This window comes from Lepidochelys kempii, chromosome 1 (assembly GCF_965140265.1).
Source record: "Lepidochelys kempii isolate rLepKem1 chromosome 1, rLepKem1.hap2, whole genome shotgun sequence".
In the NCBI taxonomy this organism is placed as follows: Eukaryota; Metazoa; Chordata; order Testudines; family Cheloniidae; genus Lepidochelys; species Lepidochelys kempii.
The window spans coordinates 199064499-199207872 of NC_133256.1; the positions used below are offsets into that span (position 1 = coordinate 199064499).

Genomic DNA, 143374 nt, shown 5'->3' on the forward strand with positions numbered 1-143374 from the left:
GGAAGGAACAATCAGTTGCACACATACAAAATGGGAAACGGCTGCCTAGGAAGGAACACTGCAGAAAGGGATCTGGGGGTCATAGTGAATCACAAGCTAAATATGAGTCAACAGTGTAACACTGTTGCAAAAAAAGCAAACATCATTCTGGGATGTATTAGCAGGAGTGTTGTAAGCAAGACACGAGAATTAATTTTTCTGCTCTACTCTGTGCTGATTAGGCCTCAGCTGGAGTATTGTGTCCAGTTCTGGGCGCCACATTTCAGGAAGGATGTGGACAAATTGGAGAGTCCAGAGAAGAGCGACAAAAATGATTAAAGGTCTAGAAAACATGACCTAAGAGGGAAGATTGAAAAAATTGAGTTTGTTTAGTCTGGAAAAGAGAAGACTGAGAGGGGACAGGATAACAGTTTTCAAGTATGTAAAAGGTTGTTACAAGGAGGAGGAAGAAAAAATGTTTTTCTTAACCTATGAGGATAGGACAAGAAGGAGTGGGTTTAAATTACAGCAAGGGAGATTTAAGATGGACATTAGGAAAAACTTCCAAACTGTGAGAGTGGTTAAGCGCTGGAATAAATCGCCTAGGGAGGTTGAGGGGTCTCCATCATCGGAGATTTTTAAGAGCAGGTCAGACAAACACCTGTCAGAGATGGTCTAGGTAATACTTAGTCCTGCCACGAGTGCAGGGGACTGGACTAGATGACCTCTCGAGGTCCCTTCTGATTCTGTCATAGAATCATAGAATATCAGGGTTGGAAGGGACCTCAGGAGATCATCTAGTCCAACCCCCTGCTCAAAGCAGGACCATGATTTCCCTTTACAAAAGCTGTGTTGATTCTTCCCCAACAAACCGTGTTCATCTATATGTCTGATGATTCTGTTCTGTAGTTTCAACCAATTTGCCTGGTATTGAAGTTAATTTACTGGCCTGTGATTGCCAGGATTGTCTCTGGAACAATTTTTAAAAATCAGCGTTACATTAGCTATCTGCCAGTCATCTGGTACAGAGGCTGGTCTAAATGATAGGTTATACACCAGAGTTAGTAGTGCAGCAGTTTCATATATGAAATTTCATGCACACAGGAGGCTTACAGCTAGCAGTCTTGAGTTACATGGCCTTCATCGAGATCTGTCATGGTGCCAAAGACAACAGGGTGTTAGAGGGACTGGATGATTCAGGGGAGCAGTAATGAGACATGCAACCAAGGAGCCCTTGGTGCTAATTGGCAGAGGGGATAAAGGTGCATAGAGGTTTACAGGGTCTGCTGTCTACATAATAGTGTACCCAAGGTGGCATATGGCGTCTACCAACAGCCAGTAACACACTGGTCATCCTAGTCATTGCAAGATGTATGGCTGGATGATATTTAGGGAGTTATGTATCTATATTTAAAACAAAGTTCTTAAGGTATGCGAGTTAAGACCGGTCACCAGATGGTGATAAACAGGTTCTGTTCAGGCAGGGAGCAGTATTCTCTTATGTTTCTGGCTGGTCATAGCGTGGCTTCTGGTGTGAGTCTATTTGTGTTATTGAGACTGATGCTAACTAATAGAATGTGAAACCACAGGAGAAGAAAGCTGTAGGAAAAAACAAAAACACCAGAGGGTGTCTTGTTTATGAGTAAATACAATGGATCTTGGGAGTATAACTGTGGATACTGAGGTACACCCTGTATCTTTCCACTGAGGAGGCAAGGGTTCAGCGTGACTTGTCTCATGAATGCAAGATCACAGCCAAGCCTGGAAGGATACTGGGTGAGCTTTTGCTCTATAAGCCATGACACTAACTAGTTAAATAAGGCTAGTTTCTAGCCTGTGTAATGAGTTTATTTTATACCATTTGTTTCCAATACTTTTACTTGCTATTTATCAAATCTCTATACATTGTTAAATACACTTTTATTTGTTTTCACTACAAATACACCCAAGTACTGTATGTTAAATAGAGCTGTGATCTCAGGTGGGGGTACAGTTCCTTTGGGAGCAGCAGGTCTGTAAATTCAGAGTATCCAGTAACCAAGGACTGGACACCCTCCCAAGGAGATACTCAGCCCGTGGAGAGCTGGAGTGTGCCCATTACTATTTAGGTATTGACGGTGGTGAAGGACATTGTTACAGACAGTGAAGCCCTAGAAGAGGTGGGACAAAAGAGGGGGCCTACTTGGAGGGTCGGGCACGCCTACAACCTGGGAACAATGCTGCTGCAAGAGGGTATCCGAGAAGTGAGGGATTGTTACGCCTTGCTTTAAAATGGGGACACTGAAACGCAGAGGTCGAGACTGGCCCAAGGCTACAAAAGGAGTTGGTGAAAGAACTGGAATTCTTGCTTCCCAGTCCTTTGTTCCATGCATGAGCCCTTGCTTGCAGCTGCTGTCTGGGACGACTATGTTGAAATTCTTGCCTAGTATGAGACACTGCTAAAATCCTGGAAATACCCTAAGGTGCATTTTGCTGAGGCAAGAGGATGATGTTCAGCAGAACATTCTAACATCTCATCTATTTTTGGATTGCTTTTCTGAACCCAGGATCCCTTGACTATGGTTTGATGCTTGTCAGTTAAGCCCTGCAAAAAGCAACTGAATTAATGTCCAGAGAAACTGTAAATACCGACCGTGGTTTTATAACAAAATCTTCATTCCCATCTCCATTGTGTGCATCATCATCAGCAACTGCAGTTTCTCTTCTCAAAAAGTCGCTTTACAGACAAACCATCTCAGTAAGGCGGCTCCCCCCCCCCCCCCCGCCTTCCCCACTGAATGAAACTTCAGCTTCAATTGTCTGTGGTTAGGAGCTTACTTTTAACAGACTTTTCACAGACAGAATTTGCACATCTGTATTAGGAGATGGGCCCTGAGCTGCAAAGGTCAGATCCCTGGATGAACCTTCCCAAAGTGGCAGCAGCCAGAGACTCAGTTTTTGTTCGACCATCTAAATTGGTAGAGTGACTCTGCAAAAAATGACACAGACAGCTAGCAAGGAATAATGTTGATAACAAAACAGCCAAGTAAGGCAAAAAGGGCAACAGAAAACTCCCCCCGCACCCCCACCCCAGTGTGTGGTTCAGTGCAGACCTATTACCTTGGGAGTGCAGGCCAAAACTTCCCATAGACGTGCTACCCAGACAGCCACTCTAGTAATTAAGATATTGGTCAAAGCTATTTTTTCCCTCTACCTTCAGGCCTTCCAAAATCATCTAGGCAAATAACTCCAGTGCAAACATATTAGCCTTGCCTCTAATGTTTGAATGCTTTCCTTTGTTGGGATCCTCAGCAGAGAGAGATTTTCTAAGGTTCTGTTTTTCTATAAAATAAGTAATTTGTGGCACTCAATTTGCAAGGACACCCCAGCTCCTTTACACCCCGTGGTCTCATTATCTTGCACCTACACCCCTCTCCTTTTACTGCTGTCGTGTGAGAATTCTAACAATGAGTTCTCACTCTATGTCCTGATTATCTTACACAGAAAGGAACTGGACCCCCTAGTAATTGCTGGACTCCACAAGTTAACTGAAATTGTTATTTTTATCTACTTCCTGGGTGTTTCAGGATTTTATGAGGCATCACACTGTTTCTAACTCTGTTCCCCCCCCCCCCCCCGGGCCCATTCCAGATGAACAAGCTTCACAGGCTCAGCATGAGATCAGCCCAGCCCAGTTACTTATTTATGAATCACCGGGGGTCCAGGAAGCAGAGAGGATCTGTTCACAGAACCACACAGGGACTGGGAGCTCAGAGAAGGATTAGATGAGGGTAAGCAGCATAAAATGAAGGTCATAGAATCACAGAATTTAAGGCAAGAAGGGGTTGCCAGATCATTTAGTCTGACCTTCTGCATGTGATAGGCCACCCACACCACCCAGCCCCTGCACACTAAACCCAGCAACCAAAATTAAACCAAGGTATTACAACCCACCGGAGACTAAAGTATTATGAACCACAGGCAAAGAATTGGAGGGACTGAGGTGCACCAGTGACCGAAGCCCCCGCAGCAACATGGAAATGATTAAGTGAGATACACCCAGATAATCCTGACAAGTGACCTGCACCCACACACTACAGTGATTGGCCACGGTGCTTGTCAATGTGACCTGTGGGGAAATTCCTCCTGTCCCCACATATGGTGATCAGTTAGACTCCAAGCATGCGGGCAAGACCCAGCCAGGCAAGACCCTGAGAGAGAGAATGCCCTGAGAGAGTACCAGCCCACCTCATCCAGTGTGCCATCTTCAGCTGTATCCATCACTGATGCCTCAGAGGAAGGAGCCACCCCTCACCAAAATATAATGTGTGATGGGGGGGAATCCCTTCTCGACTCCTGCAGATGACCAAATGAAAACCCTCAAGCAGGAGATTTTAGGAACACCAGACATGAAACTGAAGGGACCCTCAGGGCTGCTGAGCACTGCCCCTATCATCACAAGCAACCCCATCGTACAATCATACTCAAACTGGTCCAGCTCAAAACTAATTAAGTTTTTTCCCCCACAATTCCTATAGGGAGGCTGTTCCAGAACCTCACCCCTCTGATGGTTAGAAACATCCTTCTAATTTCCTGCCTGAATTTCTTAATGGCCACTTTACACCTATTTGTTCTTATGCCAACACCGTCCTTTGGCTTAAATAAATCTTCTCCCTTCCTGGAGTTTTACTCCCACAATGTATTTTGAGAAAGCAGTTATATCCCCTCTCAGCTTTCTTTTTGCAAGACTAAACAGGATCATAGAATATCAGGGTTGGAAGGGACCTCAGGAGGTCATCTAGTCCAACCCGCTGCTCAAAGCAGGACCAATCCCCAATTTTTGCCCCAGATCTCTAAATGGCCCCCTCAAGGATTGAACTCATAACCCTGGGTTTAGCAGGCCAATGCTCAAACCACTGAGCTAAACAAGCCAAGCTCCTCCAGTCTCCTCTTATAAGATAGGCCCTTCAACCTACTGATCATCCTAGTAGCTCGTCTCTGCATCTGTTCCAGTTTAAGTTCATCTTTCTTCAGCATAGGTGACCGAAACTGCACACAGTGTCCCAGAGGAGGTCTAACCCCTGCCTTGTACAGTGGCATTAATACTTCTCTGTCTCTACTGGAAATGCCTCGCCTAATACATTCTAGGATCACATTTGCCTTTTTCGCAGTCATATCACATTGGTGGCTCCTAGTCATCCTTGATTGGCCCACATGTCCAGATCTCCCTCCTCCTCTGTCACTTCCAACTGGTGAGCTCCCAGCTGGTAGCAGAAATTCTTATTATTAGATCCTAAGTGCATGACTTTGCACTTCAAACTATTGAATTTCATCCCTTTTCTGTCACTTCAGTCTTCAAGATAATCCAGATCTTCCTGTACAATGTTCCGATCCTCCTCTGTATTGGCGATGCCTCCCAACTTTGTATTGTCAACAAATGTCATTAGCGCATTCCTACTTTTCATGCCAGTCATAAATAAAATGATTAAATAAGATTGAGGAACTCCACTAGTAACCTCCCTCCAGTCTAATAGTTCACCTTTTAGCTCAACCTGTTGTCCCTTCCCCAGGAGCCAGTTCCTCATCCACCTCACAATTCTTGTACTAATCCCTATCTTCCCTAATTTAACTAATAATTTTCCATGTGACACCATGTCAAATGCTTTATTGAAGTCCAGCTATATCAGATCTACTGCATTTCCCTTGCCTAAAAAATCAGTTATCCTCCTTTGAGAAGATATCAGGTTAGTCTGGCATAGTCCATGTGGCATTATTTCCCTTTTTCCGTTTATCTCCATGAATTTAATTATTCTTTCATTCATAATTTAATAGATCTGTGCAATTACAGACGTAGTAACCGATGTAGTGCAGGCGATGTATGATGCAAAGCGAAGATGGGTGGGTCATGTAGTCCGCCGTCAAGACAACAGGTGGACAACACACATCCCCAGAGACCACAAGCGATCGCTGGGCAGACTGAAAACGCGCTAGTCCGATCCCATGACAAAACTCTTCGGCCAGAAATGGAAAGAACGCGCTCTTAACAAAATCGAATGGTGTGGTGTTCACTTGCATTCGTGGAGGGACGGATGAGGACAAGCCGGACAAAGGTGACTTTTTTCGCTGTCTTAAATATAGGTTGATGTTAGTTGTTCTCTAGTCACATGGTAGCACCCCTGAATAGATAGATTTATTAAAAATCCATGCTCCCAGACTGGCTATCTAATGTGCCAGTCACTTTGAAAAAGGTAGGAGCACCCTGCGAAAGCAGGGAGTGGTACCAGTGGGAAGACAAGGAACTGACGCTGGAATACATAAGAAGGGAGACAGCAATGCACAGGGAAGACAGAATTTCATCCCCAGTTGTTTAATAGCTATTTAGAAGCAACAGAGAGATGGAGGCGATTCTGTGCTGTGCCTTAGATATGTCTGCACTGGAGCTAGAAGATGTAAATTCCAGCTACGTGCCAGATTCTAGGAGCCAGAACTGCACTAGAGCAAGCGTGCTGAAAACAGAAGTGTGGCCACAGCAGTGCAAGCAGCAGGACAGGCTAGGCATCTTGAGTTTGATCCCATCTGAGTCACTAGGCAGCTAGCCACTGACACCACTGGGGCTACACTGCTATTTTTAGTGCAGTAGCTCGCTCAGAGCTAGCGCGGGTAAGTCTCCTTGAGTTGGAATTTACACCTTCCAGCTCCAATGCAGATGTACTCTTAGAGGCACAACACAAACCTCACAGCCCAGGGGAAGTGTGAAGGGGAAGAAGCAAGGAAAAGGTGGTTTAAAGTCACCTAGTGTCCTCCTGATTCTGGACTGCTCCAGGGAGCTACCTAAAGTTAGCAGCCCAATCCGAACTGCCTGTGGGTGGCAGCCTAACCCAGTATTGCTGTAGTGCTCTGGCCCTGCGCCTGTAACCCCTGCCATATGCATACCCCTTCTATTCGTGGCGGAAGCCTCAAAGGACAACCTGCAGCTGTCTGATGCAGTGCTTGCACTGGTGGAATTCTTCCATGGCTGGTCCTATAGCAGCATACAGAGGATGATGTGGGGGTGTTGTTATTGGGCTCAAAATCACACCCATTGACTGCAGCTTTATCACAATAGGCACCTACACCAGCTTCTCCTGCCCTTCTCAGCCTTTCCCCAGTCATTCAATTACTGTGCCAGATAAATGGAAGGAGAATATGTACCTCAATTTCAGGCATGCGTAAGGCAAACATTGCCCCTGTACACATTCGGATTAGTATGGCTTTTGCACATATTTAAGTATAAAACAGCGCGGGCTTGAAACAAAGGTCACGTGTACTTTGCACATCAGTTACACTGGTCTTTAATGCAAATCAAACAATGCCTTCCTGTTGCATCATAAGTTATTTGAAAAACAGCCAGAAAACAACCTCACTACCATAAAAACAAATAATCTATAAACTATGCACAGTACAATTACAGAGAATTTTACAAGGGTGGTTTTAATGCAAATAACCAAAACAGACCAGCATTACAGTATATTATCTAGCTGTTGCCCTACATCCACTTCCCCCACTCGGTTTCAAACTACATGCAACCACAAACTGCAAGCAAGGTTAACAGTCACTTCTCGGTTTAGCAGTACTGTACATAGGTCAGAGCCAGTGTGACTGCCTGGCCAGTGTAGCCTTGACTGACAGATCCCCTTGCAAAATGTTTTCAGATCCCCATGCAAAATGCAGCAGGCATCTAATAAAAACATTAGATACAGAGATACCAGTAGATATCTCCATCTTAATTTCCGTCTCCCGAAAGCACACTCCACCCTCGTCCTGCACTTGCTCAGTAGGGTTTTGTTCTCTGTGGGTTTGTAAAGTCAGAGAGAGATTTCTTGAGCCATAGAAATATTGGGCATGTAGGGTCACCCAGGGGCACAGTGTGGACAGAAACACCATCAGTATTGGTAGGGGATACTGATAATGCAGTTCCCATTTTGCTCACTCTTGAAAGTGCGGCCTTTTATTTTTGAATTCTGGCATTGTGCACTTTATCTGGTCACCCCATGTACCTTTTAATGGATCTCCTGCATTGATCCACTAAGGCCTACATTACCACAGAGAACACTTTTTTGTTAACGTACACCTGGGCTTGTTGGGAAGAACACAGAATAGGTTCTATCAACAGCTTTGGCACAGTTCAGCAACCCAGCTATCTATATCCTCAGTGATTTTTGGCACATGCAAATGTATGCTCAGTGTAATATATACTCCAGTTTTCTACTATTGTAGGGGCTCATAGCTGTACCTATTTTAAGGTTGCCCAACACTTCCCATTGTAAGACCCTGTTTTCGGTTGCTTATCAATTGCCAAACTATAACCACTTGGGCTGAAATTTCCCAAGCTGAATGTCTGCCTCGGCTGAATAAATTTGGAAAGTTTCACCCTAAATGCTCCAGCCATTTCTGCAAATGACCTTTTCTTTGAGAAACACTAGGGTCCCCGTACTCTGAAGCAGGCACTTGAAATTTGGTAGGGGAAAATAACTCCCCATGTAGACAAGCCCTAAGTCACTTTGAAAATGGGATTTAGTCTCCTTTTTCACATAGGCAGTTATGAAAATTTTACAGCTGTTCATTTATCACATTGAAGTTGCTGCGCTTTCCACAGATAGCCTGGCAAGGTCCCTGTTTCAGTCCCTGTTCATCCCCACTACCCTAGGGGGGTCCCAGGTCTCCCTCAGCCAGGGACTCTCCAAACTCTCTTACCCACATGATCCTTGAGCCAGTGCTACCAGGAGTCAAGTTCTTGGAGAACTCCCCTGAGCTCTGCTGTACAAGAACAGACTATGCACCAGGTTTTAACACCACTTGGCCCAGCCAAACTGGTCTGGACAGAGGGGCAACTGGGCCAAGTTTCAGTGGCACTGTGACCGCATGCAACAGGTCACAATGACCCTCACTGATATTTGGATCAGCTGCCCCCTCCATCTGTACAGAGAGGTGGCTGGATCAAATTTCAGTGGCATTACGATCACGCAGCTGGAGTGCCACTCCAGACTGCTCTGGCAATAGCTGTACTATTTAGTAAGGGACCACTGTATAAAAGTGGTAGGGCCAATGACTCCCCTTCCCCCCAGCTCAGCAGCCAATAGAACTTTGAGCAAGTACAAAAAAGTGGGGAGAGGGGGTTTGACCCCACCCCTGCCTAACTGGCACCATTGCCAGAGGGAGAAACTAGGACTAAGTGAGCAAGGAGACTGGGACTAGAATGAGAAGCCTGAAGAGTGGAGACTGGAACAGGGTAGGCAAGGAGAATGGGACTGGATCAAGGAGCCAGAGGTGGAGAAGAGACAGGAATGCCAGAATGAAGGTTGTCTGTGCTACCTTAATTTGGCCCCCTTGTGCATACACATTATGATCCAGTCTTTAAATTCATGATCACATACAGTACTATTTTTTTTCCCACAGAACCCCTGCCTCATTCAGTGCACAGCATGGACTTGCTTTGGGGAAGACTCAGGGCTGTGTTGTACAGGAGACTTGCCTGTAAGACCTCTACCTCATTTGTTGCAAAACTTGGCAGGTGTGTACTGAATGAAGCAGAGGTTTGCAGGAAGAGAAAAGGAGGATCTCATGGTTAAAGCAGATGACTGCTGCCCTGGAGACCTGAATTCTATCCTAGCCTCTGCCGCAGAGTTCCCATGTACTGCTGGGCAATTCACTCAAACTGAACTTTCCACAAGTGGTCACTAATTGTGTGTTCCTCATTTTCTGGGTGCCTGACTTGAGAGCCTGGGGTCTAATTTGCAGAGCGTGGAGCAATCACAGCTGCAAGTGTAGTCTGTGGGAGCAGAGCCTGAATATATAATGGTAAATACTCTGAAAAATCTTGCCTTGTCTTAGATCAGGCAACTAAAATGAAGAGGTACTTTGGACCTTAATCACTTTATGCCTCAGTTCCCCCTCCATAAAATGGGAATAATACCCCCCCACAACACCTTGTGAAGATAAGTAATGTTTGTGAAGCTCTCAGATACTGTAGGAGGAAATTAATAATTCTGTCTTCTGAGCAGGGTTTGAACAGTGTACAGTAAATAAGGCCTGGGGCTACACACTGAACAACGTGGTGAAAACAAAATATTGAACGGGTGCTCGTTAAGTGATCACTGTCCATTCTGTGCAGGGGCCCTGTGGAAAACTTAATATGTGATCATATAATTCCGTTCCCAAACCCTTACCAACCTCCCCCTTCCCCAGACAAAAAACCAAACCAACCAAACCAGAAAATATCATTTAAAACAACAACAACAACAACCACCCCTTCCCCCCAGCAGATTTTTGATCCCAAGAGGGAGAAGCACCAGAGAATTTATTAAGTCAGTGAAGGGCTTTGCTACTATTGATTTTACATGGAAGGTGCTCAGCTACTGCAGTGATGGGTGTCACTATAAAACTCAACAATTTCCACCCCACCATCAATCTCAGCCTGGACCAGTCCACACAAGAGATCTACATAAGGGATGGGCACATAACCACCACCCTATACCGGAAACCTTCTGACCGCTATACTTACCTACATGCCTCCAGCTTCCATCCAGCATAGATCACATCCAGGGTCTACAGCCAAGCCCTAAAATACAACCGAATTTGCTCCAATGCCTCAGACAGAGACAAACACCTACAAGATCTTTATTAAGCATTCTTAAAATTACAATACCCACCTGAGGAAGTGAGGAAACAGATTGACAGAGCGAGACGGGTACCCAGAAATCACCTGCTACAGGACAGGCCCCACAAGGAAAATAACAAAACACCACTGGCCGTCATATACAGCCCCCAGCTAAAACCTCTCCAGCACATTATCAACGATCTACAACCTATTCTGGAAAACGATCCCTCACTCTCACAGACCTTGGGAGACAGGCCAGTCCTCGCTTACAGACAGCCCCCCAACCTGAAGCAAATACTCACCAACAACTACAAACCACACCACAGAAACACTAAACCAGGAACCAATCCCTGTAGCAAACCTCGTTGTCTACTCCATCCCCGTATCTACTCTAGTGACACCATCAGAGGACCCAACCACATCAGCCACACCATCAGAGGCTCATTCATCTGCATGTCTACTAATGTGATATATGCCATCATGTGCCAGCAATGCCCCTCTGCCATGTACATTGGCCAAACCGGACAGTCCCTACGTAAAAGAATAAATGGACACAAATCGGACATCAGGAACGGTAACACACAAAAGCCAGTGAGAGAACACTTCGATCTTCCCGGACATTCTATAACAGATTTGAAAGTAGCTATACTTGAACAAAAAAACTTCAGAAACAGACTTCAAAGAGAAACAGCAGAACTAAAATTCATTTGCAAATTTAACACCATTAATTTGGGCTTGAATAGGGACTGGGAGTGGCTGGCTCATTACAGAAGCAGCTTTGTCTCTCCTGGAATTGACACCTCCTCATCTATTGTTGGGAGTGGACCACACTCTGATGGAATTGGCCCTGTTAACACTGGTTCTCCACTTGTGAGGTAACTCCCTTCTCTTCATGTGTCAGTATATTTATGTCTGCATCTGTAACTTTCACTCCGTACATCTGAAGAAGTGAGGTTTTTACCCAAAAAAGCTTATGCTCAAATACATCTGTTAGTCTTTAAGGTGCCACCGGACTCCTTGTTGTTTTTGTGGATACAGACTAACACGGCTACCCCCTGATACTTGACTATAAAACTCGAAGATAGACAAAATAAAGACTGTATCATAATGCATATGCACAAGGTAAGCGCATATGCAAAGTAAGGTTGCACAAGCAATGTAAATCTGGTATTTCTTTACGTTTGAGTGGTTAACTTTGCAAATGTTCTTTTAACATAGTTTTTGTCTGTAATTTACAGTGAGTGTTTCTAAAAAACGCTGTTTAACTGACTGCCCCTTTATTGCCACCTAGTGATCAGAGCAAGTAATTCCAGTTTCCTTTATTACTGGGTTGGTAACTATAGCCTTTATCTGCACTGGAGTTTTTAATTTGAGACCAGAGAAAGCCTGCTAGTGCAAATCACAATTTGCACTGATGCAGGTACATCTGTGTATCTACCAAAAACCCAGTAAAGACCTACCTCTAGCTTGTTTCTCCTTCATTGATTTGAAATGGATAAACTGTAGGATCTGCTTCAGAGTAGCAGCCGTGTTAGTCTGTAATCGCAAAAAGAAAAGGAGGACTTGTGGCACCTTAGAGACTAACAAATTTATTTGCGCATAAGCCTTTGTGAGCTACAGCTCACTTCATCCGATGAAGTGAGCTGTAGCTCACGAAAGCTTATCCTCAAATAAGTTGTTAGTCTCTTAAGGTGCCACAAGTCCTCTTTTTCTTTTTGTAGGATCTGCCTTATCCTTATTATTGGGAGTCTGGCTGGGAACACTGATGGTCCAAAACCATATTCTGATGGGCTAGTTGAACCTTATAGTGATGACATGGCTGTGCACTAACTCCCAAAAATGCATAATAAAACCTCCTGAATAAAAAAAAACAGAAATCCCCACACCCACAATGGGGTTGACAGCCAGGAAATTAACAAGGGGAGAGGGGTTCTATCATAATTATCTTTGCCTCCTATTTTTAAATTGAGTATTATAAGCATTAAGTGCAAAGGCAGCCAAAACCCATTTTTATGCCACCTTCTTCCTCTTCCCGGCCCCCCTTACTTTCCATCCCTACTAACCCCCTTCTGGGGTGCATTTAAAGTTGCGTTGTCTGCTTCAGTGTTTGCAAAAAGAAAAGGAGGACTTGTGGCACCTTAGAGACTAACAACAGTTTATTTGAGCATAAGCTTTCATGAGCTACAGCTCACTTCATCGGATGCATAGAGTGGAAAATGCAGTGAGGATGTTTTATACACACAGACCATGAAAAAATGGATGTTTATCACTTCAAAAGGTTTTCTCTCCCGCCACCCCACTCTCCTGCTGGTAATAGCTTATCTAAAGCGATCACTCTCCTTACAATGTGTATGATAATCAAGGTGGGCCATTTCCAGCACAAATCCAGGGTTTAACAAGAATGTCTGAGGGGGAGGGGAGTAGGAAAAAACAAGGGTAAATAGGTTACCTTGCATAATGACTTAGCCACTCCCAGTCTCTATTCAAGTCTAAGTTAATTGTATCCAAATTGCAAATGAATTCCAATTCAACAGTTTCTCGCTGGAATCTGGATTTTAAGTTTTTTTGTTGTAATATAGCAACTTTCATGTCTGTAATCGTGTGACCAGAGAGATTGGAATGTTCTCCAACTGGTTTATGAATGTTATAATTCTTGACATCTGATTTGTGTCCATTTATTCTTTTATGTAGAGACTGTCCAGTTTGACCAATGTGCATGGCAGAGGCGCATTGCTGGCATATGATGGCATATATCACATTGGTAGATGTGCAGGTGAACGAGCTTCAGTGTTGGAGTTGCTCTTCACTTGGCACCATACAATTGAAGGTCCTTTAAGAGCCAGCCCACCGCTCTCCAGAGCGGCTCAGCTCCCTGGCTACGCTGGAAGGGGAAACCGCTTCTCTTTCACGTGCCGCTGCCCAGCCTCCGGGCAGAGCAGTGCTGGGCTGCTCTGAAATCCACTGGCGCTGTAGAATGCAGAGGCGAGGTAGCTTAAAGATGAACTGCAAAGGGGGGTGGGGGGGAAGGGGGTCTGAGCTTTTCGTCATCTTTACAAGGGGGAAGAAGGCCTGAAAGGTGGGGTTCTTCCCTCCCCATTATGATGATTTAATCTCAGAAATGAGCGGGGCTGTACTGTCGGATCATGCCTGCTTTTGGAGGGCTTACATATGCAGGGGGAGCCTTCTCTGCCCTGAAATGGGAAAAGGAGGCTGGATGACTCTTTAACAAGGTTTCAGAGTAACAGCCGTGTTAGTCTATATTCGCAAAAAGAAAAGGAGTACTTGTGGCACCTTAGAGACTAACCAATTTATTTGAGCATGAGCTTTCGTGAGCTACAGCTCACTTCATCGGATGCATACCGTGGAAACTGCAGCAGACTTTATATATACACAGAGAATATGAAACAATACCTCCTCCCACCCCACTGTCCTGCTGGTGATAGCTTATCTAAAGTGATCATCAGGTTGGGCCATTTCCAGCACAAATCCAGGTTTTCTCACCCCCCCCCCCCCACAAATTCACTCTCCTGCTGGTGATAGCCCATCCAAAGTGACAACTCTTTTCACAATGTGCATGATAATCAAGTCTGGCTATTTCCTGCACAAATCCAGGTTTTCTCACATCCCCCCCACCCCCATACACACACAAACTCACTCTCCTGCTGGTAATAGCTCATCCAAACTGACCACTCTCCAAGTTTAAATCCAAGTTAAACCAGAACACCGGGGGGGGGGGGGGGGTAGGAAAAAACAAGAGGAAATAGGCTACCTTGCATAATGACTTAGCCACTCCCAGTCTCTATTTAAGCCTAAATTAATAGTATCCAATTTGCAAATGAATTCCAATTCAGCAGTTTCTCGCTGGAGTCTGGATTTGAAGTTTTTTTGTTTTAAGATAGCGACCTTCATGTCTGTGATTGCGTGACCAGAGAGATTGAAGTGTTCTCCGACTGGTTTATGAATGTTATAATTCTTGACATCTGATTTGTGTCCATTTATTCTTTTACGTAGAGACTGTCCAGTTTGACCAATGTACATGGCAGAGGGGCATTGCTGGCACATGATGGCATATATCACATTGGTGGATGTGCAGGTGAACGAGCCTCTGATAGTGTGGCTGATGTGATTAGGCCCTGTGATGGTGTCCCCTGAATAGATATGTGGGCACAATTGGCAACGGGCTTTGTTGCAAGGATAAGTTCCTGGGTTAGTGGTTCTGTTGTGTGGTATGTGGTTGTTGGTGAGTATTTGCTTCAGGTTGCGGGGCTGTTTGTAGGCAAGGACTGGCCTGTCTCCCAAGATTTGTGAGAGTGTTGGGTCATCCTTTAGGATAGGTTGTAGATCCTTAATAATGCGTTGGAGGGGTTTTAGTTGGGGGCTGAAGGTGACGGCTAGTGGCGTTCTGTTATTTTCTTTGTTAGGCCTGTCCTGTAGTAGGTAACTTCTGGGAACTCTTCTGGCTCTATCAATCTGTTTCTTTACTTCTGCAGGTGGGTATTGTAGTTGTAAGAAAGCTTGACAGAGATCTTGTAGGTGTTTGTCTCTGTCTGAGGGGTTGGAGCAAATGCGGTTGTATCGCAGAGCTTGGCTGTAGACGATGGATCGTGTGGTGTGGTCAGGGTGAAAGCTGGAGGCATGCAGGTAGGAATAGCGGTCAGTAGGTTTCCGGTATAGGGTGGTGTTTATGTGACCATTGTTTATTAGCACGGTAGTGTCCAGGAAGTGGATCTCTTGTGTGGACTGGACCAGGCTGAGGTTGATGGTGGGATGGAAATTGTTGAAATCATGGTGGAATTCCTCAAGGGCTTCTTTTCCATGGGTCCAGATGATGAAGATGTCATCAATATAGCGCAAGTCTCCTGGGTTTATCCGGCGCTTGAGTTAAATAGGAAGTAACACAATTTCAAACCCTGTGAATAACCTCCCTGCCCCTCTCCATTCATCTGCTTCAGCACCGGTGAGCTCATGAGCCCGGGACGGGGGCTTCCCCACTGGCCGGCCAGGGACGGGGCGGTGAGCGCCCAGTGGGGGTGCAGAGTCTGGGGGCGGGGGGGGGGGCGCGTGGCGCTGGGCCCCAGGGGCAGCCCGCGGGGGGGCGGGGGGGGCGGGTCTCTGCTGCCCGGTGCCTCTCCCCGCCCCTCCATGCGGAGCCACCGCCCCGCCCGGAAGTGAGCGCCCCGGCCGGGGTTAAGGGCGGCGGAGAGGTCGGGCCGCCGCCGCTGGGCGGAGCGTGTTCCCCCCTCGCCGCCATCGCAAGCCCGCGGGAGCCCCCCCCCCCCCCCCACCGCGCTGTGCTTCGGGACCCTTCCGCCCTCGCTGCTGCGAAGCGCCCGGCCGCAGGGGGCCTGTCTCCCGGGCCGGCCTCTGCCTGGGGCTCCGCGCGGGACCCGACCGCCCCCCACGGACCTCCTGCCTGCCCGGCGCGGCCGCCTCAGCCCCACTGGGTGACTCCGTCCTCCCCAGCCGGGGGGGCCCTGCCTGACACCTGGGCCGGGGACGCTTCGGGGGGGGGGGGTGTGTGTGAGTGTGTGTGTGTGAGTGTGAGTGTGTATGAGGCGGGTGCCTCTCCAAGCGCCCTCCGCTCAGGCCTTTGAGCACGACCCACGCTTTCGGGAGCCCGGGCCGCGCGGGCGGAGATGCTCCGGCTCCAGAGGGTGGGGCGGCTGGCGGGGCCAAGCTGCCCGCTCCGGAGGCGCAGCGCTGCGTGGAGGAGCGCCACCAACAATGCGTCGGTTTCGGAAGTGCTGCAGCGGGAGGATAAAAAGCTGAGGGGCGTCGTTTTCCCGCTCCAGGGCCTAGAGAAGTATCTAGCCCCGGACGTGAACACCGCAAGCTTCCGGACTTTCAGCCCCAGCCTGGGTGACCTCCACAGGGCGGAGGGGTTTTTCAAACCCTCGGGCAGACACGTGATTGATTACTTCAGTTCTGCCATCCGCATGGACCATGCACCGCGGCTGTCGCAGCCTGAGGTGAGGCCATTGCCTGGGGTGGAGAGGAAGGTGGTGTCCGTGCTCCTGTGGTCAGAACACCTCCTGTCAGGGAGTCCGTCCTATACAGCGTTTTATCTATCTACTCTCCTCTGAAGTCATGCATTTGGGTGCTGTAGTTTTGGCAGTCGGCTTGACTATGTGGAGCCAAAAGAGAGCGTCTCTGTGCCGCCTCCGCCCTCTGTGAACCATGGGGGCTGTGTCAGCATGATCTTATGTAGGGAAACCTGCTCTGCACTGTCAGTTCCCTAGGAGCAAAGTGGTGCATTTTTGTCTACACTGGGCAGGGGAACTGATGGAAGGGCAGCTTCTGAAGGGCCTGGGGTCCAAGGAATAGACTGAAGCCCTGGGCTTTCTGCAGATGTCCCAAGATTTTACAGATCCTGGAACTTCTACAGAGCTGAAGGACTAAGTCCGTTATGAAGGGAACAAAGTATTTTATCCCTACAGATAGGACAATTACATGGAAATTTCATATTGTCAGGGCTACTAAGTTTTCAAATTAACTTGGCCCTTTCTCTGGCTTTTGGTATAGGAGGGTATGAATTAGCACCAAGACATTCCCTGAAAGCGAGTCTCTTAGTTACATATATGACCCCCAGCACCATGGTATCTGAGCACCTCACAATCTATAATATGAGACCCCTGTGAGATAGGGAAGTGCTATTATCCCCATTTTACAGATGGGAACTGAGAGGCTACATGACTTGCTCAGCTTTACACAGGAAGCCTATGGCAGGGTCTAGAACTCCGGTCTCTCAAGTCCTGTGTGAGTGCCTTAGTCACTGGACCATCCTTCCTCATCTAAGGTGCTAAGACCATGAGAACAAATTGAGGGATTTGCAGGAGTGACCCATTCTTGTTGCACAGGTGGGTTTGGATGAGGGAGAGAAAACTAACAATGGTATCTCCTTTCTCCTGTCTCTCTCCAGGTGTGCTTTTTGGGCAGAAGCAATGTTGGGAAATCCTCCTTAATAAAGGCTCTGTTTTCACTGGCTCCAGACGTTGAAGTCAGAGTGTCAAAAACTCCAGTAAGTGATGTTACAGAATTCCCTCCATTTCAACTGGAAGCTCCTGCCAGTCAGGGGAGATGAGAGAAAGAGGTCTGGGGTAACACAAAGCTCTGGGAGCATAAGCTGGATTCTTCTCTGGCTTGCGCATCTTCAACAGAAATTTTAAGGTTCATTTGCAAAAGTCTTATTACTGGAAATATGAGGTGAAAAGAACCCAGCTTGACTCTCAGAGCCCAGGATGAGTTTGCAGGGCTAGCAGTTGGGAGGAAAAAAATAATCTTTTTACTCGTAAGCTGAGCATATTTGATGTGCAGTCACTGAGACAAAACATACACACAGCCCTACCAAGCTAATTTGTAGTCACTTTTTGAGAGTAGTTTGGCATTCGGAGCTAAATCCCCCTACTCAGGTAATGACTGTGGAAGGTCTTTGAAGTAGTGGAACTGTCGCAGTCTGTTCCGCACAGAGAAGAGCAGGCCACAGGGAGGCTGTACAAGGGGTCGCCACACCCTATGGTCCCCAGAGGGAAGACTTGGAGGCATGGCCAGTGATGCCATGACTCTGTAGATCTATTGGCTTAAACACAACAATTTTTAGTGTGTTACTGATGCTACTTCAGCACAGAGGCTTCAGTGGTGGTTCTGGAGCAGTTCCCTAGGTATCCTGTGTCCTGTGTTCAGCATGTGAGGTGGGGAAAGTATTCCAATGTCCCCAGTACCCATCCACGGTGCCCAAACTGAGACCCTCCCATAGCCAGAGACTAGGTTCTCTGGCTATGTGTGAAGACCAGGATCCGTAAAGCAGTGGTTCTCGACCTTTCCAGACTACTCTACCTCTTTCAGGAGTACGGTAAGTACTAGTGTTCTGCTCTAGGGTTATAATTTCAGAAAATATAAATCCAGTACATCGTGTGCCTACTGGACTCTCCTACATGAGCTCATACAGCATCTCCCTCCTCTCAACTACATAGATTTGTGTAGTCACATTTAGACAAACTTAAGCTTATGTATCAGTCGCTGGGATGGTATCCTGTTTCTACTAAACCATGAGGTGCTTCCCTCATTATCAGCTTGTCAGTAACCCAGGACACGTTATAATGTCTATTTGGCATTTTTAATGAATCTAAAACAGTTTCCAGTCTTCTAGGCCCATCGGATTCTTGGTTCTTGTCCATATTCAGCTCAGATATCTAATGTTGGGCATAAAGAACCTTTTAAATAAATCCATAATCCCATGGTTGTTTAGTAATATTTAATAAAGCCCAACCTTTCTCTCTGCAGGGCCACACAAAGAAAATGAATTTCTTCAAAGTGGGGAAATACTTTACGGTGGTGGACATGCCAGGCTATGGCTACCGAGCCCCCGAAGACTTTGCTGACATGGTGGAGGCCTATTTACAAGAGCGTCAGAAGTAAGAGAACCGTTGCATGCTGTCGTGTTTTACCTGCAGTCTCACAGTGCATCAGAACAGCGGGATGTTTGCATAGATTATAAAAAGGTGGAAGAGTTAAGTGTAGATATCAAGAAGTTATTGCCAACAATGGGGTGGAATGTATTAGACCATAGTATAGCTTCCAGAGTGAAGTGGTGACGTTACCATTGTTTGAGTCCTGTTTTGAAGCTTGGATGGATCAGAGCTCTGGAAAATATTCCCCTTAGGTGCTATCCTGTATTGACTCCTCTCAGGATGGGAAAAGAGAATTAGTCTCATCTAGTTCATTTCCAAATCCTGTGAGGTAGCCTCTCAGTCCCCATGCTAGTTAACGTAGAAACAACCATTGTTACATTGCCCCTCACTTGTGTTACTCTCTGTATCTTCGTTAGCTTGAAGAGGACATTCTTATTAGTGGACAGCTTGGTAGGATTGCAGAAGGCAGACGACATTGCCATAGAAATGTTGGAGGAGTTTGGGATCCCTTACGTTGTAAGTTATACTTTCTCTTTAAAACACGAACCAAAATAAAAATGCAAATTGGCTGGGTTCAAGGGCATTCTCTAAACATTTTGTACCTTCAGCTAGATGAGCCTCAGCAGTAGAGCTCTAGCAGTAAGTTAAAAAGGTGATCTGCATGGGGGGAAAAAGTTGTCTTCCCCCCCTCCCCTTTTTTTTTTAATTCATACTGTATAGGGAGGCCTGAAAATCTATTGTCTATGATTGGTTGCGTTTTTTTAAGATCTGAACTTTCAAAATTGACCTTCTTTTTGGTGCCCAGTTTGACACCCCTTAAAGAGGTCTGATCTGAATAGGCTCAGCATTCATGTATTAGTATCCCATTTAGATAGGACATGAAGCGGTTTGAAAGCAGTGGGAGGGTGATACATCTTGGCAAACATTTCCAGGGTTACAGTAAAGCAATGTTCTACCCACCCCCCGCCCGCTCCCTAAATCTTCTCTTTATGTATTTGTGCAGCTTGTGTTAACCAAAATCGACAAAGTTCCCAAGGGACTGTTGGTTAAAAATGTACTGGAGATCCAGGACTTTGCAGAGAAACACACTCAGGGGTGCTTTCCTCAACTCTTCCCAGTCAGGTAAAGCTCACTTCTACTGATGTCTTATTTTTAAGCACCTGAAAAACACCAAACTCACTGAAAGGTCTGACAGTTTGGGAGACTGAACTCCTATTTATGCCCAGAACAGGAACAGTGGGCGGTGTCGGGGCAAGTCACCCCCATGCTGACCCCACCCTGTCTGAGGGAGAACCCCCTAAAGAGGTGAGAGGAGAGTTCAGCTTTCAAGGCCCATTCCTCCTTGGGTCTTTCAGATGAGACTGGCAGCAGAGGCACAACATACGGTTGTGGGTTTTGTGGTGTGAATGCCGGTCTGAGACCACCGCACTCATTTTAAACAGACCACATATGGGCAATAGCTTGGGGCCAGGTTTGAAATGATTTTGGCTTTCTTAGGCATAAGAAGGATAGTACTTGCAATCATGCTGCCCAATACAAATTAATGCTACTTTGCTCTCAGCCTGTATGCAAAGTATCCCCTCTGCAGATGCGGGAATGGGCAGAGAGGCTAACATGCAGTTCTACTCTGAAAAAGATCACATCAAAATGGCATCTTATGTAACGGCTCTGCTGCCTATGTGCAACTTTAACTTCAGTGTTTAGTCCTGTTAGCCCTCCAGAGTCTCCACAACTGTGGGAGAGGGAGCTGGGTTCTGTTTTGGTCCAGCATTAACAGACCAGGTAACCAGTTTCTGATTTTAAGCCCAGCTCTGCCCTTGGTTACATGGGTACCACCTTACTGAACCCAGCCATGTGGTACAAACTTAACTGAATGGAATCTAGCATATAGAATCTTGTACGGGTGATGGATGTGTTGGAAAGAACCCAGCTTGACTTCCAGTTTCTGGGGTGAGACTGTGGCAATTTAAAAAATCTCTTTGTGTAAATTGAGCACGTCAAACATGTGACCCCCCAAACGCTCCTTTTACAGTATCCATTTTCAGAGCAGAACTATGCTAAGGTCTAGAACCACAAAGCTATGTAGGCTCCTAAGTGACTTGGCCAAGGACACACCGAAAACCTGTAGCAGAGCTTGAGATAGACCCCCAGATATCCATTCCTCTGCACTTTGTGAAGTCACTTACCTTAGTGCAAAATGCTACCAAAAATCAGAGCGGTGTAATGTTCTATAGCCACTTGGTATGGTATAAGTGACTATCCAAAGCCTGTGCTTTTAGTATCATAGCTCCTCTCCAAGGGTTGCTGTGCCCTTATTAGCTTCTAGCATATGGGCTCAGGATTTTTTTTATTTGATATTGAGCAGTGAGCAATTGTCAATTTGGGGAGGGTGCTGGGGAGATCAGCACTGGATTTTGTAAGAGGAGAACGTGTAAAAGAGTACACCAGTTTGTAACTGTTGTGATAATGTCCCTTTATAATGAGATCCTGAATTAAGTGATGAGCCACAGCCAAGCTTCCATTTCTGAGTACTCTATAGCTGATGAAAGTTCAAGTGTAGCTCCTTTATGTAGAAATGTAAGTGAAATCCTGGGACATTGAAGTCGATAGGCCAGGATTTGACCCATGACATTTAAATTAAGTGGTAAAAATCCTGTGTAACATTTTTCCCTTGTTTAAAAGATTCTCAGCAGAGAGCCCTAGTAAAAATATTAAACATCACCTTACTTTGAACGTCTTGTGAAGTTGTTAAACTTGTACTAAGGTTTGCTGCACTATAAACCTCAGCTGCAGAGTTCAGCAACTCTTATTATTGCAGCAATGAACTAAATGGAAGAATTAACAACTAATTTCATTGGATAGAAAATGTTTAGCACACTACAGAGCTGCAGTTTCGAACTCTTGTGAAGCTGCATTTTTGCACCAGAAAGACAAGTCTTTCCTTCTACCATAAAGCTAAAGGAAGAGAATCTGTGATGTGCCATAACATTTTTTTGCTGATTCCATTCTGTGATCATTCAGTAGGTAAAGTTACAGTTGCTGCAGAAACTATAAATTTCCTGATTTTTGTGAGACTAAATTATTAATGTATCAAAAACAATTGGATGACTTTGCAGGTACCCCTTACTCCAAGGGACGGTGGCAGTTTAGCAGAATTAGGCACCTGCATTTGAAGGAAGCAACGACCTGAACCTGTAAATCTTTGTTTCTACAGTTCCATAGAGTATTCTGGCATCCATCTGCTGAGGTGTTTTATAACCCATGTTACAGGAAACCTTCCCCTGATGAATTCCTGACAGACCTACCTCTCCGTGTCCACAACTCTCCTGTTGTACTCTACCCATCCAGCACAATAGGTACCAAACATACTGCTCTGGACATTGCCTTTTGCTTTGTAAATAGTATAAAATAGTGAAATTATTTTGAGGGTTTGTAATAACTTGTCAATGAAAATTTAAGGATGCTTAAACGATTCATGCAGCAGAATGTGATCTATGATTTTCCAGATTTGTTTATTGGTATTAATTTACTAAATTGACAAAAAGTAATAAAGGATTTTTAAAGGCTGTGTTTTAACAAGCTTCCACTTGTTTCCCTTCCTTGTTGTGAAGATAGCCTTAACTGTGAAGCGGTTTTAAATGAAAGCTCAGATGCTAGAACATAGATGTGTAGCAAGAGATAAAAACCAGCAGAGTGCATGGGGCCCTGGCTATAGCAACAGCCTTTATTAAGTACATCCAGAATTCACTGATCAGCTGTGACTTTTTCAGTTAACTTGTTTTAATACAGATAATATATGAGAATAGGGTCACCCTATGGAATTAGAACCTGTTGATGTATGTGTTCAGTTCTAAGATTATTGGTGACAAGGAAGTAGCATGAAACTCTTTCCTGCTGTAGGGCTTCCTACCTGGAGGTGGAAAGGACTTATCCTTTCAGAAGTTATGAGAGGATGATGCCTGCAAAGGAAGTCTGGTATACAGGCTGCATGGAGTTATGTGGTACCTCTGCCAGGAGGTAACGCCACTCTGTGCTCCAAAAGAAAATTACCCTAATGTAATCAAGCACCACTGGCTACAAGCTGTGAGGGCTCTCCACCACCCCATCAGTTCCTAGGAGAAAGAGCAGATGAACTAATAGCAGGAGGAAAGCTGTGACTTTGTTGATGGAGCACTCTGCTGGAAGAATTAGTACTTACATGGCATCTATTGCCTTAGCCCTGGTCTACACTAGGACTTTAGGTTGAATTTAGCAGCATTAAATCAATGTAAACCTGCACCCGTCCACACGATAAAGCCCTTTATTTTGACTTAGAGGTCTCTTAAAATCGATTTCCTTACTCCACCTCTGACAAGTGGATTAGCGCTTAAATCGGTCTTGCCGGCTCGAATGTGGGGTACTGTGGACACAATTCGATGGTATTGGCCTCCGGGAGCTATCCCAGAGTGCTCCATTGTGACCGCTCTGGACAGCACTCTCAACTCAGATGCACTGGCCAGGTAGACAGGAAAAGAACCGCGAACTTTTGAATCTCATTTTCTGTTTGGCCAGCGTGGCAAGCTGCAGGTGACCATGCAGAGCTCATCAGCAGAGGTGACCATGACGGAGTCCCAGAATCGCAAAAGAGCTCCAGCATGGACCGAACGGGAGGTATGGGATCTGATCGCTGTATGGGGAGAGGAATCCGTGCTATCAGAACTCCGTTCCAGTTTTCGAAATGCCAAAACCTTTGTCAAAATCTCCCAGGGCATGAAGGACAGAGGCCATAACAGGGACCCGAAGCAGTGCCGCATGAAACTGAAGGAGCTGAGGCAAGCCTACCAGAGAGGCAAACGGCCGCTCCGGGTCAGAGCCCCAAACATGCTGCTTCTATGATGAGCTGCATGCCATTTGAGGGGGTTCAGCCACCACTACCCCAGCCGTGTTGTTTGACTCCTTCAATGGAGATGGAGGCAATACGGAAGCAGGTTTTGGGGACGAAGAAGATGATAGCTCACAGCAAGCAAGCGGGGAAACCGGTTTTCCTGACAGCCAGGAACTGTTTCTCACCCTGGACCTGGAGCCAGTACCCCCCGAACCCACCCAAGGCTGCCTCCTGGACCCGGCAGGTGGAGAAGGGACCTCTGGTGAGTGTACCTTTTAAAATACTATACATGGTTTAAAAGCAAGCATGTGAAAGGATTACTTTGCCCTGGCATTTGCGGCTCTCCTGGATGTACTCCCAAAGCCTTTGCAAAAGGTTTCTGGGGAGGGCAGCCTTATTGCGTCCTTCATGGTAGGACACTTTACCACTCCAGGCCAGTAACACGTACTCTGGAATCATTGTACAACAAAGCATTGCAGTGTATGTTTGCTGGCGTTCAAACAAATCCGTTCTTTATCTCTCTGTGTTATCCTCAGGAGAGTGAGATATCATCCATGGTCACCTGGTTGAAATAGTGTGCTTTTCTTCAGGGGACACCCAGAGGAGCCCATTCCTGCTGGGCTGTTTGCCTGTGGCTAAACAGAAATGTTCCCTGCTGTTAGCCACAGGGAGGGTTGAGGGGGTAGCCATGCGGTGGGGGGGAGGCAAAATGCGACCTTGTAACGAAAGCACATGTGCTATGTATGTAATGTTAACAGCAAGGTTTACCCTGAAAGAGTGTAGCCACTGTTTTATAAAATGTCTTTTTAAATACCGCTGTCCCTTTTTTTTCCTCCACCAGCTGCATGTGTTTCAATGATCACAGGATCTTCTCCTTCCCAGAGGCTAGTGAAGCTTAGAAAGAAAAAAAAACGCACTCGAGATGAAATGTTCTCTGAGCTCATGCTGTCCTCCCACACTGACAGAGCACAGACGAATGCGTGGAGGCAAATAATGTCAGAGTGCAGGAAAGCACAAAATGACCGGGAGGAGAGGTGGAGAGCTGAAGAGAGTAAGTGGCGGGCTGAAGACAGGGCTGAAGCTCAAATGTGGCAGCAGCGTGATGAGAGGAGGCAGGATTCAATGCTGAGGCTGCTGCAGGACCAAACCAGTATGCTCCTGTGTATGGTTGAGCTGCAGCAAAGGCAGCTGGAGCACAGACTGCCACTACAGCCCCTGTGTAACCAACCACCCTCCTCCCCAAGTTCCATAGCCTCCACACCCAGACACCCAAGAACACGGTGGGGGGGCCATCGGCCAACCAGTCACTCCGCCACAGAGGATTGCCCCAAAAAAAAGGCTGGCATTCAATAAATTTTAAAGTTGTAAACTTTTAAAGTGCTGTGCTTAAAGTGCTGTGTGGCATTTTCCTTCCCTCCTCCACCACCCCTCCTGGGCTACCTTGGTAGTCATCCCCCTATTTGTGTGATGAATGAATAAAGAATACATGAATGTGAAGCAACAATGACTTTATTGCCTCTGCAAGCAGTGATCGAAGGGAGGGGGGAGGGTGGTTAGCTTACAGGGAAGTAGAGTGAACCAAGGGGCATGGGGTTTCATCAAGGAGAAACAAAGAGGACTTTCACACCGTAGCCTGGCCAGTCATGAAACTGGTTTTCAAAGCTTCTCTGATGCGTACCGCGCCCTCCTGTGCTCTAACCGCCCTGGTGTCTGGCTGCGTGTAACCAGCAGCCAGGTGATTTGCCTCAACCTCCCACCCCCCCATAAACGTCTCCCCCTTACTCTCACAGATATTGTGGAGCGCACAGCAAGCAGTAATAACAGTGGGAATATTGGTTTCGCTGAGGTCTAAGCGAGTCAGTAAACTGCGCCAGCGCGCCTTTAAATGTCCAAATGCACATTCTACCACCATTCTGCACTTGCTCAGGCTGTAGTTGAACAGCTCCTGCCTACTGTCCAGGCTGCCTGTGTACGGCTTCATGAGCCCTGGCATTAAGGGGTAGGCTGGGTCCCCAAGGATACATATAGACATTTCTACATCCCCAACAGTTATTTTCTGGTCTGGGAATAAAGTCCCTTCCTACAGCTTTTGAAACAGACCAGAGTTCCTGAAGATGCGAGCGTCATGTACCTTTCCTGGCCATCCCACATTGAAGTTGGTGAAACGTCCCTTGTGATCCACCAGAGCTTGCAGCACTATTGAAAAGTACTCCTGGGGGTTTCTGTACTCACCGGCTTGGTGCTCCGGTGCCAAGATAGGGATATGGGTTCCGTCTATGGCCCCACCACAGTTAGGGAATCCCACTGCAGCAAAGCCATCCACTATGACCTGCACATTTCCCAGGGTCACTACCCTTGATATCAGCAGATCTTTGATTGCGTGGGCTACTTGCATCACAGCAGCTCCAACAGTAGATTTGCCCACTCCAAATTGATTCCCAACTGACCGGTAGCTGTCTGGGGTTGCAAGCTTCCACAGGGCTATCGCCACTTGCTTCTCAACTGTGAGGGCTGCTCTCATCTTGGTATTCATGCGCCTCAGGGCAGGGGAAAGCAAGTCACAAAGTTCCATGAAAGTGCCCTTATGCATGCAAAAGTTTCGCAGCCACTGGGAATCATCCCAGACCTGCAACACTATGCGGTCCCACCAGTCTGTGCTTGTTTCCCAAGCCCAGAATCGGCGTTCCACAGCATGAACCTGCCCCATTAGCACCATGATGCATGCATTGCCAGGGCCCATGCTTTCAGAGAAATCTGTGTCCATGTCCTGATCACTCACGTGACTGCGCTGACATCGCCTCCTCGCCCGGTATTGCTCTGCCAGGTTCTGGTGCTGCATATACTGCTGGATAATGCGTGTGGTGTTTAATGGGCTCCTAATTGCCAAAGTGAGCTGAGCAGCCTCCATGCTTGCCTTGGTATGGCATCTGCACAGAAAAAAGGCACGGAACGATTTTCTGCCGTTGCTCTGACGGAGGGAGGGGCGACTGACTACACAGCTTACAGAGTTGGCTTCAGGGAGCTAAAATCAACAAAGGGGGTGGCTTTACATCAAGGAGTATTTCAGGCAGGACTTCACGGAGGGTTCCAATAAGCAATGGTACACCTAAGTTATTGTTCTTATTGGAAGAAGGAGGTTAGCCTGGCCTCTGATTGATACATGGCTATATTTACCTCGCTGCACCTTCTCTGTGAGTGACTGCAGTGTGACCTAGAGGAACGAGTCCCCTAGACGGGGGAGGAGGCAAATGAGTACAAAACAAATCTGGTCTAGTTCTTGTTTTGATCCACTCCATCTATCTTTTACATCTTTGGCTGGCAGCAGACAGTGCAGAAGGACTGCATGCCATCCACATCTCATGGCTGCTCGGCTGAAGATGGTACAGTACGACTGCTAGCAATCCGTATCGCCTGCCTGCTCACCATAAGACGGTTCAATAGGACTGACAGCAGGACTAAAGAGAATGACCTGGTCAAGTCACTCTAAATTGAGTCCCTACGCCCATGTCTGCCCAGGCGCTCCTGGCCAACGTGGCCAGGAGCACCTCAGACATGATAACGGCTACCAGTCGTATTGCACCATCTGCTGCCACAAGGCAATGGGTTGCTGCTACTGTGTAGCAAAGCCGTACCGCGTCTGCCAGCACCCAGGAGACATACGGTGACAGTGAGCTGAGCGGGCTCCATGCTTGCCGTGGTATGGCGTCTGCACAGGTAATTCAGGAAAAAAGGCGCAAAACGATTGTCTGCCCTTTCTTTCACGGAGGGAGGGAGGGAAGGGGGGCCTGATGATATGTACCCAGAACCACCCGCGACAATGTTTTAGCCCCATCAGGCATTGGGATCTCAACCCAGAATTCCAATGGGCAGCAGAGACTGCGGGAACTGTGGGATAGCTACCCACAGTGCAACACTCCGGAAGTCGACGCTTGCCTCAGTACTGTGGAAGCACTCCGCCAAGTTAATGCACTTAATACACTTAGAGCATTTTCTGTGGGGACACACACACTCGAATATATAAAACCGATTTCTAAAAAAACGACTTCTATAATTCAACCTTATTCCATAGTGTAGACATACCCTTGGAGAGCAAGGCCTGAGGATTTCAAGGTAGGGGGTTCACTTCTCCTTTTTGTACTGTACATCTCAGAGAACAAGCCAAAATTCTTTAGTGATGACAACTGACCATAAGGGAGTGAACTTCAATGGCAAATGAGGTACATGCTACATATCTGGCCCTACATTGTCCCTCAGTGGTAGCCTCCCATTCAGGGGCACATAATAGTGTGAGACGTTTAGCCCACAGCTAAGTTGCATCTATTCAGCAATGCCCACGACATGGCCTAGCTGTAGCATTACTGATGGGTAAGATTTTCTTCCCCGCAGATTGCCCATTCTTAAGCTCTGTTTACACTGATGGTGTGTGGAGAGCACAGGCTCTGTTCACACTTGTCACGGCAGTGGCTAGCTGTATGCCATGGCAAAAGTCTTCAAGAGTGGGAAGTGGCTGGAGCTTTTCATGGGGGCAGGGGAAGGCTTGAGTAGGAGGATGTTACACTGCTAAAAATAGCTCTGTAGAACAAGGAGGTACTCCTGGGGGTTCCAGTGTGTAGGGCACTCTGTTCACCTAAGCAGTGCTGTTAATACCACTGTAAGCTGGGCATGCTGTGCCTGTACTCTACATGTGACTTAAGTGTAGATTAAGAGGCTGCGTGGTCTAGTTTATGTCTGCTCATAAAAGGAAATGCTTTTTACCCAACCTAGTTGACCTCAGGAATTCACTGTCATTAGATGTTAATCCTACTACGTGATATTAGCCATTCCTCAAGACTGGGAGTTGCTGGAACAGTAGCCTAATGCAGTACGCTCATTCCTATGTGCTAGAAGCAAGAGAGATCGATCAGAGTAGTTAGGCGTTATAGCCCTGACTCTCCCTTTGTTCTGCTTGAAGGATCTGATTCAATATATAACCATTGTTAGAAGGGCTCAGTATCATAACAGCAGATGTGCTGTCCCAGATGGTACAGCTCTCAGGGGCAAAGAGTGCGCCACGTGCTATAGCTCAATACCCGTTCTTGGTGAATAGTTTCAGCATGCTAGCAAACATTTTTCAGAAGCAGCCACTCAGTTTTGAGTGCTGCATGCTCTGGGGTCTTCCAAGCTGAGCATCCAAAATTAATGGACACTACTGCAAAGCGTGTCTTAAATCCTAGAGCTTGATATACATCTGCCTGCAAGACCCAAGGTTCTTAAAAAAAAAAAAAACCCACTACACCAACTGCTAGCAAAAATCTTTACAAAATACCTTTGACTGATTCATTTTTAAATACATAGTTTACATTTGTAAGAATTTAATAAATATATACTTAGAGACAGCACAGTATGGACCAGATCCTGTAGTCCTTGTACATATGTAACTATCATTGGATTGACTTCCTTGGGACTTTGTGGAAGGAATGTAGGACTGGACCACATTACAGTTGTGCTACAGAAAAAATGCCTAGGTGAAGTCCTCCATGCAAGGGTTATAGAGCATCAGCTTTACTTTTATAGTTGGCTAGGATTTGTTTCCCGTTGTCCAAGAGATCTTCAGACATAAATTCTTCAAACACCATATCAGCTTTTTCATTTTGCTCAGCCAGGTATTTCTACGAAGAGAATGTTACCAGTGAGATTTCCAACTTTCTTTTTTAACCTAAAAGACATGGCGCTTGTGTCAGCACCATGTGCATCTTTTATTATTATTCACTGCATTTGGTATCAGGCCATCTATCTATAATTTAAATATTAAAACTGGTTTCTTCAATAAAAAAATTAATCAAATAAACTCCAAGAGCTGACTTGAGAGTAAAGTAACCAGGTTAAAAACAGCCGTGTTTGCTAGCCACCACACTTTGTAAATTCCTAGGGCACAAATCTGATCCCCAGGAGTTCTTGTGAATGAGACACAGCCGTGTTGCCTATTAAATCTCAACCCATAGGCTGATGGTATAAAAGCCAATCTTGTTCTTGAGGGAGGTTAGCAGGGCAGAACACTGAAGAAGCTTGGATAATTTGCTGATTTTTAGGAAGCCTTAGATCCCTCTTAAATGTCTGCAGAGTGACTGGTAGCTCTCTGCTCTGTGGCATAATCCCTCTTATTCACAGACCTAAGACTTTTTTTTTGTTATTTCCTGGTACAAACCTTCAGAGAAATCCCAGTTTCATTGAAGTTAATAGTGCAGGATTTCACTCTTAATATCTAAGTATGCCTCTTCTCTCTCCTAGTCTATCATTAGTTGTTTCCACATTTCTCCTTCCTATTAATGTATATATTTCAGATTGGAAACATGCAATCGGAGTCTTGCACTTGGATTACAATGTCCTAACCATTCACCTTCCCCAGACCTGAAGGAGCGCAGTGAAGCTCATAAGCTTGTCCCTTTCACCAACAGAAGTTGGTCCAATAAATATTACCTCACCTAGCTTGTGTCCAATAGCCTAAGCATTCATCTCACTTCTGTAGCCATCCCCTGCACAGTCACTGCAAGTGTAATTCCATTTTAGAAGGGACTTTGATGGCCCAATACTTTCACTCACCCAGATGATTTACACAGCAAACTACACATCCTTTATGGCTTTAAGTCCTCTTGATTAAAATTGTTTTCCATGAACAAAGGTACTGGCACCATTAATTGTGAAGCAGAAGCTCTAGGGATGGTCAGGAGCCCAGAGTGCTATTTCTACTTGTCATTTCCCTGCCAGGTGCCCTTAAGTGAATCCTTGGCCCCCTCTGTGCCGGTTTCCCTTCCCACAGTTTGTGTTATCTACTTAGAACATAAGCTTTTTGGGTCAAGGACAGTCTCTGCACAGCACCTAGTACAAGATGTTGGGACCTCTAGCTGCTACTGTAATGCAAACTATAAATCACATCCCACCCTTTGCAGATTGGTAAGTAGGCCTTTGAACACTACAGGAAAGGCTACTGTCATCTTTCCAAAATGATCTCTACATTTCTGATAACGGAAGGTCTGAACAAGCTAGAACATCCACCTACCTCGACAGTACTGAACACCAACAATTCACGTATTTGGAGACCTCTAATTTCTCCTTTTTCCAATACAGCCCAGAAAGAACAATTGCAATTGTTACTGCTATTTCACCCTACATTCAATCAGTGTGGTGACAGCTGTTTTAGGTGAGGTTGGCAGGGCATGGTGCTGTACTTTAGCAGCACCCAAGCTTTTTGGTAAGAGGTTAGACAGTGGAAGCATTACAAGGGGCCATTTTACCAGTAGACTAGTCGCTTTACTGGCTCTGTTAATAATTTGAAGGGAAGGTAGGGAAGATGAGCTATGGAGTATGAGCGTGTATATATGACTAAGGCAATCAGTCATGAAATATCAATACAAAGAACCCTAGAACAAGAGACTATTCAGCTGCTATTCCCAACACCACACACTGGTTGGGTGCTCTGCTTGCACATGGCAGTTAGTTTCAGCACATTTTTAATCCACATGGAATTTACTATTGTGTCCCTTTGGGAGAAGTTGTGGACTTTTCTGTACAGAAAGGAACAAGGTTCAGCATGCCCAGACAAACAGGAGAGAGATTTGTTCTTTCCAAGGAGCTTGGAGACACCAGTCACTCCCGAGAGAGAGACAGACACTTCTGGGGAGAACGGACCACCTCTTTCTTCATAGCCTGCCATGAACTGGGCAGGACATGGGGAGAGAGAATTAAAGAGGGGTGGAGTGGAAATGAACTGACCGTAAATTGCCTTTTGGGCAATGTACATTTCCTAACCCTGCTTTAGTGTTCATAGTAATGGGTATGACTTACCTCTACAGACCCTACATGAAAAGCCACGATCTCCAAGACATGGTACAATTTATCAAGCATTTGCATTTTCTCTTCATTTGTTGTCCTCACAGCAATCTGGTGCCTGAGGAATACAAATACATTCCCTTAATTGCATGCCCAGGCCAAAGAGAAACCCCTTCATTTTAAGGTTGACATGTAATAAATGTTAGAAAAATTCAATAGGCTGGATAATTTAAATCAAGACAATTTAAAAATCACCAAGTGGAAAGCCTCGGTTTAAATAATTGATTTTAACCTACTTTTCCATTTGTACTTCAGTTTCTTTCTACAGGAACGTGCATTCTCATTGGTTGATGAAACTATTAAAACATTAATTTACAACTAAAGCCTTTTCACTAGATTTAGTGAACATTTTTGCTACCTAAGAGGATACACTAGAACTATCTACATTTAAGCAATTATGTATCTTAATATTTTCAGATTAACTGTACATTTTTAGTATGTTAGAAAATGGTGAATGATATTGCTTATTTACTAGATAATTTACTTTTTGCTCTGATTTGTGTCAAGCTGTATTAGGATGGGTAACTTGTGTTTGTTTAAATTCCAAACAGCATATAAAATACCACCTTAAATATTTTGGATAGATAATCTCTTATCAAAGCACGTTCCACATTTACAACTAAATGATTTATTAAACAGAGAGATTAACTGTACTTAGTGAATTAAACTGGTTGTTTCAGGTAAGCCTGGGAAAATTTTCAAATGAAAGTGACAGTTTAAATTCCTAGTCTCACCTAAGTCTCTTGAAAATAAGACAGTCTCCTAAATTACTCAAGCTGACCATTGTGCCATATTTAAAAAGTTTGACCTCAAAAGTTAGACTCAGGAAAAACATCTTTTATATAGAAAAGCAGCTATTAACTCAGTTTGTTTTTTTTTAAATCAAGGCTCATGGATTCAGCATATTTTTTTTATTTAACGTTTTAAGAGAATAAATTTAGGCCTTAACATTTTGTTTATTTTTATACAAAATTGTAATTTAAATAAAATAAAAATCCAATTTAAAATAAAATCCAATCCTGAAACTAAGACTATAGATAAAACTGAGTATCTATACAGTTTATACATTCTTTAGCAAACATCTAGCCAATTCAGCATGATCAGACATTACAATAACCTTACGTCTAATCTCTCCCAATCCATTTTTAAATCAGTCCAAATATATCAAAAACTTTGTAAAGGCATTGAATCATCCATGTACACCGGAGTATTTTTAGGTATTATATATAGATGTAGACTAAAATGATAAATCTTAGTTACACAACAATATTATAAGTGCTTTGTATTGTTAAAATATTAACATTCTGCAGTTATATGTATAGGGCTAGACTTTGAACGTACATGGTTTATGTAGCATGGCACAAGATAAAGCAGGGGACTGGGACTCAGATTTGAGTTCTATTCCTGGCTTTGCCACTAGCCTGCTGGTGACTTTGGCCAAGCATTTTCCTTTTCAGTGCCTCAGTTTCCCCATCTGTAAAATGGAGGTAATACAGACTTCCTTTGCAAAGCACTTTGATATCTACTGATGAAAGGTTATAAGAGCTAGAAGGTATAATATTAGGATTTTTATATGTTCAGCAAATGTGTCAAGTCTTAAGGGCCTTTCTGTAGAACTTGAAAACTCAGACTCTTGATAGATGGGACATGGGGTTGGTGTCACTGGAATGTGTAATAACTAACTTTCACATGGCTGGATATTAGAGAATGCATGAACTGTAAAGGATACTGGAACCTTTAACTACAGGATTTCCTTTCTTACAGTCCAGTTACTATTGAAAGTTAACTTCTGAATTTCACAGTATACGAAAATGTGTCCAAACACATACAGGCATTTCGGACTCACTATGGCAGACTCAGGGTAGCAAGGCTGGTTAGAAATGGGCTTTTCCCTTCAAATCAATTTGGTCAGTCAAAAAAAAAAAAAAAAAAGTTTTCAAAAAGTGAAAAGGTTTTGGTTTCTTGACAAAGTCCATTTTCCACTGAAAGTAGCAGGCACTTTTCTTAAGTTTGTCTTTAGTTGAATACTCAGTTTTCCATTGAAACAGACAAAATTTTAACCTGCTCTTGCTCTGCAGCCATAAATTAATACTCCATACTGCAAGGTTCTGGAATGAGAATGTATTAGTGATATAGGAACAATAGTATATGTACAAGACTAAGGGCTAGTTACGCACTCAGTCAAGGAAATCTTATACAAACTACAGAAATTCACCATCAACCCTCCAGAGTATGGTCTTCTCTCTGCATTGATATGCAGTAGACTTCTCAGGAAAAATCTGTTTAAGAAAGAAGACAAAAAAAACCCCACACCTGGATGTGCTGCACTTACTTCTTCTGAATTTCATGTAGCTCATTCATAGCTTCATTGAGGCCCTCATTGACTCCAGTCTCAATTAGGTTTTCATGTATCTCTAGAGCTTGCAGTTCAGCTGCACTTTTTTCTTCTTCTTCTTCAGCCACCTAAGGAAGGATAAACAAATTCTGATCAGCAACATGTTCCTCAGACTAAGTGTACCCACCAATAATTAAAGTCCTAGAACTTGCTAGGAGAGTGGACCTCCTGCCAGCAGAGGAATACAGGCAACCCCAAGGAATTCCCCCTATGAAAGGATCAAACCAAGGCCTCAGCAGGACAAACTTCAACTAGTAACAAAAATTGACCCCCTTCCCTCCCTCCCCCCCACCCCCGCCCAAGAGTATCAATATAACCAAAAGGAACTGTTTAAAGAGGTGACAAATAGCAGTGCAACTCACAAGCATGTTTTAAAAGGCAAAGCAAGTGTTCCTGGGTAAAGGTCCAACAACCGTATGGCAAGATGGTGTGGAATGGAAGAGGACTATACATGACTAGAAATAGTCCCAAACTTAGATTCCTTTAATAAAACAAGTAACTCCTTAAAGGTTTCCTTTTCCTTTTAGGAGGAGCCATTGTTCTCATGGGCAGCCTGCCACTCAGCCCCCAATCTGAATGGGGTTCAAAATGACTTAGCAAGATCTCTGAAAGAAGAAACAGGAAGCAACGCTTCTCTCCTGTATCCATTAGATCAGGAGTTCTCAAAGTTTAGCAACCCAAGGACCCCCATTTTGATTTAGTATTTTTGTGGACCCCCACGCTCCCTGCTCAGCCCCAGGCCCCACCCCCATGATGCCTTCCCCACCACTTTCTGCCCCCTCCCCTGAGCTTGCCCTGTCCCTGCTACTCCCCCTCCCTCCCAGCACCTCCTGCACACCACTGGCATCCAGGAGGCCCTGGGAAGGAGGGGGAGGAATTGATCAGCAGAGCTGCAGACCCCCCTGGAGTACCCTTGCGGACCCCAGTTTGGGAAATGCTGCACTAGATGAGTTGGGCATCGGGTCAGGCATGTTTTGTAATGAGCCAGGCAGGCATCATGAGAGGCTGCACACCCTGAAGTGTCCTTGCAGTACCAAATCTGAAATATTTTGTGAACCATTTTATTTTTTTTTTTTAAAAGGAGTTTTGCTCTGTCCATGCATGTTGGCACCTGCCTACACCAGCATGCTGCCTGGAATGGTTTTTGAGAACCTCACCAGGCTTTTTCTTACCCCCGCCTCCCCTTAGTGAGGAACAAGTGAGATTTGGACTGGATTAAGGTAGTTCGGGGCCCTAAAAACATCACGGTGTGGTGCAAGTGGACTCAATTTCTGCTGTAGAGAAGCCATCAACAAGGCAGATCCCGGTCCAGAAAGGGTTGCGGAAAAAGGTTGCAACAAGATATTTGTTCCAAGAAAAAACTGGGTGTCTAAATACTTCCATCTGACCGGAAACTGGGTACCATACCTGACAACTCAGAGAGAAATGAGAGGCAACATATCTCCAAGAACAAATAACATCCAAAGGGTGGGTGTGGGGAAGGGAGCTCTTCTGCTGGAAGTTAGGCAGAGGGATAGCAGTTTCTACTCATGAGATGTCACCTAGAAGAGGACCAGCTGACTGTCCAAAGTCATATAATGATTCATCAGGCTAAATTCAGCATGACATAGGGTGTAAGTCAGTGCAGAATTTAGTCCTACTCATTCAAAGATCTCTCATTTATTTTCACTTTAGAAAAGTAAATTCCTACCTTGAGCTTCTGCTGGTGATGGTCATCCAGCTTTTGGACTTCTTCTTTCAGCAGTTTTATGTTGCTTTTCTTCTCTGCTATCACCACATTCAACTTCAAGAATAGATTTGGTTTAAAAAAAACAAAAAAACCCACCACATGTACAGCTGGCTGGAAATATCTTGCAAAACCTCAGAGTTTTATAGAACTTCAAACAATAGACTAGCTATATAGGGCTGAAACAAAGGTCAAAGACCCTTACTCAAGTGCTAGAGATAAATGCTCAGCCTGAACTCACAATATAGATATTAAGATAAAGGAAATACTGGAGAACTATTTAAGGTCATGTTAATTTTCCCACATCAGGAAGCCAGATGAATTTATGTTCCCTCAGAAACAGAGAAAGGTGCTAGTGCGGTTGCAGAGTCCATGAGAAATTTTCATTGGAAAAAATAAACAGATGCTCAAATTTTGTACACTACCTTCAACCCATGCAAATCATTTTCAGTGACACGGCTATAATTCTACAGTAGTCTGCACTTCAAACAGCAATAGGAAGATAACCCTTTTCAATGGGCATCTGAAAAAGGTAGAAAGTGAATGGACTTCTAATAAAAAAACTAATGAACTATATTTTATAAAATAAGTAAGTGTTTTTGTCTCAAGGGGTGACGCAATGCATTTCCCTGTGCACTAACTATTCTATTGCACACCTTCAGTAAACTGCTTCTCCTGGTTTCCTACACTAGAGCAGGGGTCTCAAAGTCCCGGCCCGTGGGCAATCTGCAGCCCAAGAACCTCCCAACTGCAGCCCGCGGAGGAGACACGCATGCTGCCAGCTCTGTCTGCTGCAAGTGCCGGCGCCGCCCCGCCCCCCACGCACCACCTACTGGCTGTGGGAGAGGGACAGAGAGACCATCAGCAGTTGCCTGGCAGTGAGCCATGGAGGCAGCATCACTTTTTTCCACAACAAATATAAACAAGTCAAAATACAGAACACAACTATCTGATGCCCACCTTGCTTCAATCCTGAAGGTTTCAACTGCTCAGACACTGAGGCCAAACATCAACAAACTGACAGAACTGAAGTGTTGCCAGGTGTCTGGCAAACACTAAAAACTCTCTGGCAGGTGAAGAATTGTATAAAGTTGCATGATAGTTTTATTATTTCTGAGAAATTCAAAATAAAAAATACAATATAAACATTTTCTTTTCTGAACACCATCTTCAGTGACATTATTGGCCCACTGGGAGTATTTGAGGACTGGCACTGGCCCTAGCCCTAAGGTAAATTGAGTTTGAGACCCCTGTCTAGGGGTCCAGATTTCCGCTACCTAGCCCAAGCAGTATTGTCTGCTGGAACACTTCAGTGGCTAACAGGATCATTTGTCCTGCTGCCACCTTCTCCATGGACCCAACATAGGGACCAAGCCAGTGTCTCAGCATTTAGCAGATTCCCATTTTTTGTTGGATGGATTGTGGAATGATTATTTTACTGAATTACATGTCCTAAGTGTGCTTTGTTGCAGAGGCTCAGGGTAGAGGTATCATATTTCAGATTCAAGACCTGGAACAGTGTTCAATTCATTTGCACGAATTAAGCAACGAAGGCTGGAGAGCGGAGGTGGTGAATTGCTGGTGCTGATTACAAATGACTATTTGTGTTACTAACAATACAGTATCTACCTTAGCGCACACAGCGCCTACAACTCAAGTTAATTCACTGGCTGCTTTTTTAGGAATAACCTGTATTTCCTTCTCAGGTCTGGAGCTCGGCTGAAACAAATCAAGGAGCAGCAGACTCATTGCCAAAGAAGAATATATTTTGACTGTAAATTTCTCTCTATATTCATGGTTTAAACCTATTACTTAAATTGGTTGTTTCACCATCTTACAACACAGGTCACCTTATATAGCCTAGGCCTTTCTGCTTGCTGAATTCGTTTACTCTTACATGTTCTTGAATAGGAGAAAATCCACACTTGCTTGACCGAGCTGAGATCTGTAACACCTACAGGGAACTCGGTAGCTGGATTTGCAATCCATACCCTCTGCTAGATACCTAGGTGGGAAGTTTGCTTTCCTCCAGAGATATTTACGTGCTTTCAATGCACCAAACCATACATGTTTGGATGAAAATATTTTGTGGCAGGTGTTCAGTTAAAGAATGCTGATTTAAGAGAAGTTACAGTGTATGATCAGTAGGTTTCTCGAACCAGAAATGCCAAGAATAATATATAGCCCACTGACTCACTGCCTGAAGGCCACCATTCTGAAAATGTTTACTACCTAAACCCCATAAGCAAAGATGTATAAAGCTTTTAGAGCTCACCTGTTCTAAGGAATCCTCTAAAATTATTTTCTTGTTACTAGCTTTACTTATTGCCTCTTCAGTCTCATCTATTATCTGCATAAGCGGAACCTGTAATGCACATTGAAAAAAAAAGATACACACACACACACACACAGGTAAGAGAACCATGTGGTACAGTTCTGAAATTTACAAGGAATTGCTGACTGAATACTGCCCATTAATGGGTATTCAGAATCTCTCAGCATCTTTAAAACAGACTTCTTTTTTAAAATCAGCCTGCTAAAGAAATGTTTCCTCCCCACATCCCAAAACATGTATTCTCCTCACCCCCTACCCCCACAAAAGTTACTCCTGCCAGGTAAGACTCAGCCCTACATCAGTGGCAGGTCACTGTTCTAACATAACAAACTTTAAAACTAGTGCAGCACTCAAGACCCACAGACAGTTCAGAGATGCATCTGTGTAATGGACAGATTTAGCCGGCTGGTAGGTGTTTTCCACCGTGTTTCAAAGAGGCAGCACAGCTCGGCAGGGGAGAAGGAATAGAAGCAGTGTAGCTGGTTGCAAATGGTTGCAGGAAAGGGGGAACAATACATGCTGCAGCAGACAAATAAAAAGGAACAAGTGAGATGAAGATGGCTTTAGAATTCTCCTCTGAGGGATTGCAGATTTTACCCAATCCCTGCACTCTTTTACTTCTGTGGAAATTCTGCACCATTGTGCACACGCAGAATTTTTTTTCCCCACTGCAGAAAATACATTCTGCCCGAGAAGTGCTGCAGTTCTGCCTTTTGCCCAATTCTGATGCCACAGAATTTTTTTTCCTGTAGGGGGGAAAAAAATTCTGCACGTGCCCAGTGGTGCAGAATTCCCCCAGGACTAGAAATTCATCACAGAACCCTGCCTGCAGCACCAGGTTAGGATAGAGAGTGGGGCACACGGGGCTGCTGGGGGAGGGGGTATCCCACTGGGGTTCAGAATGGCTAGTGGGGGGACAGACTGGGGCTCAGGGGAGCTAGTAGGGTGACAGCATTGAGCCAGGGGCTAAATGGGAGTTGGGGTGCAAGGCTGCATGGGGAGGGAGGCTGAGACACATGGGGGTGCAGGGACAGCGATAGCTGTGCCTGACTGAATGGGAGACGTTTGGAGTCAGCCAGGGTCCGCATGGGAGAGGCTCCCCAACTCCCTAACAATCTCTCCGTCCTCCCAAAAAACCCTGTTCCATACTTCTCGCCCACAGTGAACAACCCTCCAGGTCCAGGCTCCTTCCCTCTCCCTCAGTTCCTCTGTTACCCCGGACTCCCCAAAATCTTTGCAATACTTCTGATGGGTGTGGGAAATTCATTTGAATTACATTACAGAAATGTATTACACAAAGTTCTGTATTAATGTGCCTCGTAAGGAATCTATTTGTCAAAAAAAAAAAAAATTTTTTTTTACCAGAAATTTTTTTGGGGGGAAAAGGAGTGTCTATATTGTTAGAGACCTACTTGCTGATGGGTATTTTGAAATAAATTTGAAACTGGCATGATTATATTGTGTTATTTTGACAAATAAAATATGCAGGATTTTAAAGTATGTGCAGAATTTTTACTTTTTTGGTGCAGAATTCCCCCCAGAGTAATTTTTGTTTCTAACAGCTATGTCTGTCCCTCCCTCTTTGATTCAAGAAATCTGGCTTGATATGCCTCCCACGCCCACCCTCCATTCTGTAGCAAAGAGAGATGAGTGAAACTTTTTCTTTGCATATATGTTCAACTAAAAAACGAACCAACCTGAAAATAAAAGCATTTTCGAAATGTCAATTAGAATAGACATCCAAATATTGAGTTTAACCTGAACGAAGTATTTTTGGTTTTTCGTTTTTAGGGTGGGGGGGGGGATTCAGTTTCAGTTCAAGACACCCAATCCCCCCCCCCCCCCGATTTTTCCGGTTGGACACAAAACTGGAAAAAAAAATCGATTATTCACTCAGCTCCATTAGCAACATCCCACACAGGCTAGACTGTACTGCAGCTATAGTAGGGATGTTCAAGGACGACGTTCCTTGTGTATTTCCTAACATTTTACAGCTGAAACACAGACTGTTCCCATACAAATGTTCCAAACAAAAGCCGTTGTTAAAGCACACCTACGTTGATCTGCCTTCTGTATTTGGAGAGAGAATGGGGTCCATCCTCCGGGCTAAACTTAATCTCAAAATCGTGGCCTCTGGAATTGTCCATGCCTGCTGGGACTAGCTTCAGCTTCCGAGCCAGTTTGTGATAATCATCCAGCTGTGCTTCAATCTGGGAAATATGTGGAGCTGGAAGGATGGTAAGAGAGAAAGACACTGAATAGAAAAGGTCAAAACATGGCTACTGCTAACTTTCCATGATGGATCACTATTGTTGCCACCTCTAAGAGGGTACCACTGCCAGGTAAGGCTTCATAGATGCACAGACATTTTGAGACCTCAGAAAAAATCTTTAAAATATTAGTCAGCACTGGAAGCTTTTGAGCGAGATGACCATTTCTGCTATTTATGGAGCAGTTTTTCGGCCATCAATCTCAAGGCACTTTACAAAGGAGGGTCAGTATCATTATCCCAATTTCAAAGATGGGAAAACCAGGGCACAGAGATGTGATGTGATTTGAAGCTCAATGGCCTATACAGATAGACTTGAGCAGTTTTTAGCTGTCCATTCCTTTCTGAGTAGTTGTATTTTCCTCTCCTGGATGCTTCATAAATGCCTGCTCCACCTATCCCTTGAATATTCAAGGAAGATTAGCTAGTGTGTATCCTTGGAAGCTGCCTGTAAAGAGGACAGATGAGATTGTGGAAAAGCATGAGAATGGGAGTGCAGAGATCTGGGCTCTGTTCTCTGCTCTGCCACAGATTCCCTTGTGAACACGGGCAAGAAACACTTCACCCCCTCATGTCTCAGATTGCCGCTCTGTAAAATTGGACTTGTGTAAAGAAATGTAAGATCTTTGGCTGGGAAGAGTATTACAAGTGATAAATAAATTAAGAATACATTCGAGCGACCCAGCCTTACAAATGCAAAGACTGTCAAAGGTACTTATATGGCCCGCATCACCATAGTAGTTGAGTCTCACATTCTGAGGCATTTATTCTCACAACACCCCTGTGAGAGAGGACAGGGCTGTTGTCCCATATTACAGATGGGGAACTGAAGCAGAGGCTAAGTGACTTGCCCAAGGACACTCAGGATGTCTGGAAGGGCAGAAAATAGAACCCGTGTCTCCTGACTCTCAAGCTGACACCTTAACCATAATTGGGCCATCCTTCCTCTCTTGCCTGTGGTTTTAGTCACTGACACAGCTTGGTAAACTTTATGAAGAACAAGGGCCTGCTTCTAAATGGGGCATCTCACTATAGCAGTGGGCATGGGAAAGAGGAGAAGAGTGTTGAGTCTGTACAGTCCATGGGACAGGGCATCAGACTGGGACTGAGTCACTAAGCCAGCTGGTTTAAGTCAGCATAGCTGTATTGAAGTCAAAGAAGTTACACTAGTTTACACCAGCAGAGGATCTGGCCCCTTGGTTTAATTCCTAGTTCTGCCACTAAATTACTGTGTCTTGAGCAGGTAATGGAATCGCTGTGTGCCTCAGTTTTGTCATCTGTAAAATGGGGATAATTATGTTCAGGCTCTTCAGACTATTTCAAGCTCCTTAGCTATCTCTGCAACTACAGTTGAAAGCAATACACATGCCTGTTGTGGCCTCTCGGGGTCTGGATATCCAATAATTCAAATGGGCATTGAATCAGGCCTTGGCTGCTGATGCACAAACAAGTACATGAAAAAATTCCAGGCCTACTGGAAGCAAGAGCAAAATTGTAAATTATTTTTAATCTGTTAGAGTCATTCATAGAATCATAGAATATCAGGGTTGGAAGGGACCTCAGGAGGTCATCTAGTCCAACCCCCTGCTCAAAAGCAGGACCAATCCCCAATTAAATCATCCCAGCCAGGGCTTTGTCAAGCCTGACCTTAAAAAATTCTAAGGAAGGAGATTCCACCACCTCCCTAGGCAACGCATTCCAGTGTTTCACCACCCTCCTAGTGAAAACGTTTTTCCTAATATCCAACCTAAACCTCCCCCACTGCAACTTGAGACCATTACTCCTTGTCCTGTCCTCTTCTACCACTGAGAATAGTCTAGAACCATCCTCTCTGGAACCACCTCTCAGGTAGTTGAAAGCAGCTATTAAATCCCCCCTCATTCTTCTCCTCCACAGACTAAACAATCCCAGTTCCCTCAGCCTCTCCTCATAACTCATGTGTTCCAGACCCCTAATCATTTTTGTTGCCCTTCGCTGGACTCTTTCCAATATATCCCCATCCTTCTTGTAGCGTGGGGCCCAAAACTGGACACAGTACTCCAGATGAGGCCTCACCAATGTCGAATAGAGGGGGACGATCACGTCCCTCGATCTGCTCGCTATGCCCCTACTTATACATCCCAAAATGCCATTGGCCTTCTTGGCAACAAGGGCACACTGCTGGCTCATATCCAGCTTCTCGTCCACTGTCACCCCTAGGTCCTTTTCCGCAGAACTGCTGCCTAGCCATTCGGTCCCTAGTCTGTAGCTGTGCATTGGGTTCTTCCGTCCTAAGTGCAGGACCCTGCACTTATCCTTATTGAACTTCATCAGATTTCTTTTGGCCCAATCCTCCAATTTGTCTAGGTCCCTCTGTATCCTATCCCTGCCCTCCAGCGTATTTACCACTCCTCCCAGTTTAGTATCATCCGCAAATTTGCTGAGAGTGCAATCCACACCATCCTCTAGATCATTTATGAAGATATTGAACAAAAATTCATCTTGCCCTGGTTTAGTTTCATTAGAAAAATACTTGACAGCAACCTCTTAAGTTCCCAACTTTCTCTCTCTTGTATTTTGACCCTTAATATCAAAACTGCAAAGTTGCCAGATTGCCTGTCCCAGTTCCCAGTAATGGTTTCACTCACCGACTCTTTGCCTCTTGCATATTTTAGCTCCTCAGCCCATAGCTGCTGCCGCTCCGTCTCTAGCTCCTTGGTAAGCTTGTTGATAGTTTGCTGAAGCTCATCTTTCTCATGGTTTATTCTCTGGATGTCTACAGCTGCGTACAGCTGATTATCAACAGTGTGCTGCAGCCGGGCATTTTCCTGCTTCATCATTTCAACTTCCAATTCTGTAATCAACAACAAAAAGAAGAGGAGCTAGAGATCTCTGGACATTTGCTAAAGGTCACAGTGTCGCCACCCCTGTTTTTCCAGTATAAACACCCCATTCATCAGTGAGGTGTACTCCTAGCAGTAATACAAATGTGTACTGCTTCCATCTTTAAAGTTCTCTACAAACTTAAGCCTCACAGCACTTGTGAGTAGGTTAACATGGGATCTCCACTTCAGGCTCTACATCAGGGGGTTCAAACTGGGCGTCTGGACGCCTCAGGAGTCATGAGGTTATTACATGGGGGGGTCGCAAGCTGTCAGCCTCCACCCCAAACCCCGCTTTGCCTCCAGCATTATTACGTATTTAACACCATTATAAAAGTGTTTTTAATTTATCGGGGGGAGGGGTCGCACTCAGAGGCTTGCTATGTGAAAGGGTTCACCAGCACAAAAGTTTGAGAACCACTGCTCTACGTGCACATTTCAGAGGGCTATGTCCCTTCTCCCCCAGCGGTGCTGCTTTGTTCTAAATCAGTGAGATCGACTCAGAACTACTGTTTTTTAAATGGAAGGATTTCAACTTAGGCAGGTTGTGCTTTCACTATTCAGGGCTGAGGGATTTTCCTTTAATTTGAGGCAAGAAAGCTTTGGTGCAAGATCGGTCTCTTCCCATAGTTCAGTGAGGGAAGGCAGCAAAGGAGACCAACTGTAAGGAAGCTGGTCCAAGAGGGCAGAGTCAACCCCCGAATCTTGTCATCTCCCACACTCGACAGCCGGACAACTTACATGTTTCTGCCTCAAAAGACAATTCTTCTCCCCCTAGAAATCAAGGCCATGGCTTTTAAAGATGCATCCAGCACCTCCTGGTCCAGGAAGCACCTATCCCTGTATGTACGGCCCCACTGTTTTCCCAGAAAGTACAAGATTACTAGCCAAGTAAAATCTGCTTTAGTACAAATTCATCCATGGAGTAAGTGTATGTCCGTTTCAGAGCCTTCAATCTTCAGTACTAGCCAACAAAGGAAGTGATGATGCATCATCATCATCAATCATCTCTGATGCAGCTTCCTTCTCACCTGATGCCTCACACGCCTCAGTGAGGCTATGTAGTTTCTGATCCAGGACAGCTGAATGAGATTCCAGATTGGTCATGTAAGCCTGATATTTTTCAACATCAGCTTGCAGCGAAGCTTTCAGCTTCCTCAGCATTTCTAGACGATCCTTTGAGGAGAAAGAAGAGTGTTAATAACCTAACTGGTATTTAGAAGAATCAGCCCTGCTTTACTGTGGTTATTGGAAACATTAGTAGCTCAATGATAGATTTTCGGCTGCATCTTTTCTTGAATCAGCTGCTACCAAGGCAGATAATTTTCCTTGCAAGCCTAAATGGTGGTGAACCCTGCCATTCTGTCTATCCCTGTACAATCCTTACCCCAAAAGTCTCTTCCCTCCTTTATCTTATTTGGGTCAAATTTTCAGTCTCAGACTACGAGATATAGTTATTCCCAGCCTGATAAATTAGCTCTTGGGAGTTAACAATTTTAAATTTTATCATTACAACGCCAGCTAAATTGAAACATTAAGAAATTAAAACCTACAGGAGGAAATAAGGTCAGAGGTGAGGCTGTCATGCATCTCAGGAGTCTAATAATGCTTGAGTCTCATGTACCAGATGCACTGCAGTAATAAGTCACAGCTCTGTAAGGACAGAGAGACGCTTCAACTCAGATTTTTCTTGCATTTAGAGCTTTAAATGAGACCCTCAGTATTAATTTCATATCCAGCTTTTAGTTTAAAAAAATAAGCAAGATTCTACTATGAGAGCCTGAGACACTGGACTTGACTCTTCCACCAGCTGGGGCCAGGAGTTCTGAGTGTCCCAGATGATACCTATAGCTCTGGAGATCGTTTCCTTTGTAGCACCTCAGCCCCCTTCCTATCACCTTAGGAAGCAGAATTTCAGATACCCCCGATTCAGCTGCCCCCACCACTTGCTCAGTATGTACACATTACTGGTGAGATTACAGCACCTGGAACCCCAATAAGGGAAGACCCAGCTTTGATATAGTTGAAAGAAGTAGAAAGATGGTTTACTAACTGGCTCGCTTTCCTTCTCTCTCTCTAGCCTTGCAATCTCTTCATTCAACCTTTTGTTCTCTGCTTCTAAGGTCTTCACTTTGGAATGGTCTACTTTAAACACTTTGTCTGCAAGAAACCACACTGGGTTTGAATAACCCTAGAGCCTCGATAGTCATACCAGACAACAGTGCCGCAATACTGTAGCACAGTGGTTCTCACGCTTCGCTGCACCACCACCACCCCCTTCTGACAACAAAAGTTACTACATGGCCCTACATAGGAGGAGGCCGGAGCCCAAGCCCCACAGCCCCAGGCATGGGGGGGAGGAGGGGCCAGAGCCCTGCTACCCCAGACTCAAGCCCTCGGGCTTCAGCATCAGACCTGGGCCCCAGTGAGTCTAATGCTGGCCCTGGCAACCCCACTAAAATGGGGTTGTGACCCACTTTAGGGTCCTGACCCACAGATTGAGAACTGCTGCCGGGCACTTTAGAAATGCTTAAAGGCAGATGGTATGCAATAACAAGAGATGACACTGCCAACAGGAGAAGCCCTGTCTTGGGAACGAAACAGTCTGAAGAGGAAAATGGAAGTCAAAGTGATTTGCAAGGAGAAACCACACCAAAACAGATTCACTCTTAAAAATGAGCACCTTGCAATGTCCTATGAGCAGGCAGATGAGCTGCTGCTATTTCTTTGAGAGGGTGTGGAATCCTGATCCAATATCAAATCAGCTATTTTTAATCAACAGATGGTGAGCTGAGGAGGTATATGCCAAAAGTGACAGGTGATTTTGAGAGCCCACCTTGAGAGGCTATAAAGGAGCCTGGTGTACGGAAAGTGTTGAGCACCCACCCTGTGAAAGTCAGGCCCCTTTAAGGCACCTCCAGGTGGGCAACCACAAATTGAGGCACCAAGTCTCTTTGCACTTCTGAAAATGATGGCCATAGTAAAGACACTTCGACCCTCACTTTTAAACATCAACATTTTCCTAAATAAGATATCTAAATATGAATGTGAGTGCTTAACTCTAAGCACTCAATCCATAGGTAGGCAACACCATTTGAAAAATGCTGATGTTGGCCTTACTATAACCCCTGTAAGGAAGGCAATAAGTGTGACAAGGCCCAGAATTCTACTAGCCTGCATGTGGTTCCTTGCAATAGCAAATTCAGATGGCCACCCTTACTTAGTTTTGCCTGTAGTTCTGCATCCATCTCTTCAAAAGCATCTCCTCCATTCATGAAATGATCATAACACTTTTCAGTGTACTCCATAAGTAGCTGAAAAACAAACAATGTGGTTTTTAGAGCCTTTTAAAAACCCATTAAGCAAGCTTGACATACAAAGCCATGGGGCAAACCAACACCTTAGTTAAATATTATTAAAATGGACATACAAGGTCACAAGTTCTATTTTAAAGCTTGAGCTTAATGACAGCCCACACAAACCACCCTTTTAAATCTAAGAAGGTGCTTTAGGGCAAATCCCCAGTTAGAAGATTGGGTTATTTTTGTTGATTTAAAAAGCAGCTTTCACTTCGGGATCTTTTTGTTTCCTGGCCTGGGTGTCCACTTGCTCGTTGCAGGCTGTGACTTGGGTTTCTCTAGGCCTGACGTCAGGCCCAGAGCTAACCAGAACTGCATGGGCAGCATGCCAGGTGCCAACGTGAGAAACTGACACAGATATGTGAAAATCCCCTTCTGGCCCTGACCAAAAAGGAATCAGACTGAGACCCCACAGAGCAAGAAGCTGATTTTATTTGAGGTGGGAAAGGTATTCCCAAATCCGTAACTTGCCATGTGATTTACGGGTGGGCAGAGAGGAGCAGTTAAACAGCCAGCTGTCCTCTGGGCTGCAAGCTCTGAAAATAGCTGCTCCTATTTTTGAGAAGCCAAGCAACTGGCCACTGGGGTACAGGGAAAAAGCCTTTGACTTGCATGTGTGGTCCCAAAGTGGGACCCCTACCAGCAACTGGCCACTTCCCCTTGCCAATTCAGCCCAGTGGCATAAGCAGTATGTTCCCTTCATCTACTCCCACTGCTTCTGTGGGAAGAGCAGCATGTGCTGACAGTGTTAGGAAAAAGAGATGGCTTCAGGCAACCGTCCAAGCTATCAGCCACTTGGTAGGGGAAATGGGGGGGGGGGGGAAATCGAAGGATGGCAGATCTATTCCTCTCCTTCAGCACTGTATTATAAAGGTACAACTGATAAATGCAAACTTGTCTGTCTAAAATGATTTGTCTTTTTAAGAGAGAGCACTTCTCATCCATACATCTCAATGTATTTTACAGGGGTAGATCAGTGTCGTGCTCATTTTACACAGGGGAAAACAAAGCTAAAATAAATTGCCCACGGTCACATAGTAAGTCAGTAGCAGAGTCAAGAACTGAGTCGATTCTGATCACCGTTCACTTCCCCCCATCCCGTGCATTATCCACCAGACCAAATTGCCTCCCAAAGCATGCTAGAAAACAAGGCTGTCCTTTTCTCCCTTCCCTTCTGTAATTAATCCAATAGCCAGCTAAATCCCATGCCAGTTGTAAACCGCAGGTATCTAACTCATTATAGAAAGCAGTGCGGTTTTTTAATTATTATTTTAACAACAGTTCTTACATTTACATTCTGTCCACCTCTTTTGGAAGAGCACTGAGAACCATACACACTTGAGTATGAACAGAAAAAGGGCTGATCAAAATCCAAATTAAAAAACCCCATACCAAAATGGGAATACATTTACTTCATTCGCTACTTTTCCTGACAGTGTAGTGAACATTGTCTGATGAACAATTAATGTAGTACAAATCCTTATTAACTACAATTTCATCTTTAGCCTCTCCTGACCAACACTGAGTATCGACAAGCACATCTGAGTTATCTCTCATGACACTGTAGATCTAAAAAGGGACAGAGTAAACCTCACAAATTAGAAATGCACAGTGTTCACTGGAGATCCTTATTTGATATCACCCGTCACTAGCCTCCATATCAGAGTCATATTTGTATTAATAAAACAATGTAAGAAGGCAGAGCTAGCCCCATCGGGGTGGGTTGCACACTCTTGGAGCTCTCTGTTTCTTTGGTGTGGAAGCCTCCTTTTATCTCTAAACAAAAAGCTAAACCCCTGGTACTACAGCAAAATGCTGAAAAAAGGAATCTTGGTCCGACAGGGGCTCATAAGGACTAGTGGGAGAGGGAGGTGCAGGGCCACATGGTGATGGGGTGCAGAGCTACACAGGACCAGGGGGAATGGCTGTGTGGGGGCACAGAGACACATGAGGATTGGGGAGTGGGGACAGGGACACACAGGGACAGAGGGAGTGGGTACAGAGCAACATGGGGATGGGGGAGTGGTTGTCTGAGTACGGGTGGAGAGACGTGGACAGGAAGTGCAAGGACACATGGGGATGCAGGAACATATTGGGACAGGGGCAGATGTGCCTGACTGAATGGGAGAGGCTACAGGTCTGCCAGGGTCTGCATGGGAATGTTCCCTAGCAATCCCTCCCCGCCACCCCCCAAAAAACCCCCTGTTCTGTACTTTTCCCACCCTCCAAGTTGACACCTAGGCTCCTTCCCAGCAATTACTTCCCTCTCCCTCACCTCCTCCATTCCCCCTGACTCCCTCAAGCCTTTGCACTGCTTCTGAGGGGTGTGGGAAATACTGTTCTGTATTGTAGTTTAAAGGAATTCTTACTCAATTCTGTATTAATATGCCTAGTAAGGAATCTATTTCTCAAAAAACATTTCCTGAATCTTTTTTGTTGTCTGTATTGTTACACACCTACTTGCTGACTGGTATTTTGAAATAAATGACCAAAAATAATTGAAATTGGTGAGATTATGTTGTTATTTATTTTAAAACATGCACAGATTTTTAAAATTTTTTGTTGCAGAATTCCCCCAGGAGTAAAAAAAGTCTCCTTCAGCAAAATTACATGGGAAATGTTGCTCGGTTAACACAGTAACTTGGTCCAAGTGAGCCCCTGACTTTACGGAATAGCGTTACATCTGTTGATGGAGCACTGGAATCTGTGTTAGTAGATGGTTGGCTGTGACACAGTGGCAGTAGGAACGATGGAAAGAATGGACGAAAAACCCAGGATTAATGGGAGTGGTACAACATTCTGCTCAGAGCAGCCTGTTAAATTGTCAAAGGGGAAGAGTTCTCTTCACTAAGTGTCAGTATATATAGTCTGTGACTTTTACAGTGAAACACAAGCCCCTGCACACCACCTAGATAACTGACACATACATCGGAACTAACATAACTGATGTGGTCAAAAAAGATTCATACTGCAGGGATCATACCCCATTCTCTTCAATCTGTTAATGGCAATACATCTCAAAGAGACAAACGCTTTAATGGCATAGCAGATTCTGAGGAAACACTATGAAAATCATGGGAGGATCTCAAAGGGAGGAAAGAGAAAACATATTTTGAGGATAAGCGTAAAGCACTGCAGCTTGACACAAAGTAGTCAACAGGGCAGGTGTACCTTAAATACACCAGGAAGTCCTATGAATAAAATAGCAAACACCACACTGCAAGATTTTGTACAAGAAATGGGTTACTGTTCCCCCGCCCCCTGACATGTGCCCAGCTGGGTATCACCACTTGTAAAGATTGCCAATAAAAAGGAATTTTCTAGAGGAAGACAGAAAGAAGTTGATCGACTGTGGCTAAGGTAAGAGGCAGTTACTATAAAAAAAGCCACTTTTCCTCCAACAGATGCAGAGACATTATCTCAGCAGCCTTGCCTGCTTATATCTGCAGTCAAAAAGCCAGACAGCTTCTGAATCTAAGATATTGCTGTAGGGCCCTAAGGCTGTATGAAGACAATTCTGGATCTTGGAGGATTATAGTTTTAAAACTTCAGTTCATTTCTATCAGAATTTAATGTAGACTGTTTTCTCTTGTTTATTCTTTCCTCTTACACACCGTAGGTACTGTTATTTGTAATAGTTACTACTTTTCATTTCTCTAGCATCTTCCCTTTGAGGATTTCCAGCCACTTTAAAGAAGATAATGAATATATACTCACAACCCAGCCGTGCAGTAGGGAAATATTACTGGTCCCATTTTACAAAAGGGAAAACTGGGGTATAGGGATTAGGTGTCAGATTTTTAAAGGCAGTTAGGCACTTTTGAAAATCCAACTAGATGCATCTACCTGTTAGGTACATAAAACCCATCAATTTCAATGGGAGTTAGGTTCCCACCTCGCTCAGGTGCTCTTTGAAAATCTCACTACTAGGTGGCTCTCTGCATCTTCAGGCACCTAAATACTTTTGAAACTCTGGCCTTAACTAGTCCAAAGTCAACGGCAGAGCCTGCAACAGAACCCATATCTCCCTGCTCAGCTCAGATCCACTGGATCACAGCTGACCTCCCTTTTTGTCACCATACCTTGATGCAGTCTATTAACCACACTAGTGCAGCGGCAACCTGAGGCCAGACATGCAGTGCACCCACGGTGTACATGGAGCTTTTTGGCCATGGAAAGGGATACTTACAAGGAAAGAAGAGTTAGAGCAGTTTCCAATTACCTGAGCAGGATTGTAATCAGCAGAGAATTAAAAGACATCTCCCTGCCAAATAGATTTGATTTATTGGACACACACAGACTTCTGCCTATTTTTCTGATGAATGTTCACTATTGTTAACACTACAGATCATGAACTGATTTTATTCCTTTTATATGCATCAACTGATTCTGTCAGCTAAGGTCAAATTGCAGTATCTTTGCCACTTGTAAAGAAGTTAAAAAAAAAAAAAAAAGCACAACTCAGTTTTTGGATACCAGATGGGGTTTGTGGCACCGGCAATTAGAAAAATACCTTTAAGTTGTAAATTGAGTACTGTGACACCCTGGCACCCCAATATTCACCACTGTCATGCAATTAGGATATGTTTTGTACAAAGTATGCCTTTGAGATATTCTAAAAGTCTTGATCTGCTAGACATTAATATCTCGTTGGATTGTATCTGCTATTGTCGTATGTGAAATTATGAAATTTGGCTACGTATGTGTTATTGAATCATGTTATGAGGTTGAAAACACCCACAAGCAGCCTTTAGGCCTTTTTCCTGTTGTACCTGAAAAAATGGCTTATTAAGAAAATGCACACAAGCACAAGTATTACCCCAGGAACTGCGTACAATAGAAACCTCAGAGAGAGCACTACACAATGGGAAATGTTTGACCCACGTCACAGCAAAAGAGCTTTCCAGCAAGTGGGAGGAAGATATATAGAGGGAAAATGACATCATGATTGTACCTCACTCTCCCTACAACACCACACCTGGAAACACCTGAGGGGCAATGACTGAACTGTGGGAAGTGATGGTCCCAGGCTAGATGGATTTTAGCCTGTGTATGAAAACCTGGGAAAGCCAAGGCAGCTTGTGCCTTAAGAATCTGCCAGCCTGTTTATCACTCAGGGTGAGAATTTGCTAATTCATGTCCTACTTATCTAGTGTGTTAAGCTCAGTTTGCAGTTTTTGTTTATTTACAAAGGTAATCTACTTTGATCTATTTTCTCTCTCTTATAATCTTTTTTGTATTTAATAAACTTGTTTTTTGTTTTCTCTAAAGCCAGTATGTGGAAATTATAACTTGGGGCAGAAAGCTGTTGCATCTCTCTCTCCACATTGAGGGAGTGGAGAATTTTATGACCTTATGCTTTGCAGTTCCCTGTGCAGTGCAAGACGGTATAATTTTGGGTTTACACTCCAGAGGGGGGCCATGCCTTACCAACTAGGAGGTGCCTTAACTGAGCCTTCCAATGCAGTGCTGATCTCAGCATGTGTGTGTGAAGCTGCAGCTGGGTGTGTCCCTATCTGTGTGTATGCTGGTGAAAGAGCAAGCTTGGAGAGCTTGGCAACTTATCACATAACCACAGTGTAAAAGGGAACCCAGGCTGGCGGGTTAGGCAGGCTCAATAGTCCCACAGTTCCAAGTGGCACCCGGGGGTGGGCGGGGGGAAGCGAAGAGGCGGAAACCAGTCACAAGTACAACTTATCTGGAATCACTGAGAAATGACAAAACCCACTGTGTCATTTCAAAGGGATTTCATCAGTTCTGGAAGAAATCCACAGTGGGATTAGTCAGGCATAGGTACATTACTTGAGTTTCCCTTTTCAGTTTAGATCCGAGGCACTGACTGTGTGAAACATCAAATCTACTGCTCAAAGTATTTCCCTGCAATATCAGAAACCCAAACATCACAGCGTTTTGCTAGTGCATGGGAACCAGAAAGTAAAATAGAGCCAGCTAGTTTCACTGTATATGATAAAGGAAGGGCAAAACGTAGAACAGAAGTGGTGAAAGTAAGTTATTTTGGCTTTCACAGTTTTGGCATTACTAGTAATAAAGATGGACTAAAGCACAACAAATTATTGAGCTCAATACAGGAGTAGCTGGGTGAAATTCTATCACTTGTGTTACACAGGAGGTTGGACTAGATGATCTAATGGTTCTTTCTGGCCTTAAAAACTATGATTCTGTAACTCTGAAGTCATACAGGGAAACAAATGATTTAAGCTAGGATATTTAGCCTAAAGATGCCCTTGTACCAGCTTCAAGCATTTTCCAGTGTCTCTTGAACACTGCAACCTACCAGTAGCTAGAACCTACACTGGCAAATTGAGCCAATTCACAAAAAGAAAAGGAGTACTTGTGGCACCTGAGAGACTAACCAATTTATCTGAGCATGAGCTTTCGTGAGCTACAGCTCATTTCATCGGATGCATACTGTGGAAACTGCAGAAGACATTATATACACAGAGACCATGAAACAATACCTCCTCCCACCCCACTGTCCTGCTGGTAATAGCTTATCTAAAGTGATCATCAAGTTGGGCCATTTCCAGCACAAATCCAGGTTTTCTCACCCTCCGCCCCCCCCACACAAACTCACTCTCCTGCTGGTAATAGCCCATCCAAAGTGACCACTCTCTTTAAAATGTGTATGATAATCAAGGTGGGCCATTTCCAGCACAAATCCAGGTTTTCTCACTCCCCCACCCCCCCTCCAAAAACCACACACACAAACTCACTCTCCTGCTGGTAATAGCTCATCCGAAGTGACCACTCTCCCTACAATGTGCATGATAATTAAGGTGGGCCATTTCCAGCACAAATCCAGGTTTTCTTACACCCCCTCCCCCCCCCACCCAAACTCACTCTCCTGCCAATTCAAACGCTTAAAGGGGGAGAAAAATGTTGAGGTTGAAACACTAGAGGACAGCAGAATATCCCCAAGGGAACACAAAGTAAAAAACAACCAGAGGCTGAGTGGAGTCAGACAGTCATGGAGTCTGAGAGCTGCAGTGACCGGGTGGCAATGCCTTCACTGAAAGGAATTGGCACCTTGTATACCAAAAGGGCACCTGGGTCCCATTGCAGGGCTTGACACAAGAACCACTGCCTTGTTCACACACCAGAGCCTGGATTCAACAGTGGGGACCTTCAGAAAAAGATAAAGTGTTATCAATGTTATGTTGTTTTCAGAATTTTTTTTAATCCGGATCTTTATCTTGACTCTGTCCCTTTGAACATAAGGGTGCCCACTTTATACAATCTCTGATCAGCTCTGGTACATACCCAAGTTCTTTAAAGACTTTTGGGATCTCCTCTTCAATTTTAGAATCAGGAAGTTCATAAGAAGGGCACAAAAAAAACATATATAAAAGCAAAAATCCTGCAAAAGTCCTTAGTAGATGGAGTTTGGAGAGATTTCACAGACACATTCTGGGCATAGCCATTCTCCACAAGAAACTAAGAAAGGCAACAGACACAAAGATTAATAGACACTCCTAATCAGATCTTGACAAAGGTGAGGTCAATGTCTGCATTTATCTTGAGGAACATTACATTTTCATTGCTACTAATAGAAGTCAATATACATACACTGATCAATACATTCTGAATGGGTATTTTCAATTTAAAACAAAGAACTCTCCCTCATTACAGCCACACATTTCTGGAAGACTAACATTCAGAGGGGGAGATAGAGAGGCTCAGAAAAAAATATATTCATGTCTGATGAGCCAGTGAATAAGCTGAGATTTGTATATGCTCTCTGTTAAATCTACAACAATGATAATCGTAGCAGAAGGTAAACAACTCATTGAAAAAGTGACTGATTGAACAGATGTTCCTTGTGCCAGCACTTCTGATGGCTCAACAGAATCCGCAATAACTAAATTTTCAGTTAAAAACAAAACACTAAATCAAATGGCATTATTCTTGCCCTTCTAGATGCTAATCTTCCAAATATGACCCAATCCCATGCTGCTTTACTAAGATGCAGGAGAGAGATGCAAACTGGCCCTATTCATCTCTACACAGTGTTAATTCTCAAGTCTAATTAGGGCAATTTTAATATCAACTGCTCACTGCTCATTTTAGCAGAAAAACTCAGCTATTTTGGGATTGCGGGCATAACCTGATTAGAGCACCACCACTTTTCTCCCCAATCTGAAACCTGCTTATCATAGTTTCTCCACACAATCACAAGCTATCTCAGTTTTATCTTCTGTGTATCACATGTACAATCCTAATGCTGTAACAGAACCAAATCTATTGCCAAAGAGAGCATCCCATGTTCGCATTTAGAGTACAACATTGTTATGAGCAGATGCAGCAGATATTGGTGACACAGTGGGTGGGAACCCAGGTATACCTCACAGAGCTGTCAGATGCACTGCTGGATGTAAGTCTTGTCATGAAGTGGCCTGAGATCCTTTAACTTTTCTGTACCAGCAAAAAAGCCCCATGGAGTATTTCGCAATGCTCCAGAACCACTTGTCCTGAAACCAAACAGAGACGGTTAAATTGCTTTGGATCACGCGCTGTGGGCTTTTAGCATTTACAGAATACCCAGAATCACACTGGATAGGATATCCAAAGTGTACAAGAACTATAAAATCCTCATGCTTCAAAGCATAAACCAAACATCTAATGAAGGCAGTTAAGAAAAAAAAACTGCCCCACAGGCAGGTTATTCCACAACTGTCCAATTACAGGGATTCATACATGCTTCAGAGGAATATCTGACCTGCTACAGTGATCTCATACAGGATAGCAATCTTCCTATGCACTTACATTGTTCTCATTAACATAGCATTTGTGCACAATTCCTATGTGCCTACTCTCTAATCTAATGAAAGAAACAATCAAACAGGAAAAAAAAAAAGAGCCGGGGGGGGGGGGGGAATCAAATATTTTAGGTCTTCTTTATACATCAAAATAGCAAAAAAGGACACATCTCTATTTCCTCCCCTGCCCCCTTTGCAAGCCACTTTTAAAGCCTAGAGTTTTAATTATTCATTATTTTATATTGGAAATATTGAGTGAAACAAGTCAGGAGGCATTGTAACAGTACCTTCTCACAGAGAAGTTGATTTTTCCGTCAGAGCCGTCAGAGCCACCAGTGTACTTAGATATGTTCAGCTTCGATCGTTCTCTAGAGAAAAGATCACAAAACATTACACTGTCATTTAAAGCATTATGAGGGTGCTGCCAGTAGTTTCACAACTATTGTTACACAACCCAAGATTATTAGGAATCTATTTTAATTGTATTTCTGTATTTTTTAAAAAAAATTGATTACTTACACAATGCTGTCAAAAGCACAGTTTCACCACTTCCCCAGTGAAGTCAGTCTTCTCACTTTGTGTGGGTCTTTTACACAGTAACAATGGAAAGAAAAAAACACTGAAAAATAAAAAAGTGTGACATAACTCCCCCCACCCTCCAAAATAGGCAAATGGATTGATTAGATGGCAGGTGTCATAATAGTTATTTTAACTCATTTTAATTGACAATTTACTAGATTTCAAGTAGACATTGTCCCTTTAAAGGACTTTTAAAAAGCTTTCATATTGAAAATTCTAATGTGGAGTTGATAATACATTGTAAACTATTTTTGCTATTTTTAAATGGACAGTGTTCTGTTAAGTCAAGTCACTGTGGTGTTCTTGTTTCCATAAACCTGCCTACACAAGCGAAATTTACAGGAGGTACTACCAATGCCACCTCTCTGAAATGATGTTAGCCTTAGGCCAGGTCTACACTATAAATTTACATCAGTATCACTAGGTCAGTGGTTCTCAAACTTTTTTACTGGTGACCCCCTTTCACATAGCAAGCCTCTGAGACTGCGACCCCCCTTATAAATTAAAAACACATTTTTATATATTTAACACCATTATAAATGCTGGAGGAAAAGTGGGGTTTGAGCTGGAGGCTGACAGCTCGTGACCCCCCCCAGGTAATAACCTTGCAACCCCCTGAGGGGTCCCGACCCCCAGTTTGAGAACCCCTGCACTAGGTCACTCAGAGATGTATTTAGAGGTGAACTAGACATCCAGGTGCCCTTTACCATAACAGTGAATCTCTTCACACCAAGTCCACAACAAATGACCACAACCCTCCTCCTCTCAGTTACATCAGCATAAGTGTGCTTAGAGATCAGCAGCACATACGTTGCTTGAGGTGTGTATAGACCGGCTCTGCTTGCATCCTGAACTCTAACGGGCAGCAGGGAGGCCCGGCCAGTGCTACCGCTGGAAGATGAGCTCTGTTTCATCTTGTTTAAGTTGCAAGACAAAGGCCTGTCAGCCAAAAAATGCAGAAAACAAAAATGGGAAATATTGATCTTACAGGTCAGACAGAACAGCTATTGGAGAACCCAGCTAGAGCAAGAAGCCAGACCAGAAATGGGGGAAGGAGCAGCTCGGAGGATACTAAACAAGTCCCTCATATTAATGGGTCTCAGACAGACTCTTTTCTCAATTTGGCTCGTGCGAATGACTTCCCTGACTGGGCCCAGTTTTGCTTTAATTCGTTTAAAATTTTACGGCCTCCCTGACACAGAAACATGTCCCATCACGTCCACCTACTCCCCCTTTAAATCAAGCCCCAAAACATCTCACATCCTGGGCCCTTTCCTCTAATACAGGCAGAATCCACGTGTAAAAGGTCTAAGGGGGCTGCAGGGGACCACCCCTGAAGCCAGACCCCGCTCAGTCCCCTGTCACCAGGCAGAGAAGAAAAGTTCTTCTGGTTCCCTCCAGGCCTCAGCAGGTGCCTGCCCCTCCTACCACCCAGCTCCCAGCAAAGCGCACCAGCCACAGCACCCCGCCCCGCAGGCACAGGCAGGCACCCCCACCCGGGTGATAGCGCCCCTGAAAACAAAGGGCCCAGCCCCAGGCGGGCGGGTCTCCGGCGGTAGCGCTCAGCCCCCAGCACAGGATGGGACAGGAGCCAGCGCACCCTGCAATCGCCTCAGTGAGCCTCGAGGGGCCGCGTTCAGAGTGGGGTCCCCGGCTAAAGGAAAGCTCCCGGGAATCGAACCCGCGCCCCGGCTGAAAGGCTGCGCCCGCGGGAGCCCCTGAGCGGGGCGGCTCCCGCCCCAGAGCTGCTGGTGGCGGTGGCAGAATCTCTCCCCTCCCGAGAACGGCGCGTCCGGGGGGGGGGGGGGGACTGGAGGGGCTCTGCCTAGCTGGGTATTTATCCGCCCCTCCCCCACTGCTGAACACACCAGGGCAATAGGGCTCTGGGTCCTGCCCGCTCCGGTATATTAGAGGGGGGGGGGGGGAATCGGGCCCCGGCAGCCTGGGCTCGCCGCCCGCCTGCCTCAGGCAGCAACAGCAGCGAGGCGCTAACCCACCTAGCCGCGGGGCGCGGGGCGGGGCCTAGGCGGGGCGGGGCAAGTGAAGCAGCGGGGGGCGGGGCCGGGCCTGGGGCCGTACAACAAGATGGCGCCGCCCAGAGGGGAAGTGCGAGGCTGCGGCGAACATGGCGGACGAGGAGGAGGATCCGCCGGTGAGTGAAGCTACTAGGGCTTGGGGGACCCTGGTGCCTCCTTCCTGCCAACGGAAGGTCTCTCGTTCCCGGCCTGGCCCCTGCCGGGAAACGACTTCGGGGATCGCCGGGGTCTGGCTGCCGCGTCTGGCGGGGACCCGGAGAGACCGGCTGCAGCGGCGCCGGGAGAGTGTCTCTTTCTGAAGATCAACCTGGGGCCTTTCCCGGCTGCTTCGCGTGTGCTGGCCGCCGCCGCCCTTCTCCAGCTTGTACCACGCACCCTCCCCCCACTCCACTCCCCCCCCCCACACACACACACGGGTGCTGGCAGAGGATGTGGCAAGTCACTGGCTTAGCCGGGAGTCCCCATTGCCCAGCCCGGGTAGGGCTACCGAGCGGGAACAATGTGTATAGTGGGGGGTGTTGAGAGCCACTGAACCAAACTGAAAAGGAGTCCTTGTGGCACCTTAGAGAATAAATTGGTTAGTCTCTAAGGTGCCACAAGGACTCCTTTTCTTTTTGCGAATACAGACTAACACGGCTGCTACTCTGAAACCTGAACCAGGCTGTAAACCCTGCGTGTCATGGGAACCGCTTCAAGCCCCCGGGGGTGTGTGGCACCCCTAGTTCCAGCATCTGTGCTACTGAAGGTTTATGGTCCTGTTTCAGCTTTTGACATAGTCTGTTTTCTGCCACAAACTGGAAGCTCCCTCCCAGGCTGACTGTTGTGAGTACAGAGAGTGAGAGACAAGGTGACTGAGTTAAATCCATATTGCTAACTCCAAACGTTCAACAATCATGGGTCAGGCTCACCAAAAATCATGAGATCATGTAAAAATACTAGATTTGGTTTTCTTTTTATTTGCCTTCTGCTTTTTGAGGCTTTAGCCTGCACTGGGGTCACATTTTGAGGCTTTCTCCATAGCCAGAAGGGCTAGAAACTTATTTTTTCTTTAAGAATGAAGGCTGAAATCATCACACAACCACTTGATTCCAGGAGCTGGGGCTTTAAGGAAAACAATCCTTCTGATGACAGTCGTGACACAATTATGAGTTAGCAACACTGGTTCTTGGGCCAGCTTCTCTTGGTGAAAGAGACAAGCTTTTGAGTTTCACAGAGCTCTACTTTAGGTCTTAAGTACAAATAGTTCTCATGCTCAAATGGAATTCATAATTAGACAGATATATCCCCCCACACTGTAACTCTGGGGTGGCTTGGGAGACCCTTATGGGGAGGTTGAGATGTTGGGGAGCAGAGGGAAGGGGCTTGGGTTGTGTGACCACCTGGGCCTGTCTGCTGTGCTGTTGTCTGATCTCCCTCTCTGGTGTCTGCCTCACGCTAGTTTGAAGAAGACACTGAGGAAGCTGGAGGAGGCCCAGATGGTGGGCAGGGCAAGAGGAAGAGGCTGTTCTCCAAAGAGCGTGAGTCGACGTGTGTGTGTCTCCTTGTCCGGGTCAGTAAGGACCCCCCACCCTAGGATCTCTGAGAGCGACATTTATGGCATACCAGGGTACCCTTCACTCTTCTGGGGATTATAGTCTGTTAAATGAGGATGTAGCTGTAAATTGAAATAAGCCAGTCAAGGTGACAGGCCCCCAGGATCTCTGTGGGAGTATTGTTGTATAACTTGTAACTGTAAAGAAGGCAACAGGTTGTCCTGCTGCCTAATTAGAGTCACAATTTGGATTGTGTAGTCCCTGCACCCATACCACAGGGAATATGATCCCTCAATATGTTCATTTTGGAGACCAGCACCTTACGTTAAGTTCTGGTGACTGATCTAGGATGCTGAAAATCATTGTCAGCTGAAAAATGAAGCCCTTTTAACTTGTTAGATTGCTTTCTGAACTACAAATCACTTTAATCACCATTATAGAAACTGTTCTTTGGAAGCACAGGAACAGCAACCCTAGATCAGACCCAGGTCCATCTAATCCAGTATCCTGATCCTAGAGTTTGTTGTCAAGCATAGTTCCGGTAGTACTACATGTACTGTATGTATTTCAAATGGTTGTTGCTAATATGGTTTCTGTTAACAGCCACATGGCATCTGCATGTCATTCTTACCACAATTCTATCATGTTTGGGTTGCACAGACTTGTAGATTTGCATTTGTTTGAAGAACTTGTTGCATTTGCTAAGTCTGCTGCATAGCTGGAACGAGGGAGCTCTTTCAGTCATACTATGTTTTCTGTTTCCCCAGTAAGATGTATGATGTATGGGTTTGGAGATGACCAGAATCCCTACACAGAATCGGTAGATATTCTTGAAGACCTGGTGATAGAGTTCATCACAGAGATGGTAAGTTATATTAAAAAATCTGCTTAATTTGTTTCTGGACTGTAATGACTAGAAAGAGCAGTCCATTTAAAAACAAATAACTCTTAGTTATGGACAGTGGTTAGGAAAGCCCTTTCTAAAAAAAGATCAGTGGAAGGGAATGGTTTAGTTTTCTAAAGACTCTAAAAGTAGGCTTTTTTTATTTTTCACTAAAAAGACCTATAATTTAAAAAAAATAAACTTACATAAATTTAAACCATTAATAAATGTCTTGAACTAATCCAGTAACTGGCTGATTAATCATCTGATTTGCACCCCAGAAGTCACTAACCCTTCATCCTTCCAGGGTTGATCATAGAATCATAGAATATCAGGGTTGGAAGGGACCCCAGAAGGTCATCTAGTCCAACCCCCTGCTCAAAGCAGGACCAATTCCCAGTTAAATCATCCCAGCCAGGGCTTTGTCAAGCCTGACCTTAAAAACCTCTAAGGAAGGAGATTCTACCACCTCCCTAGGTAACGCATTCCAGTGTTTCACCACCCTCTTAGTGAAAAAGTTTTTCCTAATATCCAATCTAAACCTCCCCCACTGCAACTTGAGACCATTACTCCTCGTTCTGTCATCTGCTACCATTGAGAACAGTCTAGAGCCATCCTCTTTGGAACCCCCTTTCAGGTAGTTGAAAGCAGCTATCAAATCCCCCCTCATTCTTCTCTTCTGCAGGCTAAACAATCCCAGCTCCCTCAGCCTCTCCTCATAACTCATGTGTTCCAGTCCCCTAATCATTTTTGTTGCCCTTCGCTGGACTCTCTCCAATTTATCCACATCCTTCTTGAAGTGTGGGGCCCAAAACTGGACACAGTACTCCAGATGAGGCCTCACCAATGTCGAATAGAGGGGAACGATCACGTCCCTCGATCTGCTCGCTATGCCCCTACTTATACATCCCAAAATGCCATTGGCCTTCTTGGCAACAAGGGCACACTGCTGACTCATATCCAGCTTCTCGTCCACTGTCACCCCTAGGTCCTTTTCTGCAGAACTGCTGCCTAGCCATTCGGTCCCTAGTCTGTAGCTGTGCATTGGGTTCTTCCGTCCTAAGTGCAGGACCCTGCACTTATCCTTATTGAACCTCATCAGATTCTGCATTCAACAGTGTGTATAGCATTTTTAGATGATACTTTTAAAGGGAAAGGAAAAGTCCTGCATGCTCTGTGTGGGCATTGGCTCACATTTCTATTGTTGTAAGAGAAGATTTGCCTTGTTGCCCTGAGCCAGGGATTCCTGGATTCCATTTTTTTAACTGAGCTGTGTGTTTTCTTCTCCTGGGATACAGGAGTTTACTCCTCTATTTCTACATTATTTTGCAAGTTAGGCCTGTCCTCCTGTGCACTTGTGGCTACTCTGATTTTGGTGTCATCAGCAAGTTAGATGACAATTCACTACACGCACACGCACTCAGTGAAGGCACAAAGCAGCTGTGCAGGGTGCAGACATAGGCTTGGCTGTGAATTTTATGTTATGTTTGTGACTTTTTTTATGACAAAGCACCTTACAATGTAGCACTTATATGTGAGTTGCCACGAAATAAGATTTCCAGATTTTATTTATTTGAGTTTTGGAGTGGGGTGCATATTGACTGGCACAATAGATCCTGGTCCATGAATCTTGCTCATAGCTGCTATGGTATTGCAAATAGTAAATAACTGGTAGGTAATGTTGCTGCATAAAAGACTGATTTTTTTTTTTTTTTACTAGTGTGAAAGGTAGTTCATAGACCACCTAGAAAGGCTCTCCTGACCATAGTTTAGCTAGGATGGTGGCTTTCAATCTCTGGAACTATTGGTTTTCTCTTCAAAAGTGCAAAGCCTGGCTTGTTAGAACCAAAGTGTCAGTGTACCATCTAAAAAGTGTGTAAGGTAACTTACAAGAGGGAAAAGGAAGCATAACTTTCAGTGAAATCATTTACTACTTTTTTTTAAACAGACACACAAGGCAATGTCAATTGGACGGCAGGGTCGTGTACAGGTTGAGGATATTGTCTTTTTGATCCGTAAAGACCCACGGAAGTTTGCTAGAGTAAAAGACCTGTTGACTATGAATGAAGAACTGAAACGAGCCAGGAAGGCTTTTGATGAAGCAAACTATGGATCTTGATGCTTTTGTGTTGTGCAGAGATGGTAAACATTATGGCTACATGTTATCCCTATACTTTTTTTTAAAAAGCAATTCTTTTTTTCAATACTGAGAAATTAACCCCTACTGCTTTCAGTTTGTTTTTGTGGGGTTTGTGTGTGTGTGGGGTTTTGTTTTGTTTGGGGGTTTTTTTTGGATGGATTTCAGTGCTGAAGTGTCTAAAGCAGCATTTACTGGTTAGAACTGCCAGATAAGCCTGTAAATGTATCTTAATATTTTGTATATTCTTTTTATGCTATTTTAAGAAAAGGCAAGGGAGTTCAAACTAGAAGTGTTCTAGAAGTTCTTCATGCTTGTTTGTCGCACCTTTTGTTTTGAGCTATGGCAGCCTGTCATGTACCAGATGACTGACTAGAAAGCTAAATGAGAAGAGATGCTTGGCGACTGTGCACAGTTCTCATTAGATTCATATATCCTTCACCTGATCCACCAAGTTGATTTCAAAGGAATAACTGAAAAATTAGTGTTTGAACATCATTATGTTTGGAGAGGTTTAAACAGTGTAGTTAGCCAAAGTATTGAAACTTCTGCTTTTTCTACGTCTTCTCTTTATAAGGGGGTATTTATGAATAATAAAATGTTTTAACAGTTCACTCACTCCTCTTGCTTTGAGTCTGCGATGTTAAATATATTCAAGGCATGTGAGAATATTTCCACATAAGGAACAAGAATTTATTTGCACTAAAATGCTGCATGTTCAGTAGTCTCAATGGAGTTTTAATCTAAAATATGATTTTCATGGAAATGGCTTTGCTTTTTTTGTGTGCACGCTGCCAGATATTAGTGAGGATGCTGACTTTTTAGGATTTAGCTTCAGTTAGCTGTGACTCTCTAGGCTCACCTCCCCTAGATTTAACTGCACTCTAATAGTTCTTTCCACATAATGTAGTCTAGAAAGACAAAACTGGGTTTTCAGGCATTTATTAACCAAGAGAAGGAAGCAGCCAGGGATGAATAAACAGCAGGTTCCAGTTTCCTTCTGGCATAATAAAGCTTAATGATTCTGTTCAGTCAGAAATAATTTAATAGTTCTTTGTACTGGTGGAAGATGCAGCTGCTGTGGCATTTCACAGCTGGTGTAATGTTTGGAACATTACACTAAAGGGAGCCTTTCAAATCTAGGTTTAAATTCCACTACAGTTTACTTACCTTTCATCCTTAAGACACACATTATTCCGTATATTTTACTCTGCGTGGATCTCCTGCAGAAGGCCATAAACAGAAGTCCTGCCTGTTTGATAGGAACATTACAGATCCTATGGTGCCCCTTTTGAAACAGCAGACATTACCATATTTATCCCTGTAACCCATTGGTTCTCAACCTTTCCAGACTACTGTGCCCCTTTCAGGAGTCTGATTTGTCTTGTGGACGGCAAGTTTCACCTTACTTAAACTACTTGCTTACAAAATCAGATATATAAAAATACAAAAGTGTCCCAGCACACTATTATTGAAAAATTGCTTTCTCACTTACCATATAGTTATGAAATAAGTCAATTGGAATATCACTATTTACATTTCAGTGTAGTCTATAGAGCAGTACAAACAAGTCATTGTCTGTATGAAATTTTAGTTTGTACTGTTTTCGTTAGTGCTTCTTATGTAGCTTATTGTAAAACTAGGCAAATATCTCTAGATGAGTTTTTGTAGCCCCTCGAAGACCTCTGCATACCTCCAGGGGTATGCGTAACTCTGGTTAGGAACCATTGCTCTAACCCACTGGTGACATCGTTTTGTGATTTGTGTAGTGATAGCTTGTAAGTGGTGTGGGATCTTCTAAAAGAAAGGTGTTAAGTGTGAATTATAGTTTACTACGTGACAAGAGAATTTCAGGGGGAAGCCAATCAAGCCACTAAAATAGACAGCTTCTTCCAAGATTGGCCTGCTGTATTATGCTGCAGGACTACTCAAGCCTAGTGCCTGAACGTAGCATTTAACCTTGTAAATAACAGCCTAGAGCGGGGTGGCCAACCTGTGGCTTTTCAGAAGTTAATATGTGGCTCCTTGTATAGGCACCGACTCAGGGGCTGGAGCTACAGGTGCCAACTTTCCACTGTGCCAGGGGGGTGCTCACTGCTCAACCCTTGGCTCTGCCACAGGCCCTCGCTCCTCCTCTCCCCCTGCCCCCAGAGCCTCCTGCATGCTAAGAAACAGCTGATGGGGAGGTGCTGGGGGGGAGAACTGATGAGGGGCTGCTGATGTATTACTGTGGCTCTTTGGCAATGTACATTGGTAAACTCTAGCTTCTTCTCAGGCTCAGATTGGCCACTCCTGCCTAGAGGACTTTTGTAGAAATTTTAACTTGTATGCAAAGAAAATAAGATCACAAAACTTGGGGGGGGGGGGGGGGGGGGCATTTTTATGCATGGGTAATGTGACTTAATTTGAATACTTAACACCAATGGGGATGGTGCTGTATAAAATGTAAATGTGTCTGTGCTGAAGTGAGGTAGGAGACTTATAGGATGGGGTAGCTTTGTTCTTCCATCCTCTGGGCTACCTTTTATTTTTCTTGTGGGCACTATTGTAAAGATTGGTTTTAAGGAGGAATAGCACCTAGATTATTTTGTGTATTATAAGGCTAGCAGATCCAGTTTTGGACCAGCACCCCATTGTAGTAGGTCCTGTATAATAGAGTATTTCATATACCCCCAACATTCTTCTAGGTGAAAACAGATCACTGGGGCATTGTGATAAATCCAAGATTTCAGTGGCATCCTGGTTACTGCTGTATCAGCTGCCCCCCCCCCCCCCTTACTCTGCTGTGATACTTACAGGAAACTGACCAGAGAAAGTATTTAAACAAAAAATTGCATCCTCCCCCCTCCTCTGGCACTTAAGGTTTGATCCTGGGAACACACATGTAACTATGAACAGTAGTCCCATTGGATTCAATAAGACTACTCCTGTACAGCAGTGATATAGAAGCAGGACCATAAATTAAGTTGTCCTCAGCATGGACCATTGCTCTGTATGTATTTGTACAGTGACTCCTCACTTAGTCATCCCCATTAACATTGTTTCATTGCTGATCAATGGGGGGACATGCTTGTTTAAAGTTGTGCAATGTTCCCTTATAAGCTTCACAATCATCATTGCTGTATAGAGTATTAAATTGTTTAAGACTTGTACTCTGTGTGTGTGTATATGTATGTGTGTGTGTGTGTGTATATATATATATATATAAAAAATTTTCCACCAAACAAAAAACTTCCCTAGAACCTAACCCCCATTTACATTAATTCTTTTGGAGAAATTGGATTCACTTAACATTCTTTCACTTAATCACATTTTTCAGGAACATAACTACAACATTAAGCAAGGAGTTATGGTACATACAAATAAATACAAAATACCTCAATGCTGCTTGGAAGCCTCTGAGCAGTAGTGAAGTTAAGTATTTCATAACTGATTGATTGGTGCTATTATTCTTGCACCTTTCTCTGAAGCAGCTGGTGCTGGTCCCTGGTAGAAATAGGCTTTACTAGACTAAACAGACCACAGGTCAGCTCCTCATGTATTCTCCATCCTTATTTTCAGTTACTTGTATCTTTCCCAGAAAGTAGCCTTCTGAGCTGAAAGCTGCTTCTTAAGCTATGTCCAGCACTGAGTTATGGAATATTCTACTGAAAAGCTTAATCTGTACCTGCCTTTTGCAGTGTAATAACTCCATGGAAGTGGATTTGTGTCTTCTGATGAATGAAGGCAGAACACTTATTTTTAATCATGCTGCAGCTAGACTACTTCAGTGCACTATAGTTGGCTACTACCCTTAAAGTAGCCTCAGCTACATTGTGTGTAAGCTGAAACATCAGCTCACCTCTTCCTCCAGACTGAGTTGTTTTATGCACCGAATCAGCGCTTCAAATAGGTAAGCATCTTTCAGAACTGGGGTTCTCAATGAAACCCTAACCCCTGTGACACTTATTCTACAGTGTACCTCCAGCCCTGACTACTAGACTTACTATATGGATCACTCTTACAGGTGGGGCTTAAACTTCACAGCACCAGCAGGAATGCATGCTCACTGTATGACCTACATTTCAGATCTGGCCAAGCACTGGAGTTTGGGTAGCTTAAAGCAGTGGCTGTCAACCTTTCCAGACTACTGTACCCCTTTCAGGAGTCTGATTTGTCTTGAGTACCCATAAGTTTCACCTCACTTAAATTACTTGTTTACAAAATCAGACAAAATACAAGAGAGGCACAGTACACTTACTGAAAAACTGATTCATTTTTATCATGTAAAAAAATGAATTAGAATATAAATAGTGCTTACATTTCAGTGTATAGTAAAGTTATCTGTATAAAACTTTAATTTGTACTGATTTTGCTAGTGCTTTTTATGCAGCCTGTTAAAACCTAGGCAAATATCTAGATGAGTTGATGTACCCCCTGGAAGACCTCTGTGTACTCCAAGGACACATGTACTCCTGGCTGAAGGCAACACTGTAGGAGCCAGCTTATGTGCTCCCATATGCTTTAGGCATCAGAATGGCAAAGACTGCTGTCCTCCCTCTAGGATCATGACAATACAAAGACATTTTGGCTTCTGTACTAGCAGCAAATATTAAAGGGGTGACTGAACCTAGTCTTGGCTTGTTTGAACACTACAAATACTTAGAAAGTATTTTAAATCTTCACTCAAGGCAAGGGAGGGGTTCCTTTGATAGCCAGAAGCAGGTGGCCTGGCTCTTTCCACACGCTAGAGGAATCTTGTCCTCTAGTTGGTTTCTAACATGGTGTTTTATACTACATTCTGTGATTGCAGCACTTATAAAGACAGGTCTCTCATTGTCATGCAGTAGGACTAAAGAGAGATGAAGAGATGAAAAACGCATCAAATAAACCACTGTTCCCTTAGCAAGGCCCTCTCACCCATGAAGATTTATTGGACTGTCCATCTGAGATATCTCCTCTAAAATACCATTTTGCAAAGAAACATTTAGTAAGACCATCATCTTCTGTAGTGCAGCCTCACTAGCCCCCACCACGCCGCCCCAATTATTGTGGGGAAATTAAGTATGTGGATTACAGAGATTAACACTTAAGAAGATGGGTTGGGGTCTCCTAAAGGAAACTATTAGAAACATTGTTAAAGGCAGTTATAAAAGCTAGACTGTGGAGTTCTAGAGCAGTAGTCCCCAAATTTTCATGGTTCATACACTGCTCTGTGCACCCCTACCCCATGTGCCCAGGAGCAGGGCTGTAGCTCCTGGGGTGGGGGGGGGGTGGAGATAAACACAGGTAAGGGGGCCAAGGCTGGGGCTGCAGCTCGGTGCGGGTCTCGGGCCAGGGCTGGGAACAGAGCAGTAGCCAGGGGCCAAGGATTGGGGAGGGGCCAAAACTAGGGGTGAGACGGGTGTAGAGTTGAGGCTGCGCATGGGGCCAGAGCAGAGGGGTTGGAGTGGGGTTGGGTGGTGCTTCTTCCCCCACTCCCCATGGGGACTGGCTTGGGCCCCACTGTGCCCCCCCCAATGTTCCTCCACACCCACCCTTGGGGGGGCATGTCCCACAGTTTGGGGACCTCTGTACTACAGTGACTCACCCACATATCACACCAGTGTTATACACCTATTGCTGCAAAAATGTCATCAATATCATTGTTCTCACTAGCCCCTTTCACTGTAGGTCCAGGGTTTCTTTCCAACGCCACAGGTTCAGAGGTCCCCACTTTGTCTTGTTCTCTAACATGCTTGGTAGCACTACAGTCTCCTGCTTTTCTTAAGTGAAGTGAATACTCACACTGCTGAGCAGGAAAGAGGGACACAGCACCAGGCATACTGTCTTCAAAAAGGATGGAAGTGTTTTGTTGAACAAACTCTGGAGTCTTCTTTGAGACAGATTTTGACCTTTTAGACAGTTTGATCTTCCTTTGCTGCCAGGAACTTGCTCTGTGGTACTGCTTTGGCCAACGTGCCTTTTGCAAGCCAGAGAGAAGGTATTTGCAGATAGATGCTTTAACACAGCCCAGTTTTTTCTGCAAGCTTTAAGGTGAAGGGGGAAAAACAAAGCAATTCTTCAGTGAGAAGGGGGAAAAAACAAAAGGGTTTCTGCTCTGGCAAAATTCAACCCTCCCAGCGTTGGGACATTTCCCTTCTTCCCTCACAACTCAGAGGTATTGAAGCATCTTGGAAATCATAAGCCCAGGCTTGCAAAAAATCACCATCCCAGGTAGAAAGAATATTCGCCCACCCTTCCATCTTATTGCAGTGTAGAAAGTATTCATACACATTTATAAAAGCCTCACTGCAGATGAGTGAACAGAATAATTTAATTAAGCAACTGCACACTGGTGGACTCTAACTTTCGTTTAAGAATAGCTGATTTCTGTCATCTTAAGCCAAAAACCCCACTCATACCAGAACAGCAGTCGCCACTCAAGGTTTTGTACTAGCCTAGCTACATTAGTTTTAAGTCAACACTTAGGTGATGCCAATACAATTTTCCCACATAGGTAAGACCTAAATAGTAGGATATATTGAAGAACAGTAAAGTGGTGTCCCAGAAAACCACAAGTCCATGTTAAATTACACCTGCCTGCAGCCCTGAGCCTCCACATGCTGCAGCCGTTTGCTTTTCAAAAGTTTGGTTCCCAGAAAGAAAGCTTCTGACTTGAGCTTTTTGCTTTTGCAGCAGTGAACAGCCATTTTGAGTGCTTCAGACAGTTCTCTGAAAGAGCAGGCTTCTCTAAACCTCAACACAAGGGATTTGGCATGCTGGGATCTCGCTGCTTTTGCTTCAGAAAGTGTTAGTCTGAAGTCTACATCCTGAAATAAAGATGAAGGAAGAAATTAGTGTTTAAAAAAAAATCAGTGTCCAATTGATCCTCAACAGGAGAAAAGCTCAGATCCTTAGTGTTAAAGAAACATCATTTACTGCACCGAGGCGCAGTGGTCTGGTTGTTAAGAGCAAGGGACTTAAGTTCAGGAAACTGCAGTTCAATTCCCATCTCTAGCACCAACTGTGAAATGGAGACGGATACCCACATTTGTAAAGCACTCAGATCCGCAAGCAAAGGATAAACTACATCGTCTATGCAAAGCCTCCATGCCAGTCTGAGGAGCTAAGACAAGGTAAGCCAGGGAAAGAGCCCTGGAAGCCACTAGCTTCAAAGTACCAGGGACAGGCAACGCAGAGGGGAAGAGAATATTTTCCATCACAAACATACAGAAAAAGCCTTTGGAGCCCTGATGTCCTCTTTAAGAGACACAACGTGTGTTAATTTAAGCCATACAAACCTTTTGGACTCTGGGTTTAAGTTGCCTACATAACGTCTTGATGTCAAATCCCAACTGCTCCCCTAGGGAGGGAGAGAAAGAAAAGATTGTCGCTTAAAAATGGGAAGAGTTAGTTCATGTTGGTAAGAGTCCTTTCCGTAACTGCAGTTTCACCCCAGCTCAGCTGTTCAGTCTGCTGCATAGCCATACAGGAGACATCGGGCCGTAAGCTGCTTACTAACAACTGGCTCACACCAGGGCTCAGCATTGCCAGCTGGCAATGCAAAGAGGGGCGAACAAAGGATCCAGATGCAAGATACATTTCAGCCACCTAGGAGCAAGGAACAAAATGGATGGCGAGATTCACAGAAAGCAACACAGAAAAATTAGGTGGATAAAGAAAGCCATTCATGCACTTTGATGCTTTTGGCTTCTGCCACCAGCCCTCCTGGAAGGGAGGTTTAGTGGTTAAAGCACAGATCTAGGTTCTGCTGTGTGGGACTTGGCCAGTTTACTTAGCTTCACTGTCCCCTCATTTATAAAATGGGGAGGAGGAATGATAAGAATGAGCTGTCTACTATGTAGACCTACTAAGAGGCTTAAATTGTTCATCTTTGTAAAGGGTTTTGAGATCCTGTACTGTACCGCACCATGGAAGTGCAAAGCATTACTTAACACACTTCCCCCCGCACCAAAAGTCCTCACATATTTCCAGAAAAACAGTAACAAAATTGCAAAGCTTTACACTTCAAAAGAGGACGTGAAAGAGAAACATAGGCCAAAGCACACTTCTTACCACTCTTCTGTTAAGAGATCCCAGCATATACCTGGCACAGAGAAGCTTAAAATGAAGCATTTCATGCTGGGACCTGTCGTATCCCTGAGCCACAGGATTTACTCGATTTTATGCAAGTTAGGTAGAACCTAAGGGTTAGGGGCATGTTGCAAACATGGCCCTCCCCACCAACAATACTATAGCAGAACTCTTTACCTTTATTAGATCTCTTCACCAGAACCGGCTTCCCAATGTCAATAGGGCGCTGGATGCTCATCATCTTCTTGCTGCCCCTTGTGGGAGCTGCCAGGCCTCTCTCTTTACTGCACCTGGATGCTACTGCAGGCCCTGTGAACAGTCTGTTCAGCCACCCAGTTGCCTTTTTTGTTGCAAGTACTTTAGGTCTTTTCTTAATCTCCAAATAAAGGGGTCCCAGAAACTCAGTGATTTCAGAAGGGAAGGTAAACCCCTTAATATAAGGCATCTGCTGGGTCCTGGACACCTCCTGCAGCAACCCAGACAACACCCCATATAAAGAAATGAGGCTTTGTAATACACACCTATAAAGAATCCTGGGAAAATAAACACATGGGCATGAGCCAGCTGCAGACACAAGCTGTTTAACTTGTATTCACTAAGCAAGTACACTAATCCTGTACCTGCCTCTCCCTCCCCTTTTCTCCTAAAGAAGTCCCTTTCCTCTTCCCTCCTGCCCCCGACACTTCTGGGTCCTGACTTCATGCTCTCCAACCACCTTTCCTTGCATGTGTTTCGAAACTGGTTCTTCCCTACAAATAGCCTAACCTCCCAATGTAAACTGCTTCCTCAATGCTGATTTCTGGCCTAAGGGAGGGTTAGCAGTTTTGGTTGGACCTATTCCTGGAGGTTTCATCATGATATAATCTTTAACTAAAAAGATTTATCTTTAACTCCTGGAGACTCCAGGACAATCCTGGAAGCTTGGCAACCCTAAGCATGGGGCAACAGGACAGGACTTGCTCCACTCTATAAGTCTCCATCCAATACCCACCCTCCAGAAACCACTTTTCTTCCCTAGCACTATATCTTGTGGATCTTCCATAAACCCTGGGAATTAGCAGGTTCCCAGGTAACATCCAGCCAAGCCCATTTAACGGGCATTCTTTCATGCACCAAAACATTTTGCATCAATTCAATACAGTTGGGCCTACTTATTTGATATGATACACTTTCCTTTTCAATGTCAACTGGAAAATTATTTTCCTGTTCCAAACGGCTCTTATACAATTTATTATACATGGAGCTATGCCATGCAAGAGAATCTACATTTTTTTTTTCAGTCTAATTGCACACTTTGTACATGAAACAATGATGTGAAGAGACTGGAACAATGATTTCACTGAAAGAATCAGGAGCATTGAGGACTGGCTCCATTCTATCAATTTTATTTTCAGCATGAGGCAGGTCAGATTGGTTACTGGAAAATCCCAGATGTTAAAAAATGTTGTGGCAAACTGACACCATGTAGTATAGATAGGTATATACAGAGTGAAATGAACTTGGCTAAAGAAAATATATGTTTTGCAGTTCATGTAAAGTGCAGGTCCTGTTAGCAGTTGTGGGAGAGCCTTGAAGGAAGAGGGCTAATTGGAAAAACTGGACCTGGAAGGTAACTGACAAGATAGGAGGGAAAGTCCTTAAAGAAGACACCCTAGTTACCAAGAGTGGTTCAAACTGGTTTAATCAAAAAGAAATTTTCAGTCATGTAGGGTCTGATAAAGGTATAACAGGCTGAGTGTTCACTCTGAGTACCTGCCCTGTGCAGCTGGAACCAGCCAACATGGGTTTGAGCATCCCGGGTCTATTCCTGTTGTAAGTATCTACTCCATACTTATAACTGCATGTTATTATATGGGTGTGGTTATTGCTTAGGCATTTAAGACACATTTGGAGCAACTATAAATATCATTTCACCTTTGGATTTAATAAAGGAATTTATGGTTAAATTAGTGTCATGGTAATACCCTGTATTAATAATAAAAAGAAAAGGAGTACTTGTGGCACCTTAGAGACTAACCAATTTATTTGAGCATGAGCTTTCGTGAGCTACAGCTCACTTCATCGGTGAAGTGAGCTGTAGCTCACGAAAGCTCATGCTCAATAAATTGGTTAGTCTCTAAGGTGCCACAAGTACTCCTTTTCTTTTTGCGAATACAGACTAACACGGCTGTTACTCTGAAACCTGTATTAATAATAATAATTCTAACCACCCTGATTGTGGTATAGTTAAGGTTAGAGAAATTTGCTAAGTGCCAAGTATGCACATTTCACATCCACTACAGCATCCTACAGGATATCCAGTAAGAGAACACAGCTTGTTTGTCGCACCTGAAACTGACAGGTCAAGAGAGAAGGAAGGTGGCACCGACTAGGACTACACCACCCTATTCTGGTGAGACAACTCACTAAGCAGAAAGGCCAGAGTACAGCCATGCCATCTGCTGGTGAAAGTACCCAAGGAAAAGAAGACAGATGAAAAACAGTAAAGATTAGTTTTCAAAAAGTACAAACCATAATCTACTTAACAATCCTGAAACCACGGTGTTCAAGAGAATGTATTCTTCCAAACACAGATGCTTAACAGATAGGCTGGAAATTAAGCTGGTTAAGGTTAGACAACACTATAACAATGTACAATGGAACTCAGTGAGCAAAGAGACTTTCCTTAAAAAAAACCTCAAGCAGCAATAGCCTTGGCAATTGTTTAGGCTAGGGATACCCAAATGCAGGCTTACTAGGGGCTGCAATGGCAAATTTCACACCTAATAACACAAATACATGCATGCAACTTGAAGCTTCTTTAATAGATTTAAAAAAAAGAATTGCTTGGCTGAGTCTAGCAGCAGTTACGAGCCTACAGTAGATCCAGTTCTCACCATGAAGCTGAATGGGGGAGGGCTGCAAGTGATATTTAAGAAAATCATTCTGTAAAGAGGAAGGATACACAAATGCTTTGCAGCAACACTCCAGTAAGCGCAGCAAGAGCTTACAGCCTCCCAAGATCTTCACCGCCACCACTTCTGTCACAGGCTGGCTGGGAACTAAGCACTCCTCTGCATTTTCAGATTTACTTTTCCTACATTGTCAGAAGGGTAAGGAGATGGTGGTTACACTTAGCATTTGTATTTTCTTCTGAAGTTTTTAGCAGCTTGGAGGTAATGCTTACTGAGGCCTGGTCTGCACTACAAAGTTAGGTGCCTTTGTGCATGTGTCTATTCTTAAATCCATCTCCCACCTATAAGCACCCTGTTATGGCAACACAGTAACACCCCCTCCCCAAGTGGCGCTGAGCCGTGGTCGACGTACTGAGGTTGACGCAGCACAAGTGCAGACACTGTGTTACTTAACAGTCCTCCAGCAGCTGTCCCACAATGCCTGACACAGACTGCTCTGGTCACAATTATGAACTCCACTGCCTAGGGATCACAGAGAGTGGAAGGCCCCCTCCCCTTTAAAGCCCCCTGATTGTCCCACTTGGTGAGCACACCTAGCAGCTCTCCATTGCTGTGTGCAGTTGCCCAGCTGGACATGACTGCTACACACTCCAGACATGCGCCAGCTCAGATTACATAGGAGATATTAGATCTCCTGGGCCTGTAGGGAGAAGAGGCTGTGCAGACACAGCTACAGACTAGCTGTAGAAATGTGGACATCTATGAGCAGATTGCACGGGGGGTGCAGAAGGGGTACGACATGGACCAGCAGCAGTGCCACATGAAAGCGAAGGCACTACATCAGGCATATCAGAAGGCCATGGAGGCCAACAGTCAATCCGGTGCCAAACTGTAGACATGCCACCTTTACAAAGAGCTGCATGCCATACTTGGCAGAGACCCCATCACCACAATGGATACCTCCAACGAGCCTGAGCCACAGGCCCCTAGCATGAACAGCAAGGATGAGGGACAAGTGACCAAGGACCCAGCTATGCTGAGCATCAGGACCTGTTTGAGATTCCACTGCAGTCCAGGCAGTTGAGCATGGGGAAGTCCGATGCAGAGGAAGGAACCCAGGTAAGTGTAACTGTATTTCCCATTACACTGATGTACTGAGCTGTGTCCTGTTAAGGTGGGGGCACCATATCGACTTTTCATTAGTTTACTCATACGAGACGAGGTAGCAGTAGAACAAAGAGAGGTAGCATCGTTATCTGCTTTTCATTGCCCTGTAGAGTTAGGCAAGGGGGCCATATAGAGCAATTTGTTTATACACAGGGATGGCCCTTGAATCCTCCTGAACGATCTCGAAGAAACTTTCATGGAGTTACTCCACAGTCCTCTCCCAAAGGTTTCTAGGAATGGCAGCCTTATTTCTTTCTCACACCACTCCGTGGTAATTTTGGCAGGCACTATTGCAGTACACAGGTAGCAGCATAAAGGCCCGGGCAGCAGCTGTGCTCTCTGTTACCCTGAGAATTGAGATATCAGCTAAAAATCACCACCCCTCTGCGTGGGAAATGGTGCCAGTATTCAGTGCTGTTGCCTTATACTCACAGTTTCATGAAACTGAGCAATTCCCTCCTCATTTCCCTCACGCCCGGCGTGCCACGCTCACTGTGGCTGGTGCTGTGAGTGGCGCCCGGCACAAGCACACCAAAGCAGATGTGTCAATGAGCGTGTCTTGTTTAATTCTTTAGGGGAGCAAGGGATGGGAGTTCTGAACCTCAACTTTCGCTTTCTGTTGTGAATATACTGACAATGGTACCTCTGTGCATTTTATGTCGTTGCTGCCTTGAGGGGTTCCTGCTCCACATCCACTGAACATCTGAGTCAGATAAGGAGGAGAAAGAAGAGGACTTTGGGTGACATGTTCAATGAAATCCTGCAAGCCAGTGCTGTATCAGAGCTCAAGCACAGGGCCTGAAGGGTGAACACTGCAGACGGCCTGGAGAAGGAAAGAGCAGATAGGTCAAAGGCCCAGGAATCCCAGCAGGAAAAGGAGAGGAAGTTGCACTGGGATGTAATGGGGCTTCTCTGACAACAAACACAAATGCTGCAGATTCTTCTGGACCTATAGGTTCAACAGTCCTGGGCTTGCCTCCCTTTGTAGTCCATGGAGAACTCCATTGCAGCACCTCCTTACACCCCCTCTAACATTCCACATGGCATTATGGGCCGCATCCCTACCCCTATCATTCCACCCCACAGAATATTAAGGACAACCAGAGCATCACATACACTGACCTGTGAAAGCCACAGTTGCTGTATGTGTAGGTAAAGTGGACATGAACATTCCTTCCCCCTATTTAAGTTCTGTTCCATTAGTTTTTAATGTATTTGCTTTTAAATTGCAGGTTTTTCTTTGCACTTTTTGTTAATTAATAAAATTCTATTATTTCGAAAATAATTCATCTTTATTAGACCACAACATATGCTGTAGAGTGCCTAGCAGTTCTGAAAGTACCCCTTTGTTGTTGGTTTAACAACTCAGAGGATCAATGACCTACAGTGTAATAATCATAAATGTACAGCAAGCGCCACAAAATTAACAAGTACACTGACAGTGTGATATTCAGAGATATACACCAACCACCACACAATTCCTAACAGGCCCCAAACAGCAAGTCTAGGGAGAGCACAGTCTACCACAACACATTCCTGTGACTCACTGTTGATGTGCTCTATCAAAGCCTCCCTGAGCCATATAGCTCCACATTGAGCAATTCTACTAGCCCATGTGTCTGGTTGTTCAAACTCAGCAGACAGCCACTCCACCCCAGCAGCAAACTTGCCCTCTTTGCTTCACAGATATTATGCAGGTCACAGCAGACAGTTGTAACTGTTGGGATGGGTTTTTTTCCACTGAGATCCAATCTTGTAAGTGAGCAATACCAGCATCCCTTCAATCTACCAAAAACGCATTTAACTGTCATTCTGCACCTACTGAGCAGATAGTTGAATCTCTCCTTGGTGCTGTTGAGGTGGCCGGTATACAGCTTCATAAGCCAGAGGAGTAAAGCGTAGGCTGCGTCTGCCAGGATCACTACTGGCATTTCAACATCACCAACGGTAATCCGCTGGTCGGGAAAGAAAGTGCCTGTTTGTGGCTTTCTGAACAGTCCTGTGTTCTTAAAGATGCAAGTGTCATGCACCGTCCCTGACCAGGCAACACCGATGTTGGTGAAGCATCCCTGGTGATCCACCGGTGCTCGCAAAATCATAGAAAAGTAGCCCTTTCTGTCGATGTGCTCTATGGCAAGGTACTCTGGTGACAAAATAGGGACATGCATGCTGTCTATTGCTCCACCGCAGTTTGGGAATCTCACCACTACGCCCTACACATTGCCGAGAATCACGGTCCAGTGTAGCATGAGACAATTAATGGCCCTGCATGCTTGCATGACAACAGCCCCTCCTGTGGATTTTCCAACTCCACAATGATTTCCCACTGACTGGTGGCAATTCAGCCTTGCAAATTTCCACAGTGCGATTGCCACTTGCTTCTCCACTGTAAGTGCAGCTCTCATTTTGTGTCCCTGTGCTGGAGGGATGGGGCGAGCTCAGCACACAGATCCAGGAAGGTGGCCTTTCACATCCAAAAGTTCTGCAGCCGTTGCTCATCATCCCAAACTTGCATTACGGTAAGATCCCAACAGTCAGGACTCCTTTCTCAGGCCCAGAAGTGGCTCTTCACCTTCTGCAGCTGCTCTGTGAATGACACTAGCAACCTTGAATTGGTTCTCGCTATGTCCCACAGCAATCTGTCATCCAAGAAATCATCAAGTTCCTCGCTGATTCGGTTCTTCTTATGGCTCTGCAAATACTGGAGGATCATGCATCCGTCCTATGCTTGCAACACTTATGACAGTAGCGCAGAGCTGTGCAGGCTCCATGCTTCTGTCGGAGATAGTGGACAGTGAAGATGGCTCTGCAGTTTCATGGGATTTTTTTTTTTTTTTTTTAAAGACAAGAAAATTATGGGATATAGATGGCATTTTGTGATGGAGACAGTTACATACTGAAAAGTTGAGCCCTTGCTCCCAGACACCCCTGCACAACTCATTTCTGCCCCACCATGCATTGTCAAAACTTCCCAAGAGACAGTGAGCTGGACGGTGGCAGGTTGCACACTGGGATACGTACCCATGGTGCACTGCACTGTGCATCGACACAAATACTCCTGGTAAGTATGCACAGAGCCGATGCTAGGAGCCAAGTATGCACGTGCACAAGCAATATACTATCTGTGGCAGCTTTCTGCCAACATAACTTGTGTCGACCAAAGTTTGTAGTGTAGACATGGCCTAAGATACTGTATCACATAGCAAGAGAATGGGTGGTAAGATATACAGTTTCATGCAACTTACTTGGGACACAACTCCGCCAAGTCTTGAATGGAGCCCGTCAAGTTCATCTGATTTAAACGCTTTAAGCATTGTTCTACCTGGAAAGAGAACAAATACCTTGGGTGGATATTTTCAGAAAAACAAGTTTTTTAGCCTAACAGTTGTCCATTAAATTACGCAACATCTCCCCTTCTCAGTCTGCCAGGGGCAGTAGGTGGACCTTCTGAGTTGGTACATTCAAATATCCAAATAATGGTGGTGGGATCTCTCTATGACATTACTGTGACAGGAATTTACACTGGGACAAAGAGATTGTTGATTACTGCTGACTCCTGTAGGTTGCATGTTGCTATTTTGGGGATTTAATTAAGTTTTCAAAAATAAAAATGCAAATGACTTCAGAAGGAGGCAGTGTGTCAAGTGGATAGATAGGAAGTCAGAAAACCTGGGTTGTAACCTCAGTTGGGCTACAGCAATGAGCAGCATACTTATTATATTTAGCTAAAATACACCAAAAAAATTTTTTTTAATTGATATTCAGCAAATATATTCAACTTCACTTTTTAAAGCTGCTTTGAAAAACTCGGTTATTTCCCAAGGACAGTTTGCAGAAGTTGTATTTCAAAGGCAATTTGTGGATTATTTTCCCCCACCCATTGAACACAAATATTTGTATTTCTATTATTATTGAATTGTAAGAAGCATGAAATGGATAAAAACATCTAATTACATTTATTTAGGGTCTTAACTTGAACACAAAGGGTCTAAATATTGTTCTTACAGAAATAAATAGCAGAATTCTCATTGACTACAAAGGAGCAAGAATTGGTTCAAAATAAGTGGAACTTACAATATCTTAAAGACAAGCAAAGAGAGTTATGAAACTACCAAACCCCACACTTTTGGGATGAAAACAAGCCTGCCAAATTTCTTCCTCAAAAGAAATTTTGAGAAAATTGCAATGGACTAAAAACTGACATTTAGAAGACTCATTCCAACCATAATTATTTCATGAAGCTGCTTCTTGCTGACCTGTTTCAGAGACAAATAGGTTTTATGGTGAGACATTCTGTTGTGGAATGTATAAAGGATCGAATGTAAAACTTTTCCTTCTGCATCCACAGCTTTATTCTTTAGCAACGTGCTGACCTTGTAACATCCTTTAATAACAGCTGGAAGGCATCTCACTGAGGAAAAAATGGAGACATTAATTATTTATTCCATACACGATAAATCATATTAGGACAGCATAAATTACAACAATCCATGTCCCAAAGCACATGGGCCAAAGAAACATACTTCATAAAAGCTAGGAACTACCTGTCTTGTTTTCAAACACATTTGAACAAATACCAGTTTGCTACTCTTGCCTGCAATACATTCTTTAGTCCTTACTTATGATATATAACACATGGGAGTTCCATTAAAACAGAATTTTAAGTCATTTACTTCTCCCCACTTCTTCTGTTTTCCATTTCACTTAGCTTGGACAGTGCAACTTGTGTGTTCTAGTTTAGGCAGTATCACTAGAGCTAGTCCAATAGATTTGGATTTGTGTTCCTAAAACTGCAAGGGAATAGAAATAAAACTGCCAGGAAGTGAGCTGAGGGAGGGGGTTGGTTTTTTTTTTTAATCATGATCACGTCTAGTCAGGTTTTGTTCTGTATTTAAACCACAAACCTTTAGAACTCTGGGACTAAAACTACTAGATCAGACCCTCTAAAAATCCATTCCCAGATCCGTGACAATCCCAGTCACACACATGCTTCACGCAGTGTGCGCCTAGCTGTGTTTTAGAGTCACAGATGATCTGAGAGTCAGGTACTGGTGCCTCAAGTTTGCAGACAGGAAGGGAAAGAGCTAACGGCCCTGTACGTATTGGGGGGCGGAAGAGGGTCGCCACATATCCTGGGTGAGTTCTACTTTCCTCCTCCCCAAGGCTGCTTCCACTATAGCCCCCAACCCCAGCATCCTTCCAGTGCAGCCCCCCCAACCCCAGCATCCTTCCCGTGCAGCCCCCCCAACCCCAGCATCCTTCCCGTGCAGCCCTCCCCCGACCCCAGCATCCCTCCCGTGCAGCCCTCCCCCGACCTCGACCCCAGCATCCCTCCCGTGCAGCCCCCCCAACCCCAGCATCCTTCCAGTGCAGCCCCCCCGACCCCGACCCCAGCATCCCTCCCGTGCAGCCCTCCCCCGACCTCGACCCCAGCATCCCTCCCGTGCAGCCCCCCCAACCCCAGCATCCTTCCAGTGCAGCCCCCCCGACCCCGACCCCAGCATCCCTCCCGTGCAGCCCCACGCACGCCCCTGCCAACTTCCCTCTCGGTCCCAGCGGACGGTGGTAGGTGCTTGTTCTTCCCAGGGCCCCCTCCCCAGCGCTGCCCTTTGGTCGGCTACCTGCGGGGTGTTGGGCCGGCAGGGCCACCGTAGCGCAGCTCGCCGGCCACGGCACACGCCACCGGTTCCACGCCGCCTCCCCCTGCCCAAGCGCCGCCATTTTGCCGGGGTGGGAAGAGGCGGGGACTCCGAGAGCGGCGATATGGGGGCGGGGCTACAAGAAAGGAGGCGGGGCGGGGCGGGACCAAATGGTCTGGGCGGGGGAAGCGCAGGCTCTCCTGGGCGGGGCCTGGTGCGAGGCTTCCCCCCCGCCCCCCCCCCCCGGGCTTCCTCGTGAGCGGCTGAGTCTCGTGGCGCCCCACTGGCCCCCGGGGTCCCTAGCGCGGGGGGCGGGTGAGGCCAGAGCCCCACGTGGGCCGGGTGCTGCCAGGGCCCCGCCTCCGCTGGGCTTGTGCCTCAGGCCCCAGCTCCTGGAGGCAGGCGATGGGGGGGAGAAGCTGAGCTGGCCCCCAGGGCAGGAGGTGTCCCGCCCTCCCGGCTGCAGAGCCCAGCTTGAGAGCGGGACCCCGGGGTAAGCCTTAAGGCTGTGAAGGCGAAGAACCCAGCAGGCATTAGTTTCTTTTTGATCGCATGAGTTGTAAGCCAATATCATGATTTTTCAGGGGCCTGTAACTTGTGAGCTTTGAACAGCGAGGGCTGGCGGCGCTCCTGCCCCCGCTGAGATCACCCCAGTGGGCATCCACATGGCAGGGATCTGGGGCAGTGTGGCCAAGCCAGGTCACTGCCCCCTCATCACAACTCAAAGCAGCACCAGACGCTGCCAAAACAACAGATGCAAAACCTGCGGCTATATCATCGCTGTGTCGGCTACAATAATCGATGCTCCCCACGGTACACCTTTCAAGAGCCACGGGTACCACGGGTGTCTATCACAGCATATGGTGTCCCTCATCCAGTAAACTAAATGCCCCATCAATAACTATGTGGGTGAAATGCGACTATCACTACACTGAACTCACACGGGGAAATGATAAAAGATAAAAAACTCCACATGGTCTGTCCATCACAGGCATCCAGACACCTTTCACCAAAGTGGTGTGAAACCTGGGGGCCCTGTCTCATCACTAATGGAGGGGTGGGGCTGGAATAAGCTATACTGATGAAGTCACAGGTTTGCCAAGGTACGCTGAGTCCATACTAGGAGTGTTTTACCAGTATAGCTATACCTTTAAAGCTCTGTTAGTGTAAGTGTGCCCTTACTGTTAGGTGATCAGGAAGCATTAATGCTGAACAAAAGGAAAAGCCTTCCACCTGCAGCTTGCTAAGAAACTACCCCTTCCCTGTGGTGAGGATCTGGCCAGAGTGATCCACGTATCCATTACCTCCAGTTGGGTAATTGCAACTCACTGTTTCTGGGGCTGAAGGTGGATAAAATGCAAAAGCTCCAGCTTATATAGAATGTGGTTGCCCCATGGGACATGTCTCTGAAAACACATCACCTCCTTGCTGTCTACTGATCCAGAGGTCTCTTTCAGCATCATTAATTACCAGATGTCTCCTTCCCATATTGTATAGTAGATTATTACCACCCCCACCAATGATGATTTTGTATTTTTCCATGCTGAATCTGATTTGTTGAGCCCAAGAGCCACGTTTGTTCTAATTACAAACCTGTTGAAGTCAATGGAGTTACGCCAGACATTAATTTTTTCATGTTTATAATCTTTCAAGGTCCTTTTTAATTTTTTCTCAGTCTTCATTCACTGGTGCTTGTATAAATAGAGAGTAGATGATGAAAATAATGGTGTCCCTTTAAGGAGCTGTAGCCTAAAGTTGCTCTAAATGGTCCCACCTGAAGAAGAGACAAGGCAGAATGGATAAAAGACGGCCAGAATTGCCTATGGCTGTCTAAGGAGTGGTTGTAGAACATCCTAGAACAAAACAAGCACATGGGGAGTAGTGAAAGTAAAAAAGTAGATTGTTCAAGCTGTGAAGGAAGGAATATCACTAAGGTCTCTTTGGGAGAGTTTCTGAGATGCTGTGACCAGCCAATAAGTGAGGAGCAAGCCTGGGCCCTTTGCTTTCAATGTTGCCATAAAATGAAGCAGTTGGCTCAGGGCCCCTACCCTGTGGTGATTAAAGGTCTGGGAAGCATCCTTATCCATTCTGATGGTGCTGTTTCCTTCATGGTGCATCCTAAGCCTGGTAAGAACAAAGGCACTGGTGGATGGGGCTCTTAAACAAAAGTCTTCACCCTCTGATAATGCTATGGGTTTCTTTATTGTGCCTATGAGAATGTACAGCCATGTGATTCTGTCTTTGAAATGCTTTCTGTGGTGAATTCCATGAATCAATCTACAAATAAAAAACTAACTTGTAGTAGTTCCTGAACTAAATGTCTATGCTCCTAATGTGAAAGGCTGTATTCTCCATAGCAATTAGAGTATCTACAGAGAATGGAGAAGCATACCAGTAGTATTTCTAAAAAAGAATGAGGAGTACTTGTGGCACCTTAGAGACTAACACATTTATTTGAGCATAAGCTTTTGTGAGCTACAGCTCACTTTATCGGTTGCATCCGTTAGTCTCTAAGGTGCCATAAGTACTCCTTTTTGCAAATACAGACGAACACGGCTGCTACTCTGTAACCAGTAGTATTTCTAATGGTTAGAGTATCTGACTAGGAGTCAAAGTTTCCGGGTTCTAGTTCTGCATCTACTGCTCTTCACCACCTATTATATGGGGATGAAATACTTTTTTTTCTAGTGTACAGGGATGTTTTGAAACTTAATTACAGTTTGTAAAGTATTTTTGGCCAGAAAGTGCTACAGAAGTTCAATGTAGGACTATTCCTTCTCTTCTCTCCCCCCCCCCATTATCTTTGATTATTGAATCACTTGTTTTGTGGGATATTTGTACAAATGCTTGAGACAAGGGGCTCTGGTTTGGAAATTGATTGTCTTCACCTACATGGGTGTACACACCCCCAACATATTTATGTTTTAATCTGAAGCTTTGGTGACCTGATAGCTGCTTAGTCATATTGATGCACTTCCTAGCCTGCTTGCTTTCTGCTGTTAGACTTTCTCTGGAAGTAGCAATTGTGCTGGTATGTGTTTGTCAGCATAAGCTGTGGTGGTGAGGGAAGAGGGACAAGTGGCTGATAAAGACTCGGAGTTCATTTTGTGGCAGCATTCAGAGCAAAGCACCTCTCCCACATTCCTTTTTGCTGAAACCTCTCTAAGGATTCTGTGGCTGTTGCTAGATCTTGTATCCTGGAGTGGACAATAAATATGCCTTCCTTTACCAAAGGTCAAACGGTGCAAAGACGGAGCTATATTTAGGCATGTTCTCTTCCTAGCACACCACCACCACCCCAGAGACTACTGGATGCAGAAGGAAAGGAGAATTATTCTTTCTTTGGGGTAACAAACATCCACTAACAGATCACCACCACCATGCGTGGCTCGAGATGGAAGATGCGCCAGGCACCTTCTCTAGTGACCCTTAGATAGTCATATTTGGTTTACCCCCTCTGGAAAGGGGAGGATTGATGTGATTCAAGGCTTCTGGAGGTCTCCACTGTGACACTGTACCCAATATTCTTCATAGTGATATTATGTATGATTAAGCATAATTATGATGCATTTTATGCAAGATGAGTCAAGTGAGGTGTCATTGGAAAAGTTATGATTTGCTGAATATGATTATCCTATTGATATGCATTTATCATTTTCTTATCTAAAGTTATGAATATTGACTATTTATATCAAATGTAGTTACACCTGGGTGATGCCCACTAGGCAAGATAGTCTAGATAGCTGGCTGGGAAGGACCTATTCAGGGTAATGAGCCCTTAGGGAAAACAATAGGCCTTAGGAGAGGCTTACCTCCCACCTGGTGAGCCTTCCTGAGAATGCTCCAGACAGTCTGTAAGTAATGGTTGCTATGACTCCACAAGGTCATGAGACCAGGCCACATTTCTGGACTCCATCTTGGGATCATAGAATATCAGGGTTGGAAGAGACCTCAGGAGGTCATCTAGTCCAATCCCCTGCTCAAAGCAGGACCAACTGACCTTAATATCTATGAAAATCATCCCAGCTGAGGCTTTGTCAAGCCAGGCCTTGTCAGTGTTTTTCCACAAACTGAGTTTTGGATCAAAGGGTTCCCAACATATACTAAAGCTATAGAAGGAAGGGAGTGACATCAGTGGTTCTTCATTCCCCATGCAAGAAGACTTCTGAGGAACAAAGACTGAACTGGGGGAAGTGCTGGACCCAGGCTAAAGGGATTTCTAGCCTGTGTATGAAAGACTTGAGGATTCCAAGCTGCAAAGCAAGTGTAGTTTGTGCCTTAAGAATCTGAAGCCTGCTTGTATTATCTCTTAGGGTGAGAAACTGCTATTCATATCCAATCTGTTTAGTATATTAAGTTTAGTTTGTGTGTTTTGTTTGTTAGGTAATCTGCTTTGATCTGTTTGCTAGATTTTAAGTGATATCTATTGTAGTTTAATAAACTTGTTTTTGCTTTATCTAAACCACTGAGTTGGAGTGAAGTACTTGGGAATCTTGGCTCAGAGAGGCTGTTGCATATTCCTTTCCACATAGAGGGGGAGATGAACTGGATAATAAATTCATACTGGTTGGTGTTTGGACCAGGGCAGGACTAGACCACTCTGGGGTCTTAGGCTGAAAAGCTGGGGGTTATTTTGGCTGTAGCCTTTCTACTGTTGCTTCATGCTGTGGCTGGTCAGAGAACTTGCATGTAACTTCAGCTGGGTGTGTCCCTACCTGGGTGAATGCTGTGGAAGTGTAGGACCAGGAGTGGGTTCTGCAGCTTGTCATATCAGCACAGTGTGAGAGGTCAGAGGGCTCAGTGGTATCCCAGTCAAATCCACCGCCAGCAAGAAACCAAACGCCGACTCCAATTGCCCTCTCTAGTATGGACTTAAAGTCTGTAGGGATTGGTAAACTGCTTTATCTTTTTTCACTTGTTTTCCTTTCAGATGTTAATGAGACTCAACAACTGGAGGAGCAGGTAAGACTCTGGAGTTGAGAGATGACATTCAAGAACCTGTGATCTTTAGTCTGGCAAATGCACAGATAGAAGCCTGCATTGATAAAAGGACTAGCTAAAGGAATCTCGGCAGTCTTGCTCTTCAGTGATGCAGCAGGTTCATAAGATTCCATGGTCATCTAATATTCATGGCACTCATGCTATCCCAGTGGCTTGCCTAGGGTGTTGTCTCCTGCATGGGAGTGGAAATCTAGGTGAAGTTCCAGGCTAAATTAAAAAATGACCCAAATTGACTAGGCATAAGATAGACACTGAAGGGGTGGGGGAGGTTGGGTTGTGGCAGGAAATGCTGTCAACGGTGGGTCTGAGATGAAGCAGGCTGCTTTCCTTGCTGCCACAGCTCACTTAAACAATGTTATCTAACTGTATTTGGGTGTTACAACTGAATTAGGCCCCAGTCTCTCATCCCCAGTTGATCCATGGAGCATCTCAGTAGCCGCTTGAATGACAGCAGTAGGATTATGTTGTGTCCAAAGAGGTAGATGGCCTTGAATGTGGGAAAAGGTGCTGGCATGGTTGGGAGGGATAGAAATGTTGGGGTTCCATTTGGGCACTTTATCTCCACAATACCAAATTACTTCAGCATTAATCTGAAAAACCATTTCCTTGGCTTCTGTAGTTGACAGAGTGTCTGGGAATGGTGATCTATAAAGCCCTGGATTGGGGGATTGACAACCATCTGGAGCGAGAGCTGAGTGAATCACTGGAGAAGCTGATCTCCCTCCTCCTGAAATTAGACACTGAGGCAACAAAACCAGCCATCACTTTCCAGGATGTCCTCAAGGTTCCCACCCCTTCTTATTTTTACTATACGACCATGTCAAATTCTCTAATGTATCTACACTTACCATACTACCTAGTTGTTCCAGTGTATTCTGGGAAAATCTGGTCTTGGCCCCACCAGCGCATGTGAGCTGGTGCACTCCAGAAGATCCTGCTGTGCAGAGATGGGAAGAAGGGGCAAACTAGTTTCACATTGGTCAGGCTACGTACACATGGCCCACACTGTTTGCAGGAAACCTCATGCCATCTTAGGCCACTGGCAAGGACCCCACACAGTTAGGTGTCATAGCTACTAATTGTAGTGAGGATGGGAAAATACACCATGTGTAATGTCTTAACGACTTACAAACTCAATTAATATCTGTAGCATGGGTAGGCTCTTAAACTCTGGTTCTCCTATGGCTGTCTCCTGGTGCAAGTACCTGCCTTGAACTTATGCTCCCTGCAGGCATATTTCTATGAGGTTGTTTGATTCCTACTTCCCTCTCCTTTGCCTGATTTTCCAAGTCACCGGCAGAGATTCAGCTTATTTGGATGGGGTCTAGATAAGCCCCAGGTGGTAAAAAGAAAGTTATGGGCACATCCGTAAGAAAGTATGGTATTAATGCACCTGTCCTGCCTTCAGGAGAGATTCTTGCAGATAAGAGGAGAATCAGTGCTTGCAGCATTCCGTCTACCTAAAACTATTCTTGGCCTGGCAACTGAATGTAAGTGCAGGCAGTCAGGAGAGACTAGTGCAGTGTCAGAAAGTGGACCCTCCCAAGCAACCTTTTCCCATATCCCAAGGGATAATGGGACCCTCTACTCAAAAGCAGCACTGAAGCTAAAGGAAATGCTTCATCTAATCTTAATTTGCCTCTTTTCAGGCCTCTGGTCTCTAGCAGGCAAGACTCTTATGATATAGCTTTGCAAACCCACCTCTAGGCTAGACTAGCCTTTTTACTAGAAGCCCTCCCCATATGGGGTGGTATTTTTGTATCAGTAGAACTTGGGCAGCATGCAGGCACTAAGAAAAACTTTATCCAAAGCAACACATGGTCTCTGGTCAGTGCTCTAGCTTCAAAGCACAGTCCAGACACTAAGCCTCACCACCCCTCTTTCATTTTACATATGGGGAAACTGAGGCACATAAAACCTGATTTGTCCAAGGCCTTATACCAGGTTTCTGAAAGACCTGGGGTTTGAATGCTAATGATTCCTACTTTGTGCTCAGTCCATTACTGTTCTCAACGAAGCTTTCTCGCTGCCGGTCAACTGGCTGGTGTGTTCAATGCACAAGCAGCCATAATTTCAGTCTGCCAGGCTTATTTTTAGATTTAAGGAAAACCGAGAATAAAAACAAGTCTTCATGAGAGTACACAGTGGCTTCCTCTAACGTGCTGTCTCTGCCATGTCTCAGAAAAGGGCAGCCTCATCAGAAGACAGTGTTTAAATTTCCAGTATATAAAAGAGGATAAATTACATAGCTCCCTACATCATAGTTGGCACAAAATTGAGCTTTCCCTTTCTCTAGTCCTTTGCCCTCCCAGCAGAAGGGAAGGCTCTTCTGAGCTATAACATGCAAGGGACACAAGAAAAGGTGATCCTAATTTCAGAACCTGAGTAAACTGGAAACTGAGAGATGCAACCTGCCTCTGTCCCCAGATCCTTTATTTCAAGGAGGACTTTTCTCCAACCATCAGTGCTGAGTATATGGCTGAATTTCCTTTCAGATCTGTGAGGAGCATTTGCCCAGGCCCTCTGAGGCTGCCAGCTATTACAGAACAGTCTGCAGGGCTCTCTTTGCTGAGTACATAGATCTTCAGAAACTAATGCTCACCCTACAGAGCTCCAAAGAGGTATTTTGGGACCATCATTAAGCTGTCTCTTTCTTCCTACCCCACGCACTTAATTCCAGGCTAATCCTCTTGCCTTTTCCCCAAGCAGAAGGTTATTAAGCTAAAGTTCTATTCCCTGCATGTGAAAGGGGTGGGCTTTCTCCCAAGAGCCAGAATACATTAATCTCATGGATTTGTCTTCCATGTTGTTTTTTCAACTGTTGAAGTTGTCAGTACTGTGACTGGGGCTGGATGGACAGGAATGGTCTAGGAATGACTGGAACAGTACAGACTAATCAGCTCACATCTTCATTTGACAGAGTCTACGAAGAATGGATATGGAGGACTTGCTGGAAAATGACACTCAGAAGGAGAAGGATAATTACTGGGTAAGGATTTAGAATTCTTGGTTTTGTTTTTTTATACTCCCTCTGTGAGGCCTTCTCGTGACTTCCCAGCTTAAAACAAATAGATAAACATAACCAGTTAAAACCCTCTAAATACCAAGTGACACGTTATACTAAATTCTAGCTCTTTCTGGGAATTGCTATCCACACCAAGAGCAGGTCTCTTCTCTTCGGTCTTGTCTACACTGCCAACTTTGGGGAGATCTCCTACTGTAGCACTGTAGATCAGCCAGGGACATTCTAGCCACCATGTCACATAGACCTGCTGTGAGCAGGTCTAGATGTCAGGATAGTTGAGGGCCATTGGCTTCAACTGTTAGCACCTGTTCAGCTCCATCAGTGCTAAAGCAATGGTGGGAGATATAGCTTCCATATTCTTCTCTCTCCGACCCCCCCCCCCTTCCTCCCCATCCCTTCTAGTCTTATCCCTCTAGTTGGTAAACTCCAGGATTGCTGGGGCAGGGACAACTACTTGTTCTGTTCTGTCCAGGGCCAGTGAATTCAGTGCTCATGCAAAAGTAAACAGCTCTTCTGATTGGAGCCTTGCCAGGGTAAACCAATGCACTGGAGTCTGCTAAGAGACAGGAACAGCAACCCCCAAGAGACCTGCTCTTTGTCTAAATAGTGTTCACTTTGAAACATAACAAACCATTCATACGAAAATGTTTGTGAAGTTTGTGTTTAGGCATATTTTCAATTTTGTCATGTATTAAAATAAACTAGCAAGTTAACTCTCACTCCCCAGACCACTAAATCAACCTCATAGCTTATTCAGGGAAGACCCGAGTAAATGCATGGGCCTTTGCAGTATGGCCTGAAATCCCAAGAGATTCTGCTGCACTTAATTAAGAAAAGTGCTGTTTCAAAAGCAAGAGCCCCATTGCCAATCCTCTGCCTCTAGTCTCCCAGATTCAAGCCCCCCAAAGAGCCAGTTGCTTACACTATCCTGACAGGTAGCCAGGGCCCACGTTGAGCAGGGCTTCATAGATTCATGTCAACCCCTTGAATGGTATCTGGTAGCTAAAGCAGTCTATGGAGCACAGGATTATACACTTAATATGCTGAATATCACCATTAGGCAGACCCCTCCTTTGGCACATCTGGTGCAGAGCTGTGCTGTCGTAGCTATATACGTATGTTGGAGTATCTAAGGCACCGATCATCTTGACCTCAATGCTTAGATGCCTCTTTGGAATATAACTGTTGCCCCAGCCTTTAAGTGTGTGCACCCCCTGACAAATGGCTGAAGTGGGTGGAGCATGTGCATAGCTCCACCCCCGTTTGCATTAATGAGGCTAATGCTGTTAGCTCTTCCTCTGCATGTGGCCCTTTAGCAGGCTAGCTTGTGGCACGGTGTCCTCGGGGAGCTGCAGAATGGTGTGAGGCTGCGCAAGGCCATGGAGCGACCCCGACGTAGCGTTCCTCCCAAGGAATACACCCGCTCTCCCTATGAGCTCTTGACAGAGGACATCCGATGCAAGAGGTACACCCTCCGCAAGGTGAAGGTGAGCAATGGTTCTCAACATGCTTAGTTTGGCATCTGCTACTCTAGCTACCTGGCATCTGACATCTGTTTGATTAAACCCAACCTGTGTCCTCGGAATAACTTCCAGGCTCCAAGGGTGAATGAGAATTCATGAGCTCCACTTGTGCATATAATGGCCACCACATTCACCCACCAACTCACTTCATTTCCAAGAACTAAACTTAGCGCTGTGTAAACCATTCTAGGCTACCTTGTCTGAAGCCACTTCATAAAACTGTCTCTTGCTCGCTACCTTTCCCAGCTCTGGAATCACTGATCTGTCTCTCCACAGGCTCTCCAGGGTGCATCCTACCTGATCTTCTTGGCAGTATGCCATTCAGAAATGGAGGACTCTTACATGAAATGTATCCAAAGGGAAGTTTACTAGTGGTCTGCCTTAAGCAGAGGGCCTTAAGCAGCACTCACTGACTTGAATGGGGGTTTGGGCAAAATAAGGAAAGCTGAACAAGTTCCCAGCAAGTCCTGTTGTGCTGGCTGAAGTGTTAGTGGGCTCCAAAGCTGCTGATGTGCCCAGAGATGACGATGGAGTTCCTCTAAAGGACTGCAGCATCACCACTCACTTGTCACTGCTTGAGCTAGGTCAGTTTTAAAAGCTGGCATGAGGTTGTGCAGTGTTGCGATCTCTTGCAAGCCGACTCTTTGGCACGAGATGAGACAGTTACAAAATAAAAATCTTGCCTAGCACGCTAAACGCCAGTTCTTCAGCTGCTTATTGTATGCCCTCCTAAGGTGAGGGGGAATAACATACCTGGCTCAGCCAAGGCTGAAGAGCTTCACTTTGAAAATCCTCCCCTCGCCCTCCTTCACCAGCTGTCAAACACCAGCTCCTGGACTGTGGTGGTGTCCTTCCAACTGGGCTGAGAAACTGTACTTGAAGCCTGAGTCTGAACGCCGCTAATAGGGCATACACCATTCACAAGGTGCTTAGATACTCTGGTGATCAGGGGAAAGCAGAGGAAGTACCTTAGAGTAGGCTATATGTAACACCAACAGACTCCGGTTGTCAGTGGGTGGGATCGAACCTGGGACCTCTGGAGCTTAGTGCATGAGCCTCCACCACATGAGCTGGCTGTTAACTAAGGCTGTAGAGCAGACTTATTGGTCTTTTTATCTCTAAGTGGTCTTGGTGCTACTAGATAAGACTGAACACCACACTCAGGAGGTGAGTGGGTTACGTACACATAGGAGGTGGTATATCACTAGTTGTTATATGTTATGAGGCATAAATTGCAGGTGCACTCAAACCTAAGGCAGCAGAATGAACTGGGTCTTCAATTGTGATCCATGGATCATTAGTGTCACAAATACATCACTGTAACAAAAGCATTTATCAAGCAGTTGTACATGTACCTCCTGCTAGCTACAGTGCAGTCCGTGATCAAAACAGCCTCTGGAAACCACAAGTGAGTCATCAAAATTCAAATGAGCCCCTCTGCACCTTCAGTGCTGCTTTGCATCAGTCTGTATCAAACCAGGGTCAAGTTTGCAAGCACAAATGAGAGGAACAGGCAACACGAGGATAAATGGCAAACTGACCTGGAGACCCAGTGCTAGTATCTTCCCCTCACTCTCTGCATTCCCCAGTGCTTTCCTAAAGAGCAGGGTGTTAGAGCGAACAGCACAGGTACAAAATACGGCTAGCCAACAAACGCAGCTTCACCCGCTATACTAAATGGAGTCTGGTTTCATTTTCTCAAAATATTGTCCTCTTGTGACAGCCCTACGCTTGCTGCAGGAGGGGTTGCAGAAGAGGTGCCCATGTGATATAATCTGTCTTAGTGTTCTCCAATGAGAACTTGAGAGAAAAACTTGTATGTGCCTGCTAGCTACTTCTGTTACAGTTAACCTGTTTAGGAGCTTCTTAAACTACAAGGAGGTGCTATTCGTGCTTTACTGGGTGGGGAAGTTCTGCTAAGCTCTAATGCATGAAGTCCCCTCTCTGTGTGACCATGGTCTGGATATATTGTAATTTTGGAGTTGGAGTATGTTGAGGTTTTAGAGCCTTGAAACTCCTTATGCTACTTCTATGCATGATCTTTTCATGGGCTGCAGGAATTTTGTAAGCCTTATGCACATACCTAAGTGCTCTACCCAGCTCCCAGTAGATAGTCGTGCTATTTCTTCACAGGCTTTTCTCCTTGCAACAACATCTTACAATCCTATTGCCCTTTTTACCCTTCACTCCCAAGAAGTGTTTTATAATAGGACTCTTGTTTAATCTCTTGCCTATAAAAATTCTCTTGAGTTAGAGGCACACTTGTGAAATGCCATGAGTGGCTATGTAAGGTCATGAAACTGTATTTCCTAGTTCATCCTCCATTTCTGGGGAAGGAGGCTTTTCAAGAAAAAATGAACTTTCATCACTTCAGTGTCCTTTTCGCCCTTTCAGATCAACAGTGAGCAAAACTGCAAGAGCTCTGAAGGCAACACAGGTCCTTCACAGCCTCCTTTAAAGCCAATAAGTGACTTGTTTAGTTGTGATGGCATGAACAGAAGGATCCCTGAACTGGCTGAAGCAACACTGACCTATCCCATTCCCAAGTCCGGCAAGGTAGCTGGAATGTTAGACCATCCCTTTTTTATATATAGGCCAAATTAAAAGACCCCCTGTGTTACAGGGGGAAGGGAAGATGACTCAGATCTTCAACCTTTTCTCCCCTAGTCATTTCTAACTAATGCAGCTGCTTCTCTTCCTTTTTGCCTCCTAAAATGTTTCTGAACAGTCTTGGTCAAGCTATGGTTCACTTACTATAGCTTCTACTTTGAGTTGGTCCATGGAAATGTTCTCCATTGATTAGCAAAACACTCTATTTTTCCTATAGATTGGAATTTGTGTGGAAAGTGCACAGGTTACAAATGGTGAGAGTGCTGGGGATACAGAATTTCTGGCTGGGTGTGGAGACTGACTTGTGAAACAGTGCCCTTCTCAGAAAGGGCATGTCTATATTGCTCTGGGATCTTCATTTTATCCAGTGGCTTTTCATAGCTCTCTACTTCATGTTGCAGGCCTCAGAGAGGAAGCTGAAAGAGAACTCCCCCAAAGAACCCAGTCTGCACGACCTGCTCATGACAGAAATAAAACAGACACACAAGCTTCGACCGTCTTCCACAGAGACAAATGGGAGCAGGCACAAAGGTACCTACTGGTACTGCTGAGCATCCACTAGTAGTAGGCATACGTGTGATGTATGAGTTAGTCATGGGTCAAGTAAGGGATGCTAAGGCACTCGGATCAATTTTCAGAGGCACCAGCATTGCTACTTTTCAGACAGAATCATAACGTTGTAAGACTGGAAGGGCTCTTGAGAGGTCATCTAATCCAGTCCCCTTCATCTCTGGCTTATGTCACCTGCTAGGGCCCATGTGCCTGGGCTGGAGTCTCTCACCTCTTACAAGAAAGATGGGGTAAAAGGCTCTACTCCTGTGAGACTAAAAGGAGGCAAAGGGTTGCTGAGCCATCACCGCCTCAGAGAGGTCCAGTGTGAGACTTATGGAGTCTGTCGTCAGTGTCTTGCTCACTTAGGTTGCAGTTCTTGGTTTGGTTTTGTTTTTTTCCAGATACTTTTGTGATGCCAATGTTTTCTTTGAATTCCCTGTGTGGCAATGTCTTATCTGTCCAAAATGCCAGTACGGGGCTTACAATTCACAAAGTTAAAAAACAGCTGCTGATCCCTGACTTGCTGGTCCCAGAATTTCAGGTAAGTCCTTTTAAATGAAATCTTGCTATTATAGAGGCTGAAATGGCCAAAATATATTGGCACCCTGGAACTTCAGGTTCAAAGCCCAGCATGGGCAACTTGGCCCTTCACTCTTCTAGGGTGAATAAATTGGAGTACCAATCAGTTGATATGAGTCCTATCTACCCTCCGGAAATCCAAGCCCTGTGTAAAAATGGATCATTTGTGTAGTATGGATGGAGGCTTTAAAACTGAGGTTCAGTGCACATTCCATGACTCTTTTCATAAGAGTTGGAATCTGTGAAGCCAATGTTAGCCAAAATGTCTTCTGCTCCCCTTCCCTTTATCACTGATCTACACTCCAGAGATGTCTGCATTTCACGTGTTATGGGATATAGTGGAGATATACTACTCACTGCAAGTTAATCATTCAACCTTCTCTGCTTGTGGAATATCTGAGCAAACAGTTTAATTCAATAAATTAGAATGATCATAATATTAAAAAAATAACCCTATGAGTTGATCATGAACAGTTCTGAGTACTTGGTGTCTGAAATTCAAGCTGTGTTTAATCAGTCACATTTCTTTGTTTTCTGTTCCCTAATGCAGTCACTTTTTTTTCTTCTGGCACAAATACTCCTGCACATAAACTGGACGTTTTCCTACATGCACTTTTGTCAGTGAAATGCTTTCCTTTGACTTAAGCAATTGCAAATGTGAATGAATATTTGCATAAAATATCTAGCTGTATTTGCACAGCTCCCGTGTATAGTTGGTAGAAACTTGTGATCATTCTGATGACAATGTCTCATATAGCTCCATTGATTCTGAATCCTATTGGTGTATCTCTAGTGGTAAGGCTTGTACAAATGCTCTTGGCTAGCAGGATTGCAGCAGCACAAGCTAACAATTCAGGATTTTAAAACAAAATCCAGTTATTAAGGTTTCCTGTATTCTAAGGATCTCTTAAGCAGTTTCTATTATAGGGTCTTGAACTTCCACTAGTTTAGATTAGAGAGAGGCCAAGGCATTGGTACCTGGAACCATCTGGGGATTAGGCTATGTCACCCACAGAATTTCCTGAGTTGCTTTCATGAGTTCCTGCATGCAAACTGGAGCCAGGGAAAATTTAGCTTCCTGCATGGCCCCAAAGCTGTAGGAGGAGAATCTAGATTCAAGGGCTTCATCTGAACATCTTCCATCCCTGAAACTTTTGAGGGTGGCTGGAGTTGACGTTAGGATTTGGGTCCCATCTCCACTTTTTAAAATCTTTACTGGGTCAAATTCATCCTTGATGTAACTCCAGTGGAGTTTGACTCATTATTGCTCTTAATAATCTGGAGCATGGTGTGTGAATTGAGGTGAACAAGCCAGCTAATTTCACCACTACTTCTGCTTACCTTACCACTGCCAGATTGGCACTCATAAGAACCCCTGTTGTCTCCTTCATTGTCAATGAGGAGCATATCTGCTATTCTCAGGGGCTATAGATTATGGGGAAGTGACCTTCCCACCCAACCCTACCTCTCTGATGTGGTGTTTTATACCCACTAAGAATCTCCCACCTGTGATCCACAGGAAGCAGATGGGGCATTGAAATACAACTTGGGAGTCATCTCACACAGATCTGTACTGACCTCATGCAGCACAGGTCAGTATGCCTGTTCCTGTCTTACTCTCCCCTCTCACAACATGGTCTAAATTCTTGAATCAATGGGTCCTCCACATTCTGATGAGCTGACCCCAGTCCATCTTTCTCGACTTCCTCCTCGTTTTTGAAGTCACTTGTCTGCTAGAGCCATCTGATGTGAGGATCTCCATAACATGGAGTTGCTGGCATGGAGAGTGACCTTTCAAATCAATTCCTGGCTGTGAAACTTCTTGAATCTGTTAAATTTCTAAATAGTAACAAAATTCTTCATGCTTCCAGTTTCAGGCCTCAAGATGTATGTTATGGTAGCAAACATTCAGTGAGGCTTTAGAATGTGTGAATGAAAGGAATAAGTTAATCATTGATTTAAAGTAGGACCCATATATAAACAAAACATCACAGTTTCTTGCTTACATTTCTAATCAGAATTTCCCAATTACTTGGTGCTTCTGTGATTTTTGGGTAAGGGGGAGGAAGGGAAGAGGGTCTTTAGAACAGGCTTCACTGCCTTCAGAAACTGATCAGCCTGTAGTACTTAAGCATTTCACTCATCTAGAGAATCTCTAGAAGTTACCAGATCACATTTACGCTTTAACTCCTTGTTGTCATTTCCTACTTTACCATTTCCAGATTGCTCTGCAGACTGCACATTTACCCCCAAGAGCGTGCCAGTGCGAGGAGACTGTAAAACAAGCAGCTTCCTGAATCTAAATCCACGACAGCCTTTCTGCCGAGGGAGGTCCAAGTCTTTAAGGAGTGCCCTTCAAATCGAGGAAGATGTAAGTCCTGCATGGGCCTGCAACTCCGCTCCCAGTGGTGCCAAAAGCTGGTAATGAGCTGGCCAGGCTACTGTCCCAAGGGTTGCAGCTTGATGTTAGGATAGAAGTGAGCGCTAAAATGGAACATGGGATGGGGAAAATGGACTTCCCCCAACTTTTGTAATTTGAACTCTTAATAGAACTGGCCAAATTTTGACAAACTTTTTCAACAAAAAATAGATATAGCAACACCAAAATGTTTTACGAATTTGACAGTTTTGCTGAATTGTTTCAGTTTGAAATTTTTGTTTTGAAAGTGTCAAAATGAAATGTTTAGATTTTGTTTTTAAAATCCATTTTTGGTTCCAAATGACTGTTTGATTAAAACACTTAAATAGTCTAAATCAATCCAAGTTTAAAATATTCTAAATCAAAACACAACGTTTTGTTCAACTCAAACCTTTGGATTTTAGAATTGATAGCAAGCGCAAAAAACCCATTATTCACACAACTCTGCTCTTCAGTGCCTGCTCCTCTGCTAGTTAGCACAGCTGGTGCTGTTCCCTTCTAGCTTGGCTCTTCTGAATATGTGATGGGGTAACTATCCCTTGATGATGAGTAATGTTTAAACTAAATGGTATATGGCTACAGTTCTAGAGCTCCTGCAGAATGTTAAAAATGCACCTGAAAGTGCATGTTCAGCAGAAACTAGCATAACGCACATTCTACTAACCGATAACGTCAGAATCGGTTAACAAGCATGCTACACGGTGCTCCTAACTGAACTTCAGGAATAAGGCATTTCAAGGCGTTGTTAGGAAAACCAAGCCATGACTGACAACAGGTGTCGCACAGGTTCCAAGTAGGAGTTCTGTGGTCTTCAGCGGAGCCTAAAACTGGGACTAAAGTGCCTAAGTACCTTTGTGGCTCTGGTCCTCCATGCTAAATTTTGTACTGCACCTTTAAATGCGGTCCCTTCACTGCTGCAGTAAGACCTGCTGTTTTGTCACCTATCTGCTGCAGAAAGGGATACACCGCATTTTTGTATCGGGGTGGCCTTTTGGACTTATCCTAATACAAAGAGGCCCTTCATTGTATCGGGAGCAGAGAATATAAGTGTGGCCTGAAGCTCTTTTTCATGGCTGGTTTTCAAAAACTACTTCTTCAGAACATGGCTCACCTTCAAGATGGGAGCCAGGTGCGTCCCTTGCCATCCTTCACTCCCCTCAGCCTCTGGCATGGCTGTATTGTGACTCAGAAGGGCACTTTACCAGGCAGCCCTCTATTGTCTCAGAACCTGAGCTTGAGAGGAGATGCTTGAGATGACTTGGGCAGTTGCTGTACTGCAGACCCATCAGTCACCTGGGGCTGGAGTTCAATTCGGGTTTAGAATCCCACTCAAACAACTGGCTTTTTTTTCTTTGGTCTTTAACTCTTAGCTATCCTTTTTTTGTCTAGGATTACCCCTCTCCTACAAGTTGGCCATCACCAACCATTGCTGAACTGATTGGAAGCAGATATGCCGTGATGTCTGAAATGGAGGGCTCCCGCCAAAGAGATGGTTATAGTAGATCTTCAAGAGCCAGGGTATTTACCATTCTCCCTAGATGTACTGCCCTTTCTTTCTGAAGAACCTGCTGGCTCCATTCCTCTTCATGCACTCCTGTCCTTTCATTCCTGGGAATAACATGTGCCTGATAACCAAATGGATCCCAAGTGGCTTCACTTAACCCTATAATACACTGATCTTCAGGAATCCTGCCCCGGTCCACATGGAAGCTTTAGACACTGCACAGTGTTAAATTTCTAAGTAAGTTTAATTTGCCCACTGAGCCTAGACCCTAGCTAGTTCTCCAGTACTCCATGCTGTTGCCCAACAGATCCCTTCTTTCCAAAGTAAGAAAACTCTGTCATAGCTGGCCCACAAGAACCAAATGGGTTTAAGATGCAATACTTAACTAGGATTTCTGACATTCCTAAAAGCTCTAAGCAAATGCAAACCCTAGACTTTTAGCTGAAGGACATTCAGATACTTGGACTATGAGACCAAAGTGTTTTTCTTGAGCAAAAGGAGTTTCTCCTAACATAGTTGTTCACTTCCACTGTCCAACTATGGTGTCCTTCACCCTGAATCCTAAGGTGACCAGATAGCAACTGTGGGGGGAGGGGGGGAGGAAACGGGACAGGGGTGAGGGGTAATAGGCACCTATATAAGGAAAAAAGTCCCAAAAAATGGGACTGTCCCTTTAAACAGGATATTTGGTCACCCTACTGAATCCTCACTTTCTTCACACTTCTGTCGGAGTCCCCAACGCTGCTTGTGTACACCCTGCCTTCTTTCTGCCTCTTCTGTAATAGTCTTCCACGATCCCCTCCCTTTCTTGACTATTGAAACTCTCTCCTCTTTGGCCTCCCCAAGTTCTGGTGCTCCAGGCTGAGACCTGTGGCAATACCGCTTCTCACCACCATGTGTGCTTTATTTAAAAACAGAACAAAAAAAACTCCAAGCTATTCCTCAGCTTTTCCTATGGCTCATCATCCACTTCAGGATCAAAATTTGCCTGACACTTTAATCTCCCTGGAAATAATAGTCTGTCTCATTTCCCTATCCCCACCTTGCTTTCTTTATTGGATGGCTATGGTCGTCCACACAATCTAGCCATCAAGAGCAGCTCTTACTGTCTGAATCAAATCTTGTCATCAACACTCAAGTTTCAAATCTTCTCTGAAAACTTCTTTGCCTATGGCTTTTAATTCTTATGTCTCTGCCTTCCTGTATTTGAACTCTGTTACTGTATGTAGATCTAAAGCCTTCAGGATGCTGAATAATATAGGATATGCTATTCTGTACTGGCAACAGTTACTGCTTGCCAAGAGTTACTTCCCATTGGCATTCATAGGTAACTCTTATCTGCAGGTCTGTTTCAATTGCCATAAGCAGATGGTCTTTCTGTGGCCTTACAGGTGTCATCTGTGTAGCAGGTAAGCTGATGTAGAAGGACTTTATGGGGCAGGAGAAAGGATCATAAAAACTATTCTAAAGTGTCCAATTGCAGCACTCAATGGAGCAAGTTGTTTATCCCTTTAATTTTGCCTGCATAGTTGAGCACTATTGTAACTGTTTTCTCATGTTGGGAAGACTGTTCCCTTTGTAGTGTCTTAGTTAATTTAATTTTAAAATTCATGAAAGATAATGAAATTCTTACCATTCAAGAACCATCCTTGTTCCCCTATACTTGAGACTGCTCTCCGCTGCAAAGGTGGAATCTGACTGTCCCCAAAGTCCTGGGGCAGATGGTGGCTTGGTTCTAGATCAGGCTCCTAGGCAAATGCTCAGAGTCAGGATCTTATGGATGAACAGTGAAATTATCTGAATGCTTCAGTGACTTGGAACACGTTGAGACCCCTCTGCTTGTTCATAAACTGTAAGATTTGTTCATGTGTGTGGGGGGGAAACAAATCTGGGGCCTGTTACAGACTTAGTCATTTTAACTACATTTGAGGCAAAGCAGTTTGTGAACCGTGGGTCATCCAGCAGCAATCAAACACCCTGTCATTTGGTGACCTAGTCACACAACCCTAGTATTGAATTGTGAATATTGAGTACATGTGGCAAATAGTGAGTAGTTCCGTAGGCTGGAGCTTTTTCACACATCAGTCATTTAAACTAGTACGTATTAGTCTGTTCACAAATTACCAGTGAACAGGGAAGTTCTAATTGAAGCCAGGTGAATAAGTCAGAATTGCAAATTCTTTTGAGCTTGTTTGGAAGACACATCTTTGTCTGCAGTATTGAGATCTCCTGAACTCTGTTCAAATAATAACACTGGTTTTTTTCCCCTCCCCTCCCCCCTTTAGTGTCATCTGCTGCAATTGCTGCATCAAGGTAAGTCCGTTACTCTGTACAGCAGTTTAACTGATTAATTTCTATGTCTTGACACTCCCCACCGTGTGTCTTACCTAATCATAAAATAATTTCCTCTGTCCCATTGCCTCTTCCAATTTACCTTAAACCTCTCTCCGGGTTGCCTCGAAGAAGATGGAAGAAGCTGTCTCAAGATTCCAAATCAGTAACAAAAATATATACACCCCCAAAAGTATGGTCAGTTGCATAGTCTAAGGGACCAGATGGAAAACAACATATTTTTCTGGCTTCTCTTCAAAGCTTGGCCATTAACTTGCTGTGACGTTAAGAAAGTTGCTTCACTTTGTTCCTCCTTTTACTCCTGTGACAATGGAGATGATGATGCCTATCCATCTTTGTAAAGTGCTTGGAGACCTCTGGGTGAAGTACTTATTACAGTGAACTTCCTGACCCTGGTACAACTAAAATCTCTCCCCCTTACTAGTATATTAATATATCGACTAGTCCTGCATTTGGCAAACTTGCCCTGAGCCATACTGGCTTTTCAAAACTGAGAATTTGTTCTGTTGGTGACTTAAGTTTCATGGCATTCTGGTTCTAGATGTCTCTGCCCTCCAGACCATGTGTGCATCTTCCGCTTAGCTTAATAAAACCACTGAGACTCTCCAAGGAGGAGGACTCGGCTACCCAAGACCAGAAATCCTCACAGTTGTTTTTTGAAGTAGAACATTGGGATTGTTCTAGGTGAGGTTTTTTGTTTTTGTTTTAAATGTAAGACTTTCTATAGTCTTTCACTTTCTGGGTGTCTCAAAGTTCCTTTCAAGGGAAGGCATTGCTTCTGTGAAGTGGGACCAGGGTAGGCAAATACAATGGCTATTAGACATTAGTGCCTTTGGCCAATAGTATGTTACACTGAATGGCTGTCGGCCTACCCATTATCCTGGTTTATTAATGACTCTCTTGAAAAGGGACCATCAGATCTCAGGTTCCGAACAGAGATGGGTAGAGTAGACTACAGTTAACATCTCACCTAAAAGACTTCCATACCTGATATCTGTCTCTTTCTCCAAGTTAATGCTATTGGAGAAAAATTCACCCAATAATCCCTATCCAGTGTTTGTTTGTTTTTTATTCTCTGGGACATTAAAGCGGATAAAACTCCCTCAGGGTCCAATATATCTTGTATATCACCACAGCTTAGATACAAACTGGGACTCCTGTTCACAGGCAGTAACTTTAGGTGATCCAGAGGAATCCTCCCCTCTGGCAAACTAATAGCATCTTGTGCATAGGCTACAGTATCTGAGTGCATCACAGAATACATAAAGTAGCAAGCAGTCTCTTTGTTCTCTCCTTTTTCTGCTAGTATGTTAACTTTTTTTTGTCTTCCCCTTTTATTGTGGGAAAGCTATTCCAAAAAGATAGTTTAAAACCTGTCCCAAATGTGTTAAGGTCTGGACATTCTTGGCTCTCGTTATAAGGAGCCCCATAGCTATGGGCTGGTGGCAGGGTAAGGGTTGGGGGAGGTCAGAAGACCTCTTCCTTCTAGGCTGAAGTTGCATTGTCCATTATGAGAGCAATATTAGGAAACTCTTGGATTTGAAAGGTGTCTTTGGGGCGGACAAGACCTGTCCATTGCAGCATTTGGATTTGATCTACTTTTCAGTGTGGGTCAGTACAGTGTTCGGAGTACAGAGATGATAGCCATTAGTATTGCTTAACAGGTGGGTAGCTGCATTCAGAACCAGTTGGAGCTCTGCCAGGGTAGCTGCTCTCACTGCAAGGCATGGCACATGGTGGTGATTGAGGCTGGAGGTGACAAATACAAATCACCAGGGCCAGACCATTTATCAGAAAGTTGTGACCCCGTCTTGACCAGCCACAGCTGTAAAGAAAGCACATTAGTAACTGTGGGGATCTATTTATCTGCATCCTAGAGGTCACTGCTATCTTGATCATTGGAGGCCATGTTCCCACCCCCAACCCCTCCCCAAATGCAGATGAGCTGGTGCTTGCTTGTTCCAGTCATGTCATACACTGAAGGGAGTAGAAGGTGCTCAGCACCATCCAGGACTGTACTCTAGATGAAGTGCTAAGTGGGTGTTGGATCAGATCGGGAAAGGGGTTGGCAGAACACTCCACCTATTTAACTGAAGCCTGGATTCATTTTTGTAACTTTCAGAGTACCACTAGTGTTTGAACCCTATTGCCTAGCACAGTCTCTTGCCTCTCAGAGAGAGACCGTGATGGACTGGCCTTCTATGGACGTCTGTACCAAATGTGAGCAATACCTATTGCATGTCCTCTCCAGCCAGCAGCAATGCATCCCTCCCAAGAAAAGATCCAGGTCATGGACTGAACTGGAATGACTCCTCTCCAAATGTGTCTCCTGTCCTATTGAGTCCTTTACATTTTTGTGTTTTTTTTGCACCTGAAGAAGTGAATATATTAACATAAAGGCCTGAATAAAAGACCCCCTGCTGGATACTCTTGGCTACCCAGAAGGCACAGCTGTTTACTTATAGTGAAATAGTGTAAAACATTGTGGCTCTCAGCAATCTGCTTTTTATTTATTTAATAAATTAAATAATAAATGTTGAAGCACTATCATGCCTCTAGCATCTCATCCTTCACCACACTTGCTGTCACCCATAAAGACCATGGAAATCTAATAGTCACTGCCAAAGGGCAATCCCTATCATCTAAATAGTGAAATAGCACAGTAAGTGGGTGGGAATACTCACCCCAAAGCTCTGTTGCTTAGCAGGGGGAAAATGAGGCTTCCATCACATGATCACACCCCTCATGCTCACTCTGCCCTTCTTCCGCCCGCCCCCCCCCCCAATAATTGGCTCATTTAACATCACCAGAAATTAACTGCAGATACAGAATAGGATTCTAGCTATGGCCAGCAGACAAACTGCAGGGCTTGCAGCTTGGTTGGTAAGCAAGTCTCTTTGGTGCTTCCAGCTCTTCTGGAGGCTGTCAGTACTATGCCAGCAGGGCAACCCTCCATCACCACCTACAGTAGTTGCTCTCAGCCCAGTACTTTGCTTTTAGTCTGGCCTTGAACTTTTTCAACTGTTCTGAATTGGACCATATTGCTGCTTTGTGATGCTAAAGTGGAAAAATAAAGAGCATTTTGGTAAACTCTGTGAAGGGGAAACTCAAATTGTAGGGGTGGAAGGGAAGAGGGTTTGCTGGTATATTTGAATTTTAGAATCCACTTAAATCCTCCCTTTCCCCTTAAGACACCTGTAGAAACAAATGTCGTTCAAAGGTAGATTTCTCCTCCCTCAGCTTGTGCGGGAGGGTTTTTCGGTAAGAATTTGACATGCTAGGTAGCTGCTTTCACCAGGACTGTCAACAGGCTTGTGGTGACATTCATGCTGGATGAAGTAACATCTGGAACTTAAAGGTAAATGGCTGATTCTAGACTAGAGCCACTAGGGCAGAGGGAAGACAAGATGACATCTGAGCTGGATCCATGCTGCAAAACTCAGATCTGACTTTGAAGAGTTTGGAAATTCAAATCAAAGGATGTAAATTGTCAGCTGGGCAGAGGCAGTCCAGACTCAGTTATTCACAACACAAGCTGAGTCTACTAGGCTGTGTGCCTGCCCCAGTGAAGGTAAAGCACTTCAGAGTACTTCAAACACTGAACTGTAGTCCACTCATTAGAGTTGTCCTGAGGCTCCTGTCACTAGCATGCTAGCTTTCTGCTCACTGTGTCATGGTTCAGCTGTAAACTAAGCTAGTCTCCAAGAGACAAGCTGGGGCATACTTCGGTTGTAGAGGACAAAAGTTTACCCCACAGTCCTACTGAACCAGTGCTAAAGTAGAGCAGTGGAAAAACAAAATCTTCTCTCCATTCTTCCTGAAACCTTGAGTTACATTAGTCTGTGACTGGACCATTACAGTAAGCGCTCTGCCCTTATAGGAGAGGTGAACCCACCCACCTCAAACTACAGGTGAGAGTGACTGGCCCATGCCAGTAGTGGAATTTCCATGTGTCATGACCACCGTCAACACAACCCTACAGCCTTTAGATCAACACAAGTAGTCAATCATGAATGAAGAGTGCTCAGGTTGGTACAAGAGGCTGGAACTAGAATGCTGAGACATAACTCTAACTGTGTGTCAGACAAAATATCCCACCAACAAAACTTGTTATATTTCAGAGAAGTCCATCATAAGAGACAGAAATGCCTTAGCTAGGGATTGCTCAAAGAGAGACTTGGCAAAGTGATGGAACAAGTTGCTGTGGAGAATGAGGGGATATATAGATATGCTAGTTCTTTTCCATTTTTAGCTAATCCAGCCTATTCCACTAATTTCATAAGTAGGGAGAAGTAAGTAAACCAAAACATCCCAGCTACCTTCGAGACACCACTAACTTCCTAAGGAAACTTCAATCCATCGGTGATCTTCCTGATAACACCATCCTGGCCACTATGGATGTAGAAGCCCTCTACACCAACATTCCACACAAAGATGGACTACAAGCCGTCAGGAACACTATCCCCGATAATGTCACGGCTAACCTGGTGGCTGAACTTTGTGACTTTGTCCTTACCCATAACTATTTCACATTTGGGGACAATGTATACCTTCAAATCAGCAGCACTGCTTTGGGTACCCGCATGGCCCTACAGTATGCCAACATTTTTATGGCTGATTTAGAACAACGCTTCCTCAGCTCTCGTCCCCTAAAGCCCCTACTCTACTTGCGCTATATTGATGACATCTTCATCATCTGGACCCATGGAAAAGAAGCCCTTGAGGAATTCCACCATGATTTCAACAATTTCCATCCCACCACCAACCTCAGCCTGGTCCAGTCCACACAAGAGATCCACTTCCTGGACACTACAGTGCTAATAAACAATGGTCACATAAACACCACTCTATACCAGAAACCTACTGACCGCTATTCCTACCTGCATGCCTCCAGCTTTCACCCTGACCACACCACACGATCCATCGTCTACAGCCAAGCTCTGTGATACAACCGCATTTGCTCCAACCCCTCAGACAGAGACAAACACCTACAAGATCTCTGTCAAGCTTTCTTACAACTACAATACCCACCTGCAGAAGTAAAGAAACAGATTGATAGAGCCAGAAGAGTTCCCAGAAGTTACCTACTACAGGACAGGCCTAACACAGAAAATAACAGAACGCCACTAGCCGTCACCTTCAGCCCCCAACTAAAACCCCTCCAACGCATTATTAAGGATCTACAACCTATCCTAAAGGATGACCCAACACTCTCACAAATCTTGGGAGACAGGCCAGTCCTTGCCTACAGACAGCCCCGCAACCTGAAGCAAATACTCACCAACAACCACATACCACACAACAGAACCACTAACCCAGGAACTTATCCTTGCAACAAAGCCCGTTGCCAATTGTGCCCACATATCTATTCAGGGGACACCATCACAGGGCCTAATAACATCAGCCACACTATCAGAGGCTCGTGTACCTGCACATCCACCAATGTGATATATGCCATCATGTGCCAGCAATGCCCCTCTGCCATGTACATTGGTCAAACTGGACAGTCTCTACGTAAAAGAATAAATGGACACAAATCAGATGTCAAGAATTATAACATTCATAAACCAGTCGGAGAACACTTCAATCTCTCTGGTCATGCAATCACAGACATGAAGGTCGCTATCTTAAAACAAAAAAACTTCAAATCCAGACTCCAGCGAGAAACTGCTGAATTGGAATTCATTTGCAAATTGGATACTATTAATTTAGGCTTAAATAGAGACTGGGAGTGGCTAAGTCATTATGCAAGGTAGCCTATTTCCTCTTGTTTTTTCCTACCTCCCCCCCCCCCGATGTTCTGGTTTAACTTGGATTTAAACTTGGAGAGTGGTCAGTTTGGATGAGCTATTACCAGCAGGAGAGTGAGTTTGTGTGTGTATGGGGGTGGGGGGGATGTGAGAAAACCTGGATTTGTGCTGGAAATGGCCCACCTTAATTATGCACATTGTAGGGAGAATGGTCACTTTGGATGAGCTATTACCAGCAGGAGAGTGAGTTTGTGTGTGTGGTTTTTGGGAGGGGGTGAGAGAACCTGGATTTGTGCAGGAAATGGCCCAACTTGATTATCATGCACATTGTGTAAAGAGTTGTCGCTTTGGATGGGCTATCACCAGCAGGAGAGTGAATTTGTGTGGGGGGGTGGAGGGTGAGGAAAACCTGGATTTGTGCTGGAAATGGCCCACCTGATAATCACTTTAGATAAGCTATTACCAGCAGGACAGTGGGGTGGGAGGAGGTATTTTTTCACATTCTCTGTGTATATAAAGTCTGCTGCAGTTTCCACAGTATGCATCCGATGAAGTGAGCTGTAGCTCACGAAAGCTCATGCTCATATAAATTGGTTAGTCTCTAAGGTGCCACAAGTCCTCCTTTTCTTTTTGCAAAACATCTTTGCCTTTATCTTGTGGTTCAAACAGGGTGAGTGAGGAGGGATCCATGATGAGCTAACACCCATCTCAATACCTGTGATGCTTGTCACTTTGTTATACTACAGTAGGCTCAAGTGACTGACCTTGGCTTGGGAAATAGCTTTATGAATTCATCCTCCACCAGTATATCTGTTCTTGTAACAAGCAGGATGTCCATGAATAGTAAAACTGAATTATGTGCTCAGTCTTCCAGCAGAGGGCAGCAAAAGACTGTAATTTATATTAGCCATCATTTTCTGAACTCTGCAATCTTCTTTCTATTCAGTTGTACCAGTGCAAGAATGGTATTGCTCTCTGTGAGGCCAGGAGTTACATCAATTCTCCCCAGGCAAAGTAGAATCACCAAAATGAAGGAGAATCCTTCAGTCACAGGGATCTGTCCAATCTAAGTGGAATCACATGGTGATTTTAGTCCCTGGTGGAGCAGCATCATATAACCATAACTATTGATTTCTTCAAAAAAAGAACAGGAGTACATATATCTTCTTACTATATGTTCCATTCTATGCATCTGATGAAGTGGGCTGTAGCCCACGAAAGCTTATGCTCTAATAGATTTGTTAGTCTCTAAAGTGCCACAAGTACTCCTATTCTTTTTGCTGATACAGACTAACATGGCTACTACTCTGTAACCTATTGATTTCTTGGTGTCCCCTGAAATGGGATCACATGAGTATCGGGCTTTCTTGATGCAGTTAGAGCATGGCCTTCTGGCCTGACAGGGAATGAAATCAGCTGTGTATTTTACTATGAATATGTAGACCTGAAGAAGAGCTCTGTGGAGCTTGAAAGCTTGTCTCTCTCACCAATAGAAGTTAGTCCAATAAAAGATATTAACTCACCCCACCTTGTCTCCCTTACTATGAACAGAATACCTCAAGGCAGGCTGAGAAGTTTTCTGCCATGATATTTCAAGGAACCAAAATGACACTTTCTTCTTTTCTTCACTAGTTGGTTACCTGCAGAGAGACTGCCATGTGCCTTAACAGAGTCCTCCATAACCATTTACCAGCATGAGGAATCGTCTTAGACTGTTCAGGCTGTGTTAAGAAACAACAGCAGCTCTTTTCTTTTGCTAGAGACTTAAACTGAACATAATACTTTTGTGTGAATTTCACCCTCTGGCTCCTCGGGTCCTGCTTAGCAGAGCAAGGGTGTATTTCCTTGGCAGGGGAACGCGCTTTGTAGATCTCTTCCTACCTCATACTTGTAGGTCTGAACATGCCAAGAAGCTAAAGAACTTGAAGAGAGTTGGGAGAAGTCCTCTGACAGCATAGCCATATTGTCAGTGTGGGAGTACAACATGTATATGTTATGGACTATCTTCTCCCCTGCCCCGCTGACTTTCCCGGGAATGGTCTCAGCTGAAGTACTGTAATTCTGACCTGAAGGCACTCCCTCTATTTTTGTGCATCTACGGGGACTCACTAATCCAGGTGACAGATTTCTAGATGGAAGCCTCTGCTATATTGTCCATGTTGTGAGCCAAAATCAGCAGGTCCAGATAACTTGCATCCAAGGGTGTTAAAAGAGCTGGCTGAGGAGCAGCCTAGACCAATCTTGATTTTCAATAAGTCTTGGCACACTAGAGAAGTTCCAGAAGACTGGAGGAAAACTACTGTTGTGCCAATATTTTAAAAGGGTGAATGGGATGATCTGGGTAATTTTAGGCCTTCAGTCTAACATCAATCCCAGACAAGATAATGGAACAGCTGATACAGTACTCCATTAATAAAGAATGAAAGGAGGGTAATATAATCAATGCCAATAAACGGGTTTATGGAAAATAGATCCTGTCAAACTAACGTGATACCTTTTTTTTAATGAGATTACAAGTTTGGTTCATAAAGGTAATAGTGTAGATATACTATGCTTAGACTTCTGTGAGACGGTTGATTTAGTACCACACAACATTTTGATTAAAAAACTAGAACCATAAAAATTAATGTGGCACACATTAAATGGATTAAAAATTGGCTAACTGAAAGGTCTCATAATGTAATTTTAAATGGGGAATCATCACTCAGAGGGTGTGTTTCTAAGGAGGTCCTGCAGGGGTCAGTTCTTGACCCTATGCTATTTAACATTTTTATCAGTGATCTGGAAGAGAACATAAAATCATCACTGATAAAGTTTCCAGACAACACACAGACTGGGGAAAGTGGTAAATAATAAAAAAGTCAGGCCACTGATACAGAGTGATCTGGATCTCTTGGCAAGCTAGGTGCAAACAAACAATGTTTTGATACAACTACATCTAAATGGAAACATCTCGGAACAAAGAATGTAGGCCATACTTACAGGATGAGGGCCTTTATCCTGGGAATCAGTGAATGAAAGAGATTTGAAAGTCATGGTGAATAATCAAGTGAACATGAGCTCACAATGCAATACTGTGGCCAGGAGAGTTAATGCAATTTTGGGTTGCATAAAAAGGGGAATCTCAAGTAGGAGCAGAGAGGTTATTTTACCTCTGTATTTGGCACTGGTGCGACTGCTGCTAGAACACGGTGACCAGTTCTGGCGTCCACAGTCCAAGAATGTTGATAAATTGGTGAAGGTTCAGAGAAGAGCCATAAGAATCATTAAAGAATTAGAACACATGCCTTACGGTGATAGACTCAAGGAGCTGAAATTATTTCGCTTAACAAAGAAAAGGTTAACGGGTGACTTTATTACCGTCCTTAAGTACCTGTGTGGGGAAGAAATATTTAATAACAGGCTCCTCAATCTAGCAGAGAAAGGTATAACAAGATCCAATGGCTGGAATTTGAAGCGAGACAAATTCAGACTGAAAATAAGGTGTACATTTTTAACAGTGAGGGTGATTAGCCATTGGAACAATTTACCAAGGTTTGTGGTGGATTCTCCATCACTGGCAATTTTAGGATTGATGTTTTTATTAAAATATATGCTATCGGTAAAAAGGTATTATTTTGGGAGATTTGTATGGGCTCTGTCATATAGGTCAGACTGATCATCACAGTGTTTTCCTCCAGATCACTGTGCCAATCTCAGGAATATGGGGTGTTATATGATATATAACAAAACACTGACTGGATGCAATGGGAACCCTACAGGTGAACATCAGTAATGCGCTTGTGACTTCGGTTGCATCTGTTTTATTTCACCTATATACATGGGATATTTTCAGAGCTGCACCCATTTTAGAAACAATCCCTGACATTTACAGTCCGAAACTATTTCTGCATTGGTCACTTCACACGGAGACGTAGGTCACTGGAGTGGGACGTGTCACGTGTTTGTTAGAACCACTGCGCAGTAGTTTAGGATGGGAATTTGAGAGCAATGCATCAACTAAAACTAAAATGAAGTTATACTTTGGGCTTGTCTATCCGCTGCAGCAATGAGGGACTGATTTCTAAAGCACATTAATAGGCCAGGTATTAATTGGTCTGTGTAGATTCTGCTGGTGCACACTAAAAGTTCTCTAGTATGCTTTGACATAGGACCATTTGAAACAGTACCATGTTAAAGTGCACTAGGGAACTTTTAGTGCACGCCAGCAGGGTCTACACAGGTCAGTTAGTGTGCAGCACATCAGTGCACTTTAGAAATCATAGACTCACAGGACTGGAAGGGACTTCGAGAGGTCCCCTAGTCCAGTCCCCTGCACTCAAGGCGGGGCTAAGTATTATCCAGACCCTCCCTGACAGGTGTTTGTCTAACCTGCTCTTAAAAAACTCCAATGATGGAGACTCCACAACCTCCCTAGGCAATTTATTCCAGTGCTTAGCCACCATGACAGTTAGGAAGTTTTTCCTTATGTCCAACCTAAACCTCCCTTGTTGCAATTTCACTCCATTGCTTCTTGTCCTAGCCTCAGAGGTTAAGAAAAACATTTTTCCTCCCCTCCTCCTGGTAACAACCTAGTAGTCGGCATTTCTGCACCGTGTAGAAAAGCCCTTAGACACAATGCAAATATTATAGTTGGCTGGTAGCACGGCTATTGGTTGAGACTAGCTTACTGCTTAACAACTGATTTTTTTCAAAGAGCTGTAAAATCCACATGCTTTCTTGGATTGTCTTGAAATTTTCTGTACCTCATGGGAGTCCAGAAGGGGGTTAGCAGTCCAAATATGAGATAATTTGAACAAGGTACTACCTTATACAGCGCTTGTATACAGCTTATATACCTCCCAGCGCCTGTATAAAGTGCCATTCAGTCCTTAGTGATTCCGAGCAGTGAGGACCTTGTTTAACAACACTTCCAGCAGCGTCAAACCCCCTGATACATCAGTCCACCCCAACTGAGCACCAGCGATGCTTTCTACAAGTCTTGAGGTTTCCCATCTAGGTACTGTTACTAAGCATGCCCCCTACTTAGCTGGTTTGTTCCAGCGAGATTCCAGGCTAGCAGAGTATGGCTGGGGGCCTTTTTGGCAGGGTTCTCCATGGAGTTTTTATGAGACAATATCTGTCAAGTGTATGTGTGAAGATAAATCAAACAAGCACAGCCATGGCAATTAAATCAATGTGAAATTTGAGCGGCTTCCCCCAGTTGCCACGTGGGCTGAGTGTTTTAGAAGCAGGACAGGGAAAGGTAGCCGGCGGGGGGAAGGAAGAGTGGAAAGGAGACAGTTTCCAGGGAAAGGAGAGAAACAGAGCTGCAGACGGATTTACGGTTGCACTGTTGAAATATTTAGGTCATGGCTGGTTCAGAAAGCAGCTGTTTTGGACCTAGAGGGCATCAGAATGGGAGACTTTAACAATCCATCTGGGATGTGTCTTGCCCATCTCACATTAGCCAGAGTGAGATAGAGATGGGAATTCCATGGGGTCATGGGCAGAGGGAGCACAGTTCCAAGCTGAGCTGAAGTGAAGTGAGTTGGACCAGGGCAAATGGTGTATGCCCCGTATAAAGCCATTGGGCAGATAATAACTGAGCATGGAGAGACCACCAGCTCTCTGCTCCTGCCTCCCCTCCCCGCCAAAATTCTTGAGCTGATCTCTTCTTAGACTCTTTCCCCATTCTCTAACCATCTCTCACCCCTGGAAAGGGAGGTCAGGGTTGAGGTCACTGATGGGGCAGGGAGGGGAAGGTCAGGCATGAGGTTGCCTGCCTGTACCAAAGCTGTCCTGCATAGGAAGAGGGCATTGCAGCTTCCAAAGCCATCAATCTCCTTCTAACTTTCACTAGCTATTCACCTCTCCAAATTTTAAGTGGAAGAAAATACAGCCAAGCTCTTCAGACCCTTGTGTTGCGCCCCTTGGAGCTGCATTCTTGCTCCCGAGTGGTCAGTCACTGAAGCAGAAGAGCCAATATATCATTTGGAATCTCTTTATTTGGGGGTTCAAGTTGGATCAAGGTATCTGCAAGCTACAGTAACCGGGAAGTGATTCCTTGGTTTCTTACAATGGGGCTGCTGTGGCCACTAAGAAAGCATTTGTCATTTCCCCCTGGCTGCACTGGGAGTCTGAGTGCACTTACTAGCTTACGCCCGTGATTCATAAGCGGAGAGAATGGCCTCGCTGAGGAGACAGGACCTAACGCAATTCCAAACCAACAAATCACTTCGGGTTGTAACAAAGCCTGTGGCACTTGCACCAAACGTAAAATGGGAGTTGCATCAGTATTCCATATGCTGTTGACACGTCTTGGAACACAGAAACGTGGGGCATAGATTTGGTGGCCAGATCCTCTGCTGGTGGAGATCAGTGTCTCTCCACTGAAGTCAATGGATCTGGCCCGCTGTAGTGTGGCTTCTGTATGTGACGTCTTGCTCATTTAATTATTGTGATTCAGGTATGATGACAAGTGTTAATTGGAATAAAATTAAAGAAAGATGTATGGTCTTGCTAGTAATAGTGAAAAAAGGCCGTACGCTGTTTGTATGTTGTTTAGTGCAATGGAGTCCTGGTCTGTGACTGGAATCCCTAGGTACTACTCAGTACAACATAATAATTCATAAGCAGTGGATGTTAGACACTGTGCCTTCTGTACTGGCTTGGACAGAAGGTTTATGGTCTTATTTACTCAGGGAGCAAATGGCCTTTTATCATCAAAAAGCATAGGGAAACTATTGACGAAAACTGGGTTCTAATGATGGGCTAGTTAGATTTATGTGGGTGGAGATATATGGCAGACTGCTTAGCTGAGGCAAATAGCCAAAGCTACTTTGAATGATGGAAATACCCCAGTTGACACCAGCCAGAATCCAGCTCACAGTCTTCTACTACCCAGCAGAGATGTTGTAAAAGTCAAATATTCAAGGACTAGGTTTCTGTATGGTTTTTTTAAAATGCGTGTTGTACCAATCTATCGATCCTTATAGTAAATAGACCACCAACCCCCCACCACCACAACTGCAGGGCAGTTGCCAAAAACTGATAATCACAATTTCGGAGGGTTATTTAATATTCAGGATGGACATTCCAAAAAGACAAGAGCCTGTCAAACAAATGGAGTTAGGTTTTTGTTTAAGAGCCTGTTAATGGGAATCAGTTGTTTGCTCTACTCCACAATACTGTGTAAAAAGGTTGCCATGGGGCCACACAACATGACAGTCACAAAGAAACAAGAGGTGGGTTCAACTCTAAAAGATACACCAGCATGTTGCAATGGTGCAATTTTTTGCTAGCCCAAAATAATATTAGGGTCATTTCCATGGTCCTGGAAGACCAGCTTGCAGATCTGAGTTTAGCTCAGGAACCCTGCCAAAACTGGGTGAGGTTTGGATTCAGGGTCCGGCTGGAGCCTATCTGTATAAGAAATCCTTGGTGATGCTTCCCTAGCTGTACTGCAGCCCCACACTAGTCAGGATGGAAACTACATTCATAGAGGGTCGTAAAGCTAGGGGTCTAATTCACGGCAGTGTAATTACCTTGGAACTGATAGAATTACATTGGCATTAAATTAGAGTGATCCAATGACGAATCATGCCCAAGATATTTTTAAACCAAGTACCTTCAGTCCCCTATACCTCTCACTCCTCATGGTCCACAAGCCTTACCCTTGTATATTACTGACATCAATCATTATTAATTATTATTATTATTATTATTTGTATTACCATAGTGCCAAAGAGCCCTAGTCATGGGCCAGGACCCCGTTATGCCTGGTGCTGCACAAACACAGAACAAAAAGGTAGTCCCTGCCCCGGAGAGCTTACAATCAGAGTAGAAGACAAGAGGCAACAGATGAGCGAAGACGGATGGGGGAGTACAAGGAAACAATGAGACAGTGCCATAATGGGCAGTGATCTCTATATTCCAGCACCCTGACTGTTGTCTAGAGATTTTTGCAGGAATCATGACAAAGAGAAGGGATGATGGAGTCAACCAGTATCTTGGCAGCACCTCTTGGGGCAGGCAGTCATTTGGCAAGGCCTTTGGAACAGATTCCTTAAGTTGGGCACATTTTACCCTCCTGCCTCCCCCCAGAAGCAAGGAATTCATTTTCCTTGTCCTCAGTGAAATATTGCCAAGGCAGCCTATGTCTGCTGGAAAATGGAGAGGAAAAATCATACTACAGCAGAAATGAATGGCAGAAAATCATACCTAGTCCAAGTCTGGGTCGCAACATCTGGGTTACAGCAGCCCCATTGTTATCTGCTGCCAAATCCCTTGCCAGTCTCTTAGTATCACAACACCTCATAGGTTCGCCTCTGAGTCAACGGGCCCAGCTCTGTGTCAGAGCTCTCTACTCGGTCCAGATACTCATTGCTCAGTTCCCACTGAGGCACATAACTGAAGTGGCAACATTTTCAGAGGTGCTCAGCAGCTCCAGTTGTTCTCAGTGGGAACTGATGGATCCTGAGTGCTTCTGGGAATCTGGCCCCTCAGGAATGCTCCTGGCAATCTCTGAAGTTAGGGTTGGATTGCCATTACCAGACTAGCCATGGAGTCCTCGAGCAGGGTGTCTCCACATAATATTTGCTCAGGTGCAGTGTCTTGGGAAGTGATATAAGCTCTGTCCCTTTCCCAGAAAAAGAGTCATTGTCTGCCATGGTTAATTAAAGTTTGCCCTTCACATATACACACACCCCCAGAGTAGAAGTCAGTTTCCCACATTCTCCTTTGATCTAAGTAGCTGTCACCCCAAAATGCATATCATTTCATTGCATACACTTTAGTTAGCATCACATTGGTTTGTGTGTTAATGGGTCCCTCCCCAGGGGCGGCTGATTGTCTTTCCCAGAAGTGTTCCCCAATAGATGAAACCATTCTCTTTTCAGTTCCTAGAATATTCTGTTAGCCTGTATTTGGCACGAATCCACTTTATATCAGCGCTGTTTGCTCCACCAGAGGTCTGTGCTCCATCACAGCTCCATTCAAAGGAAGTGATTGTGTTTCAATGTATTGTATTTTGGAGAGTGAATTTGTCGTCAGGAGAATGAGGGTCAATTCCACCTATGAGGTCCAGGAGTAGTTCAGGCAGGTGCTGTACAAACCTCTTCACAAAAAGCTCTGCATCTCTCTTCTGCCCATGCAGCACCCTCAGTCCTGGGCTCCCCCCATCTCTGCCAATGCACCCCATTCCTGACCTGTAGCATCCCCTGCTATTCCTCTCCTGGGCTCCCCACTCTCCACAGCTCTGCCAGTGCCCCTCGCTCCTGCACTGCAGCCCCTTTTCTCCCGTTGTTCCAGTCCTGGAGCTCTCCTAACAAGAACTTCGCACTCAAACCAATGTGTCGTGTGGTGTGGGTGCTCTGTTTCTGTGGGCAATGTTCCTGACATGTGCTCTCCTTTAAATTTGAACTCAGCAGGCTAATTCTGCCCTCTGCCGGAACAACTGCATTAAGTCTGCATTGGTGAAAGGCCATTGCGTTTCCCCCCAGTCTATCATCAAATCAACGCTCCTCCTGAGTTATACTCCAGGGATGTGGCACTGGGATCCACGGTACAGACCCAACACAAGGAGGCCAGAGCCATCCTCAGGGGAGACAATGTGCAGAGAGAAAGGAGTTAGAGGGGATAAAGGCAGTCTGGCAGCCACCTCAAGTTGCTACTAAGGCCTTGTCTACAGTTTTGCCAACAAAACAGGGGAGGTGTACACGCCACAAAGCTATTTTTGGGGGCAAAACGCCACTGATTTGCTGACAAAATAAAGCCCCCTTGACAAGAGGCACAGAGCTTTTTGCGGCAAAGTTAAAGTGACAAAGCGTCAGTGTAGACGCTGCTGTTTGTTTTGTCGACATAACTAGCCTCCCGCAGTATCCCACAACACCTGCCGTGACTGCTCTGTTCACTCTTTTGATCTTGGCTGCCCTGCTGGCATGCACCTCTCCCCTTTCAAAGCGTGGGGAAGTTTTGACATTCCTCAGCCTGGAGAGCTCCCAGAGCTGCTGGGGATGCTGCTCCAGGCAGCTGAGGAGGCTGTGGGAGAACTCGGAGGGAATCACAGACCCATGAGCAGGCAGGCAGAGCCGGCTGCTGTGGGGGGGGCAGGGGGAGGAACTGCTGTACTGTACAGAGCTGGGGGCTGATGTGTGGGGGGTGATGTCCCCCTCCCCCCAGGATCGCTTGCTTAGGTTGATGTCTGAACTTAGAGACAGCATGCCGACCCATTCTCCCCCACCACACACACTTCCCCAACTCACACTGTCTCTCTCACATATACACTCCCCCCCCACAATCTCTCACACACTTCCCCAACACATACTCTGTCTGTCTCTCCCCTTTACACACACACACACACACCTTCCTTCTGGGGTTTACTTCTCCCTTTCCCCATCTCCTCAACAGGGACTGGGGTGAAATCCTGGCTCTCTGGAAGTCACTGGGAGTTTTGGCACAGACTTCAATGGGCCAAGATTTCACCCCAGTGATCCTGAGCCTTAAGCATTGTCTACACTAGAGAGTTTTGTCAACAAAAGTTATGCCACTTTAATTAAAGCATTTTAACTAAACCGTTGTTTCCTGTCCACACTATGCTCTTTGTATTGGCCGAGCGCATCCACACTAGCTGCTCTTGCATCGACACAGAGAGCAGTGCACTGTGGGTAGCTATCCCACTGTTCAACTGGCTGCAGGGTGCTTTGGGAAGGGTTTGCAATGTCTTAGGGGCTGGTACAGTGTCACATGATGCAGGTTTCTCAATCCCATCTTTCCATGGGCACCCTACTAGATTGCCAGGTGCTTTTCAACTGAAGTGTATGTTGCAGGGGAGGAGGGGGAGAGTGTTTGACAGGGAGTGTGTGTGTGTGTGGGAGGGGAACCCTGCAGCTCATGGGGAATAGTCACATCAATCAGTCAAAAATGAATGAATTTGTTCAATAATATTTTCTTTAGATTTGTTAATAAACAAGTTAATAAAGACGAGGGTTGGAATTTTGCTCTCATCTTTTCCTGGCCTCCTACGATGTCAGTAAGCTCATTAAATCCTATTTATACTGATCATTCTTAGATTCGTGCTTACGTTATGGCTGAAAAAGGGGGGGATGAAAATCTCCATTCAGAAAATGGCTGGCAGGGGATTAAAAAGAATATGCCTTGGTAAAAGTACACTGTCACTCACACTGACCCAGACACACACACTCAGAGCTTCCACTGGCCGAGCAATCAGCCCCATTCCATAGAGTTAAGGTCCAAGTCTGGAACACGGAAAACTGTGGCAGCTGAAACAGATCAGCAGATGTAAATTCGTTACAACAGCAGCAGCAGCAAAGGGCGGGGGGGCGGAATCCCTTGGAGCCTATATCTGATTTGACGGCAATGACCTCTCATTCCTCAAGTAAAGCTCTTTCTTTCCCCAGATCTCCATGTATGGCTGGCATTCCACGATTAGGGAGGCGTCGATAAATCAGTGACAGACAACCATGTGAGGACTTTAGCCTTCCCTGGAAGCTGGAATCGTGCTTCGGAAAGTTCAGATTCAAGTGTTCCCTCTTCATTCCAAGCGGCAGACGAGGAGGCTGGAGTTTGGGAAGGGCGACTGGGTGATGGTGGGGGCAATTGTGCTGGCCAAGCAAATGAGGGGTGAGGATAGCATTGGGTGAGCTGAGGATGGTAAGATAGTAGAGTACTGAGTGAGCCAAGAACTTGGGTGGTAGTAGATATTAGGATTAATCATGATAGAGAAATGTTAGTATTGCACAGTGCTTTACTGGTCAGCATGTGATAGAAACAATGGGAGTCCTGCCCTACAGAGCTTAAAATCTAAAGGCACGTGGGACAAGCAGACAGACACAGTCTGTGCAAACACAGAAGGCAGCATGGTCTAGTGGATAGGGCACCAGGAGGCATGAACCTGGGTTCTATTCCTCGGTTTGCTGCTGCCTTGACGTGTGACCTCAGGCAAGTCACTTCACCACTCTATGCCTCTCTTTTCCCTCTCACCTTTCCTCAGTCCTGTCTATTTAAACTGTAAGCTCTTCAGGCCAGGAGTTGTCTCATAGCATGTGTGTGTACAGTGCCTAGAACAACATGGGCCATGGTCTCCCCATGGGCATTTAGGGACTACTGTAACTCAAATAACAATAAGAAGGGAGCACAAACAAACTGTGGGGCAGGTGAAAATATGTCAAATGCCCCAAGAATTTGGAAGGGAAGTGGTGCTGGGGGTGGGTCAAAGATTAGAGAGACTGACAAGGTTGTGTAAATGCTAATATTACACAGCCACTTTCCCCTCTAAGTCACTCTTTCGAATCCAGACCAGATTAGTGGGGATCAGAACTGGGCCCTTATTCAAACAAAGATGTCTCTGGAAATTCAGGGATGGGAGCACAGGGAAGATGCTACATCCCCTTAAAGGGTCTCGCAGCTGGAATGTTCTCCTCACACCCTGGAGAGTGTTGTGTTGTCCTGAGGCACAAGACAGCCTGGGGTTCCCATGAGTCTGATGTAGCCGGGCACCACCCCCAAAGCAGGCCAGTGACTAACAGCCACCATGTAGCCCTAAACTGAGCAAAGTGCTGGAAAATGTACTGTGGGTGATGACCCTGCATTAGGCAGAGGGCTGGACTGAGGGGCCTGGCAGGGCTGCCCTGACTCTGATTTTTAGAGGTCAGTAACCATCAGAATCTTTCTCTGGCCCCTTCAGCAGAGTGGGACAGGTTATCCCTGATGTAACTCCACTGAGACCAGTGAGGTTATGCCGCGGTGAATTTGGCCCAGCAAGTTGGCAACTGATCATGCCGCCCCTGAAAAGCATGAAGTAAAGCATGGGGCAGTGGGGACTGTGACAAGGGCTCTTTCCTTGGCTGAAGCAGGAACAGGGCCAGACTAGCACTGTGGGCTTTTCTCTGAGGTGCCTCCCTGTCTGGGGCCCTGGACGTGGGAGCTGGGATAGGGGTTAGTGGATTTTTTCCATGCTGTTTCTCCAAGATCCCTGACACAGCCCATCAGGACAGTCTTTTATCAGCACTGCACGCTTTAGTGAGTCTGTCATGACTCACGCACAATGTGCTCCATGCTGGATTAATCCAGCCAGCTTTCATGCTCAGGATGTGGCAACGTGAAGCGAGGGGAGAGAGAGAGAGACGAGCAAAGATGGATGCACAGACTAACATGGGCTGGAGAGATCGGAAGCCTGAACCCATTTGCTTGTCAAAGACAGGATCTCAATTTTAGGGTGATCTGAAGGGGCAAAGAAAGAGCAAACCTAGGTCAATGAGAGAGAGAGAGAGAGAGAGAGGGGTAAAGAACAACAGGTATGTATACTGCCATTTAGTTGCAGATACTTGTTGCTTTCATTATTTATTCATCCCAGGATGCATTGAGCCAGTGGCACTGCCCAAGTTTATTTCCATTGCTACACCATTACTTTTATATCACCCTCAGGTGAGTTTGAGTCTCAGGGATATGTAATATCTCGCAGAGGCCTCCAGGCTGCAGGAAGGCCATTCCTTATGCTAACCCCCTCAAGGGGGTCAGAATCACCACCACCACCCTTCACACACACACACACATACACCCTCCTCCAATTTCTGAGTAATTCTATGTTTTTTTCCACCAACATGGGCTGGATATGAAAGAGCATCCTACAGGAGAAATTTCCTGCATTTTGGTCCCATCTGCACAACTTACTGAGTCTCTTCAATTCTTAGCCCACCCAACACTATCTTTTTCTCCAAATCATTGGCTCACGCAATACCAACCCGATTCCCCAAATCCTGGGGTCACTTAGCATTAAAAAACTTTGGAGAACCCACCTATTCCCAAATCACACCAGCTTCAATAACCCCGCCTCACTCTGTGTCTGCTTTCCCAGCACTTATTTCAATAAACTGCTCTGCAGGTGTCAAGTTGAAAAGTCAAGGAGCGATTTTGTGTCTCTGAATTCTAAGAGTCTTGATTTATTAAACTGAGACTCAGTATTGTGGTAAAGACCTAGCAGCTTTCTCAAATGCATGCAGGCCAGTTGGTGGCTGACATGGACCTGGCTATGAACTTTTCAGAGTGCTCTGTCCTTTCATCACTGGTGTGTCCAGAAAAACTTGAATGGATTAAATCAAGAATCAGTTTTGTATCTTCCAAAATCCTCATTTGGAATCTAGATGGGATCTCACAAGGATCTTGCATCGTTGTTGCAGTAAAGGATACCACAGAGCACTGTTCACCTTGACTAAAAGATCCTACCTAAAGGATATGTAGGGCCAGATTTTCAAACATGGGTGTACAAAAATGCTTATGCATTTTTAACACATTTATGTTAGGAATGAAGCTTCCTTCATGCACATGCACTTCTTGAGCAGAAACCTCTGGGGATTTATGTGTCCAAGTAGGATATGGTTGAAAAACTGGCCCATTGATTGCTGCTAACATTTGGCGCTTCCCTTTTACCCCTTTCCCTACTGTAATTTCAGAGAGACCCATTTGTGGTGCTTGGAATTGAGTAACTGTGATTTTTGTTAATTAGATGGCTTCAGAAATATCCAAGATGTTAGTCCTCACTGAAGTCCATGGCAAGTCTAAATTTTTAGAGAGAATACCTCTCCAATGTCCCTCATTTTGAGGGATGTCATTCATTTTAGTCCCAAGTTACCTGTGTTCCACACCAATTTGAGGTCCTTTTACTTTTATTGTTGAAAATTATTTGTATCAGCAATAAATAACCATGAACTTGTACCTATAGAAAGAGTCATTTACAGAAGGAATCCCATGGGATTTTGAGTTCCCTAAATGGGTAATTTCTGCATAACCCTCATTGTGGGTCTTTGTCACACATCGTGTCCCATGTCTGAGCCTTGGCAGGTCACGAGGTGTGAAGAAAAGCTATGTTTGATTTTGCATGTTGATTGGAAAATGTACCTTTAAGTGGTTTAGCTTCCTAATAGGAGATCGGGGGAGGGCGATGCGTGCACTGTGATGCAGAGGCAGTGGGGAACCATGTGACAAAATAAAGAAGTTCTCTTTGGGATTACTGAATAATCACTGAACTCTGCACAGTCCTCTGAGGAGTGGAATCCACATCACAATTGACAGGAACAGTCCCCCTAGTTGGTAGTCTCAACAGAAATGGACAATGGAGATTGAACTACCTTCTCACCCCTAAGGACAGATCCTTCTAGGGCAGGGTTGATACATGTGGTGTATTGAAAGCTGTATTAAAATTGTCAGCTCTCACTTTAAATGCTCAGGGATGTTTCCTGATCCTGTTTGTAGGCTAGGGGCCTCTGTCAGAAAGTATGTGGTCTCAACCTAACAGAGTGAGTCTGCAGTAAGGTGAGGTGAGTTGTGCTTCTCTGCCTTAGGGAGCAGCCTGCTTTGTCTCACTCTGTTTTTGTTTCTTGTGTGTTATGGTTCCAAGTTTTTAAGAAATAAAGTGGTGTTACATTGCAACCTTCCAACAAGAGCATTTTATGGTTTTAATCTAACTCCTATGTGTGTATGCGGTGAACATGATAATGCACATTGTCAGGGGTCAGCATGAGGGAAGCTTGCACTGATGCTGCCCATGCTGTAAGTGGTCTGGGATAAAGAGAGTCCTAAAAGGACCTGGACAACTGCTGAGCACCTGCAACTCCAAGTCAGTAACCGTCAACATTTAACCCCAATAGAAAATGTCAGACTTCAGGGCTGTCAATCCAGCACCTTTCACCTGGCCCAGTTACTACAAATTGACACAAATGTAAGTGAGATCAGAAGGTGGGATTCTCCACTGCCTGGCACCTTGTGTAATGATTTACACCTGTGCCAAATGGATGTGAAATGCTACCATGCCTTTTTAAACTTTGCATTTATACAGGACCAGACCCCAGATAGTATAAACCGGCTATTTAAGGGGAGCTTTGCTGATCTACACCAGCAGAAGATCTGGCCCAACATTTTTCCGATAAAACAGCTGTGGCATTCAAGATAGAGAAAAAACAGAATGCCGTGCAACCATATTAGGATGAGAAAACCCTATACACCTTTCTCAGACCTCGCCAATTCAAGAACTGCAGTCATAGTGCTGACAGTAAGATATGTAGAATATTACCACCCAGATATTTTTCACACATCAAATATCCATCCAAGACACTATCAGATTAATTACACCTGATCTGTGCTCCACAAAATGAGACTTTTCACTGATCTTCCTTAGGGTCAGAACCATTAATAACCTCAAAGAATTGATCATCGTTCGCCAATCGTCCTGTTCTGATTGGGCAGTTTTTTACACCTGCTTTCCCCAGGTGCAAGGCCCCTATTCCTCAGAGCACTTAACTTCTTAACTTTAAGCATGTGATTAAGTCTATTCCTATTCAGCAAAGCCGTTAAGAACATCCTTCAGCATGTGCTTGAGTCCCATTGAAGGCAAGGACACAAGTTAAGCACATGCTTAAGTGCTTTGCTGAATTAGGGCTTAAATGACTATGTAACCCACTGCGCAATGTGTGTGTGACCGGCTCCTGAGCCACTGAGGACATGAGTTGTTACAGCCCCGCCTACAGAGGCTTGGCTCTTCAGTACAGGTTGTAGCAGCTCAGGCTTTTAGGTCTAGCGGTCCAAGATGGTGGCTGTCAGGTCCAGTTACTCCATAATTACCTGCATGTACGAGAGATCATTCTCTGTCTCAGGGAACTGTGGATTTACACCAATGTCAAGGAGATCAGAATTCAGCTCCTTATCTAATAGTTACCAGAACAGGGGACCATTGCAGTCAGAGAATCACAGTCAATGGCGCTATTCTGGTTTACACCAGCTAAGAACCCAGAGTGGGGTTTTTTTTGCAATCTGTGCCACACTTTCTAAGGAACAGAATAACAGTTCTCCAGTCCCTGTGTCCTTTAGAAATGAAAACAATCTCCATTTAACTTTCATGCAGCCTATTAACTAAGCCACAGCCTTGCTCACCGTCTCGCTGCACTTTGCCCAGCTGGGTCGCCCCAGGTGTTCTAATGATTCCCTTTCATTTGATTCCCCAAGCGCTCATGAGGGCCTTTTCATTTCCCCACCCCAGCAGCATTGTGCCGCTTGGCTCTGGAGCATGAGTTGCTGCCACTGCGGCTTCTCCTTGGTACATGGAAAGGGGCCCGGGTGTCAGAAAATCTCTCCATTGCATGTTCCAGCCCCCCCACTCCAGTGTGAAAGGAAATAAATATGGAAGGGGGGAATGCAATAATAACAGTTCCCACTTGTTAACTAAAAAAAATAGAGTCAGGAGGGAGGAGATGGAGAATGGCAACAGCAGGAACTGCTGGGAGGGGGCTAGGGAGGGAGGGAGGAAGGTGGACGAAGGGGGCGGAGGTGGGGGGGAGGTGTCTCTCTCCACAACAGCCATCAGTTATACAGGCTGGTTTTTGTTGCATTTTGTTTTGTGAGGTCTGAACTGAAGCTCAGCTGATGAGGGCAAGTTGTGTGTGTGGAGAGGGGGAGGGGGAAGAAGGGATTTTGCCCAATCCAGTGATTCTGAATGGCGGTTTCAGGCTAAATGGAGGGGCCTGAGGCAGTGCAGGCCTGAAAAAGGATTCCCTGGGACTGCGCAGGGGAGAGGGGGAATGGTAGGGGGATAGGAGGCTGGGGGGAAGGGAGGAGAATAGTACAATAATGGGAAAGCAGAGGCCAGGCTGTGGAGCTCTCGTTTCTAACAATGATTCCCATGTGGTTCTCTTTATCTCAGCCATTCAGGAGTCAATAGAAGGAGCTTTTTTATTTCAGCGCTAAGTATGCAGTGCCCCCCTGCCCCTAAGTATGCAACGTTTCTCCCCTTCTGCCACAAAAAAAAGAGCGAGGGAGATCCTCAATGACATTAAAAAAACCAAAAACACAGCTTGAAAGAACTGGAAGAGCAGTTCAGTCAACAAGTGGCTTTTTTTGCTCCGACTTGCCCTAGGTTCAGTGTGATCGGGTGGAATTGAACATAAGGTTGGCAGAGTTATTCCACCCCATTCCCCCTTCACATACCAGAACTTGATTCTTCCTTGCTGCCCTCCCCCTGCCCACACTCTTAACCACAACACTCCTCACCCACCTCCCCTCCTACACCCACTCCAGCTCCACTGGAGCCTGATTCTCCCCAGCCTTGCACCTGTGTCACCAGTTACACCTGTGGAAGCATTAGCCAAGCAGAATCCTCCCCCTAGTCACCCTGGCAGTAACAATGTACACTCCCTTTGCTAGTTGGAAATGACTCCAGGTGCACAGAACTGGGGCCTCTGGCTTGGGTGGAATTCCTGCTGATTTACGTTGAGGTAAGTGACAGAGAAATCAGATCCAACAGGCCCACAGACACAATGACCCTCTCTCTCCATTATTACCTGGCTTTTGTGGAGGGGTCACAGTTATTTTTTCTGGTGGGTCTTTCTGAGAACACTGTCCATTGTGAGGTGGGAACTATTTGGAAACTGTGGAATTTTAACTTGTATAAAAGGTCCCCAGAGCATGGGCTGGGTGCTTATTCAGTGCTTTTAAATTGAAATGGAAGGATGGGTCAGACCCTTAGCTGGGTCTGCACTGATTTATGCCAGCTGAGAAACTGGGCTTGTGCATGCATATATATACACCATAGAGGTTTAGCCAGAAGGGACCATTGTGATCAGCTAACCTGACCTCTTGTATAACAGGCCTGAGAGCTTCACCTGGGAATTTCTGCAACAAGCCCATCACTTCTATTTGAACTACAGCATATCTTTTTTGAAAGGTATATAGTCTTTAAAGACTGCGAGTGATGGAGAATCCAACACAAGTTTTTCTGGTGGTTAATTACCATTGCTATTGAAAATTTGTGCCTTGTTTTTACTCTGAATTTGTCTGACTGCAGCTTCCAACTATTGGCTCTCATAATGCCTTTTTATGCTAAATTAAAGAGCTGTTTACTAGCAGAAATCTCTTTCCCATGTAGGTCCTTGTAGAATACGATCATGGCACCTATTAATCTTTGCTTGGATAGACTGAGCTTCCTGAGTTGCTGTTGCTGTTTTCCAGACCTCAGGTCATTCTTGTGGCTCATATTTGAACCCCTTTCCGTATTCAATATATATTGTAACACATGCACCTGCGAGCATGCAGTGCACCTGCAATATGCTCACTCCAGGGAGCTGTGTCTGCAGTCATGGACTAGATGCCACAATGCACTGGTAAAGCGACAGTTGGAGGGAATACTATATGTGGACATGCTGAACTGCTTCCTGCTGACCAGGCTGGTAAATATGGCTACACTGAGGCACGTGAGGAGCAAATGGTGCTAGAAAAACTTAGCTGCAATGTTTAACCATGCAACTGCCCAGCCCTCTAGCGTAGATGGACCTACAAAGAGAAGACATTATTAGAGATGGAAAAGTCCAACACAATTTAACAGAAAATGATACCCCTGCTGTAGAAGTCTATAGGACAGTTCAAAAAAAAAAACAAAACTACCAGAAGGATCTCAATCCCTATTACATCCTATAGGTTGGTTGAAAGTAAGTTCTTAGAATGCTATTGGTCTCATCCTTTTTAACCCCTATAAGACTTTTGTATAAGGGGAACTGCAGGATTTAGTTCATATTTCAAACCCTCCAATCCCCAGCTGAACTTCTGGGGATTTCAGTTAGATTATTTCAGTTCAGGTCCCTTTCTTGCTCCTATTGGTCTAATTCCCCTCTCACTTACTTTGCCATAAACCAGGAGTAACTCCACTGAATTAAAAGGAGTGAGAATGGTACAAAACTGGGGTGAATAAGATCATACTCAAGCCCTGTGTTTAATTGCAGCCATCTAGGGCAAACCAGAGATGTCTTGTGTGATGGATAGATAGAAAGGGATACAGTAACAAGAAAAGTGCAGGGACCAGTTATGTTTAAACACGTTGTATCTATCTAAGGCACTTATATGGTCCCCATCACCTTAGTAACTGACAATCTTTGACTTATTTATCCCCACAATACCTCTGTGAGGTACGGCAGTGTTATTACCTGTGTTGTACAGATGTGGAACTGAAGCATAGAGAGGCTAAGCGACTTGCCCCAGATCACACAGGAAACCTGTGGCAGAGCAGAGACTTGAATCCAAGCCTCTCAAAGCCCTAACCAATGAACCGTCCTTCCTCTGCTACCCAGATCAGTCAAAAACACATTGTGGCCCAAGGGCAGCCTTAGTCACAGACTAAGTAGAAAGCTCCCTGCATGAAGGGGCACCACACCAGTATTAGGACTGTCATGGTCACTCACCAACAGGCCAGTCAGTGAACCATCTTCTCTGACTGCAGATCTTCTACCCCCCTGCCCCAGCCCCTGGTCCCCACACCCAAAGAGCAGAGAGTTGAATCCCCTTTCTGTAGGAGGAAATCACACAAGGGTGGGTCACTGAGCTGGGGGAAAGGACAGGAGAAGGGAGTGGTGGGTTGGTGACTCATAATACCATCTTCACCCAGTACAACTAGGGACAGCTTTGGGAGCACGCCAAATTACTCTGGCAGGACAGGAGATATGAGGCATTGGGTTCTCTTTGGAGTATCAGGGCCCAGACTAGTGGATCCTTCCCACTGCACCTTAATTTACCATCACAAAAGCAATGAACTTAGATGGCACCAGGGCCCAGATCCTCAAATATATTGAGGCCCCTAACTCCCATGGAAATCAATGGAATTTCAGGGCCTGAATCCCTTTGCGGATCTAGCCTCAGGAGACACCAAATATTTCTCCCAACATAGCACTTGATATTAGAGGGGACAGAAATGGGAAGGAAGAACTTTTCTTTGACAGGATAAGTCCTCCTACTCCAGCCCCCAGTTTTTGGGACAGTATGATAGTGATACTCCGGCCTTGCAAACTCACAATGGACGACAGTCCCGTTTCACATGGCATGTTACATGCTAATGGAGCCCACACATTGGGGTCACTGCTGTGGGAGGATTAGGCCTTGACCCGCTCTTGTGCCACTAGCGTACTATTCCCTGGCTGTGTCTGCAGCAGGCAATCCCAGGCAGTGAGTTAATCGCCTCACTCCCAGAAGCAGCAAGCAGGGGCCCTTGACCCTGTCAGCGATACATTTATAATCAGTGATAAACATCTCTCACACTATCCTGTTTTCAGGCAGCTCAAGTACTAGGGGCTTGATGGGGATGGGGATGGGGCGGGTGTAGGGGAGAGGGGAGGGAAGAGGGAGGTGGCTTCTGGTCAGGCCTGCTGAAAAGGAGTTAATTAAAGTGGCCATTTTGCCTTTTCATGCCCTGACATTCATGTCAACTTTTCTTCAGCAGTTCGGAAACCATGTGACCAAAGTGGCCTCCCCTAGCATTTCACGACCAGCTCTCCTCCTTGGCTGGTTTCTCACCATCCCCCTCGTCATCCTCCTCCTCCTTCTGCTGCCCCAACATGTTTCCATTATTTATGAGATGCCTGTTAGGAAAAAAATCTTGCGGTTCAGTCTTTCTTCTTCCCTCTTCTATGCTCTTTAGCGTCTCCTGGCTCATAGCGGTCCATGGCTCAGACGCAGAGATGAGTTTAGCCCTGTGATAACAAGCATAGATTTCCTCCTGCTCCTTGTTCCTGAGACAGGCCATTTTCAGAGAGGTTTTCAAAGTGCGTTAGTTGTGTGTTGCTGTGTGAAATGAGCACTGGGGAAAGATTCTGGATGAGCAGCCCTGGAGACCAAAGTTCTTAGCCACAAAATAGGTACTGTATGAGCAACACTCGTGCAAGGCAATGCCCTGTCCTGGAGGAGTGGAAAGGTAATTCAAGTCTATAGCTTCTTTTGTGAGGCTGTCAACAAGGTAGCCAATTCTGGTGGCAGTTTTTGTGCTGTGGATACCTGTCCACCAGGAAATGGACCTGCTCAACTCATTTCACATGGACCACCAAAAAATAGACAACTGCCAATTACCTCCTCCCTCTCCTAGACTTGGAAAGTCCCTAACCCATTACTGATCCCTAACCCAGGCTCTGGAGCATTTTGTTGTTAAGAGAAGCAAAACAAACTTCTCCAGCACTATGGTGCTTACTCACTTTAGTGCTGTTATATAGGTATCCATGTGGTTATTTAACCCTTTTAATAAGACCTATAATCAAACACTGGGAAAGCAAGCCACTGGGTCTGCCAGTGACACACTATAGTGGGCTTAATCGGCTTACTGGAGTCCCTTCTCCAGGGATGCACTCACAACGCATCAACAGCCTGAATATTAGCATAACTGGGGTTTGAACTTGTATCCTTGTGGTCCATAGGCAGTGGCTTTGCCTAGTAAATCAAAAGCAAACCACCCTCTTGTCAAGCCAATAGAAGCTGTCCTAAAACTAGCTCCGATGGAAGTTGTTCTTTGGCCATCTTATTCCCATGGTGGCCTGGGAAGGTTGTTAACCCCTTTTGGGAAGCAAGATGGGGGACTTTGTCCTGGGAGGTGGTGACTCTGAAAAAGATTTAAAGGTTGTGCTGGATAATAAGCTGAGCTCCCAGTGTGATGCTGTGGCCGGAAGAGCTATTGCCATCCGTGGTTGCATAAACAAGAGAATCTCGAGTAGGAGTAGAACAGTTACCGTATCTTTGTATTTGACACTGGTGTGATCACTGCTGGAATAGTGTCACAATTCAAGAAGGATGTTGACAAATGGGAGATGATTCAGAGAAGAGCCATGAGAATGATCAAAGGATTAGAAAACATGCCTTGTAGTGATAGATTCAAGGAGCTCAATTTATTTATCTTAACAAAAAGAAGGTTAAGGGGGGGGAGGGGTGATCAGAGTTTATACGTACCTAGCTGGAGAACAGATATTTAACAATGGGCTCCTTAATCTATCAGAGAAAAGTATTACACAATCCAATGGCTATAAATTGCAGTTAAAAAAATTCCGACTCGAAATAAGACAATAATTTTTGACAGTGTGGGTAACTAACCATTGGGACAATTTGCCATTGGGACAATTTGCCAAGGTTTGTGGGGGATTCTTCATCACTGACAATTTTAAAATCAAAATTGGATGTTTTTCTACAAGATCTGCTTGAGGAATTCCTTTGTGTGTATGTGTGTGTGGGGGGTCCTGTGGCCTTTTTATAAGATGATCACAAGTGGTCCCTTCTGCCTTAGTATCCATGCATCTTGTGAGCATAAATAATAGCAGACCCGTCCCTGTGATCTCTAGATATTTGTGTCTGACACCCCCTCCCCTCCACCCACATTCTTGATATCAATAGCATAAAAATAATAGCTCACAGCCAAACTAAGCCATACACAACTCACCAGGAGTCTGCTTTTGTTATAAACAACACACTCAGGCCAGGTTTGTCTAAACGTTCACTGATGTTCATGAGCTTTTCAGTTGAACCTAGTCCATTCTGAGTACATCAGGGACACTTTATAATTTTTCATTCGTGCTACACGTGGGCCCAGGTGGTATTGTCACATTCTGATTTTGGATTTGTCTAACGTTCAGGGTTCTGTCTGTAGGCCACATCAAGGAATGGGTTGGTAGCTTATTTCAATGGTACGGAAATCTCTGTTGTTGAAGGGTTGCATCCCTTAGAATGGCAGAAATCTCATGAGATCAGCTGCTTGTGCAAGCTGCCTCCAGTGTGGGCTGCACCTCAGGCTTTCAGCCATGTCCCAGACCAAAAACCAGCCTCTCCTTGGTCTGGGTCTGACCAGGAACTAAAACTGTAGGGGAGGATTCAGGACCAGGGATTTTAATCTGACAGTTTGCTCGCCTTCAAAATGTGAAATGGTTCAGATTGAAGTTGCTGGTTTTGAGCCACTCTGATTTAAGTCAGGTGAAACTCATTGGCTTAAATTGGATTGTGCTTTCAGTCTGAAGCACGGGGAAGGGAAAGTGAAGCCACATGGGCCAAAACCAAAGAATATGTTTGCACGTGGCCCAGCTAAAGGGAGGTGACATGACTTGCGAAGGCCACACTGAGGGTCAGTGGCAGAGACAGGAATAGAACCCCCCAAATCCTCTTCTTTACTCACAATACGATCATTGATCTATCAACACTAGTTTGTGTGGGCCAGACCCTCAGCTGATGTAAACTGGGTTAGCTCCAAAGAAGTCAATGGCACTTCATGGATTTTTGCCAGTTTAGAATCTGGTCCAATGTTTGTAAAATGCACTATGGAAGAGTGAAGTGATATTTAAAAATCAAACCAGTTAGGATGATACAAGCAAGGGACCAGGCTGGAAGCAAGTTAACTCCATTTCTAAATGGCAGTGCTACAAGTGACATAACTGGGTCTTATATGATACACACCCTTTTTTCCCCTTCTCTGAGAACGCCATGGGTGTGTTTAGGAGCCCAGTGCCGAGGGTTAGAGAGTGGGGAAACTTTCTCGCCCAAATGATATCTCATTTCTGCAGTGTGTCCAGAGAAACCCCCAAACCATTAAACCCTAAACCTCTTCCTTAAAACCTTGCTGTGCAAACATTCACAGTGAGATTATTGGAGCAACCCGTCCTCCTAGTCCTTTATTGTGTTGGATTTCCAGGGTTGGGGGAGTTGCACTCACATTGGAGGGCAGCAGAAATGGGCAAGAAGTGGGTTCTGGTGAGTGAGACCCACACTTAATACAGAATAAAGTTAACCTTCCGACCTGTCAGCTCCTTCTGAAGGGGGGTGGGAAGGGTTGAAAGGGAGGAGTGAGATGTTACACACTCAGGGAGTTGAAGCCAAGGGATTTGTAACAGGAGGCCCTTTGGGGCTACTGAGAGAAACATGCAAGGATTTTGAAGACCCCCTTATTTCAGGAGATCAGCTTTCTCGGAGTCTCCTGAACCGAGCGTTCTCACCATCCAGCACAATATACACAAGCACACATCATGTGTGTGCATGCAGATAGAGTGGATGGGGGGCAGAGGCGGCTGTTAGAAAGCCTTGCTGAGAAAGGTATTTTTCATGGGGGGGTGGGGTGGAGGAAAAAAAAGGGCAGGCCCCTCGCTCCCTACTGAGCCCATTTCTCCTGCTTTGCTGGAGCTGTCAGGCATGAATCCCAGTAGCATTCCGTAACTAATTGACAGTAATGGGGGCCATTGGGAGTCTAAGAATACATGGCATTACCCAGCATGCACTGGAGCAAGGGGGGGGGCTGCACAGGGGCAGCTGTAGGGGGAAATAAAGAATGTCTTTTAAACTTCTTTTTTTTGTGTGTGGCTGTTTTGTTACGGAGGTGGGGGGAGGCCAGAGAGGGGCAGAGTGCAAAAGTAATTTTGGAAAAACTTTTATTTATCTGAAGTGAAAAAAGCTGTAAATGGAGGTGAAATCTTGTTTTTACCACAGTTTCCCAGGGCTTTGGGGGTTGCTGCTACAAGGAAAGAGTGGATGGAATTTCAGTTTAAACCTAGTGAAATCTAGGAACTATCTCTCTGTTTTGCATCCCCTCCTGGATTTATAGCAGATTGTAATATACGACCTGCTGGCACAGCTGTTGAGTTGCCATTTCTAGAAACAACCCACCCTGTGTTTTCTTGGCTTAAGGAATCAGCACAGAAAAATCTCCCTCTCCACATGTAATTTGGGATCTCTGGCTCCATACGTTTATTTCCCCCCTCCAAAAATTAAATACATATTTGGGGAAGGGGGGGCAGATTTTCCTCTCTCTTACAACCCTGCCTGTGTGGAGCTGTGCTAGCATCACAGATGGAATTTTGATTTGACTCTCATAAAACCTTTTTCAATTTACAAAAGTCAACATTGCTGAGATGATCTGTTTTTATAAAAGAAACCGAATGTTTTTTGCTATTTTCCAGATGGAAAGAAATGGAAATCTGTTACATTTCTCAGGTGCCCCTCACCTTAATATCTGGGAAACAGCGAGAGAACTGAGATGCTGGCATTCTTTGAAAAACTTTGATCCTGCAGCAGCTAGGGCAGGATCCCAGCCTCTGTAATAGCCACCATCATGTGTGCTGCTTCAGTGGTGCAAAGTGACTCAAAAGCTGAGCACCCCCTTCACACTGCCTAGCTTAGGAGTATGGCTGGGGAGCCCAGAAGCTGCTGGGTTTGAATCACCCCCCTGGCCCCCGCATTCCAGGGGATGTGAGGATTTTAAAGTGGCATATCAGTTCATCGACTCAGAAGAGACCATTGTGAACATCTAGGCTGACCTCCTGTAAAACACATTTCACTCAGCTATCCATGCGTGGAGCCCAATAACTTGTATTTGACTAAAGCATATCTTATACAGCCATCTTTCGTCCCCTCACATGTCTGGGTAGTGTGTAAAACACAGCTCAGCCAGGCATGAGTGCTGGGACTCTACTGTTTAGAAAAATATTTACTTTGCGTTTTGAATTTTGCATTGCCTAAATAAGTGCTGTATCTACAAATGACCTGCAGTACGTGATATTAAAGTAATAAGATCTTCAGAACGAGGACCATCTCTGACTCCCAGTGCAGTGCAGTGGGGCCTCAATCTGGGTGGGACCCCCTAAGACATACCATAATACAAATAAGGAATAATAATGTACCATCAAGATCAAAGACATCTATTTAAAAAATTTCCTCAGCAGCTCAGGTTATTAAAACTGGGGAAAGAACAGGTAAAAATACCAACAGACCAGCCTGTCTCCTGTGCCAAGATATGCTTGGTGCAGAAGTCTTCTGCACCAAGATATGCCAAGTCATATCTTGGCACTTGGATAATTACAACTCCCTGATTCTCAGGCTCCCCTGGCCTCAACTTTGATGTAAATTAGAACAGCCTCAGAGCTGCTCCCACTTACAACACCTGACTATGGTCCCTCAGGAGTCAGACACCAGCTGAGAATTGTTATAGGGGAGCAGAGCTCCACTCCTCCCTCTCTGTCTTCCAGCCCCATCATGCCCCCTACAAGGGCAGGGGGAGCAGTTGATGTAAGAGCCAGCACCATCACCATTCACCAACTGAGAGTTGTTCTCCTCCCTACTTTGAGGGCTTAATTGGACTTCAGTGGTGCGTGCATAGGCATTTTGGTGTCTCTCTTTATGGGGATGAATTCCCCCCTGATAAACAGATATTTTCTTACATGATTTTGTTTCACTCTGTAACAGTTGAACAGATCCTGTACAATGACAGAAATAGGGCATGATCACGGACCAAGTTATACCCCCATAAACCACAACAGGGGGAGTTACAGACAGCTAGAGATGCAAGCCTTGGGTGCATTGTCAGACAACAGGGCAAAGGCTGAGGGCCTTTAACCACCCATAAAGTGGTCCAATAGCTAACTAATGCCCACCCTGGCTGACATGTAGCTTATTAGTGTGTGGCAGATTATTATTTTTTAACATTTACAAATACTGGAAGAAAGGAGTGCAGTACGCAGCAGCGCCTTCCATTACAAAAAAGAGTTCCTGGTAGAAGGATTTAAAAAAAGCAGGGACTGGGAACTCTTTGAAATATACTTATCCATGAATATTTTGCTAAACTTTTCTCTGTTACGTTCTCCCAACTCTCTGGTTCCATTCTCCACCCCCACAGATGCCCAACTACAGTCTCAAGAGCAGTTTGTGACCCAAGCATCGTTTCTGGCTCAACGTGTGTTATAAAAACTACATTTGGCAGATCAAACAAGGCCCACATTTGGGCCTACCCAGTTCCCATTCAAGTCAATAGACAGATTTCCATTAACTTCAGGGGGAAACGGAATCAGTCTTTATACCAAACAAAAGTTTAAAATGTCTGCAGAGCCACAGACTGTCTCCACCTGGTGCCCTTTGTCTTACACTCTGTTTGTTAACTCTTTGGGGCAAGGACCATCTTTCTGTTCTGTGTTTGTACGGCACCTAGCACAATGGGGTCTCCTGGTCATGACAGAAGTTCCTAAGCATGATGGTAATACAGAAGCAGTTTGTTGTTATAATTAATTTGTAAGGACATATGGAGTAATGAAACTGCATTTATTTTCTGCATTATGCCTTTATTTTCTGTGTATTGTAACTTTAATTTGCAGCACCAACTGCCATTTTGTTCTCAGAGTTGCTGCTGGTTGGTGTGGTGGAGACACAAACTCTGTGCTCTCTAATGGAGACGTTACTTCCATTCTCTTTCTTTCTTGCTATTGTTCTTCCTTCATCTACAATAAAAATCATTCAGGTTTAAATGATGTGTATGGAAAAATGGAAGGGACATTATAAAATGGTCCCTTTTTCTCCTCCTGATTGCCCCAATCCCTGTCCCTACATTTCCTATTCCCTCTACCCACCTCTTCAAGCTTCCCTTTTGTCTCCCCTATTAACTTCTTTCTCCACTCATTTAACAGCCAGGATGTAGGGACCTTCCAGTATTTCTCAGGATGAGGTTCCAGCTGTGCACTTTTAGAAGTTGGCATCTGTAATGTTCCTTACAGTGGAGAAGAGACAGAGCTGGGCCGAATTGAGTACAAAGGGGATTCTTTACTGAGGCTGCTGGACACAGACAGATCCTGCGGTTCTTGCTAGCTCTCCAGTTCCCAGACAGACTAACACAGCTCATGCTGCCTCATGTCACCTCACAGACTCTCCCTTGCTCTGGGCTGGATTTATTAGTCATGGACGGGACTACAGACTATGTTATCGTGCACGTGGTGTCATCATCTAATAAACCCAACTGGCCAAATAGAACAAGCTGTTGGACTATCAATGTCTACAGCCAAACTTTAACATCCCATCTCTGGGCTAAATTGTGCCCTCAAGGCACCTGCCAGGAGAAGCTCTTGGAGACACCATACATTAGGCAGGCATTGTACATCCCGCAACACACAGGGAGCATAGCCACCACCCCACCAACCTCTGACGGGGTGCAGTGAACATTCTCCACCAGGGGCCTACTTCACTGGCCAGTGTGGAGGGAGGGGGAATAACTCTGAACTTTCAGCCAGCCTCGAAGCCTTTGCTGTCAGGGGGAGCAGCCCAGCCCCAGGGAACAATAGGCTTGAATGAGATCTAAAACAGGGTTTCTCAACCTTTGCATCAGGACCCAAAATTGGGTCACCAGAATATTTCAAAGGGTCGCGTGGCAGCTCCTGTGGCTCCTTGTCCCACAGGGCTGGCTGTGCTCGCCTCCCAGCTCCAGGCACTGCAGCCTCTAGGGTCCCAGTGCCACTCAGCTTTGGCCCAGCCGTCATGATGACGAGAGCCCGGGTAGGCCAAATGTGTGTGAGTGGCCCTGCAACCCCATGAGCCAGGTCACAGCTTAACTCGCACAAATTTGGTCCAGTCAGGGGGAGGGGGCTAAACCTGAGTGGCACTGCAGCCCTGGAGGTTGCAACACTCAGAGTGGAGAGCCAAGCCCAGCCAGCCCCACTGCACAGGAGCTGCAGGGGTCACCACTGTGGGGTGAGTGCCGGGCAGGACCCAACCCCCCAGCCTGGCAGGGCCCAACCAAAACCACCCCGGGGCCTCCAACCTCAGACTATTTACTGGGTCGCGACAGGCCATAAACATTTACAAATGGGTCCTGAGCCCAAAATGGTTGAGAACCACTGCTCTCGAGCCTTTGCTGTCTGGAATGAGTTTGGGTTAGGAGTAGTGTTCAGCGTTTTTAGACAGCAGTCTGAGTAGATGCCATGTGTTTGCTTCCTTAATGTCCGCATCAAACAGTGACTGTTTGCTCAGGCTCCTAACTGAGAAGGGGCTTTTCCAAGGATCACACAGCATGGTTACATAGCCTCAGTAGACTAGAGCTTGTACTCAAGGTGAGCATTGCTCTGCAGCACCATCTCCCAGCAGTCCCCCCGCAAGCTGGTGGAAGAGGTCCAGCTATGACACAATAGTATTTCATGTGGGAGTTTTATTCGTGGTCCCACGTTACAACAGAACATAATTATTTAAACAGAGCCAGAACTCTGCTTCAGGTTGTAGGCTGCCTTCCACTGGATTTGCAATTCTGCACCCATAAAGCCTCCCTCTGAGTCCCACTCAGTTTTGATAGGATTGCCCGTGTTCCTTCTGAGGGACTGCTGGCTTGGTCTTCAGTCCCCACCATTATCGCTCTTCCCTGAGCACCTAAGTGAGATCTGAGCCAGGAGTTAACTTCCGCTTTGCTGGAACGCAAATAGGGATTTGGGACCTTGTCACAACACACTCCCACACGCCCTGAAACTTTCAATTTATCCCTGAGCAATGGCTGATATGACTGTAAAGCTAATGGTATAAGTAACTCATGCCGTGACAGCCCAGATGTATAAGTGGGGTGAATATTAATGGATTCACAAGAAGCTGCAGCAGAAGAGAGAGCGGCTGGCTCCTTGGGAGCATTTCTGAGCGGACCTGCCCTTTGCGCAGTGCCAAACAATAAGCAAGGCTGGGCTCGGCGATGGTCTGCATGAGGGTGTGAAGTCGCTAGCCATTGGGCAGAAGGCAGGCCAATCTCAGGGGCTTTTAGTCCCATGTGCACCTGCTTTACGCATCTGTATGAGGTTGCTCTCTGTTCAAATTAATGCCTCATTCATGAGGGTCAGGATACGGCCTTTGACTGAAACCTTTGGCTGCAGTCCTTTTAAGCCTGTAGGCGACAGGCAAAGTGGATTCTCTTTTAACTCGACAGCTATCCCTACTACTTTGGCCACGCAACGGCCCCTGGATCAGCTCCTTACCAACAGGCTTTCTAAGCTGCCAAGGGAAATCCTTCATTTGATGTTTCGTCATTTAGTTCCCTGCCTGTGATCAGCAACATCCACATCAGGCGTGGCAACCTTATGTAGTCTTGATAGATGTACTTATGCCTTTGAAGTCTTTATCAGACTAGATATTGCACCTGTAGACTAAAGTGATGCCTGGGCACTTTAGAAACATCTGACTAGATTCAATTAGATTTACATCACAGTGTGACACTAGCAACACTGTAGTTAGGGCTCAGATTGCTAGCCTAACCTCCTCTTTCCAGCTGCTCACAACAGCTAAAAATTCCTTTTCTGCACCTCAGTTTCCATAACTGTAAAATAGCCCTGTGTTATGCAGGACGTCAGGCTAGGTGGTTTCAATGGTCCCTTCCGGCCTTAAACATCTTTGAGTCTATGAATACTAAAGCAGTTCAAAACTGCATGATTAAAAATCATGTCAACCAGATATGGAGCCAAAACAAAGCCTGGAGCCAAACACACCTGAACTTTGGAAGAGTTCAGCTCTGGCTTCAGGCCCAAACTTTGCAGCTCTTGTTCAAAAGGCTTGTGAGCCTTAGAATACTTTGAGATGAGCCTGGTGTGGGTAATGCATTTATAATGAAATCCTAACCCAGGGGATTTTCATGGGGCTTGGGGTCTGTAAGGGAAATGTCTCACCTGGCTCTGGTAAAAAGTCACCTCCCTCTGTCTGAAGAGGCTTCGATTCTCTTGAATGTTTGGCAACTGTTTAGAAGGAGGGAGTGAGAAAGGGGAACTAGAATGGGGGGTCAGCTTACCTACATGCTGTTTTTGACTTTGCTACTGATCCCCTGTGTGACCTTAGGCTAGTCACATCACCTCTCTTTGCAGCCGTTTTCCCATCTATATAAATCTGAATGGCAAAGAGATAAGTCGATGAAAAGAATGGGATAATGAGAATATCCAGGGTTAGAACAGTAATTAAAGAAAATTGGCGGGGACATAAACCCACATGCTTCAGGGTTCAAGCCATCCTTTATCTATTGGGGGTCGGGAGGAAATTTTCTCTGGAGCAGGTTGTCCTATAACTGCCTAATGCAGAAGTGGGCAAACTTTTTGGCCTGAGGGCCACATCTGGGTATGGAAATTGTATGGCGGGCCAGGAATGCTCACAAAATTGGGGGTTGGAGTGTGGGAGGGGATGAGGGCTATGGCTTGGGGTGCAGGCTCTGGGGTGGGGCCAGAAATGAGGAGTTCAGGGTGCGGGCTGGGGCTCTGGGCTGGGGCAGGGGGTTCAGGTGCTGGGGGGACGGCTCTGGCTGGAGGTGTGGGCTCTGTAGTGGGGCTGGATGAGAGGTTTGGGGTGCAGGAGGTGCTCCAGGCTGGGACTGAGGGGTTTGGAGGGCAGGAGGGGGATCAGAGCTGGGGCCGGGGGTTGGGGCGCAGAAGGGGGTCAGGGGTGCAGGCTCTGTACAGCACTTACCTCAAGCAGGTCCCAGAAACGGCAGCATGTCACCCTCCGGCTCCTATGCGGAGGTACGGTCAGGCAGCTCTGTGCGCTGCCCTGTCTGCAGGCGCCTCCACTGCAGTTCCCATTGGCCATGGTTCCTTGGGGCGGGGGCAGCGTGTGGAGCCCCCTGGCTGCCCCTATGCATAGGAGCCAGAGGGGAGACATGCCGCTGCTTCTGGGAGCCATGTGGAGTGGGGCAAGCCCCAGACCCCACTCCCCAGTGGGAGCTTGAGAGCCAAATTAAAACATCTGGAGGGCCGGATGCGGCGGGCCATAGTTTGCCCACCCGTGACCTACTGGAAGGTTTTTTTTACCTTCCTCTGAAGCAGCTGATGCTGGTCACGGACAGGGACTGGACTAGAGGAACCATGGCTCTGAGCTGGTTTTGTTAATTCCTATATTGTTATAGTTACCCACCTTTGTGGGTATGGATGCTGTGCTATGTATGGATGAAAGACACCATACACATGGTGCTATTAAAGATCGTCAGCAGAAAGCACTGTAGAAGGACAAAGTGAAATCCCCATCCTGCAAAGGCTCACAATGGGACTACTCACAAAGTTAAGCGTGTGCTTATGCCTCTGCGGGATTGAGGCCTACCATTGTTATTGCGCTGGGCACAGGTTGAAGAATGGGCTCTCCTTCCCCACCAGTAAGGGCATCAGAGAACCCTTCTACTCCCATACGTCTGTGGGGCAGCCAAGTTGCTAGTTTCCTGGCAGTCGGACTGCACCTTCCCGTCCACCTCTCTCTTGGTCCTTCGCTCTGGGCTGCATCCCAGAGTGGGAGGTGGTGGTCGCCGGGGTGGGGAGGGGAAGCAACTTTTTAAATAAAAAATGATAAGCGATGAATAGATCGGCTAATCCCGGGAAACCTTGAGAATACAGAGCAGCATTTGTGGGGCCTCCCTTTTTTCTTTTCTTTTTTAAATTTTCTTTTCTTTAATTTCGCTGCAGCACATATAATCAATTATGGCTTGAATCAGGGATAAGGGGAGGGGAAGCACTTCAATTCATAAATCAATTTTATACGGTCATCAGTCAGGTTGTGAATGCAAATACCTCTGTCGGTTTAGGTTATTCAGAATTAATTGACTCCCACCGGGCTGGGCTGCAGCTGGAGAGACGCTTTCTCACAAAGTCTACTCGGACTCAGCATGGGGGCGGGTGGGGGTGGGGGCTGGCTTCCTCCTCCCTCCTCCCTCCTCCCTCCTCCCTCCTCCACCTCCTCCTCAGCTTTCCCCTCTAGGCGTATTATACTATTGAAGGTGGGGGGAGCAGTGAGTGTGTGTGTGCAAGAGAAAGATGCTTGAAGAAAGAAAGGGATATGCAAAGATTAAAGTCACAAACCCCCTCTTCAGCCCTGGCCTGCACAGAGACTTTTATGTGATTAGAAATGCTCTGCTTTCAAGGGTTTGCTTTTAAGTCTTGAGCTTCTCTTGAGCTTCTCAGATAAGAAAATAAACAGCAATGTCAAAGCCCCTGTGCTCAGAATTTGAGCTAGAATAGTGTCATTAAACAGCCACTTTGCTACAGAGACTTGGGCATTTGGGTCATGGTCTCAAAGCCAGCCTAGGTCAGGAGTGATTGAAAGTCATTCGCCTCCAGTGGCTGTTTTGGTGGCCTAGTGGAAATGAGCTGGGTGGGGTTCAATCCACCCTGGGGACACATCACAAAAGCTACCACTTGAATTCCCACTCATTGGACCCTCTCTCTGGTGGTTGCAGTGGAGAGGCCAAGGACTGGCAAGGGCCTGGAGACTGAATTACCCTCTCATCTCTAGAGACAGTCCCTCTTCTAGCTTATTGTGAATGCACATGGCCAGAGCAATGCGGGGAAGCTGGCTCTGTGCTGTACCTGTTTTATGGATGAAGAGAGGACTTCAGTATCCCTGGCTGTCAGTCTGGAACTTTTTGGCTGCACTGATTCCTTGGCGTCCTTGGGTCAGGGACATTGTTAATGGCTCTCCGCATAAGGCTTCCCTGTGACCTTGTGACCTGCTCCCCCATCCCTGTTTTTCATTCTTTGCCCCATGTAATTAATTGATGTTCTGAGATTTGTGGTGCCTCCTGACACCTGAGGGGTGGACCTTGTGCTGTCCTGATGGGCTTTGCCCAACAACCCAGAAATCAAATAGGCTGGCACATTCCAGAGGGGGAGGCCATTGTTGAGCTCTTTTGATGGGTTAGCCCATGGCACAGAAGGCAAAAAGGCAAATCTTTGGGAGACATCTCTGGGCTGAGTAGGGGGGAAGATTATTTTTCTTGGGGAGGTTCAGCCAAACCCAGGGCGGGGTCCTGACCTGCTTGTGTAGGTGAATGGGCACAGAGGGGGACTTGTAATATGCACTCACCAGTGAGTAATACTTGCACAAATAGTAATATCTAGCTCTGATATAGTGCTTTTCATCAGTAGAGCTCGTTGTAAAACACTTTGGAGCGGGGGATAGGGAAACTGAGGCACAGAATGGGGACATGACTTGCCCAAGGTCACCCAGTGGCAGAGCTGGGAATAGTACCTAGGTCTCCTGAGTCCCACTGCAGTGCTCTATCCACTATGCCACATTGCTCTGATCATTGGAGACCTGATTTACAGCTCAGCCTGTCTCAGAAAGTAAGGTACAGGGCATAATCATGTCCACTGTTGCACAATGGACTAGGTACATCAGGCCGTGGACAACATTGGAGGCATGGATGACTAATCCATATGGTCCTCTGACAACAATAGTCTTGGGAAGCTGAAAGCCCCCGGGACTCTGGGGAGGTAACAAGAGCAGGAGAGGAAGCTACAGTGCTGAAGCTGTGCTGCTGTCGTGCCCATAGTGCAGACAAGCCCAAAATGAGGGTGTTCACACAGGGGTTTAATGCAGTTTAACTAATCTGCTTCAAATTGATCCCTTTAGTTAATCTGGATTAATTTCCCTGGATTTCCCTGTGTAGACTAGACCAGAGCGAGCCAGGTGCGGAGCGAGTCTCCCACACAGCTCTGCTAAATGCGCATCACGCCTGACCTACAAAACTCCTTGCTGTCCCATACATATCTCTGCCAATGCCCTGGCTGCTTCCGTCACCCTCCATTCCAGTCCTGGGCTGCCCACACAGCTCTGCCAATGCCCCTCTCTCTTGATCTGCAGCTCCCACTGCTACTCCAGTCCGGGGCTCCCTGCACAGCTCTGCCAATGCCCTTCCAGGCCTGGGTCTTTCCCATCATGCTGAATGGCAGCACTTTGACACTATGGGCAAATGTATACTCAGTCGATAAGGACGAGAATCACAAACTCATCTTCAATTGTCATGTGAAACAAATTTGTGCCACTGTCTCCAGAAGTGACAGATTGGTTCATTAACACGAGCATCGCTCCTTTCTTCATTCTTTGAGTGAGAAATCTAGGAGAACGAGGAGAATCTTATTAGTGTCTGACTCACTTCCTGCTATGTGTTGAACGGCGGCCTGTTGTGAAGAGCAGACCTGACCTGGGTGCAAATTAGAGTTAAATTTATTGATCAGGCTGTTAATGTGAGACATTGGATTTGACACTGCAATCTCACACTAGCTCATCCGACAGATCTATGCATGGTACAATGCTATGATTGCTGTACAGTCATCAATGATTCCTACCTCATCCTGCCAGCCTCTCATCTTACCAGCCCTCCCTTCCGGACTTTTGATTGTCTAAAGATGCCCAGGAATTTAGGCATCTGATTCTTTTTGTGGAAGGCCACATGGTCAAATTCCCATGCAGAGTGTCATAATGTTATGCTTGGGGTCAGAAAAGTGATCGAGTAATTATGGCCCCTTCCTGTTCCACAGTTCTGCTCTCTGTGTGTCTTTGCACCACACCTGCTCCAGGTTTTATTCCTGTCAGCCAAACAGCTATAGGACAGTGAGTTGGATTCTATTCTTTCCCTACAACATGTGAGCAAAACTCTCAGCTGAGTTCTGATGGCAGGATCTTTAAAATGGGTGACCGAGTGAGAGCCAGGACACGCCCAGCTGAATAGCCAGATCCCATGTGGAGTATGTGGCACTGGAAGTTAGTAAAAACATTTCTGAATTTATAAAACTTGAGCACCTTTGATACAGAATCAGTGAGAGTGAATTGGATCATGTTAGCAGTGATTTTTCAGAGTCTATGTGTTTCTGTTTGCTCAACAGTCAGAACAGAGTCCCTCTAGATCCTTCTTATTATTGTTACTCATGTATTTAAAGTCAAATACTAAAAGTGACCAAGATCCACAAGACCTGATTCTCTTCCCTGCACGATACTAAAAACTCCGTGAGAGAATCAGGCCACAGGACATCAGCCACAGGTCAACATTTCATAGACCGAAGCCAGTGCTTTAACAGCTGGGATTGTTGGGAGGTGTGAGCCCCTTGTTTTACTACACAGCCCCTTTCATAGAGGCCTGGGGGAAGGAGGGAGAAACTTTACACCCGTGGTGCGACTTCTGAAGAATTTACAATCATCTTTCCTAGAGACACTAAAGATTTTATAGCCTTGGTACCCAAGGTTACAATACCCTGTGGAACTCAGAGCTGAGCCCATGCCCGGGACCCTTGGTCTCACTAGCAGCTGGAAGGCAGCCTGTAGCTTCACATGGGGGAATTTTATTTTGGCAAGGGCGGGGAGTGAGGAAGTTGAGAGCAGGAAAGACAGAGGCGGTGGAGGGGAGAGAAAGAGGGAGAACAAAAGAATGTGGGGTGAGAGCGCAGTGGGAAAAGAAGCAAGGGGAAGAAGTAAGAGAGGAGAGTGGAAAGAAAGAGGGGAGGCAGGAAGGCTGCAGGAGTGGGGGAAGAGAGACAAGAAGAGCAGCAGAGAAAGAGGGAAGGGAAAGAAGAGGAAGGAAGAAATGAAGGGGAGGAAGAGATATAGGGAATGAAGGAATGAAATGGGAGAAGGAGAAAGGGAGGTCAGAAGAGAGAAAGGGAGTGAGAGGAGAGAAAAAGCCTGGGGTGATATGGCAGCTGAGGGCAGGTATATCAGGAGAGCTTGGAAACTTTCCAAATACATCTAGAAAATGAAGCTTTGTACTGATCTTTTGAAATGGGTCCCAAATTATTTGGCAAATAAACTCCAAAAGCCAGTGACCCAGGGCTAGGATTCATCTCATACCCACACACCCAGACATGCACACCTCCCCACACACAAACACACCCACACATACACCCTCATAGATTCTAAGGACTGAAGGGACTATCGTGATCATCTAGGCTGACCTCCTGCATAACGCAGGCCATAGAACTTCTCCAAAGTAATTTCTAGGGCAGATCTTTTAGACAAATATCCCGTCTTGATTTTAAAATTGTGTCAGTGATGGAGAATCCACCGTGACCCCTGGTAAATTGTTCCAATGGTTAATTACCCTCACTGTCAAAAATATACACCTTATTTCCAGTCTGAATTTGTCTCGCTTCACTTTCCAGCCATTGGATCGTGTTACACCTTTTTCTGCTAGATTGAGCAGCCCATTATTAAAATTTGTTTCCTATGTAAATACTTCTCTTCTTAGCATATGTGCAATGTGCCTCAGGTGGAGTCACCAGGATTCATCCCTAAATTTGGTCCGGTGGTTGGATCTTTAGCTTCCCAGGCTTGGGCTGGCTACTGACTGGGAGCGTGACATGAATGTTGATCCATGCCCACCATGTAAGTAATTATAGACTG

The 143374-nt window shown here is 45.2% G+C and overlaps 4 protein-coding genes and 1 pseudogene across 8 annotated transcripts; 3 read left to right on the forward strand and 2 right to left on the reverse strand.

The window, feature by feature from the left end:
- Positions 1–15753: 15753 nt before the first annotated feature.
- GTPBP8 (GTP binding protein 8) lies at positions 15754–25382 on the forward strand. Of its 5 annotated transcripts, XR_012154558.1 has the most exons (9): positions 15754–16563; positions 17514–17612; positions 18875–19005; positions 19419–19518; positions 20006–20124; positions 22217–22358; positions 23554–23652; positions 23749–24128; positions 24708–25382. XR_012154558.1 is itself a non-coding variant. In XM_073308378.1 (6 exons), the coding sequence occupies exons 1-6, from the start codon at positions 16231–16233 to the stop codon at positions 22296–22298; spliced, it is 864 nt and encodes a 287-aa protein (XP_073164479.1). In that variant the 5' UTR covers positions 15754–16230; the 3' UTR covers positions 22299–22392. The 5 variants fall into 5 exon arrangements, 1 of the variants encoding a protein (XP_073164479.1); XR_012154560.1 differs by lacking the exon at positions 23554–23652; XR_012154559.1 differs by lacking the exons at positions 23749–24128; positions 24708–25382 and having other exon boundaries at positions 23554–23742.
- A 3557-nt stretch (positions 25383–28939) lies between these two features.
- Positions 28940–57627, reverse strand: LOC140896493 (kinetochore protein NDC80 homolog; annotated as a pseudogene).
- A 462-nt stretch (positions 57628–58089) lies between these two features.
- Positions 58090–65773, forward strand: TAF13 (TATA-box binding protein associated factor 13). The gene is made up of 4 exons (XM_073308410.1): positions 58090–58185; positions 59508–59586; positions 60369–60466; positions 62433–65773. Exons 1-4 carry the CDS (start codon positions 58159–58161, stop codon positions 62601–62603), a joined length of 375 nt encoding a protein of 124 aa, XP_073164511.1. The 5' UTR covers positions 58090–58158; the 3' UTR covers positions 62604–65773.
- RMP64 (ribonuclease MRP subunit p64) lies at positions 62271–80460 on the reverse strand. The gene is made up of 9 exons (XM_073308363.1): positions 80359–80460; positions 78994–79148; positions 77983–78059; positions 73621–73752; positions 73188–73265; positions 70854–71209; positions 69884–69945; positions 69183–69412; positions 62271–68629 (listed from the first exon to the last, which is right to left on the reverse strand). Exons 1-9 carry the CDS (start codon positions 80456–80458, stop codon positions 68209–68211), a joined length of 1611 nt encoding a protein of 536 aa, XP_073164464.1. The 5' UTR covers positions 80459–80460; the 3' UTR covers positions 62271–68208.
- A 1787-nt stretch (positions 80461–82247) lies between these two features.
- Positions 82248–102424, forward strand: LOC140896469 (protein spire homolog 1-like). The gene is made up of 16 exons (XM_073308349.1): positions 82248–82503; positions 85307–85338; positions 85997–86161; positions 87873–87998; positions 88298–88366; positions 89719–89889; positions 92320–92481; positions 92937–93066; positions 93489–93628; positions 95186–95258; positions 95889–96037; positions 97475–97603; positions 98934–98998; positions 99875–99902; positions 100483–100625; positions 102064–102424. Exons 1-16 carry the CDS (start codon positions 82248–82250, stop codon positions 102248–102250), a joined length of 2025 nt encoding a protein of 674 aa, XP_073164450.1. The 3' UTR covers positions 102251–102424.
- Positions 102425–143374: the final 40950 nt, after the last annotated feature.

What these genes read in the sequence shown, in the direction of transcription:
- GTPBP8 (XM_073308378.1), top strand. Translation starts at nt 16,231, where the DNA reads ATGCTCCGGCTCCAGAGGGTGGGGCGGCTGGCGGGGCCAAGCTGCCCG. An exon ending in CGCGGCTGTCGCAGCCTGAG is followed by an intron (nt 16,564 to 17,513) that starts GTGAGGCCATTG and finishes GTCTCTCTCCAG; the next exon opens with GTGTGCTTTTTGGGCAGAAG. An exon ending in TCAGAGTGTCAAAAACTCCA is followed by an intron (nt 17,613 to 18,874) that starts GTAAGTGATGTT and finishes TTCTCTCTGCAG; the next exon opens with GGCCACACAAAGAAAATGAA.
- TAF13 (XM_073308410.1), top strand. Translation starts at nt 58,159, where the DNA reads ATGGCGGACGAGGAGGAGGATCCGCCG. An exon ending in ACGAGGAGGAGGATCCGCCG is followed by an intron (nt 58,186 to 59,507) that starts GTGAGTGAAGCT and finishes GCCTCACGCTAG; the next exon opens with TTTGAAGAAGACACTGAGGA. An exon ending in TAGAGTTCATCACAGAGATG is followed by an intron (nt 60,467 to 62,432) that starts GTAAGTTATATT and finishes TTTTTTAAACAG; the next exon opens with ACACACAAGGCAATGTCAAT.
- RMP64 (XM_073308363.1), bottom strand. Translation starts at nt 80,458, where the DNA reads ATGGCGGCGCTTGGGCAGGGGGAGGCGGCGTGGAACCGGTGGCGTGTG. An exon ending in GCCGGCCCAACACCCCGCAG is followed by an intron (nt 79,149 to 80,358) that starts GTAGCCGACCAA and finishes TTTTTTCCTCAG; the next exon opens with TGAGATGCCTTCCAGCTGTT. An exon ending in TTGGCGGAGTTGTGTCCCAA is followed by an intron (nt 73,753 to 77,982) that starts GTAAGTTGCATG and finishes CTGACAATGTAG; the next exon opens with GAAAAGTAAATCTGAAAATG.
- LOC140896469 (XM_073308349.1), top strand. Translation starts at nt 82,248, where the DNA reads ATGGGGAGTAGTGAAAGTAAAAAAGTAGATTGTTCAAGCTGTGAAGGA. An exon ending in CTCAACAACTGGAGGAGCAG is followed by an intron (nt 85,339 to 85,996) that starts GTAAGACTCTGG and finishes TGGCTTCTGTAG; the next exon opens with TTGACAGAGTGTCTGGGAAT. An exon ending in CTTTCCAGGATGTCCTCAAG is followed by an intron (nt 86,162 to 87,872) that starts GTTCCCACCCCT and finishes ATTTCCTTTCAG; the next exon opens with ATCTGTGAGGAGCATTTGCC.